At 36.0% G+C, this 109064-nt stretch overlaps 6 protein-coding genes and 1 long non-coding RNA gene across 10 annotated transcripts; 4 read left to right on the top strand and 3 right to left on the bottom strand.

The window, feature by feature from the left end:
• Window positions 1-3322: 3322 nt before the first annotated feature.
• LOC137391360 (pancreas transcription factor 1 subunit alpha-like) lies at window positions 3323-7475 on the bottom strand. Of its 2 annotated transcripts, none has more exons than XM_068077811.1 (3): window positions 7390-7475; window positions 6214-6681; window positions 3323-3953 (listed from the first exon to the last, which is right to left on the bottom strand). In XM_068077811.1, exons 1-3 carry the CDS (start codon window positions 7460-7462, stop codon window positions 3754-3756), a joined length of 741 nt encoding a protein of 246 aa, XP_067933912.1. In that variant the 5' UTR covers window positions 7463-7475; the 3' UTR covers window positions 3323-3753. The 2 variants fall into 2 exon arrangements, with proteins under 2 accessions (XP_067933912.1, XP_067933913.1); XM_068077812.1 differs by having other exon boundaries at window positions 3323-3950.
• An 8634-nt stretch (window positions 7476-16109) lies between these two features.
• Window positions 16110-18270, top strand: LOC137390563 (uncharacterized). Its single transcript, XM_068076891.1, has 2 exons — window positions 16110-16210; window positions 17004-18270. The coding sequence occupies exons 1-2, from the start codon at window positions 16110-16112 to the stop codon at window positions 18268-18270; spliced, it is 1368 nt and encodes a 455-aa protein (XP_067932992.1).
• Window positions 18271-21100: 2830 nt separating this feature from the next.
• LOC137391946 (sodium/potassium/calcium exchanger 2-like) lies at window positions 21101-76842 on the bottom strand. Of its 3 annotated transcripts, none has more exons than XM_068078513.1 (10): window positions 76774-76842; window positions 47772-48686; window positions 33354-33444; window positions 30596-30700; window positions 28775-28905; window positions 28264-28359; window positions 26554-26712; window positions 26211-26330; window positions 24297-24433; window positions 21101-22045 (listed from the first exon to the last, which is right to left on the bottom strand). In XM_068078513.1, the coding sequence occupies exons 2-10, from the start codon at window positions 48675-48677 to the stop codon at window positions 21784-21786; spliced, it is 2007 nt and encodes a 668-aa protein (XP_067934614.1). In that variant the 5' UTR covers window positions 48678-48686; window positions 76774-76842; the 3' UTR covers window positions 21101-21783. The 3 variants fall into 3 exon arrangements, with proteins under 3 accessions (XP_067934614.1, XP_067934613.1, XP_067934612.1); XM_068078512.1 differs by lacking the exon at window positions 76774-76842 and adding an exon at window positions 75456-75500; XM_068078511.1 differs by lacking the exon at window positions 76774-76842 and adding an exon at window positions 68593-68672.
• LOC137390562 (uncharacterized) lies at window positions 57501-58909 on the top strand. The gene is made up of 3 exons (XM_068076890.1): window positions 57501-57628; window positions 57904-58258; window positions 58376-58909. The coding sequence occupies exons 1-3, from the start codon at window positions 57501-57503 to the stop codon at window positions 58907-58909; spliced, it is 1017 nt and encodes a 338-aa protein (XP_067932991.1).
• LOC137391074 (uncharacterized) lies at window positions 60769-62800 on the top strand. The gene is made up of 3 exons (XR_010978104.1): window positions 60769-61247; window positions 61647-61837; window positions 62693-62800. It is a non-coding gene; the product is annotated as an uncharacterized lncRNA (long non-coding RNA).
• Window positions 76843-79025: 2183 nt separating the features above from the next.
• LOC137391063 (P2X purinoceptor 4-like) lies at window positions 79026-90771 on the bottom strand. Its single transcript, XM_068077408.1, has 3 exons — window positions 89987-90771; window positions 89497-89592; window positions 79026-79540 (listed from the first exon to the last, which is right to left on the bottom strand). The coding sequence occupies exons 1-3, from the start codon at window positions 90759-90761 to the stop codon at window positions 79236-79238; spliced, it is 1176 nt and encodes a 391-aa protein (XP_067933509.1). The 5' UTR covers window positions 90762-90771; the 3' UTR covers window positions 79026-79235.
• Window positions 90772-104133: 13362 nt separating this feature from the next.
• Window positions 104134-104989, top strand: LOC137390560 (general transcription factor II-I repeat domain-containing protein 2-like). Its single transcript, XM_068076889.1, has 2 exons — window positions 104134-104496; window positions 104693-104989. Exons 1-2 carry the CDS (start codon window positions 104134-104136, stop codon window positions 104987-104989), a joined length of 660 nt encoding a protein of 219 aa, XP_067932990.1.
• Window positions 104990-109064: the final 4075 nt, after the last annotated feature.

The raw sequence follows: 109064 nt of genomic DNA, 5'->3' as shown, positions 1-109064 counted from the left end.
GAGTCAGCATTACTGATCCTGATTTTGCCTTCTCTTAATTCTATTATTTTGACGTATTGTATAACAACTTTATACATTCTCGCCATTGCCTCCTCGTGCTGATCAATACTGATTAATATTGATCCGTGCAGTCTCGTGCAATTTCCTTGCAGCAGCAGATTTCTTTAATTCATTGGTTGTGTTTGCACATGCAATTATTATTGCCTCATGTACAGCTATGTAGCGCTTATCATAGCTCTAGGCCACAATATGCAGCATTTACCAAGAGCTGCTGCAAGGGTGCACTCTAACTGCTGCCAACAGCAACCGCGATGTGCACATTGCAGCTGTCAGTCACCATTGCGGCTTTGGAGGGACTATTCAGTTAAACATGAAAGTTGCCTGTGATTTGACTGTTAGGAAAATCATGTTGATAAATATTCTTTTATTCACAAAAATGTGAACATTGTTTAAGGTATTTGTTCTATTTCAGGTTGGTTATTTTACAGCTGTGATGCTTGGATGTGAGAAACCTTCTTACAAGTGTGATTCACTAAATTAAAAGCTGCAAAAAATATTTTTATAGTTTGGCCTTGGTTGAAATTTTGATAAAGTTTTACCATCCCCAATTTTTTTTAAACTTCTGAAAAAACTACACTTTAGGATCATGGAAATCATGCTATCCAATCTTTTGGAGCATTTTAAAACTGCATACAAAGACTCTGTCAATTCCATCACCTCTTTTTATTTCCAACGCTGTTAGATAGTTTTATTACAGAATTTTTAGGTTGAAGTGGTTTTATTTAAAGCTCCAGAATTTTAATAGGTTCATGTACAACCGTGAAATGTCAACAAACCTGCTGCATTGTCGTCAATCGGAATGGATTAGGCTAAGCGTATCATCTATGTTGATAAGACTTGCCGGTAATGTAAACAACACCTTTGTCTTTCATAAGCCGTGCAGACTCCTAAATGCGTAATTCTTTCAATACAAGAGACAATTATGGCCTTGACTTAGTAAATGAGCAATATATTAGCTATAATTCTGAAGCTTTGGGCCATCTATTATTCGCCTCCGGCTAGTCTGACAAGTTAAATGGCCTGGGCCTATTTTCACACCCAACAAGAAAGCCACATGAAAAAAAAATACAATCATCAGGTGTTCTTGTCAACATCTCTCAGTGAGCAAAGAAAACTAAAAATTCAAAGTCATGGTAAACCTAGACTCAGATACCAGGTGGAATCGACCATATAAATTATTGTACAGCTTAGCCTGTGGCCAGGCAGCTCAGCATATTGTTATCTACTAAAATTGTACTACTTCAGTAGTTAACTATATCAGGAAGACCGCTGTTCCTGTATTGTGCAGATCTTAATTTTATGATACATTCTAATAGAAACAGAAAGATGAACAGCTGCAGACAGGTCAAGTTGTATATGGATCCCGAGCAATTTACTCTAAAAATAATACAATTAACCTGAAATTATCATTCATCTGTGCTTCTATAAGAAGATGGGGTGTATGACATTTACAATATGGACGCGTATCAACATAATAACATCATAACAATAAACATATCTACTGATATCATAGATCATACATGCTAATACACATGTTAGCTTAGCAAAAATATTACACAGGGTATTAATCAGTAAAGTTGCCCCAGCTTTCGATGTATGCAGGCAAATGGCTGATGTAGCCCTGATAGCTAGCCCCAGCTTTCAATGCATGCAGGCAAATGGCTGATAAGCCCTGATAGCTAGCCCCAGCTTTCAATACATGCAGGCAAATGGCTGATAAGCCCTGCTGTCTGTAATGTCAGAATGTTGTTTGAGGCAATATGTACAGAAGGTTACAGGTTGTAGATTTACAGTTTATAATTTTAGATACTTTCATCGTTATTTGTTATTAGACACAGTTCTATGTTAGATATCTATTACTTGGCTGATACGATAGAAACTGCTATAGGAATGTACTATAGTCCACCTGCATATGATTCTTTATTTTCCTAATAATTGTGAGAGGTGAGATATCCATTCTCTAGCCAGAAGTTCAATGAACTAAAGTTCAACTTGAAACAATTATAATGCTTTTCAAGCAGCTTGTATCAGGTCAACAATTGAAGACAAAACGTATGCCAAAGTCAAGTTTATATTTTTCTTCCTCAACTCCCTTTTACACAATGTGTAAAAGGCTATTGACAACGCATTTTATTCCTGCCCATGCAGTATTCTCCAAAAACATATATACATGTAGCAATCAATCGAATATCAACATGTACATTTTTCTCATCTAGTTCGAAATAATAGAATTTAAACAAGTTTGTTAAAAATTAAACAGCTGATTGAAGTAATATTAAACTTCAATTACACAGATGTTTGACCTTGAACTATTGCAACAAAAAATGATATTGCTTGTACTGATAGACAAGCGCTGCAATTGAGTTCAATTCTTTAGCATTGGCCTTCTAAGAACTTTGTACTATAAGAACGAGACCGCAATTAAACTTGTAATAGCATTTTTTCATGATGAGTATATTAGGCTGTCTTAGATTAAAATCACGCGCTGACTGCAGAACTAAAATTCAGTCAGCCAACTAGATAGTCAGCTGTAATGACAATGTATGTTTGTCATTTAACTATGCTCAACATTTATAGATTTTTTACGAGTTAATAACTCATGAGGGGATTACTCCTGATCAAAATTAAGTTGTCCATCTTGTAAGAATTTTTGCAGCGCGCATAGACTCTGCCTCCTTATACCAGCTTCAACAAAAGCTGGTTGATATCTTATTTTCTTACTCCAATCTAATTTTCTACATACTCAGGCAGCAGGCCAAAGCAGGACTTTGGTATAGATTATTTTTGTCAAGATAACCACGAAATTTCAAAAATGAAACCTATGGGGATGTCTGCCCTAGTCACAAGCTAATGAGTAATTTTTAGCGGGCTAGCCCTGTCTCCTGCATGGTTGGAATAAGCGCCGAGGGTTCCCGTAACAAATGTATTTTCAAACATACGTAGATCCAACCTGATATCACTAAACGTAATTGCTCTTCAGGTGTAATTCAGTTTTACCATGTGATCCCTAAACACGTTGCTAGGGTTTTTTTTAAACAAGAGTTAAAAGAAAGAGGTTTGTACCAGCAACAAGCAAGAACTATGCTAAGACAAGGTTTTTGCCATCAATAAAGCGGGTGTCAGGGGCAAGTTTAAATGCCTTCATTATCCTTTTCAAATAAAAGAATAGAAAACACGATTGTATATTTTGTATTTCATCTTGATAATGCAAATATTGATTGCAGCATAAAGATAATGATAGCAGTAAGAACTATAACGGTCCTTGCAATTCTCTTGTTTCTCTACAAATAGATACAATAGCCTTTCCAAGCCATAGCAATACTAGCACCTTTCTATGGATTCTCTACAGTTCACACCCCGCTAAACATAACAGAGACCATATGTAAACAATAATATTGGTATTTGAACATCCTTACTTGCGGTCTTTTGTGGAGAGTGTTTATGTGATTAATGTTTACACTCATTAGCTAATAGGGTCTTTTCAAGCTAAATTAATAATAACAATTACACTCGCTCAGACAATGACAAAACTTCAAACAATGTTTTCATACCACAATTTGCTTTACATCTTTATCGTGGGAGTGCAGAAAACAAAATGGCGGTTATATAAAGTCTACAAAAAATAAACAGTGTAGAAAGGTTGCTAGATACTAATTTGGTCTAAAGAGGTAAAGGAAGGAGTGAGGGTGTAACTCATGACATCATCACATACTGATTGGACAGCTCTGAGTAGTGCGCTGACTCGGGGTTGTTTAAAAAGCTTATATCATCAGAGGTCGGTAGGTCAGGGAACCAGAGGCGAGTTTTTACTTTAGCTTTATCAGACAGGCTGATTGTGACATCCATTGACCGTCTTTTCCAAGACAAAGCATGGTTTAGTCCTAACTCAGCTTCTATAAATATCAACAAGTTGTATGAGATGATGCTTTTTCCAGCTTCTGATAGGAATATAAAATAGTGCTACTCATACTAAACCTAGGGCTTTAGAGCCACATTATATACATAACGTACAGTAGCACTATGATAACGTAATTAATGCTCTCTTATAAGTTTCAGGGCTGTTCAAAGGCATTCAATCACACGATATGCAATATATATTGTGTATATAATATGCAATATATATTTTATATATAATATATGATATGCATAGTTTTCTACAAGTTCAAACACAATATTAATAGCAAGTGGGCTGCTGTGTTTCTATAGCATAGCTAACTGAACATGAAAAGAATAACCAGCAGTCCATATTGCACTATTACACTCAACTCTTGAATATGAAACCTGATTTTTATGTCTTTTGGAGTCAGGTATGAATATACACATAGTTACATACCCATATTCCAAAAATATATTATGTAGAAACATAATAAAATTATATTACTTCATTTTGTACAAGGCAGTTACAGGTTTTCAACTCATTTCAGCTTATGTAGTTTGAACAAATTGCATACATCTAACAACTATGAGCAAAATACCATTGCTAACTGGTTTAACAATCTTCTACCTAATATCCGTTCTTTTAGCAGAGGAAGGCATTTAAACACTATTTGTCAAACTGTTTATTCGATTTTAGTGACTAACTGTTGCCCTTTTTTTAATTGTTGTTGTATGGCCTAATTTGAAAAAGATTTCTATTTTAAATGAAATTATTGCCACTAAAGTAACATATATAATATATATGTATATTAATTAAACGAAATCACGAATCATGAAATGTGCAAAATAAACTTGAGCAAAATCTGAACAAACCAATTACAAGGCATCTTGTTAAGATTTACATTATATTGGTACAACTGTAACTGCAGTGATGTCATCAGTTACATCAGCAGGAATATGGATATCGAGGTTTATTGAACAAGCAGTAAAATGCGTAAACTGTAATTTGCAATACATTTATAATAGTTATTTGTGTTATACTACTAGTATTACCATTATAATAATTATTTATGTTGTTTTACATGCTAATTCACAAAAATCACATTTTATTCTTTATAATACTAATGAAAACCTTTGAAACAGCTTTACTCTAAGTTTAACAGTCAATCTATCACTTGTAGACGTGAGACAAAATTGTTAGGATTTGTTTTGACAGATCGACTCTCTTGGAGTAATCATGTTGACACTATTTGTAATAAGGTCGCTAAGTCATTGGCTCTGCTCCAGTTTTGCAGGCCATACATGAACTCAAAACCTGCTATTGCATTTTATTATCAGTTTATCTTTTGTCCTCTTATTTAAGGGACACACACTTATTATAATCTAACTCCAAGATATGTCACAAATAATTTATTTTTGTTGCACAAAAGAGCGTCTCGACTAATTGCAAGTTTACATCATATTCAGCATATTTTATTCCAACGAATGATCCTTCCAAATCTTACACTGTCTATGATAAATGTCTATTTTACTTCAATTAAAGGTTTCAAGATTTTTTATGGTTTGTGTCTTCGTTTTTTACATGACAGTTACAGGTTCTCAACTCATTTCAACTTATGTGATATGAAAAAATTGCATACAACCATTACCAATTAATTTGAAAACATCATTGCCGGCTGCTTTAACAATCTTTCACCTAATATCTGTTTTGTAAGAAAAGAAAGACATTTTAAACAATATTTCTCAAACTATTTGTTCAATTTTAGTGACTAACTGTTGCCCTTTTTTTAATTGTTGTTGTATGGCCTAATTTGAAAAAGATTTCTATTTTAAATGAAATTATTGTCCATAAAGTAATATATATATATATATATATATATATATATATATATATATATATATATATATATATATATATATATATATATATATATATATATATATATATATATATATATATATATATATATATATATATATATATATATGTTACAATCTTCATATTACTATTCTAATAATTATTCATGCTATACTCCTAGTATTCCTATTATAATAGTTATTCATGTTATACTTCTAATATTAATATTTGTAAAACTAGCGTTTATGACACTTTTTAAAAGGCTACTTGTATTGCCTTTGCCTAAACAGTACCATTATTATTTTAGCATGAATTTACTAATGATTGAATTATTATAAAATTTTAATCAATATTTTAATCAATATTATTTCTAATATTTGGAAGAAGCAACTTTGATTGCATGTTTGTTAATTTCTCACCATGTTTGCATTTAACAACGACTTTCTTTGGAGCTTCACTGTGTTTCTTCTTTCTATAGTAGAGGGTATCTTCATACTGCTGTAGGGTCTCTGTCATCGTTCCTATGTACATGATCGCACACTTGAGTGTCTCTACCTTAGACAGCTTACTTCGCTCATTTTGGGGCAAAGGTATATATTGTCTAAGATGGTCGAACGCATCATTTATCGACTTCATGCGCTTCCGTTCTCGTTGGTTGGCTGCAGTTCGATGAGGTCGTTTTTTGCCAGAAGTTTGGTAGTCATTTTCATCGTCAAAGTCATCATATTTGTCATTAGATGCGTAAGGAAGGCCGAAGACATCTTGGCCATTCAGAGTGTCATCAGCTAGCGGAGAGCCGGAACCATCAGAATCTAGTTCTGAGTAGTTGATGTGTCGGTTCTGAGATCTAGTTATTCTGTGGTAGTCGGCTCCATGAGTGACTTCATCTGAAATAGAGTGGGTTCCATGACTAACATAGCAGGGATCAAATAAATTTATACCCTGGAGAATCAGATCTAAAACTGCAGGCTAAGTTCTTTAGCACCACTACTCTAAAGTCATTATAGTTTTTGAGTCACTGTAATTATTTTATATTATAATATATTTTATATAACATAGTGCACTAAACTATAACATATTTTAATATATTATATATTATAGCTGTAGTATATTATAATACAATATAACATATAATGTATTATATATTATATATATTACATAGTGTGTCAAACTGAGTGAACCAATCAAAGCAAGTGTATATTTCTATAGACGGGTCTCATTCACTTCGACAAGCAAGAAGAAGTGGCGGTAGGAGACTATTATATATTCAAGCATGGATAACGACTCCCTCGCTTCTCTAACCTTAATGATGGTGCAGAATACAAGCTGATGCATCAGTTTAGAGAGGACTGTGAAAATGAGACAGCAAAATGGGTGCCTCCTCTTGATGAACTAATAGATATAATCAATCTAGAAAAACAATTGGACTAATTCCTCCTATGTTAGCGTATAAATACTTTTAAAACTAGAGGCCTTGTAGATCTGCAGTGGGAAAGTACAGCTACTATAAGATGGTAAAGAGTCAGCTTTTAAAAGTGCCAGATACTTGGCAAGGATACTTGTTAGCAAATTCAAGTCATCTACGCAGAGCTTACCTTGCACCCAACCATTCAAGAACTCAAGCTCGGCATTGCTATCCCAGCTGTGGGGCTGATAGCTAAAATCCATCTGCGTACACGGAGCAAACGCGTAAGAATGAAAGGAGGGTAAAAGATTCTGAACTGGGCACGCGACCAGCTCATCAGAGTAAACAAATATCTCCAATAGAAATTGACTATGGCTATTATCTACTTAGCAAACAATACCTGCGTTTGGTGTGTCCGTGATGGAGTCGGTTGTCCTCTTTCAACTCAGTTTATCGCATACAAGTATATCGTACTGAAACTGTGACATTTATCCTAAAAAAACTAATTTCTGATTTATGAAAATGTTGAAAAATGTGACCTGATTTCGATTTGACTTGAAAGGCAGGCAATTTGGTCAGAACAGCGGAACAACTGCTACAAGAATGAAAAGTTCAGTGTTCATGAAATTCTATATTGTAGAGTTTAACAAATATTTCATAAAATTGGAGGTATGAGTAGGAAATGCTATGTTGATTAAGTAATATATAACATTTTGATGAGTGACATATAAAATATAATGTAATGTTTTAAGTTTTGGCGACATGACAGAAAGATATAAGCAGAACACTACGTGTAGGTATAACATGATAACACGTTGAGGAGTGCAGCAAAACAGAAATATGAGTAGAGAGTTCTGAAATAATAGCATGAAAATTGATGAACGGAAGAGTGTGTCTATTCGGATCGAACTATAAAGATTGACAGTGACATAACTGTTAAAGGAATTCATATTTCTGATATAATGAGCCATTGTAAGAATATTTACCTCTAGTTTGAGAGACTTTTGACCATCAATGGCCAACTTTTAGGCAGCTCCTGCATCACAAGGCAAATCTTGACATACAAAGTTAATTTTTTCTAAGATAATATTTTTAGAACGAGTATTCCTACATACACTTGTTGCATTTGTATTTAATTCATTTTACCACCTTAAGCATATTAATTATTTCAGAATTTTACATATATCATTCAAACAAATGAATTTCATAAAAGCGCGCTCAAGCTACATTTTATACGAAAAAGTAAGTTAATATAGAGATAATAAATGAATACATGTAGATGTATTCATTGTCATTTTGCTTTTGTGTTAGAAAAAAGCTAATAAAAACTGACTTTTGGCTGTACAGCATTTGAATGGTAAGAAGGTCGTTGTGACAAACAAAACACAACCACTTTCATTCTTTGTATTGAACTTTTACGACATATTTCTATATATTTTTGTTATTCTAATGCTTACGTTTTACATTTCATGGTTAATTAACTAGCCTTTTTACAACCGCATTCACTTTCCACCTCATGATATTTTCTAGACGGTTTCATATATTGTTTAAATGATCCAAACGAGTTTGCTGCTTGACCTTTTACAATTTTCTTCTTTACTTGTCAAACTTGTTTACATTATTCACTGCCACTATCACTTGCACTAATCATTTTGGAATATATAATTCTATGATTTGATAATTCCTTAAGTCAAGATATGAAGGATTGTTTAGCCTTATTTGAACCTCATAAAACTAAACTACAGTCTATAGAGTAAAATGTGCTGGTTTACAAAACTCTAATAATTATTTCAGGAAACTTATGATGTCAGGTGTGTAGTCAACTATTTCTATGAACTTCGCACCATGTCTTGAATCATTTGGTTGTCAACAGGATTTGTAGGTCAATGTTGTTGAAGGTCAAGGTTGTTGTACATCAAGTTAACTGTAAGTCAAGGTTTAACTGTATAAATGCTGATGTTGCACTCCCATCAATCTTTCAAATCTCTTTCTGGGCCGTTACAATTGAGAAATGAGTTATTTCATTGATACATTAAAATCTGCTATCTACCATTTGTAGAATATATAATAGAAAATATATCGTTTTCTCAGTAGAGTTTTTAAAAATTAATTTATGGTTTTGACAGGTAAACTTTCTCTCAGTCAATTAGTAACACATCAAAACTGCAGACAGCTTTAGGTTCATCACCACTCAAGTAGCTCTCCAGTAACCCTCCAGCAGCATAGCAAAGCAAAGCATAGGAGCCATATAGAAGGAAATAATGTGAGAGATAGGAAACAACTCTGCTTGACTCCATTTGTTACTGCAAACTCATTTGTTGATTCTTTACCTTGAACCACTCATGCCTACATTCCATTAGGCACTGCTATATTCAGGTTAGTTACTTTCACTGTGCATCCCGATTTTTGCAGGATGATGCAGAGTCTATCTCTTGTGCAACTTCAATTTCAAAACTAACCCTTTAGTAACCATTCGGTAACCCTCCGGTAATCCTTCGGTAACCGGAGGGTTACCGGAGGGTAACCCCTTTGGTAAACCCTGGAGGCTTTACCAAAGGCTTTTTTAAAGTCTCAAAGAATCGTCTCAAAGAAGAGGCTTTTTCAAGTCTAAGAGTACTGTGTAAAGATCCATGTTTGATTTATTCCAGTTCTCCTGTATAAGACTGAAGACCATGCTTATGCACTTCTGTTACTTCAGTATTCACAATATGTCTCAAATAGGACTTGATACCATACTTCATCCAGTTGTCTGATGATGATACAGACTGAAATCCCCCTTTAACTCTCAACTCTGTAACTCCGTTCCTCCTTCCTGCTGTCGCTACTAAAATGGGGACAATGTTTACATCTTTTCAGTTCTGAATTACTAGCTCGGGTTTTCAGATGCATACAATCATATTTTGCAGCTTTTTTTGTCCACAGTCAACCGTGTTTCCTTAATTGTTTGTTTGTTTGCTCTATTTCATCAATAATATATGAAAATATACAGAAGAAATGAAAACTAGACAACCAACATCCAGAGAAAGTGATGATGAGGCCATGTGCGCCATAGCAAAAGCTAATATTTAGCGCGGACCTAGGTGGCAGATTACAGGCAAAAATTAATTAAGCATTATAATTAAAAAATTATCCCAATAGCTATGCCCTTAAGCTCCTCTTAAAACCTAACGTGTTTTGTATACTGCGAATAGAAATAGGCAGAGTGTTCCATAAAACAGCTTCTTGATAAATTTTTCTTTTGTGACCAGCAACGGAAGATGATTTAGGTAGAGGTAAGTTGAATTTAGAATTTCGAGCGAAATAGTGCTGTGAGAGATGAGAACTGTGCAAGTATGCTATGACTAACAGTTGCACAGTTGCCTTATTTTCTTTTGAGGAATTAATTGCCATTAGGAGTTTCTCTAAGCTCAACATATTGTGCAGCTGGTTATCTTCAGTTGTTCGCTGGGGTTTGTTCAAACGCATCTTTAGCTATCGGTGTCTTTAACAGCTGATCCAACTGCTAGGCAATGAGATCCAATATTTTATTTTTGTCTTTCAACACTGCAATTCCATTCTGAACAAGAAGTTGAGCTGTTCCTCTCTTTAGATATTCATATACACCTTCAGTCCATTTTAAAAGGCTTTCATATCATTTGTGTCTGAATGCTGTTTAAGTACCCCTGCTTTCACCTTTGACCATTTGTATTTCATTTTTTGGTGTACCGATGAATTTGATTTTTAGTTTTTCCATTGCGGTTCATGAACTGTAGCAGGTCTTATATTGTAGTTCATGAACTTTAGCAGGTCTTATATTGTAGCTCATGAACTTTAGCAGGTCTTATATTGTAGTTCATGAACTTTAGCAGGTCTTATATTGTAGTTCATGAACTTTAGCAGGTCTTATATTGTAGTTCATGAACTTTAGCAGGTCTTATATTGTAGTTCATGAACTTTAGCAGGTCTTATATTGCAGCTCATGAACTTTAGCAGGTCTTATATTGTAGTTCATGAACTTTAGCAGGTCTTATATTGCAGCTCATGAACTTTAGCAGGTCTTATATTGTAGCTCATGAACTTTAGCAGGTCTTATATTGTAGTTCATGAACTTTAGCAAGTCTTATATCGTAGTTCATGAACTTTAGCAGGTCTTATATTGTAGTTCATGAACTTTAGCAGGTCTTATATTGTAGTTCATGAACTTTAGCAGGTCTTATATTGCAGCTCATGAACTTTAGCAGGTCTTATATTGTAGCTCATGAACTTTAGCAGGTCTTATATTGTAGCTCATGAACTTTAGCAAGTCTTATATCGTAGTTCATGAACTTTAGCAGGTCTTATATTGTAGTTCATGAACTTTAGCAGGTCTTATATTGTAGTTCATGAACTTTAGCAAGTCTTATATTGTAGTTCATGAACTTTAGCAGGTCTTATATTGCAGCTCATGAACTTTAGCAGGTCTTATATTGTAGTTCATGAACTTTAGCAGGTCTTATATTGTAGTTCATGAACTTTAGCAGGTCTTATATTGCAGCTCATGAACTTTAGCAGGTCTTATATTGTAGTTCATGAACTTTAGCAAGTCTTATATCGTAGTTCATGAACTTTAGCAGGTCTTATATTGTAGTTCATGAACTTTAGCAGGTCTTATATTGCAGCTCATGAACTTTAGCAGGTCTTATATTGTAGTTCATGAACTTTAGCAGGTCTTATATTGTAGTTCATGAACTTTAGCAGGTCTTATATTGTAGTTCATGAACTTTAGCAGGTCTTATATTGTAGTTCATGAACTTTAGCAGGTCTTATATTGTAGTTCATGAACTTTAGCAGGTCTTATATTGTAGTTCATGAACTTTAGCAGGTTTTATATTGTAGTTCATGAACTTTAGCAGGTCTTATATTGCAGCTCATGAACTTTAGCAGGTCTTATATTGTAGTTCATGAACTTTAGCAGGTCTTATATTGCAGCTCATGAACTTTAGCAGGTCTTATATTGCAGCTCATGAACTTTAGCAGGTCTTATATTGTAGTTCGTGAACTTTAGCAGGTCTTATATTGTAGTTCATGAACTTTAGCAGGTCTTATATTGTAGCTCATGAACTTTAGCAGGTCTTATATTGTAGTTCATGAACTTTAGCAAGTCTTATATCGTAGTTCATGAACTTTAGCAGGTCTTATATTGTAGTTCATGAACTTTAGCAGGTCTTATATTGCAGCTCATGAACTTTAGCAGGTCTTATATTGTAGTTCATGAACTTTAGCAGGTCTTATATTGTAGTTCATGAACTTTAGCAGGTCTTATATTGTAGTTCATGAACTTTAGCAGGTCTTATATTGCAGCTCATGAACTTTAGCAGGTCTTATATTGTAGTTCATGAACTTTAGCAGGTCTTATATTGTAGTTCATGAACTTTAGCAAGTCTTATATTGTAGTTCATGAACTTTAGCAGGTCTTATATTGCAGCTCATGAACTTTAGCAGGTCTTATATTGTAGTTCATGAACTTTAGCAGGTCTTATATTGTAGTTCATGAACTTTAGCAGGTCTTATATTGCAGCTCATGAACTTTAGCAGGTCTTATATTGTAGTTCATGAACTTTAGCAAGTCTAATATTGTAGTTCATGAACTTTAGCAGGTCTTATATTGTAGTTCATGAACTTTAGCAGGTCTTATATTGTAGTTCATGAACTTTAGCAGGTCTTATATTGTAGCTCATGAACTTTAGCAGGTCTTATATTGTAGTTCATGAACTTTAGCATGTCTTATATTGTAGTTCATGAACTTTAGCAGGTCTTATATTGTAGTTCATGAACTTTAGCAGGTCTTATATTGTAGCTCATGAACTTTAGCAGGTCTTATATTGTAGTTCATGAACTTTAGCAGGTCTTATATTGTAGTTCATGAACTTTAGCAGGTCTTATATTGCAGCTCATGAACTTTAGCAGGTCTTATATTGTAGTTCATGAACTTTAGCAGGTCTTATATTGTAGTTCATGAACTTTAGCAGGTCTTATATTGTAGCTCATGAACTTTAGCAGGTCTTATATTGTAGTTCATGAACTTTAGCAGGTCTTATATTGTAGTTCATGAACTTTAGCAGGTCTTATATTGTAGTTCATGAACTTTAGCAAGTCTTATATTGTAGTTCATGAACTTTAGCAGGTCTTATATTGTAGTTCATGAACTTTAGCAGGTCTTATATTGTAGTTCATGAACTTTAGCAGGTCTTATATTGTAGTTCATGAACTTTAGCAGGTCTTATATTGTAGTTCATGAACTTTAGCAGGTCTTATATTGTAGTTCATGAACTTTAGCAGGTCTTATATTGTAGTTCATGAACTTTAGCAGGTCTTATATTGTAGCTCATGAACTTTAGCAGGTCCTATATTGTAGTTCATGAACTGTAGCAAGTCTTATATTGTAGTACACGAACTTTAGCGAGACTTATATTGTAGTTCATGAACTTTAGCAGGTCTTATATTGTAGTTCATGAACTGTAGCAAGTCTTATATTGTAGTACACAAACTTTAGCGGGTCTTATATTGTAGCTCATGAACTTTAGCAGGTCTTATATTGTAGTTCATGAACTTTAGCATGTCTTATATTGTAGTTCATGAACTGTAGCCTTGTTGCTTTCATCAATCAACGTGTTTAACTCATTACCACTTTCATTAAACCAATCTTGATGTTTTACACATCGGTTTTTTAAAAAGCCCATATTAAACATAATGAAATTAAGTTTGCTTACTAATTTCAAATTTGTTTGATTTCACATATCTAAAGTTTTAAGAAATATCCGTTGAAAAGCACCTACTTATTGGCTACCCATCGGCACCAATCAGTGAAATACCAACATAGAAGGCCTGAGTTATTCAACAACTGCTACCTCTACACTATTACTTTCAATCTTCATAACTTCTCATTTGATAATTAAGTTTTTTGAAACAATGTTTTTACATTTTCCAGTCCTACATTTTTTATATTTCTTTGATTGTTAAAAATAATGTAGACAACAACTGTGAACATTTCCTAAAACCGAATGCTTATAACAAAATATATCGCCATGTTAGCAAACTTTACAAAAAATAACAATTCTCGCTATTTAGCTTGAGAACAGGTTAACAGGTGAAATATAACATATGTTAACAGGTGACATGTATTATATGTTAACAGGTGACTTTTAACATATGTTTATTTCTAGAAGAAATGAAAGAAAACTCAAAGTACGGCGGAGTTGCCTTGTGTCTTTGTGGAATAAAATTGCTGGATGTGTTCTCAATATTAAGGTAGTGTCTGAGCATTTTTCTGAATCTGTAAGTGCCTGCTTGACACGCAACTTCAAATTCAAACTCAGTGCTTTTATTTTTCAAGGCATACACAAAGCTTTTAAACCAATATGCTTCTATTTCCTTCTCCAGCTATCATAGCCTTTCACATCGAGTCAATACTTTGTAAAGGAATCTTCAATTATCTTAAATGTCTTACTACTCAAAACTAGTCAGCGCATAGCAATAGCTATGTATTATTTGTTTTAACTAATATTATTAACTTTTCCTAAGAAGTAGCATACTATATTATATGTAATTAGGATTTGCTTACTCTTGTTAAACTTGAAGAAGATAACTGAGGTTAGTTCATAAATTTAATCACTTGGCATAGTTGCAGTGTATGCAGAGCTTTACAGCAGACAACATAATTATTATATTATATGTATTATACATTGATTTATCTTCTACAGCTAAGCACTGCCCTTACACTTACAATGTATATCTCTATCAGCTATGTACTGTACTTACACCTACAATGTATATCTCTATCAGCTATGTACTGTACTTACACCTACAGTGTATATCTCTCAATCAGCTATGTACTGTACTTACACTTACAGTGATATCTCTCTATCAGCTATGTACTGTACTTACAGCTAGAGTGCATATCACTCTGTCAGCTATGTACTGTACTTACAGTGTATATCTATCTATAAGCTATGTACTGTACTTACACCTACAGTGATATCTCTCTATCAGCTATGTACTGTACTTACAGTGTATATCTCTCTATCAGCTATTTACTGTACTTACACCTACACTGACATCTTTCTATCAGCTATGTATTGTACTTACAGCTAGAGTGTATATCTATCTATCAGCTATGTACTGTACTTACACTTACAGTGATATCTCTCTATCAGCTATGTACTGTACTTGCAGCTAGAGTGTATATCTCTCTATCAGCTATTTACTGTACTTACAGTGTATATCTCTCTATCAGCTATTTACTGTACTTACACCTACACTGACATCTTTCTATCAGCTATGTACTGTACTTACAGCTAGAGTGATATCTCTCTATCAGCTATGTACTGTACTTGCAGCTAGAGTGTATATCTCTCTATCAGCTATTTACTGTACTTACAGTGTATACCTCTCTATCAGCTACGTATTGTACTTACAGCTAGAGTGTATATCTATCTATCAGCTATGTACTGTACTTACACTTACAGTGATATCTCTCTATCAGCTATGTACTGTACTTACAGTGTATATCTATCTATAAGCTATGTACTGTACTTACACCTACAGTGATATCTCTCTATCAGCTATGTACTGTACTTGCAGCTAGAGTGATATCTCTCTATCAGCTATGTACTGTACTTACAGCTAGAGTGTATATCTATCTATCAGCTATGTACTGTACTTGCACCTACAGTGTATCTCACTATTGTACTTTATTATTCCACTCTTGCATTTCATTTTATACTTTCTGTTTGCAATGCTTGTCTATGCCTCTTTTTGAGCTACATGAGCATAAGCATTCATAAATGGTTTTCTCCATTCTCTCTCTTCAGTAATGAACTATAGATTTTTCCATTCCATCTATTGATTTGCCCTGAGAGCTTCTCATGTCGACAGAAATAAAAGTTGTTTGTCATGGGAGGCAGACAGTCGGCTTATTCAAACATTCACACTGGTGCATCAAACAGTGACTGGCTACCGTCTTCTAGCTGTCAGAGGCATCTGAGAGTGCTGAGGTATGTTAAAAATAGGCTTTCATGCGCTGAATTGCTGTCATACTGAACTTGCAGCATGGAAGTTCACTATATAGTATATGAAGCACTTATTGTTGCATCGGCGACTGTCACAGTTAATTTGTTGTCTTATAACTAAATCAAGTTTCCAGGTCTAAATTTACATGTTATCGACTCTTTGTCTCAGTAGAAACTGTCATGCATCAGTTTAAACAGAATGAAATATTTCCACACGCTCAGTCAAATCAAGAAAAGCAATGTGGATTTGAACATATTTCTTAAATTGTACTTACAGTTTCCGTAAGCCGTTTGATAAACTTTGAAACCAGATAAACTGCACATGAAGGCCTCTCTATTATCATCTACTAAATTGAGCACAACCATCTTACATGCGTATGATATTTTACTCATCTTACTTTTCATAAATAATAGTTATTTGAGAAAAACAATAATTTTGTAAACTATCCAACTGCGCATTTAACACAGGTAGAAGACTTCAGAACAAAGGAATAGGCTAAGAGTGTTAGGAAAAGAGATTACACTGCGTTGGAATTGAACCTAGATATTCAGATTTCCGGAGGTGCACTACCACCTGTACCAATCAGCACCACTCAGCCACTTTCTATGTTTGAGTTACTGTACATATAGTTATTTTCTGTGCTTTTTGGCCTACCTAACAATATCTCACAGCACACCGAACTGCCAGTGTACTAGTTTTAATAATGTCAAGTGGTCTGGTTTGCTAAAAGAGATTGTCTCTATGCAGATGAGTAGACAACTCCCTGTATAATTGTAGGCTAGATGACGCCTGTGAGGTTGAGATAGCGGCGAACTCTTATTTCAATATCAACTACAGGCCCACATTGCAAACTCTCTTCATCGATAGAGACACAATTCTCTACCGGAGTTTTGGGTGCAATTGGCAAGGAAATCAACTTCCTAAAGGCATTTTCGACATTCTTCAAAAAAGCTGTTCTACACTCAAATCTCTTAAGTTCAGTAATTTGCCCAATGGCTGTCGAGTGTGTGTATATGATTTATTCTCTAAACTCCGTCTGCATGAATACAAACGACTGGAAGAGTTAAGTTTAAGTAGAATCTACAAAGACGAATGCTACATCAGGTTTGGGGAAGATCTGCTGTTTCCTGTCTCACTGACTCAATTAACACTTGACGGCCTCGGACTCGTAGCGGTTCCATTAGTTATCTGCACTCTGAAATCACTTACTCATCTCTCATTGGCTAATAATATCATTACTCAAATCTCCATACTCGTTGATAGAGAAGATGCTGACCTTTCTAGGCTGATAGATTTCAACATTGCTGAAAATTTACTATCAGTTATTCCTAAGAATATTGAACGATTATTGAACCTTAAGGTGCTTAATATTAGTCATAACTGTTTAAAGAAATCTATCCCAGAATCCATCAAAAATCTCTCGAATCTAACAGCGCTGTCTCTGCAATGGAACAGACTGGAAAGTGTTCCTATAGACTCTCTCTCTGAACTTAAATATTTGCACTTGCTCAATCTATCGTACAACAAGTTGAAAATAGTCGATAATCGTATTTGTTTTCTTCCCAGTTTGAAAGTTCTCAATCTTTCTGGCAATGATGGCTTATCGTTCCATGACACTAGTACGCCTTCTCATGATTCAAAACTACAAGAATTGAACATTTCATCAACGGCGATGAATCTACTCCCCTCATTTTTTTCCAGCCTCTCAAGGCTCCGCGTGCTAGATTGTCAGAACAACGAAGTCACCAACATTGACACCATTTTAACTCTGCCAATGATAGAAAGAGCTAACTTTAAGCAAAATGGCCTACGAGACTGTTCGTGGCTTCTTCGCCAATTACAGAGCAGAGACGTCAAACTCACATGGCTTGACCTGACAGACAATGAGCTGTCACATGAACAAGGAGAAGGAGAGATCAACATTAGGAACACGGTTGTTCTACTAAAGAGCTGTGAAGACTATCTGCCACAACTCATCACCACTAGGCGCTTCTCGCCAAAAACTCCGATGAAGCAGGAAGACTTTTGTTGGCTTTGTAGATAGAAATCGTTAAACAGCCAGTTCTTATCTGTACTTGAGGTAACCTTCTGAGTTGAATATGGTCAACGATAGTTAGATAGAAATCGTTAAACAGCCACTTCTTATCTGTACTTGAGGTAACCTTCTGAGTTGAATATGGTCAACGATAGTTGGATAGAAATCGTTAAACAGCCAGTTCTTATCTGTACTTGAGGTAACCTTCTGAGTTGAATATGGTGAACGATAGTTGGGGTCCGACTAGTGTCACCATACCTATGGCATTTACTTCCTCCTCTGTTATTCTAAATTATAAGAGGGAAGATGCCCTAATATAATATATAGCATTCTATTATTTGTGTATCATTTAGTAACATACTAAAGTTTTTTTAATAAAAGCTAAAGTTGCTAATTTATGATTGACATTATAGCAATTGTGCAGTTTTGAGGCTAATAGTACAGTTCAAAAAGTCCAAAAGCTCCTGTTTTAGTTTCTTAGACAAGAAATACTAGTTTAAATATAGGTAGCAAAAATAAAGTGAACTCTTCTAAGCGAACGCTGTGATGTTCAGTAGCCTGTGCACAAGTGAGTCATGCGAAACTAAACCCAAGCATGTGATGAGGAGGTTGGCAGCGCTAGTATCACGCAGTGAGTACGGACTAATAACTGCCGGCTATTGATTGTTGGGGATTTTAAGAGCCCAACTGCATCCTTGGTTATAGGGTGTAAAACATTGCAATTGAACGTAAGCTCTGCATTGATCACCAACTAAATAAATCCCATCATGAATACCGAGGGGTCTGTCTCGTATATATTCAGAAGGCCTCGAGCAGTAATTCCATAAGATATTACTTCTGTCAATTCATGGAGTGTATATTTTGTGAGGGAGAGTGCCTCAAAATCTATTCCTGCATTCTACTAATAATACACGCCGTCGCGAAGATGCACCCTAGCCATATATATCATAACATAGTATATATATGATATATTATCATATATATATATATTACATATATCATATTATATATATCATATTATGATATAGGATATATTAACATATTTATCATCCATATAGGATCCGTTTTCAATCTGATGTTAGTAAGTACCATTGATGCTACTGAATTTCGAAATAGCAGACTGTTCATGCATCACAGCAGGTCATGTTAACATAGCCTTGTTACCACAAAATGTCATGTTATCATAGCCACGTTACCAAAACAGGTCATGTTATCAAAGCCATGTTATCACAAACATGTTACCAAAACAAGACATGCTATCAGAGCTTGACATGCTATCAGATAAATTGACCATGGCAGGTCAATTTATCCTAACCATGTTACCACAAGTTATGATAACATAACCATGTTACCACAGGTTACCATAACCAAGTTTCCACAGCAAATCATGCTGTGATGACCATGTTACCACCGCATGCCATGCTATAATGCTCATGCTAAAGCAGCAGGTCATGTTGTTATAACCATGTTACCAAAGCAGGTCATGTTATGATAGCCATGTTACCACAGGCTATGTTATCATAACTAAGTTACCACAGCACATCATGTTGTAATGACCATGTTACCATGGCAAGCCATGTTATCATGGTCATGTTAAAGCAGTAGGACATGTTTTCATAGCCATATTACCAGAGCAGGTCATGCTATCATAACGATGTCACCACAGCAAATTATGTTACCATAGGCATGTTACCATACTGGGTAATGTTAGCCTGGGGCAAAAGAAAAATTTGTACAGTATGAAAGCGACCAAAAAGAGAACATTATATGTTGGCAGAACAATCATTTTGCCATTGGATGGATGAAGGGAAAAATATTTCAGGTAAATATTTTTACCTGAATTGGATCTCTTTAGAACACACAGTTTCAAAAAATTATTTTGTTGTTCAGAACAGTTTTACTCAGTCTGAAAAACACATCTGTAATATACTAAGAGTAACATGACACATCTGTAATAAACAAGGTGTAATATACTAAGAGTAACATGACACATCTGTAATAAACAAGGTGTAATATACTAAGAGTAACATGACACGTCTGTAATAAACAAGGTGTAATATACTAAGAGTAACATGACACATCTGTAATAAACAAGGTGTAATACACTAAGAGTAACATGACACATCTGTAATAAACAAGGTGTAATGTACTAAGAGTAACATGACACATCTGTAATAAACATGGTGAAATATACTAAGAGTAACATGACACATCCGTAATAAACAAGGTGTAATATACTAAGAGTAACAAGACACATCTGTAATAAACAAGGTGTAATATACTAAGAGTAACATGACACATCCGTAATAAACAAGGTGTAATATACTAAGAGTAACATGACACATCCGTAATAAACAAGGTGTAATATACTAAGACTAACAAGACACATCTGTAATAAACAACGTGTAATATACTAAGACTAACATGACACATCTGTAATAAACAAAGTGTAATACACTAAGAGTAACAAGACACATCTGTAATAAACAAGGTGTAATATACTAAGAGTAACATGACACATCTGTAATAAACAAGGTGTAATGTACTAAGAGTAACATGACACATCTGTAATAAACAAGGTGAAATATACTAAGAGTAACATGACACATCTGTAATAAACAAGGTGTAATATACTAAGAGTAACAAGACACATCTGTAATAAACAAGGTGTAATATGCTAAGAGTAACATGACACATCTGTAATAAACAAGGTGTAATATACTAAGAGTAACATTTAGCTAGTGTAGATTGCTCATGCTACACTTGGTCTGAAATAGTCTATGAAATATTCTGAACTGGTCTAAGATACACAAAACCTAAATAGTACATATACACGAAATTATGTATTGATGCAAATCACTTTATTCGATGAAAAGTTTAAACATAGAGTATTGTCATTGCTTTAGACAAGTGCAGCAGCTTTTTAAAACCCTTTTCTTTAAAGGTAAGTGTATGTCTATGCTAACAAGGGAAAATAGTTAATTGAAAGCTCCAAATGGATATAGAATTCTGAGCTTTGTCACTAGAAACCTGCAGTATAATACAAATATAGAGTTTATCTTGTAACACAGAGAAATCTTGTACAGAAACATAATAGTAGATGCAAAAGTAAGCTATCAAAAACAATAAATATTTAGCTTAAAATACAAGTGATTTTGAATATCTATGCTGTGCGCAGAAGACCAACCTTTTTCAATACGTAGAGCCCAGTTGGCTTGTATTCATATTAGAGCCACATAACCAATCTACATAACTTCGGTCTTGCGTTTGGTATCAAATGGGTAAAAGCTCGAAAATTATATGAATGGCACATACACGTTGTGAGACGCTACAACCTCCGTGCCATGAAAAATAAAAAATAAAATTTGTTAATAATTGATTAAAAGTGTGATATATTATAAATGAGTTCTTGAGCAGCAATTACACTGCAGTAGGCGTGATTATTATTATGCTCTCCATCTATGGCTTGATCTGTGGTCTTTATATGATTTCATTCATTAGTCAGACTATTTGCTAAAATTGCTACCTACCCATAGAAACGTCAATGCACGGAATATAACCCATCGATAATAATATACTGATAGTTAAAAATGCAATGTAGAGAAACATGTAGAGCCCTCCCAGGGGTTTACTGAGTCTCCAGCGAAAACCAGCAATAGTTCCTATGACAACCATGAGCATAGCGAAAAGAAGAATTATTGAGCAGAGGAGACCTTCTGCATCTACTATGACATAAGGTTTTGGTATGTTCATGAGGCTACGGATGAGCCAGGGCAGTGGAAGCCTAGAAATAAATAACAACCCATCAGAAACTGTTTTAAGAATGTTAACATACTCATATACCACTAGAGTTGTTAACATACTAATATAACACTAGAGATCTAGAGATATTAACCTACTCATATACCACTAGAGATCTAGAGATATTAACATACTCATATACCACTAGAGATATTAACATACTAATATAACACTAGAGATCTAGAGATATTAACATACTCATATACCACTAGAGATCTAGAGATATTAACATACCCATATACCACTAGAGATATTAACATACTAATATACCACTAGAGATCTAGAGATATTACAGTAACATACTCATATACCACCAGAGATCTAAATATATTAACATACCCATATACCACTAGAGATATTAACATACTAATATACCACTAGAGATCTAAAGATATTAACATACCCATATACCACTAGAGATATTAACATACTAATATACCACTAGAGATCTAGAGATATTACAGTAACATACTCATATACCACTAGGGACATTAACACACTCACAAACCATTAGAGATGTTAACATACTCATACACCACCAGAAATGTTGACATAACCCTAAACCACCAAATATGCTAACACACTCATATACAAATGAAGTTGTTAACATACTTATATACCAATGAAGATGTTAAAGGTTGACTTGTAAGAAAATTCACATGACAGTTATTTGATATCAAAAGATTCACCATGTCTTACTCTGTTGTGTTGTAGGTGCAAAATATGTGGAAAGGTGATTACAAGCTCTTAAAAGCTCAAAAACGAACAAAAAATCGCAGCCACACGAGACCGCCGTAGTTTGGATTCTCTTTCCAAAACGGCTCAAATGTGACGTAGTTGTGGTAGATGGTTTCTGTTTACACTTTCATGTAACCTTATTCGTCGAAATATTTTCACAAATATACTTCACGCATTCAATAAAACCATGTCTATTGTTCTTACACGTATGTTCTACCGTCATCGTAATGCTGTCACTTTTAGCAGTGATATCTTATAACTTACCGTAAAAAAATCGTTTAAGTTTTTAGCCTTACCTCGAAGGAGTACATATCATTGTCTGATAATCATGACGAGCCTGTTGGTCACCTGTGGTAATCGAAAAGTGCTGCAAAAATTATTTGCGAAGTATTGGGTCACATGACCATATTACGACTTGGCGATTAGACCAAACCGAAACAAAACTGTAAAGTAGCGAGCATCTATATTTGATACAGGGTCTTCGGTAAAACCCGAAGTGTTTGTCATAAACTAGTGCTACGATAAGTTTTATATTGAGCTTTTTATTGGCCTTTCAATTCACGTGAGAACATCACGTGACAAGACAATAACCAAATTTCATGGTTACGTCATCGAAATAAAGAGATTCTAATCTACGGCGGCTTTTCGTTTTAGAGCTTTTAAGAGCTTGTAATCACATTTCCACATATTTGGCACCTACAACACAACAGAGTAAGACATGGTGAATCTTTTGATACCAAACAACTGTAATATCAATTTTATTGCAAGTCAACTTTTAACATACTCATACACCACCAGTGATGTCAACATAACCCTATACCATCAAATATGCTAAAACACCCATATACCACGAGAGATGTTAACACGCTTAAATGTAACTAGGGATGTAACTAGGAATGTAAATGTTGGATAAATGAAAGCTGGCTGTCCGTAAACAGCATGTCAGAAATCATGACAGATCAAGTGTTGACAGGTAATAGACATACACTACTGTACTATAAACTTATGAGTGTTGAGAGGTAATAGACAGACACTACTGTACTATAAACAGATGAATGTTGACAGGTAATAGACATACACTACTGTACTATAAACAGATGAGTATTGACAAGTAATAGACATGCACTGCTGGACTATAAACAGATCAATGTTGACTGGTAGTAGACAGACACTATTGCAATATAGACTGATGCGTGTTGACAGGTACTTGACAGGTAATAGACCGATGATACAGTAAACCAGACTGAAAATATTGACATACATTGCGAAATAAAAATGATCATTCATTGATTTTTACACAACTCAACTTGGAAAAAGTAAAACATGTTGTATCATTGCATCGCATATCAAAAGCAAAAAGTACAATACATGTCAACACAGTTAAGCTAATTGAATGTAAATTTGCTTTTCTCTGCTAATCTTACAAATAGCAATTAATGGCTTAGCAAAATAGACTGCCGACATGAATGTGTAACAAGTTCCTCATTTACACTTACCCAACGGTGATATCAAAGATATTACTGCCTATCGAACTTGATATAGCCATATCTCCAAATCCTTTCCTTGCGACAATAACTGATGTGAGTAGGTCAGGAACACTTGTTCCTGCTGCCAGCACTGTTAATCCTATTATCTACAATCAACATTATGCTATAGAGTCTAGACGTACCACAACATTCATACAATATACTTACTACAACAAACAAACAACATACTGTAAAACCTCGATTTGAGCACCATGGCGCTCTATTTTTCAACCCTTTTCCTACAGTGACGGTCAGATGGAGGTGGCGTTCAAATAGAGGCTGGTGTTGTATTTTTCAAATAGCTCGTCAGAACTTTGGGAAGATAAATTTAACTCTTTTGCGGACAAAGCAAATGTCGCCTATATTTTGTACTCTCCTTCGAGTGGAGCGACATTAGCCGTTTTGGATGCAATAAATTTGCTAACTTACCTCCAACTTACTCAAACTTACTTCAATCTTATCAAATATCTCTAAATAAACATGTTTTAGGAAGCTGAGAAATATGTCTACCAGTTGATATCTGTTGCTTGCAATTAACTTGCAATGATATTATAGCCAGTGCTCTGCTTTGCAGTTTCTTGGAGCTTTCAATTTTTTATTTAATTCTGAATTTGAAGGCATATTTTCATTCTATACTGTAACTATATTTAATATTGTGGCATGAAAGCTCGTTGCACTCATTGATATGTTTGCTGCAGTTTGCAGCCAAAACCGGCTTTTTGTGTGCAATAAAAGAGGAATTATGAGCGCCGATCCATTGTAAGCCGAGTTAGGGTAAACGCAAGAATGCTATCAAGTAATATGCTATAAATCCGCCAATTTATAATATGCATAACGATAATCTACCAAATGCTACAAATATCATTCAAGAACAAGTGACAGAAACGAACCATACTTATAATACATGCAGAAACAAAAATTAACAATTTTAAAACAGTAATATATCCATCGTTTGCTCGGCCAGTTGCGTTCTGACTGTTGCTTTTGATGGAACGAACATCTTCTGGTTGTTCGATACTCTTCCCAATGTCTTCTGACCTCAACTCTTTTTCTGCACTGCTGAACTAGTCGGTATTAGCATCCAAACAATTTCTTTAGCAGAGCCAAACTTTTACGCGTTACGTTTCGCACAAATAATGATAAACTTTTAGCTGGATACACGCTAAGCGCAACTTTTAGCCTAAAACTAGTCGTTCATATACCATTATAAATGTAAACCGGGTTTTTCTCATATACATGAAAGTATCAAGAAGCTACTATTAGCCCGATACAGTTGTTAATTACTTCTATTTCAAAGTTGTAACAAAAAACCAAAAAGCATCCAAGTTGGAAAACGGACTTCAAACTGAACAGAAACAACGAAAGAATTAATTGTTATTGATGTAACCTACGTCAATTGGTCAAAACCAATTGTCAAAACCAAGTCATTATTGGTATGCTTTTGTGGACCCTTTTCAACTTATCACATGCTATTATGGGTTTGTAAAGATCGAAGAATGTCAAAGTGGCGGTCTATTAGAGGTGGCATTAAATTAAAGGGTTGCGCTCTATTTTTCCACCCTTCTCTTATAGTGGCAGTCAAATAGAGGTGGCGTTAAAATAAAGGTAGTGTTCAAGTAGAGGTTTTACGATATGTACCATAACATTCCGACTATAGAAATATCAAAGCAACGCGAACATAGAGTTTACAAATGAAATAGATGTGCAAACAGGTAGTAAAGTTTGTTCGCTATACCACACATCATTAGAAGCCCCTCCCCTCCTCTGCGCCCTCTCACTCTAGTAATATTTCCGTATGAACGGTAAAAAGTTTCATGCGAGTAAACAGTGTATCAAATCAAAGACAAAGTAATACAGGCTTATGGATGAAAAATATCTACTTACATCAACAGACATCCCGATAGTCGCGCAAATAACTGATGCCCACCAAACGAGCATGATTGAGAAGAAAGCAATCCAGATTATGCTTCCGAGAAAAGTTATGGGAAACCATTTCTTTTTTTCCTGCAACAAAATTCTTGTGCTTGCTAATTGCAAACAAATATGTAGAAGTTCAAAAAACTTACTGAAGATGATTTGGTTTACTGCTAACATCATATCATGTTTTATGATTTATATCCTCTACTTTATTAGATAATAATATATACATTTTCTAACAACATATAGCAATTACATTCTTCAGCATTTGCTACACACTATTCTTGCGCAAAACCAATGAAATACCTACTGGCCTCCTGGTGTCTGGAAGAGTGAGCCAAAGTGGAAATATAATTGGAGCTAACAGTATGTAAGATATTCTTTTCCAGGGACTCTTTGGCCAGCTGATATCGAGGGGTGTATTCTCCTTATCATCATCATCTTCTATGCCACTTTCATCTGACTGTGGCTGAATATAATAACTTCGCAAATGTACAAAATAGATTCATAGGCCATAGATTCATACTAAATAATAATTATATTTGACTAGATGAATGCCCGACATTGCACGGGTAATAAAAAATGCTTTTGCAGAAAAAATTTATTTTCAATCAGCATATAAAATAATTACCATTTTAACTTTAAATGAAGGTGTTTGTTTATTTATGCGTATCCTATAAGTTTAATTAAGTTTATGCTATGTTTATGTTGTGTCTATGCTTATTTGTCTAGTTCATAAGTCTGGCTACATATTTGTTCTTCTAGTAGTTTGAGCGTGCTAGCTGAAGCGTGATGCGTGTGTATATTAACCAATCGCCATTAAAGATTGGCAGGTCTGGAATGGAATAATTGTATGTCCACAATTATTCGATAGTATGGCAAGATTGCTGCATGGCGTAGTGGCTAGCGCGTCTGTCTACAAAACTGGTCTATGCGAGTTCAATGTGACACAGATTTTTCATGCGTATTTTATTGCTATAACTGGACATTAGCCAGACCGACAAACCCTTAAAGTTTGACTTGCAACAAAATTCACATTACAGTTATTTGAAATCAAAAGATTCATCATGTCTTACTCTGCTGTGTTGTAGGTGCAAAATGTGTGGAAATGTGATTACAAGCTCTTAAAAGCCCAAAAACGAACAGTTAACTGCAGCCATCACGAAAACGCTGTAGGTGGGAATCCCTCACCAAAACGGCTCAAATGGGACGTAGTTGAACACATTGGCTTCTGTTTACACTTTCATGCAACCTCATTCGTCGAAATATTTTCACAAACATACTTCGCGCATTCAATAAAACCATGTCTATTGTCCTTACGGGTCTATTTCATCATCATTCTAATGCTGTCACTTTGAGCACTGGTAACTCAAAAACCACCATAAAAATTTGTTAATTTTTTAACCTTAGCTCCAATGAGTGCATATCATCCTTTGATAAACATGAGGCACCTGTTGGTCACCTGTGATAGACGAAAAAAGCTGCAAAAATTTTTCGCGCCATTTGGTGACTAGATGATTAGACCGAGCTGAAACTAAATTGTAAAGTAGCGAGCATTTATATTTGATAAGGATTTTCCGGTAGAACCCGAAGTGTTTGTCATAGGCTAGTGTTACGAGACGTTTTATATTGAGCCTTTTATTGGCCTTTCAATCCACATGATAGCATCACGTATCAAAACAATAACTACGTCGAGTTGAGTACGTCATCCAAATAAAGGAATTCCAACCTACGGCGTTTTCGTGATGGCTGCGATTAACTGTTCGTTTTTGAGCTTTTAGGAGCTTGTAATCACATTTCCACATACTTTGCACTTACAGCACAGCAGAGTAAGACATGGTGAACCTTTTGATACCAAATAACTGTAATGCGAATTTTGTTGCAAGTAAACCTTTAAGATTTATATATAGATGCATTTTACATGTGACAATACAATATGCCATACAACAAACTATGATTCTACCTACTACAAAATAGTATACTAGAATATAAATCCATACAATATGATGAAAGATCCTACCCTTTGAGTTTCAACTGCAGTCACAGTTCTCACTATGACATCACATCCGCCATTGGAGGTCACTGCGTCTACTCTCGTGTCTTTGGTTGGTGTCTGCTGTAATTGTGAGACAAATACATCTAGTCCGAACAAGATCAAGACCTTTTCTTTAGCTAAGGAACTAAGAGAAGCTATGCCAACATCTCACCTATTCAAGGTTGCTTAGAAAGTTCTCTAGTGAGTGATGAATACAAACAATAGATAATTGCTAATATAAAACTCGCCAACAAATTAAAAAGGATGGTTGATATAAAATTGCAGCCCCGTAAAAGAATGGTGTACCCTGCAACCGATTCTCTTCTGCTCACTTATTGCTGCTGAGTCTGTGGGGAATTTATGCCACTAACTCTTTGATAAGACAACTTTTTCATGTTTTTATTATTTTATTGTAAGATCTTACACATTCATCGTATATCGCAACTTAGCGGAGATGATCCGAGTTAAGCTAATGCCACGCTAAAGTTACTCTTACGTTTGAGTTTTCTCGAGCTGCTGACGAGTCCTCAACAGACTCGACAGCAGTCATGGCACTGTGACTGCTTCCTGTAGAGCCCATAGCACTGTGAACTCTAGAGCTACCATTCTTTTGCCTCTTTTCACTGACTGTGGAAACAATAGAACAAGTGATTGACACCCATACTCGTATGACCGTGTATTTGTACATATCCTGCATGCATACCACACAGTTGTACGACCATGTATTTGTATGTGTCATGCATTCATACCACACAAATGTATGAATCACTGCATACCTCACACGTATGTGTCCCGCATTTACACTATACGTGTGTACTACCTATTAAAAGCATATGTATGGAATGCCGCCACCCACCACATACCTTAAAACCTCTATTTAGAGTTTGAACGCCATGGCATTCTATTTTTTAACCCTTGTCCTATAGTGGCGTTTAATTAGAGGTAGGGTTCAAATAAAGGGTGGCGCAGTATTTTTCGACTAACTCGTCAGTTTTTTGGAAAGATAAATTTAATCCTTCTTCGGGCAAATCGACACTTTTGTTAACCATTTTTCATATACATCGAAGTATCAGATCAAGTTAAACAAGGAACTAATTTGATTATCAAGTATTAGCATGGTGCTGTCAAGTATTAGCATGGTGTCGCTTTAAAGTTTTAAATAAAAAACCGTAAAGATTTGAAGTTAAAAAACGTACATAGCGTTTTCAATTTTTAAAGACGTTTTTAACATTTTATAGTTAGAATACGCCATACTAATGGCTACTATTACATCGTATGGTGTTCCTGAAGAGTATTCGCATCATTCATCAAAACGCTTCAAAGTCTTCAAGTAAAATTGCAAACCATATTATGGACCAATCTGAAAACAATAGATACGATTTAGACCTTCGTGACTTTGAATCAGAGTGTAGTTCTGATGGTTGTGACAATCGATCTTCTCAGGTACAGCGTCGCCACTAAAGTCATGGCAAGCACTACAGATACAGCAAAAAAATTAATTGTTATTGACGTGACTGAGTCATTATTAGTACTATTTTCTGGACACTTTTCTACTGACCACTTTCTATTATGGATTCGTAAAAATAAGAAAATGCCAAAGTACCGGTCAAGTAGAGGTGGTGCTCAATTATAGGGCAGCCTCATATTTTTCAACCATTCTTCTGTAGTGGCGTTCTACTAGAGGTGGTGTTTAAATAAAGGTGGCATTCAAATAGAGGTTTTATGGTAAAGGAAAATTGTAAGTTAGAGTAGATTAAACCAGACACTTCTATTACTCACTCTACTAGTGAACCTATGCATTGTCTAGACTTCTAGACTTCAAACGAAACAATTAGTTATTAATACCATTTTATGAACATTTTTCTACTGATCACTTTCTATTATGGCTTCATTAAAATTGAAGAATGTCAAAGTGGTGGTCAAATAGAGATGGCGTTCAATTAAAGGGTGGCGTTATATTTTTCAGCCCTTCTAGAGTGGCAATAGAATAGGTGGCGTTTAAATAGAGGTTTTACGGTATACGTAAAAGCAAACTATCCCTAACTTTATAGTCTCCTCTCTCTCTCCTATCCCTTGTCTTGCCCTAATACCTGCCTTGCTTCATCCTCTCCTCTTTTCTCATCTCCTTTTCGAGAAAGTACCTGAGAATGTTTCAGAGAAAGACTGAGCTGGAGAAGTGACAGAACTGAAGAGAAGGTACTCGAAGATGTTTCAGAGAAAGATTGTGGTGCAGAAGTGAAGGGACATAAAAGGAGATGCTCGAGCAAGCACCACAATGCAACTCACCCTCACCAGAACATAGTTTCAAAAATGTTACCATTACTGTTATCATTCCACTCTGCATTATTTGGGGTTCCAGGTTTGGATGAAGGATTTCTCATTGCTAAAGTTCTCAACTTCATTGCTCTATCTTCAATATTTCCTGCAACAACAGCAAATTATAATATAGACAAGAAGGCTAGCATGTTTCTCCAAGTGTGCACAGCATTGCAAGAGATGAGACAAGTAACACAAATATGCTAATAACTTTACTTGTGCTGCTATTAGATAGTTGATATTAGGTAGTTGATATTAGGTAGTTAATATTAGATAGTTGATATTAGGTAGTTGATATTAGGTAGTTGATATTAGGTAGTTGATATTAGGTAGTTGATATTAGGTAGTTAATATCAGATAGTTGATATTAGGTAGTTGACATTAAATAGTTGATATTAGGTGGTTGATATTAGGTAGTTGACATTAGGTAGTTGACATTAGGTAGTTGATATTAGGTAGTTGACATTAGGTAGTTGATATTAGGTAGTTGATATTAGGTAGTTGATATTAGGTAGATGATATTAGGTAGTCGATATTAGGTATTTGATATTAGGTAGTTAATATTAGGTAGTTGATATTAGATAGTTGATATTAGGTAGTTGATATTAGGTAGTTGATATTAGGTAGTTGATATTAGGTAGTTGATATTAGGTAGTTGATATTAGGTAGTTGATATTAGGTAGTTAATATCAGATAGTTGATATTAGGTAGTTGACATTAAATAGTTGATATTAGGTGGTTGATATTAGGTAGTTGACATTAGGTAGTTGACATTAGGTAGTTGATATTAGGTAGTTGACATTAGGTAGTTGATATTAGGTAGTTGATATTAGGTAGTTGATATTAGGTAGATGATATTAGGTAGTCGATATTAGGTATTTGATATTAGGTAGTTAATATTAGGTAGTTGATATTAGATAGTTGATATTAGGTAGTTGATATTAGGTAGTTGATATTAGGTAGTTGACATTAGGTAGTTGATATTAGGTAGTTGATATTAGGTAGTTGATATTAGATAGTTGATATTAGGTAGTTGATATTAGGTAGTTGATATTATGTAGATGACATTAGGTAGTTGATATTAGATAGTTGACATTAGGTAATTGATATTAGGTAGATGATATTAGGTAGTCGATATTAGGTAGTCGATATTAGGTAATTGATATTAGGTAGTTAATATTAGGTAGTTGCTATTAGGTAGTTGCTATTAGGTAGTTGATATTAGGTAGTTGATATTAGATAGTTGATATTAGGTAGTTGATATTAGGTAGTTGATATTAGGTAGATGATATTAGGTAGTTGATATTAGGTAGTTGATATTAGGTAGTTAATATTAGATAGTTGACATTAGGTAGTTGATATTAGGTAGTTGATATTAGGTAGTTGACATTAGGTAGTTGATATTAGGTAGTTGATATTAGGTAGTTGATATTAGGTAGTTGATAGTAGGTAGTTGATATTAGGTAGTTGATAGTAGGTAGTTGATATTAGGTGGTTGATATTAGGTAGTTGATATTAGGTAGTTGATATTAGATAGTTGACATTAGGTAGTTGATATTAGGTAGTTGATATTAGGTGGTTGATATTAGGTGGTTGATATTAGGTGGTTGATATTAGGTAGTTGATATTGGGTAGTTGATATTAGGTAGTTGATATTAGGTAGTTGATATTAGGTAGTTAATATTAGGTAATTGATATTAGGTAGTTGATATTAGGTAGTTGACATTAGGTAGTTGATATTAGGTAGTTGATATTAGGTAGTTGATATTAGATAGTTGATATTAGGTAGTTGATATTAGGTAGTTGATATTATGTAGATGACATTAGGTAGTTGATATTAGATAGTTGACATTAGGTAATTGATATTAGGTAGATGATATTAGGTAGTCGATATTAGGTAGTCGATATTAGGTAATTGATATTAGGTAGTTAATATTAGGTAGTTGCTATTAGGTAGTTGCTATTAGGTAGTTGATATTAGGTAGTTGATATTAGATAGTTGATATTAGGTAGTTGATATTAGGTAGTTGATATTAGGTAGTTGATATTATGTAGATGACATTAGGTAGTTGATATTAGATAGTTGACATTAGGTAATTGATATTAGGTAGATGATATTAGGTAGTCGATATTAGGTAGTCGATATTAGGTAATTGATATTAGGTAGTTAATATTAGGTAGTTGCTATTAGGTAGTTGCTATTAGGTAGTTGATATTAGGTAGTTGATATTAGATAGTTGATATTAGGTAGTTGATATTAGGTAGTTGATATTAGGTAGATGATATTAGGTAGTTGATATTAGGTAGTTGATATTAGGTAGTTAATATTAGATAGTTGACATTAGGTAGTTGATATTAGGTAGTTGATATTAGGTAGTTGACATTAGGTAGTTGATATTAGGTAGTTGATATTAGGTAGTTGATATTAGGTAGTTGATAGTAGGTAGTTGATATTAGGTAGTTGATAGTAGGTAGTTGATATTAGGTGGTTGATATTAGGTAGTTGATATTAGGTAGTTGATATTAGATAGTTGACATTAGGTAGTTGATATTAGGTAGTTGATATTAGGTGGTTGATATTAGGTGGTTGATATTAGGTGGTTGATATTAGGTAGTTGATATTGGGTAGTTGATATTAGGTAGTTGATATTAGGTAGTTGATATTAGGTAGTTAATATTAGGTAATTGATATTAGGTAGTTGATATGAGTTAGAAGCTATCGCACTGCAGGTAGTCGACAAAACTTGATAAATAATCACCTTCAGCTAAAGGATCGATTGTCTGAATCATGAGCTGGAGAAGCCCCGCACGGAACTTGAGCGAGCTTCCTGGTCGACCTTTTGCCCTTGTCTGTAATAACCAGTTTGAAAGCCTATGGTCTGTTGCTAGCCAAACATGAGTCGATGACAGTATATGAACAGAAAACTCCCTACCACTGTAAGCTATTGTGCTACGTCAAGAAAAATATCAATTAAAACATCGTTATTTCTAATAATCATTAAAGGTTAATTGATAGCGATTTAAAATTGCGTCTATTTATCTTTCATCTATATATCTGTCTGTCCAGCTATAGCTATAAAATCTTGGAATGAAGAATCCGTATTGCAGAAAATTTTATCTCGGAACCTCTCTTTCACCAGGCAACAAGCTAACCAATTGAGCTGGGCGAGACGCATTGGAGTTAATTGGATGATATAAGTCGTTATCTAAATTAAAATGCGCATAGCGACTTTGCATTACATGACGACGCAACATCATTAAAGCTTGCTCTCACATCTCTTATTAGTAAGTTTAGCAATACGGACACTAGCGTGCTCAAATTAGTCATTGTCAACGTGACAGGCTAATGGAATGCAACTACAGTAAAACTTCAACTTACGAGTGCTCCAACATACGAGAAACTTGAGACACGAGCCAGCTTATAAGCAAGTGTTAGCACTAACATACGAGCCATGTTTGAGATACGAGCACGTGAGTCAGTTGCCAAGTATGCCGGAGGTGTTTTATGAGAACAGCATCACTCTATTTTTCAACTGCTCAGGTTACACTTTTGTATCGTGTTTTTTGTGCACGATTTTCAGTGCAGAATTACGTGAATTAAAAGTACTGTGCGTTGACCGAAAGTTTGCCAGTAAAATGAAAAATAATGCAAAGAAAAAGCGAATGATAACAGTTGATATTAAACGGGAAATTATTGAAAAATATGCGAAATACATATGCGTGATTGAGCTAGCTCAGCAATTTGTCAGAAATACATCCACAATTATCAAACAGAAGGATAATATTCAGGGCATTTAGTTCGCAAAAGGACTAACGATAGTTTATAAACGGCACAGCGATCCTCACGACCGCTTATGGAGAGACTGCTCAGACATTGGTTGAAAGATAAACAATTGGCCGGTGACAGCGTACTGAAATGATGCTATGTGAAAAGGCCGGGTGCTATCTATCAAAACTATAAAAATAGACATTCGGACAAGCTGGCTAGTGGCCGTGCATTAACCCTTTGTGGCGACACCTGTGTTCGTCCTAATCGCAACATGTTGAAAGGGCGACAAAGGCAAACGTCCTTTGTTTGCCCTCCTAGGTTTATCTTAAATCGGCCGGCTAGTCGTGAAAGCGAAACAAAGGAAAAATTAGCTAACCAGCGAGAAACTTCAAACTATGAACGCCGAAGAATTTTTAATTACGTCAAGTTGAAAATGAAAGTTTGCTTTTAGGTTTGCTTCTAAGTTTGTCTGTTAAGACATTGATAAAATCCAGATTTATCAAAGTCAACTGTCGTAATGAAGGATAACTTATATCTCCCTCCCTGTCAAATGCTAGCGTTAGCTGCTATTGTATGTATTTAATTTTACATTTTAATTAATCACATTTCCTTGCATTATTTTTTAATTGTTGTTTTTTGAAATCATGTGGTAAGTTAGGACAATAACTAACATGTTCTTTCTGTTACAATATCTTGTTTTGAGTGTTTTATTTGCATTTTTTAGAGTATGGAAACCAATCAATATATATTTAATTGTTCTATATATAAATAAATTGCACCAACATGCGAGCAAATTAACATACGAGCTCAGTCTCGGAACGGATTAAGCTCGTAAGTTGAAGTATGACTGTACATTACCTGCCACTGTTTATAAGCTGTTTTTAATACCCATGCAACGCCGGACATTCCGCTAGTACCAATATAACCGTGATAGTTCATTTTCGACAATGAGTTAGATGTTACAGGGACAATAAACCAGTTTTGAATACAAAAACACTTGCGGTGTAAGCTCTTAGATGTTATATAAAACAGACATTCCCCCCCCCCCCCCCCCCGCAAAACATAGACTCATGATATATTATATCAATGCCAATGATAAGCTAATGCACGAACGCGAGACAAAAGCAGCTCTGTTGGCTGCCATTTTAATATATTTCCTCATCTAGACGCCATAATACCTGTTTTGGTTGGTCAACATGGCAAATAATTACCACATGTGGTCGAAGACTCCACAAATACAGAAAATGTTTACACAGCACTTGAACAGAATTACACCATAAAATTACACTAATTGGCGTGTGTATGTACATCTTGTGGACGATGCTAGCATGAAATTCTTCCTTCAGACAATTAGGAAATTAAAAAAATTGTTCGTAAAAATTAGCTGTACACAAAGGTTATCTGTTTAAAACCTTTTAACGTATGTTTTACTTTCATGAATAAGGATTAAAAATGAACAACTTTTGGATAATTTAGTTCGCCAAATGAACGATTTGAATAAAATTATATATTATTGCAGCTGCTTCCGGTCGATATTGTGCAAAGATAGCAAATTTTTTGTACATTTTCAATTTTTCACGAAATGAAAATGTACAGAAAAGATGCATATAAAAGGAAAGTTTGTTTGAAATTACACACAAATACTATTCTCACAACAATTTGTAATGTTATTTGCAATAAAATATGTTCCGCCAGTTAACCTTTAACAGACCAGATAGACTGATCGAACCATAGTAATTGTTCAAAACTTGCTAATAATCTCTGTATTTATACATGATTATTGCTTTCAGTAGATGTTATTCTAAGAAGTGGAAGTCAGTCTAATATGACAGGCGGGAATCAGGAAGGGCGTTCATGAACAGCCTTTAGATGTTTACAAGGGAGCTGAGTAGTTCCTAACTCTTTAAAATTTAAGGAAAAGCAAAGCTATTAGAGCAGACAAGAGTAAAATACTTGGGAGGTTTTAAAACCCACCTAGTCCACTATTGCCATGCCGAGACGACTCTGAAACAGCCAAAGACTATTTTATTAAAGGTTGACCTGCAACAAAATTCACATTACAGTTATTTAATATGAAAAGATTCACCATGTCTTACTCTGTTGTGTTGTAGGTGCGAAATATGTGGGAATGTGATTACAAGCTCTTAAAAGCTCAAAAACGAACAGTTAATCGCAGCCATCATGAAAACGCCGTAGTTTGGATTCTCTTTCCAAAACGGCTCAAATGTGACGTAGCTGTGTTAGATGGTTTTTGTTTACACTTTCATGCAACCTTATTCGTCGAAATATTTCACAAATATACTTCACGCATTCAATAAAACCATGTCTATTGTTCTTGAGCGTCTATTTTATCGTCATTTTAATGCTGTCACTTTTAGCAGTGATATCATATAACTTCCCGTAAAAATTAATTTAATTTTTAGCCTTAGCTTGAAGGAGTATACATGTCATTGTCTGATAATCATGATGAGCCTGTTGGTCACCTGTGATAATCGAAAAGTGCTGCAAAAATTATTTGCGAAGTATTGGGTCACATGATCAGATTACGACTTGCCGATTAGACCTAACCGAAACAAAACTGTAAAGTAGCGAGCATCTATATTTGATACGGGGTCTTCGGTAAAACCCGAAGTGTTTGTCATAAACTAGTGCTACGATAAGTTTTATATTGAGCTTTTGATTGCCCTTTCAATTCACGTGAGAACATACGTGACAAGACGATAACCAAATTTCATGGCTACGTCAGAGAAATAAACAGATTCCAATCTACGGCGGCTTTTCGTTTTTGAGCTTTTAAGAGCTTGTAATCACATTCCCACATATTTTGCACCTACAACACAACAGAGTAAGACATGGTGAATCTTTTGATATCGAATAACTGTAATGTGAATTTTATTGCAAGTCAACCTTTAATAAGGTTGACTAAAACTTACAATGAAAGAGAGGCAGACATGGTCGAGCCCGAAACATATAATAAATTGTTAAAACAAGTTTAATTAATCTTTTAGGTTTAATAAAATATTAAAATTTAACTTTAATTTGGTGTTTAATGAGCTAAATTCATTCAAATCAAATTCAAAGTTTACGTAGGGTTATGTTTTAGTCTAGGGTACCGAGTGTGTCACTAACGTGTCTCTCTCACACCACTGTTAGCCCCTGAGCCAGTTTTGAAGGGAAGAACTTACTACAGTACTGTGCATAATAATGTTACCATTTATTGGAGATCATTACCACTAAATAAGTATTTATTACTTTGTGATTGTAGGTACTGAACGATAACAATTAAAAACACTGTTTTCCACCATAATATCCTGGTGTAATCGGTATATATGTGTCTATATACATGTATACACCGTAAAATCTCTTTTGAGTTTTTAATAGCTTGTAATCACATTTCCACATATGTGGCACCTACAACACAACAGAGTAAGACATGGTGAATCTTTTGATACCAAATAACTGTAATGTGAATTTTATTGCAAGTCAACCTTTAAAATTACATGTTATAGCTATATGTTATATGTTATAGCTGTTATATGTTATATGTTATAGCTGTTATATGTTATAGCTGTTATATGTTATAGCTGTTATATGTTATAGCTGTTATACTATATGTTATAGCTGTTATATGTTATAGCTGTTATATGTTATAGCTGTTATATGTTATAGCTGTTATATGTTATATGTTATAGCTGTTATACTATATGTTATAGCTGTTATATGTTATAGCTGTTATATGTTATAGCTGTTATATGTTATAGCTGTTATACTATATGTTATAGCTGTTATATGTTATAGCTGTTATATGTTATATGTTATAGCTGTTATACTATATGTTATAGCTGTTATATGTTATACTATATGTTATAGCTGTTATATGTTATAGCTGTTATATGTTATAGCTGTTATATGTTATACTATATGTTATAGCTGTTATATGTTATAGCTGTTATATGTTATAGCTGTTATATGTTATAGCTGTTATATGTTATAGCTGTTATATGTTATAGCTGTTATATGTTATAGCTGTTATATGTTATAGCTGTTATATGTTATAGCTGTTATATGTTATAGCTGTTATATGTTATAGCTGTTATATGTTATAGCTGTTATATGTTATAGCTGTTATATGTTATAGCTGTTATATGTTATAGCTGTTATATGTTATAGCTGTTATATGTTATAGCTGTTATATGTTATAGCTGTTATATGTTATAGCTGTTATATGTTATACTATATGTTATAGCTGTTATATGTTATAGCTGTTATATGTTATAGCTGTTATATGTTATAGCTGTTATACTTTTAAAGTTCTTGTTAATGATAAACTTACACAAAATTTTAGTAGATTTTATCAGAAGATACCAGCATTTTTTATTATTTGCAATCGCTGTTGATGTTTGAGGTCTGACTGCCAGGATGTCTTTAGAATAAAATCTACAAAACTGATCGCAGCTAAAATGTTCAGAAGAAAAATATGTGCCGAAATGGCGCCACTGGTCGATTTTAATCTTGAAACATCCTGGCAGCCTCAAACAACAAAAACAATAGCAGATGATAGAAAAATATTAGCCTAATACCTTTTCATAAAATATACTAAAATTTCGAGAAAGTTCATTTTTAACTGTGCGAATATCTTTTGACTGGCTGAATTGAATAAAGTCAATGAGCATTGAAAAACTGGAACAGAATTAAGAATTGCAAAGGAGAAAAGGCATTTTCAAGCTCCAAATGGATCTTCTCTAACTGCACAGTCAGACAAGTTGATATAATGGCCATCGTCAAGACATGACCATTGTCACAAAGAAGATGCTAGCAAGGTGGGAAAGTCAAAATCAATGATTTGCAGAAATTCTATCGACCTTGTTTCACATGAATAGTTTTATAATTGCTTCTGATCTAAAAAACTTTTACAGAAAGTGAAGTATGTCTCTTAGCTAACCAATGGCAAACGCCTTCAAGTGTTAAAGGAATGATGTATGTGAGAGGATGAAGAAGTCATTGTTATTGTTATCAATTCGAACACTGCATGCGGGCTCTACAAAACTGCAGCTGTTTGTGGCTATACTGATAGCAAAATTATAACACACTTTTTAGCATAATACGTTTTTTATGTGTTCTATATTGCTGTATACAGTACAGAAAACTCCCTGACATATTTGTGCTAGAAATTTTATCTTCTGAGCAACAGGCAGAGCAGCATACAGCTGGAGAGCCATTGAAGCCACTCTTCATCACATGAATTTGAACAACAAAGGGTCAGTATATTAGAAAATCAGTAAAAGCTCTGAACCTAATCTAGCTATAGACCAAATCATACCAGCCAATATCAATAGAAATAACGGTTTGATTGTTGAAGAGAAAATAATGGTCATGGAAGAGATTCAGAAACAAATGATCGACATAATTATGCGACAAGGTAGGAGGAGTGTTGCAAAATATTGTATAGAGTAGACGCATCTATAACATATACTTCCTATAACGTAAACTCTAAACAATGTAAAGAATTTACGCTAAGTTGTTGCTTTGTACTACATAAAAATTACATGTAAAGTAAAGTGTCAAGTAGGGCAACTTCTAAAATTCGATTTTAACGGTAACATATTTCTTATGAGAGAGCAAGAAGATGAACGCCTAGCATTCCATTTATTATAAATACAACTTCCATGGCATTTTAGTTCATCGTAATAGATCGTCAGATGTGTCAACCAAATAGAAAATAGAATCGCTGCTCAGTTGTCCATAAATACTTAAAGGCGATTGATTGGTGCAGGTGTTACAGCGTTGGTCTACCAATCTGAATGACTCGAGTTGGGAGTATCGCCGAGAGCTTTCTTTTATCCTAACACTGACTCTTGGATACAAATAAATGATGAACAGACAGAAACCGCTAGTTTTAGAGTAAAATGTATTTTTGTTTTGCTTTATTGTAAAAATAAAATATTTTTTATTACATTTACTTTGCAGAATAGATTTTGCTATCTAGAAAAAATGAACAAATCGTTCTAAATGGATGTGAAATATGTGGGTTCCACATGTACTTATTGTAAACTTAACGCAATCAGAGTCTATAAAACCAGTGAAGTTGATCAGAAAAAGGAGATGAGATGTCGATGAAAACTAATATTAAAGGTACGATACAGCCAACAAGTTAAAAAGTTAAATCTAGTCTTTTCTTTTTGCATAGCCAAAGGGGTGGGTTTGGAAAGATCTTGGAACGGATAAGGCAGTTTACACGTATTTTACTGTTCATAATCCCTATAACGTAAATGCTCCTGGAACGGATTATTTACGTTGTAGGACTGTCTACTGTATGGTGATGATGTGTGGACACAAAACGAAGTGCTGCCAGTTTTGTTTGTGATGCTTTGACAACAAATGAAACTAAAAACATTAGAGCGAAATAAATGCATATATAAATTCTCAAGTAAACCACAATTGTAAGCAACCTTGACATGCCTCTGACATGGCTTCTACAATTATTACCTTGACCTTCTCAACGCTTCTCAACAAACAGAATGAGACATCATAGGTTGGGTTAATCAAGGTCAATTTTTCAATTTTGTGAAATGTTACGGACCAATGGATGAATGCCACAACTTTGGTTATTATGAACAACATGGACAGAATGAATACATACATGGTTATTACTAACATATGGACAGTATGAATACATACATGGTCATTACTAATACATGGAGAGTATGAATATATACATCTCCGGTATCACCAACACCTCAAGGCTAAAAGCGATGTGTAACCTAATTGTATTGGTATTTAGCATTAAATCCTGGCGATGTCCAGAATCTGTTCTCATTTTAACAAACAGTTGACTGGGTCTCAAGTGCCAAATGAAGTTTTGTACAACATATTTTAGCAACCTGACGGAAGGCACGAAGCATATTCTTGCGAAGTTTGGATAAAATCGAGCAGAAAATGTGGAATGGCAAAGGGTTTACGCGCACATGAATACAAAGTGCCGCAATTAGTGTACATGTAGATAAAACAGCCCATAGCGTAACCTACTTTGTGCAGTGGTCACTGAACCAAACCTTCTTACATCACAAGCTTGGGTTCAGGGGGAGACAACCAACGTGAGCAAGTCCCAAAAGTCTGCAACTGAATCAATTGGTCAGGCTGAGTTTTGGTACAATTTAGTTTAATGGCCAATATATCATTAGTGATTGTACCATTTCTTGTTTTTCGTCACAAATTATCAATTCAGAAGTGATTCAGAATACAACAAATGCGATCTTGTAAACACATGATAAAAATAATCAAAATAGCATTAATGGTTCAAGTGGAGTTCTGACGAGTGTGATCTTGACAGACTTGCGGTGAGATATGACCACTCGATGAGATGGTCTACTCAGTGATTGCTGCAGTGATTGCTAACAGCGATTGCTCATTTGGTATAATTACCACTCAGTACAGTTAATGAAATATGCAGTATGTATACTTATATAATTATGATTAAATGATTAGCCTTAAAACTTGCAAGGAATTGTAAGATTGTTAACACCATTGCAGCGTATGATTGCAGTCAGATGGTGCGTAACAACGTTTCAAAGAACAAATGCTCTTTCAGAGCATCAATTTACAAGTAATTATGTGATTAAGCGATTGTTTGCAAGACCTTGTGGAGGGTTATCACATTTCCCTTTTCTTGGAGCATTCTCAAATAGTGCGCATGGGAGCAATTCCTGTCAAGCAATTTAAATCACCTTTTCATCAGTTTACTCCAAACTTAACTCTTTTACTACCGTATTAAATTCTGACCGAATTATTATTCTGACCGAATTATTATTCTGACCGAATTCCAATGGATTTTTGAAAAATCGATGTAGCCTACAGTATTTATGCAATATCTCGAGAATCGATGCAGATATCGTTTTACTGTAAAATGAATCTTATTCAGAACAAAATTCTCTACAAGATAAGTATAAAACTGGTTAGTAAATCTTGCACAATTTCTGACGCTTCCTTTGCATTGAAAGAACGCAATGAGTTTATTATTGCCATGACGATAGCGATTTGGTTTTTCCATGTTGAAAAATGATTAGAAATAAAATTGTTTGGCAAAAATATTTTGGAGGCAAAACTTGATTGGTTTAGCTAATGTGTAGGCTTCGTACTGAAAAGAAAAGTGAAACCCTATTGATAAGCCGATACACCGGCTTTCGCGTACATCTGATACAGCCGATACATCGGCTTACGGTAGCGAAAGAGTTAAGAAGGCGCACAAAATTGGCTATACTGTGTTCCAAATGGAGAATGTTTTATTAAAATGAATAGTTATTCGTGGAACATTCTGTCTGAGGATACTATTTCTTCTTGACGGATTGTATCAGTAACATTAGCATCTGCTGACTCATGCATAATGCCACATACTTAGTTACTCACTTACTTTTGACTTAGATTCTAACTTACCATTGAACTGATCATTTGTTACGAGATAAAACAAATGATACAAACACTAATAATACATTGTCCATTAAACTAAATGGTACCAAAACTCCGCTTGACCAATTGATTCAGTGGCAAACTTTTGGGATGCGCTCACTCTGGTTGTCTCCCCGGAAGCCAAGCTTGTGAATATAAATACTGTATATGAAAACAAGCTTAGGCCTAATGAGAGGAACTTAGTCTAACAGATTTAAGACCAGTGTGAAATGACTGAATTACGACAGCAAGGTGTGAGATCGACAGCGAGGAGTGAGATCGGAGGTGACTTCTAAACTGTTGCTAAAGGCTCATACACAAAGATACCTTACAGGTTCCCTAAGCGTAGGAACTATGCTATGATGTAAATGTTGTTTGGATTCAAACCAAGCATTAACCTCTGTTGAAGAATAATTGCAGCTTTTGTGATGATTACAATAGGCGATAACTGAGTCAGTCGGGAAGCTTTGCTGGCACTGAGTATCAGTACGCCTATCCTTGTTACGACAAAAACTATGGCCTGAAATCTACAAATAGTTACCGTTTGTAGGCTATGAGAATTAGCCGCTGGTTGTGTAATACCAAACACGGTTAGGAAATGCTATGACTGTGGCTATTGGATTTACTCAAAATAGAGTCGTTACAGTGTCAGTTGCATATCATTGATAGAGTCACATCTAGAGATTAACTGTTACTCGATATACACTCTTAGGTCTTAGTGTACGCTCATCATATACTCTAGTGAGTGTTACGTATTTGCTCTGCACACGCCCCAATGGGACGCCTCAAGGTAGCCAGCTCAGCTAGGTGTGGACATGTTTCTTTATTTATCGCCATCAAATCAGAAAGGTCTGACCCTTTTTTTACTAGCGGCCCTTTTACACATCTTACATATTTTGAATGGTACAACCAACAGTCTATTATGGGTTCGTAATGATCAAAGAATGTCAAAGTGACTGGCAAATAGAGGTGGCATTCAAATAAAGGGTTGCGCTCTATTTTTCCACCCTTCTCTTATAGTGGCAGTGAAATAGGGGTGACGTTAAAATAAAGATGGTGTTCAATTAGATGTTTTACAGTATACTGATCGGTAGTAATGACCGGTGGTAGCGGGCTGTGGTAGCGACTGGTGGCAACTGCTGGCCATAATGATAGGCTGTAACGATCAGCCGTAATGACCAGTCGTAATGAACAGTCAAATTAGACGAACTCAAATAGTAGTATTGTACGTCTACACAGTCATTACTCTGTCGTGCAATATGTTGATGCTGACAAGCTAGTTGTGGAATGCATGGAAGACTTCAATAAGTTGCTGACTTAGAGCCAGCAGATAAAACAGACATGGCATCATTTATATAGTTTTAAGACTATTTGGGCTAGGTTAGCGCATTTACATTTCAATGCAAATTGTCTGAATGTTTGTATTTGTCATTGCAAAGACTCAATGGTGAGCGATGAGCCTGAATTAGAGACAAGGCCGAGGAAAAATAGCACAATAACCACAAACAATGTTCACGATACACTCACCATAAGCATGTTATTTTGGACATCCCAACAAAATAATAATTATACTTGTTGTGTTTTCATGCTTGAAAGATTTCTGTGGTAAAAGCTATGAGTCCTTTGTAAGTATAATTGACGATGGGTTTCCAGAGTCAGAGAAGATTGTTTTTAACTGAATTCCATCAATTCCAGCTGATTGTCATATTTTATTGTAGGGTTTTTGAAGGATCAAGCATGTGCAGTGAGTGTATCAATAGTGAATCATCATGACTTGTAAACATAATGAATTGGAAGCAGACAAAAACAAATCCGTTCTTTAAGTCATATATTGAAGCAACCATTGTTGTAAATATACAATGTGTTTTGTTTTCAGTATTCTATAGTTGTAGAACTCAAGGACAAATACTTGAGGCACTCGCAGTAAGCACTAAGTGCATTATACCAGATTATGTATAAAACTAAATAAAATGCTACATTATTTGCAAAAAAACTAAATAAAATAATAATCTATAAAAGAAGGTTTATATTGTTATTATTTCATCTTTGTCAGCAACAGGTGAATTGAAATGTGGTTTTGGCAATGCAGGAGACGATTTGTTGGTAGGCAGAGATTAAAGGAAAGAAGCTAGTCTATGTCACACTGCGTAAACTTTAGATTACCATAACTTTGATATTTTAATTCTAAAAAATCATCGCATGCTTTTCTTCGAATACTACTATTGGCTTCTTGGAATTCATTATCTATATATTTAGAATGGTGTGTTTAGGCATGAGTAGGTATCCAAGCTTGTGCGTGTGAGTCTGTGTATAGACTTCCAAAGGGCAGCGCGGAAATGCTCGGAAGTTGCCTGTAGATTACTGAAGTGACAGTGAGTTTTCATAGATAAAGTTTTCACAGCAAAATGACTTCTTACAGAGATTATTCTATACAATCCAACATATTTTGAGTGAGTCAAGATTAAATTTGAATAGCGATTACTAAATTTTTGAAATTTAACCTCAATCAAATCGAAACATTTGGCAATAAAAAATTAATCTCTGTTATCCAACATCATAAATTGTCACAAATACACTTAGTGACAGATTCCAGTAACCACTTTTGCAATTTTAAATAAACAAATATCTATCAAATTTAGTGTATTTGGAAAATTTATTGACTGAATGGTTGCTTTTTCCTATCGCTGCAACTGCCAATTTTACCATTTTTAATGTGTAATTAAATTCATTTGTTTCGTGATTCATCCTTGTTTACTTTTGCTTTATGTAAATCTCAAAGTTTGTCTATCATCTGTCTATCATCATTAGTCTGTCCAGTTACAGTCAATAAAGTTTTAGGAACAAGAATGCACCTCCTACTGGATTTGATCTCGGCACCTCCAGGTGTGGAGGCGACGAGCTTACCTATTACACTATGTGTCCAACTGCATATAGTGATTAAAAATAGTGAAGATATTAGGGAGATTGTAGTAAGGTAATATAATGTTTATAAGCTGTTTTTTATTACCTGCGCAACGAAAGACCATCAGCTAGTATACTCATAAATTTGGAATTTTTTGTTAAATCAGTTAATTGATGCTAAAAAGACATAATACTATAATTTATTGTCGCCAAATATATACTGAACCTAAAAGCTGTTATACAATTTATGACTTTATGCAATTGTGTTGTAATTTTTGTACAGATTTGTCTCTATAAGCTTGTTAGTTGTTTACTAACTTTACTGGTTACTAACTTTACTGGTTTCTTTGGTTTTATCATCTCTGTGGAACTCATTAAATATATTTAGACACGATACATAGATATTCTTTTCTCTCTTTAATCACAGAGTTTCATCTCATGTAATTTAAGTGGATATAATCTGTATTTACATTTGCAAAGCTAAAAATTAATGCCATAATATGGGCACTGCACTTAGGCCGCGCATACATAGAATAGATACATAGTATACATCAAATAGATTGATAGGACATTTAGACAAATAATCTAGAGAGAATAAGTACATGGCAAACACCATCCGTGTATTGCAAGGTAGGTCAACTAGTTTTAAACCTAAAAAGAATCATGCAACACAGTTAAATATTATTATTTGAGCACCGTAGGACCAAACTATGAGAAGGAGAACTGCATACACATGTACTAATTTGTGAAACTATGAGTCTATAAACACATTTGGTAAAATACTTTGTACGCCAAAAAATGTTTGGTACGACTTTACACAATCTTTATCATAGTCATAGCCATGTCCATTCGAAGTCACAGTTGCAGGTTGGGAAAAAAGATTGCATCATAGGCGGCCCAAATCTGCAACATTCGCCTCAGCTGCCCGACACACTACCACGTGAGCCAATCATTCATTCATCTTCAAGTATTTTAGAAATATTGCGCACATAGTTAGTATACATGCCGATCTCTCATGACTCACTGGACTGCCTGGTACTATTACATGTATGTCATAAAATGTGTATGCTGAGGTGATGGCAAGCAGAGGGTCAACCGTAATTGTATTTTAAGGTGATGGCAAGTAGAGGGTTGACCGAAATTCTATGAAGTGATCTATACTATGTACAGACAAGCAAGGGATTATGGGTAACGAAATTGGATGTTGGTCTTTTGGTTGTAACTTATTATGATTTAAACTTTGGTAAAGCTATTGTTAGTAACAACTAGAGAACTACAACTAGAGAACTACAGAATCTTCTCAGTTTGCAACTACAAAAGATGGGAGAATACAAAACTAAAAAAAGGTAATATTCAAAAGAGTGTAGAAATGTATCGTAATCTTCATGGTTCCAATAAACTAGAATATAATATAAGATTTAAAAGTCTTTATAGTGAGCCAGTTTACTCCACCCTCTCACACATCCATAAGAAGGTGAAGATAGCTCGTACACATTTAAAGTATGCTATCAGTTACACAGTTTAATATGATGCTAGTAAAGTGGCTCTACTAGGGTTTGGCTTATAAAATCAGCAGCTCCAATCAAGAAAACACCAAAATACCTCAAAAAAGATGGCATTAGCCAACTAGGGTTCTCATCCTGCAGCTTGTTTTATACTTCAACTCAGGTAGTCTGACACTTGCAGTAAAAATACAAAGGACATAAATGGACTCAGCCATACCTGACTTAACCTAATCATATACGCATGTAGTAGTACAACACAAGTGAACTAGGCATAGCCGGTTTTTAACCAAATGTAATCATGTTCTAGGCTGATAAAGGGCCAGCCAGAAGAAACTGTTGCAGTACCTTTGTTAAAGAATTTAAACTGAATTTTGGAAGACTGCCGCTATAAGTCCTTCAACAAGTACAAAGACTAACACTGGATTTTGCCTGAAGAATTCAACGAGCAGCTATGACAGCATGATCTTTAATAGCAACTGCTCAACCAATAAAACGGTGTTGACATGACAAAATCTGTCTAAGCGATTGAGTAGAAGCAAATGAGTAATTGTCTCTCTTACCTGGTACTGCAGACTGACACTCATGCCCTCTTTGCTATTCTTTGTAAACATCAGGTTAACGTCACTGCTCACCGGAACCAGGTCGATGTTAGTAGCATTGGCTGGTTGCTTGCAAATGATTGTCTTTACTTTCTCTTCGATTGTTTTGTTGAAATACATGAATGTGACATAAGCGGCATAACAGAGAAGAAGGGCTATCGCCTCATAATAGTGTATCCTCCAATTCAGGTAGCTGACGATGAGCACGATTAGACTGAGACTATAGAAACAAGTGTCTCTAAATAACGGCCACCATGTAAGATGGAGGAGTTGTTTAGCTGCCAAAGCGCAAGCCCCGATTACAAACAGGATATTGAAGACAGCTGACCCGATAATAGTACTTATGCCTACGCTGTTCTCACTGAGGAATAAACCTGCGATACTAGTGAAAAACTCAGGAGCGCTGCCACCGGCTGCCATAAATGTAGCTCCGGCTACATCTTCTGTCAAGTGTAATCGCTCGATAATAACTTCTAGGGCTGGAACAAAAAATTCATCACAAACGATAGCTTGCGCGATGAACATATAAATCATGCCGCCTGTATGGAGTATAACAGCCCCTTGACGCAACTGCTTCAATGTAAAGACTTCTTTAGGGTAGTTTCCGATGTTTGGGATGGTTGCGCTGTCTGGGTCTATCGTCGAACTTGATGTATTGCTGTCTGCTGAGTCTATTGAACGCTTGGAGATATGTAGTGAGTCATCGCTGGATGATATCTCCATTGCAGCTTGAAGAATGAAAATGATGGTTCCAGTGACGAAGGCTAGGGCCAGTGCAATGGTGTAGTAAGCTTTGCCCCTTTGTTTTGTCACACGTCGTAATTTGTGTACCTTCCACCAGCTCTTCGAGCTTCCACTATTCTCCATTACTTTCAACTGTCAACATACACGTATAGCCAACAAATGCTGGTGTTGTAAACTATTTACGTCCCAGGAAACACTCTGAAGCCATTATGAAAACCAAGTAGATTCAAAAGGAATCTACTGCATTAGCATAAGTCAATTTAATGCCAGTTATAATAAACACTAAAGGAATCAATATTATTATGAGTATTATATCTAAAGTTGCTGTGTATTACACCTATAGCTGCTGTGTATTACACCTACAGTCGCTGTGTATTACACCTATAGCTGCTGTGTATTATACCTATAGTTGCTGTGTATTATATCTAACGTTGATGTGTATTATACCTATAGCTGCTGTATATTCTACCTACAGTCGCTGTGTAATACACCTATAGCTGCTGTGTATTATACCTATAGTTGCTGTGTATTATACCTATAGTTGCTGCGTCTTACACCTATAGTTGCTGCGTATTATACCTATAGTTGCTGCGTATTACACCTATAGTTGCTGTGTATTATACCTATAGTTGCTGTGTATTTCACCTATAGTTGCTGTGTATTATACCTATAGTTGCCATGTAATACGCCTATAGTTACTGTGTATTAGGCCTACACCTATAGTTGCTGTGTATTATACCTAAAGTTGCCATGTAATACACCTATAGTTGCTGTGTATTAAGCGTATAGTTCAAACAATTAAACAATATTGACGTATTGAGGTGATACGGGTAAGCAGCGAGTGCACAGCCAGAAATAAGCGAGAGTATAAGAGAGTACGGAGCTATTTATAATGCTGTTTTTATATTAGACATTTTTATGCGATATTTTTCAATAAGCACATAAAGTCTCCCCATTCCCTCATTTTAGACTTTCTTTTCTTAGCATCATTTTCACTTTTTACTTACAATAAATACTAGAATGACAGTCTTTCAAAAAATTGGTGGAAGTTGTTTGCTCATGTTTTTCTACGAACTTTATTTAACTTTAAGAAAGCATTTTTATTACTACTAACAGTCACAATGTTATATCTTCCGCAACATACAATTTCTAAACTCTAAAAGGAATTCACGATGCGATGTTCAATATTATTCGAACAATTTAGAATCCAACTATGTGAAGGAGAACTGTATAGATATGTAAGCTACTTATTTAAAGAACTACAATATTTTGAGAAACCATAGGCATTGTGTGTGGGAAACTTCTACAGATGCTGAGTAAAATATTCTCCTAAAGTTAATCCAGTATGTTGAAGAATATTATTAAGTTGATTGTAAATTAAAGTGACTGGAATATCAGAGAAAAATCTTTGCAGCTTATGCAGCCAACCATGGTGGTAACATGGATGGCTACCATGCAGCAATCTATGGTGATAAACAGCTTTGACCATGTCCACTGACCAGCATTAAACTTATGAAGAAATTAATAGAAAACTACACAATTACTTGCATACAAAAACGGTAGCCCATTTCATTTTCTTAAACTGTATTTGTAAGGCATGAAACAAACGGTCGTATCAAATACCCATCTGTGTACCTTTGCTTACATAAAATAGAAAACTAGAACAAAAGATACAACACTATGATAATATATGTCTGTGTGAGTTGTATAAGCTGGTCATCTGCTCCAACTACATGATAATATATGTCTGTGTGAGTTGTATAAGCTGGTCATCTGCTCCAACTACATGATAATATATGTCTGTGTGAGTTGTATAAGCTGGTCATCTGCTCCAACTACATGATAATATATGTCTGTGTGAGTTGTATAAGCTGGTCATCTGCTCCAACTACATGATAATATATGTCTGTGTGAGTTGTATAAGCTGGTCATCTGCTCCAACTACATGATAATATATGTCTATGTGAGTTGTATAAGCTGGTCATCTGCTTCAACTACATGATAATATATGTCTGTGTGAGTTGTATAAGCTGGTCATCTGCTCCAACTACATGATAATATATGTCTGTGTGAGTTGTATAAGCTGGTCATCTGCTCCAACTACATGATAATATATGTCTGTGTGAGTTGTATAAGCTGGTCATCTGTTCTAACTACATGATAATATATGTCTGTGTGAGTTGTATAAGCTGGTCATCTGCTCCAACTACATGATAATATATGTCTGTGTGAGTTGTATAAGCTGGTCATCTGTTCCAACTACATGATAATATATGTCTGTGTGAGTTGTATAAGCTGGTCATCTGCTCCAACTACATGATAATATATGTCTGTGTGAGTTGTATAAGCTGGTCATCTGCTCCAACTACATGATAATGTATGTCTGTGTGAGTTGTATAAGCTGGTCATCTGCTCCAACTACATAATAAATCCCTAGTTGTTTTTACTTAGCACAAGATTGCCAATCTACAGTCTTCAGTTTATTTATTGTCACCTAAATGACACCAACGAGAGTAAATATGTTGTCTTTTCAAATGTCTATGAATCAGAGACCATATCAGGACCAAATGGCATGGTGCAAATAACCAAGACAAGTGCTAGTCACTAGAGCGAGGGCAGATAGTGGTATTGCTACATCTCTTGTGCAACAGCCTGCAGCTGCTGCTCGTGATGTAGCCTTCTTTTTCTCTATTCCTGTGTCTCCCGTCAGAGCAACTCTAATAATTCCACCAGTCATAAAATAAACCGGATTGAGCTAGAGATGATTCATTTGATGACACGTTTTATTTGTGGAAAAGTCAGTAGGCGTGTTAGACTCGTTTACTGTTGCTGTAGCTCAGCTTTGTGGCAAACATTATCAACATGAGATTGTTTCAGTTTCATAAAACAAATATCTCTGGTTACACTTCATTTGATGACTAGTGAATTCTATTATCATCATATATGTATATATTGTTATCATATTCGTATATATTACACCTATGCGTGTCCGGATGATCTTTGCATCTTTCCAAACGGCTGAACAGAAGTTCTTAAAAATTGGCCCGCGGACTACTGACCTATCAATAAAAATTATTAGAAATAAAGTTTGCAAATGCTTTTTAAGTTTCTTACAATTTGTTCTATTTAAGACCCCTATTAGTTTTAAACATGCTCAAATATTTGTAAAACTCATCATCTAAGTTTCTGTTTCTTTTTACTGTAAAAAGTAAAAACCTGGATTTCATGATTCTCAACTTTCTTTAGTTACGTTATAAAGTTAGTGATTCGAAACGAAAGAATTGCGATAGCTATTGTCTATTTTTATCTCGCAATTGTTTATCTCAATAAAACTCACCATGACATTTCAAAAAATATATTTATTACTCGCCATCAAAACTTTTTACTACTATGTTTAATTGTTGCTAAAATATAAAAACCAAAGAGCTATAATTTATTCCCACCGAAAACTGTTTTGTGATTCACAACTTTCTGTATTTATGTTTTTTTTCTAGGTTTTGATATGAAACTCAATAAATCAACTTACAGACATGTTACTAGGACATTCGTTTTCTCTTTGCAGTCAGTGTCTCGATATCTTTCAATTAAACAGCTTCATTGTAGATATTTATACATCTACCAAGACGGCGATAACCTAGTAATGCTAACTGCTACATATGGCATAGATGTACATATCATTGGAGTTGAGCAGAGTACATATGGCATAGATATACACATCATTGAAGTTAAACTGAGTACATATGATATAGATATATACATCATTGAACTTAAACTGAGTACATATGATATAGATATATATATGCATCATGAAAGTTAAACTTTAATACATAGGACATAGATATACACATCATTGGAGTTGAGCAGAGTACATATGGCATAGATGTACACATCATTGGAGTTGAGCAGAGTACATATGGCATAGATATACACATCATTGAAGTTATATTGACAGATAGATGAAAAGAAAAGGACACGAATACAAAGAGAACAATGTTAAAGGTTGACTTGCAACAAAATTCACATTACAGTTATTTGGTATCAAAAGATTCACCATCTCTTACTCTGCTGTGTTGTAGGTGTAAAATATGTGGAGATGTGATTGCAAGCTCTTAAAAGCTCAAAAATGAACAGTTAATCCGCCGCCATCACGAAACCGCCGTAGATTGAAATCAGTTTATTCCTCTGACGCTATCAATCCATTTGGTTATTGTTTTGTCACTAAAAGGCTAATAAGAGGCTCAATATAAAACATCTCGAAGCACTAGTTTATGACAAACACTTCGTGTTCTACCGAAAAGCCCGTATGAAATATAGATGCTCACTACTTAACAGTTTCGGCTTGGTCTAATCGTCTAGTCGTAATCTGATCATGTGACCCATACTTCCTGCCAAACAGCGCAAATAATTTTTGCAGCATTTTTCGATTATCACAGGTGACCAACAGGCTCATCATGTTTATCAGAAAATGATATGTACTACTTCGAGCTAAGGTTAAAAAATTCAACAAATTTTCATGGTGGGTTATAAGATATCAGTGCTGAAAGAAACAGCATTACAATGATGATGAAATAGACGCATAAGGACAATAGACATGGATTTATTGAATGCGTGAAGTATATTTTTGAAAATATTTAGACGAATGAGGTTGCGTGAAAGTGTAAACAGAAGCCATCTTGCACAACTACGTCCCATTTAAGCCGTTTTGGAAAGAGATTCTAATCTACGGCAGTCTCAAGATGGCGACGATTAACTGTTCGCTTTTGCGCTTTTAAGAGCTTGTAATCACATTTCCACATATTTTGCACCTACAACACAGCAGAGTAAGACATGGTGAATCTTTTGATATCAATTAACTGTAATGTGAATTTTGTTGCACGTCAACCTTTAAGGCAAACATCACCTGGGCTAAGAAAGATATTTCATCTGGTGTACTATAATTGACTTCATCTGCATTTGTTCTAAAACACCTTTTTACACAGACATAAAATAAAGCATTTTTCTTTGGTGAAATTTACTAAACCATTTTTTTTGTAGGCATTTACTAAAAACTCCCTACTTTGATAAGCGTTAAATCAAAATATTTCGTTACGCAACATTTAATTATAGCATGTTTGTTTGGTATAAAAATATTTTAGCAAGTAGACCTCTACTAAATGCATCTCTTGATAGGGTACCTATTCCACAGAGTGCAATCAAGCCTCTTTATACGAGGTTAATTCCTTGCTAGATCTACTCAGAAGGTTAAAACTCAGATATTGCCAAAACATACCCATAAGAATATACTGCATTTCATTTTATCCTTTATATATCTCAAAAAGCATACTATAGTTCCTTCATAAATAATGCAAGTAAATACATTACAATAATTTATGTATTATATACAACTATGTAAAGAACTAAGGGAGAAAGACTAAGCTATAAGTAAAAAACATTATTTAAGCAATAATCTGTTATTAAAGCAATAATCTGTGGTAGGTGCTCACTGTTACATCACCTTAGAGACATAGATCATCGAGCTTAGATCATATTTTATAGTTTATTTTCAATTGGCATCAGCTTCTAGGATTATAAATGATTCAATAAATTATTGTTTTTGTTATCTACATTTATATAAGAAAGTTTCTAGTTGCTATGGATGATGCATTAATGCTGCATAACTTTCTTCTGAAGCCTTTATTTAAATTGAAGGAGTGACGCAAGATTTTTCACAAATTCATATAGAAATAGCTCCTTCATGCCTGGACTTATGTCCAAACCAGTTTGAGATTTGCCTCATTCAAATTCCCATTTTGAATGATAGAGTGTTCAAACGCTGGCATTATTACTGTTGTCTATCTAACAGTGTATAGACGTACGTAAATAGTAAAAATTGGGACAATGTGTTGTGTTATTTTTAGTCAAGTTAAAAATAAGGCATTTTCATAGCGTTTAATTAAAATATTGGTGTAGTATTAATATAATATTTTTGTATTGATAGGCAGCGCAATGCAATAACCTTAAATTCTTCAGCAACACATACATGTAAAAATTAGGCGAAATAACCAAGCGCCCATAATGATATTCGTCATAAGATTTATTTGCTTGATGAATTTTAGGCTAGGTATATTTTAAACAAAATTCTACGAAATTCTCAGACAGATCTGTCTGAGGATTTCATAGATTTTTTTTGGCAACTTATGATTGCCAATTGAGCTGTCTGTCCCATAGCGATTCCCAAAATGTGAAAACTTCGCCGGTCTTGTACATCCTTTCTGCTATACTAATATTATCCAACCGAAAAACAGAACAATTTTTTTTTCCATTTTGGCGCTCAAAATATAAGTGGCCTCTTTACCAACTTTTTGCTACACAGTCAAACCTTACATTAGGATTACCATAACATACAGATGCTTTAACATGATAGATACAAGCTGGATTGATTTCAACTAGCCAATTGTATATCAAAATTACAGTAAATTCAGATCACATTAAAAATGGCAGATTAAAAAATTGTGATCAAAAATTTAGTTGTAATCGGTAAGATTGTTACAATATTATTCAACAACCAGATATCGTGTAAACACTAAATAACGAGGCTATCTACTTACAACAAAAATAGATGTATTCCACCAATCAGGATCTTAGACGAAATGTACCAAAACAACAGTACTGCTAGACAGTACCCGCGTGGACATAAATAAAGGAACTGATGACTCATATTGCTCACGAACTTAATACTTTTATGGCTGGCCAGCCCTCTAGGTTTATGTTAACGACGACCTACGACAATCAACAATACATAATATACCAGGTACAGCATTTATATCATACTAAAACTAACATGGTGGCAGCTAGACCATTCTGGAGTGTGAAGGAGTTCTGAATCTGACTGAGTACTTTTTCTACGACATACACTCTACATGAATGGTAAAAACCTACGACGCCTGAGTGTTGTATTTACTGTTAGTAATTATACTGTGTTGTGATTGTCCCATGACTGGATATTGTGTCCATTGCTTTGTGTGTGATGGATTCCTTGGGGTTGTCACCCCCTGCTGCTCTGTCCCTGGAGGGCAACTTGACTGAAAATTGGAGGAGATGAAGGAGGAACTTTGAAAATTTCTTGGTGGCCATAAACTCCATTGCTGTTCCAGCAGATGATGATGGTACTTGGCCAGCAGGCAATGCAGCCATCTGGATACGACAAATAGCAATTTTAAGACATTGCATTGGTGACGATGCCGTAGAAGTACTTGATCAATTTGAGTTTGACCCTACTGCTGACCCTGCGGAGAGTGCCAACAGATTACCAGATGTACTAGTAAAGTTTGAGCTATACTTTAATCCCAGAAATAATAGGTTATACAAATGGTACTCATTTTGGTCCCTTACACAGTCAAGTGGTGCCCCTGTTGACATGTTTGTCAAAAGACGGAGAACACAAGCAACTAAGTGCAAATTCGGTGACATGAAGGACATGATGATGCTCTGTATATGTGCTTTCAGCATCTCTGATCAGAAATTGAAGGAAAAACTTCTGCAAGATCCTGAGATCACCCTTGATCGAGCAATCAACCTAATCCGAGCAGCTAAAGTCACTAAAACGCAACGGCAAACCTTAAACAATGAGAAATTGATCAGTGTAGTTGCCAATGTACGTCCCAAATCTGATTCTCAACCCGTTCCTGCACCCAGGAAATTCAAATGCAAATTCTGCTCCTATGAGCATATGAGGGGAAATGCCCTGCCTGTGGGAAGGAATGTAGGAAATGCAACAACCTAAACCGCGTTGCCAAGGCCTGCAAAAGCAAGGTTAGTGCCATAACGACATCCGACTCCACAGGTGGGAATGTGGATAACATGAATCAGTTATTTGTAGGTGCTGTTAAGGACAAAGACGGTGAGGGTAACTGGATGAAAGAGTACACGATCAGTCACAATGGTCAAAGCACCGTATCCAATTTCAAGATTGACACTGGTGCTGAGGCAAACATCTTACCGATCGCCATCCTCAAGAACGTCAACCCAACCATAGTACCTAGTAAAGCCAATTTCACATCGTATAGTGGACACAAAATCAACAAAATTGGTAAGGCAAAATTGGGCATGTCACATCATGGAGTGAACAAGGGCGATGTCTGGTTTGAGTCGGTGGACAGCCACTTCTCTCCAATTCTAGGTCTGGCTGCGAGTGTAAAACTAGGTCTGGTAAAGCGTAAAGACACAATCACGACAGAGAGCATTCTTGAAGAATTCCCCGACTGCTTTGAAGGTATTGGTTAACTGGATCATGAGCACAAAATAGTAGTTGACTCAGAAATCAAGCCAGTTGTCAATTGTGCTAGAATTTAACTGTCAATGATAGATCGAGTGAAAACTGAACTCGAGTCTTTGGAACAAGCCAACATCATCTCCAAGGTAGATCAGCCTATGCTGTGGGTCAGTAGTATGGTGGTGGTTGAGAAAAAGAATGGCAGTGTACGAATTTGCCTTGATCCGCGTGAGCTAAACAAAGCGATACTTTGTGAATATCACCACATCCCAACACTGGATGATATCGCCAACAAATTTGCAGGCATGAAGATATTCACAATTGTTGACATGAAACATGGCTATTGGCATGTTCCGCTTGACCATCAGAGCCGACTACTCAACACTTTCAACACCCCATTTGGGGGATTTGCCTTCAACAGATTGCCATTTGGTGTTAACTCGGCAGCTGAAGTGTTCGAGAAGAGATATGCAGTGACCTGAATGTGGCAATATACTTTGATGACCTGATCGTATATGGCAAGGACCAGGGCAAACATGATGACAACCTCAAGAAGCTGCTGATGCGAGCCAGAGAGCACAATGTAAAGTTTAATAAAGATCCAGCTGAATCAGAGTGAAGTGAGGTACTTATGTCACATCATTTCGGCAGAAGGGCCTAAAGCTGACCCAGAGAAGGTTGAGGCTATAACTAGCATGCCGAAGCCAATGGACAAACAGGGCATACAACGACTGTTAGGCTCACTCAACTACCTTAGGGGGTTCATACCCAACATCTCAGAAGTTACTGAACCTCTCCGAGCATTGCTGAAGGCAGACACTTTGTGGACTTAGAGTAGGGAACAGCACCTGGCCATGGAAACAATCAAAGAACTTCTAAGCAAAGCTCCATTGCTACAATACTTCGATGTACAGACGCCCACGACGCTACAAGTAGACTCATCACAATCTGGGCTTAGTGCCGTCTTACTACAAGGCAATCATCCAATTGCCTATGCTTCATGAGCCCTAACTGAGACAGAGCAGAACTGGCCGCAAGTAGATAAAGAAATGTTAGCGATTGTGTTTGGTTTTGAGAGATTCACAGCTATGTCTATAGCCAACGCATTGATGTACAAACAGATCACAATCCGCTAGTCAGCATCATCAAGAAGGACTTACATAAATCCTCACCCAGACTACAGAGACTGTTGCTACGCCTCTTCAAGAATGAAATTCGGCGCGTCACTGATGTTCCTGAAAAATTCCTTTACCTAGCCGACACCTTGTCTCGCGCCTACCTAGCTAATGAATATGGAGAACTAGAGGAAGAGGTAGTGATGCTTCACACAATTCAGATACAAGATGAGGCAAAAGATCAACTGACCATGGCCTATGAGATAGACCCAGTCAGGCAGGAGCTGAGGAATGCCATTCTCAAAGGATGGGCCTGGGGCAACAAAACAGCATTCCCAGTAATCTTGCACCCCTACTGAAGTATTAAAGATTAGCTCTACATTAAAGATGGGTTTGTATATAGAGGGGAGCAACTAGTTATTCCCGAGACCTTGAAATCTGAGTATCTCTCTAAGATTCACCAAGGACATCTTGGAACGCAAAAGTGCATCGACAGAGCTTGTCAAAGTCTATACTGGCCTCGTTTGGCCTCTGAGATAAAGGAGACGGTAGCTCGATGCTCAATCTACCAACGACATGCTAATCAACAACAGCAAGAACCGCTGATACCTCACGATGTCCCAGAACTACCGTGGAATAAGGTTGGCATAGATATCATGGATTTCCGGAACAAAAGCTATCTCATTGTAGTCGATTTTTACTCTTACTATCTAGAGATTCGTCTGATCAGTCACAAGAAAAGTGAAGATGTGGTTGCAACACTAAAGTCTATTTTTGCTGTTTATGGTGTCCCGGTAGAGGTCATTGCAGAAAATATGCCTTTCAGCAGCTATGCCATGAGAAACTTTGCCAGCGAGTGGGAATTTAATATCAATACCTCCAGTTCACACTATGCCAAGTCCAATTGTATGGCTGAAAGATACGTACAGACGACAAAACAATTAAGGAAAAAACTGGTTCCGGCTGTGACATATATGCTGCTCTTCTAGCTTACAGACAAACACCCGTATCTTGACCGGCTTTCAGCCCAGCTGAGATGCTTTCCAACAGGAATATTCGCAGCCCACTTCCCAGCACTTCAGGGACCCTAGCTCTCTCAGTGCCCAATGCTCTGGACGCTTTGCAAACTCATCAGGATGAACAGAAGAACAGACATGACAAGAGCTCCAGGACCCTGGAACCTCTCTCCATCGGAGATGATGTGCTAATCAGGACTGGCAAGGAAACTGAATGGGCATCTGGACAAGTGATCGCACATTATCAACAGCCAAGGTCATACACCATAGATAATGGTACCTCCTTATTAAGAAGAAATCGTGTCCATCTTAAACCGGATCGTGGTCAAGTTGGAACAGTGAACACACCGCCCATAGAGGATGATCTTGACCAGGACGAGGATGTTATGCCACGAAGCTCACCTCCAACTCCAGCCAGAAGTAGCCTTCGTGAGACCAGAGGAATTCTACCTAAGCGATTTGATGGATTTCAAATGGAATAGGGCCGGGCCCTCTCAACTGTACATATTTACTGTATATCACTTACCCCCAACCTATTAATCACACTAGCTCGTTTGCTTTCGTACTCATTTGTAGCACCTACATTCTTATCTCGAGAAGGGTTTCTTTGCTATCAAATCAGGTTATTGGTCAATCGTATTCGTTATTCATTTAAGCTAGCTCTTCTAACTTCTGTATATCTTATGGAGAAGGGAGGATGTTACATTATTATTCAACAACCGGATATCGTGTGAACACTAAATAACGAGGCTATCTCCTTACAACAAAAATAGATGTATTCCACCAATCAAGATCTTAGACGAAATGTACCAAAACAACAGTACTGCTACATAGTAACTGCGTGGATAAATAAAGAAACTGATGACTCATATTGCTCACGAACTTAGTACTTTTTATGGCTGGCCAGCCCTCTAGGTTTATGTTACCGTCGACCTACGACAATCAACAATACATAATATACCAGGTGCAGCGTTTATATCATACTACAACTAACAAAGATATTGTTAATTTAGCTGTTTTTGGTAAGGTAATGGCAACTACGATTCTTCAGATTATAAAAAATTAGACATTTTTTGCAAGATTCATGTGGTACCAAGTAAAGTGCTTGTAATTAGCCAGCGTAACTTCCCATACTACATGTAGATGTGTATGCTGATGTAAAATATTGTACAGGCAGCTGTAAAATGTGTAGTCTAAATAATTGCAATGCATCATCCCTTAAAAACCGGAAGAAGTAAACCTAAATTGGGTTTTATAAATAGATATTTCCTTAAAGATCACCGAATCAATTAAAACATAAGTAAAGCGATTTTATGCACTTAATACATGAAATGCGACAAAGATAATTTAAAGAACAGCTGCTGCTCCATAACAATCATTCTTGTTTATACAAGTTGCTGTACTGTTACTTTTACAAGAAAAAACTTTTATTAAGTTTTCTTCAACAGATTTGTCTAAAATATCCATGTGTTGTTTATGATCTAAACAAAAATCTGAAACCCTTGCAGTATATTGAATAATATATATACATGTATAATCATTTGTACTTATAGAAAAAGGCTGAAACAGAGCAGCAATCATCTTTTCTGAAGTACATAAACGGCACCCATCACGTCTACCTTGATGATATCACACACATCATTTGAAAAGAATAAAGAACCTTGCATTCTTACAAAGTAATTTAATAGCAGGGTTTAGATTTTTTGCATTATTCTACTACATCATCAAGCATAAATACATGCATACCTAGTTGTGAGAAGTGATAAGCACAAATGTGTAGAAGTGACAAATATAGATGTGAGAAATGCATATTTTACCACGATGATGAATAAGGTGGCGAAATCATTGGGTTTATGCTTGTTTGCACAAAAAACAATGCTTCGAGAGTGGGGAAAATAGTAGTAGATCGCTCTATAGCGCTAATAAACCCCAACATTTTTCTTATTGAAAATTTTCGTAGCACTAACGCAGTTGGGATTTTTTTAAATACAGACGTTTATATTTACATTTATATATTTATATTTACGTTTACAGAATTTATATTCAAAACACACTCTATTTACAGTTCGCATAGCCAAAGTTTCCAGAGCTACGAAAAATTACAAATTGGGCACGTTGAAATCAGCAAACTTCGCATTGAGGCCTATAACCTACTTGCCCGATATTTTCTTCATCGACGGTAGTATATTGAAATCTAGTGGTAATATAAGCTCCATCTAAAATGCTGACGTGTCTCAAAGCACCACTTTTTTGTTAAACCAAAAAATATAAATACATACATGTATCAGTGTTATCGGCCGATAAGTTGAAAGTAAGAAACCTCTATTTCTGCTATGAATTCTTCAGTGCATTTGTGCAGTATACGCAATTTTATTCATAACCAAAACGATTGTGGCATTACCTTGATAGCACGTTTCAAATTTTTGACCTAGTCTATACAGTAACAATTGAAACATCAATGATTCAGTTATTCACGTAGAAAAATCAATCTAAATAAAAATATGCAAATACAAAATGGTAAAGCCAAACATTGTGCCACTTTATTGTACTCAGTCGAAGCGACCAGGACTGTCCTATGGCTTTTGGCTTCATGGCAACTCTCCATGACGCTCTGTTGTTAGCTATCGTCTGCCAATAACGATAGAGATGTTCTTCTATCTCTTTAGTTCTTCTATTTCATATTCTGTTTGGTTACATTTTCAAATCTCAGTCCAGACCGTCCTTGGTGCTGTTTTCCATTACGACGGAGTGAGGACAGCTACTATATCAGGAGTGAATCCGAGTTCCATCCTGAGTACGTACCGTGTGTCTCAATGAGAATGTCGATCACTTGAGGTAGGTTCGCACACAGAAAACATTCTTGATTTGTAATCTTGTCTTAGCACTTGATTCCTATTATCTGTCTCATCTGTCTATTATCTGTCTCATCTCAGCCTTCTGCTTCAGGACCAACTGTGCAGAGTGGCTGCATGGGCTGAGTCGTGGCAGTTGAGATTTAATGCTAATAAATGCACATCTACATCTGTGGAACCAGTTAGATTTTCACATATATACAACTATTGCGGTACATCTCTTATATCCTCGCAATCCTTTTTATACTTGGGTATACTTGTTTCTAGCACCCTCAATTTTAATGAACACATAAATCGCATCATACGTAAGGCTAACGGCACTCTTTTTATGCTTATGCGGACCCTTAAGAAAACATCTCCTAATGTCAAAAGGACAGCATACTATAGTGTGTGTCGTCCACTGCTAGAGTACGCTTCGGAAATCTGGAGTCCACATTTTGATTATAGTATACAAGATTTAGAGTCCATTAACCGAAAAGCTTTTAGGTGGGCCAACAATTTAAGAAAATTTGATAGTATATCATCAGAAATGGTGAAAATGGGATGGCAAACACTTGCAGAGAGAAGACGCATCAAGGACGAAAGCACACTGCAAAAAATTTTAAGCCAAGACCTAATGGTCGATTTTAATAGATTTGTAATTAAGAACTCATCCTATTTTACTCGAGGCTCCAATATCAGACACACAATCAATACAAGTGCAATGAAACACTCTTTTTTTAACCGTGCGATGAAATTTTAACATCTGATTCTCTTATAACTAGACCAAGCGATCTTATACTTTTATCCTTCAGACTTAGATAAATAAGTCTATGCTTACTTGTGATCTTATTTTTATGCCTAATGCACCATTTTATTTCTACAGGCCTAGCGGCCACTTGAGATATTTTACAGAGATAGATAGATAGATAGATATGATCAAAGAACTGCACGTGAACATTATTTTAAGCTATACTCCGATTTCGCTTCACTAAGGGCGCTTTCTCGGCAGTTGGAAAATGTTATTCCGCGGGCAAGACCAGATCAAGACATGCTGGCGTTTTCATACTGCTGCACAGTTGGTCGGCTAGTAAGTCTATCACCGCCCTCCGGGGCTACCACTTGGCACCACCACCACAAATATTTTGACAGATGCTTGTGTTCTAACCTTGTATGATGGCCCAGTTTCACCCTCCCCAATCTTGTTCGGAGAAAGTTAGCTTTGCTCTCAGCAATTAAGATCGGTCGTTGTCTTACTGCCGTAGTTACTACAGTAATACTTCAACTTACGAGTGCTCCAACATACGAGGAATTTAAGATACGAGCCAGCTTTTAAGCAAGTGTTAGCACTAACATACGAGCCATGTTTGAGATACGAGCACGTGAGTCACTTGCCAAGTATGCCGGAGGTGTTTTATGAGAACAGCATCACTCTGTATTTTTCAACTGCTCAGGTTATACTTTTGTATAGTGTTTTTTTGTGCGCGATTTTCAGTGCAGAATTATGTGAATTAAAAGTACTGTGCGTTGACCGAAAGTTTGCCAGTAAAATGAAAAATAATGCAAAGAAAAAGCGAATGATAACAGTTAATATTAAACGGGAAATTATTGAAAAATATGCGAAATATATATGCGTGATTGAGCTAGCTCAGAAATTTGACAGAAATACATCCACAATTATCAAACAGAAGGATAATATTCAGGGCATTTAGTTCGCAAAAGGACTAACGATAGTTTATAAACGGCACAGCGATCCTCACGACCGCTTATGGAGAGACTGCTCAGACATTGGTTAAAAGATAAACTGGTTTAAAATTGGTTAAAAGGCCGGGTGCTATCTATCAAAACTATAAAAATAGACATTCGGACAAGTTGGCTAGAGGTCGTGCATTAACCCTTTGTGACGACACCTTTGTTCGTCCTAATCGCAACATGTTGAAAGGGCGACAAAGGCAAACGTCTTTTGATCGGTTTATCTTAAAACGGCCAGCTGGTCGTGAAAGCGAAACAAAGGAAAAATTAGCTAACCAGCGAGGAACTTCAAACTATAAACGCCGAAGAAATTTTAATTACGTGAAGTTGAAAATGAAAGTTTGCTTTTAGGTTTGCTTCTAAGTTTGTCTGTTAAGACATTGATAAAATCCAGATTTATCAAAGTCAACTGTCGTAATGAAGGATAACTTATATCTCCCTCCCTGGCAAATGCTAGCGTTAGCTGCTATTGTATTTATTTAATTTTACATTTTAATTAATCACATTTCCTTGCATTATTTTTTATTTGTTGCTTTTTGAAAGCATGCGGTAAGTTAGGACAATAACCAACCTGTTCTTTATGTTACAATATCTTGTTTTGAGTGTTTTATTTGCATTTTTTAGAGTAAGGAAACCAATCAATATATATTTAATTGTTCTATATATAAATAAATTGCACCAACATGTGAGCAAATTAACATACGAGCTCAGTCTCGGAACGCATTAAGCTCGTAAGATGAAGTGTGACTGTATATTCAACCTGACACACTTTTTTCTACTGAGGCTTATTTCTATTGTTAGCGTTCAAGAAGATAGTACCCAACGCGATATGCACTGCATTAAATGATGAAATCATCGTATACAAGCATTGCACATATAACATGAACTGACAAGCCACTTGAACAATTTAACAAATGAATAACACATAACTGCATTAACTGGAGTACAATTTATGCATCTGCAGCTAGTGTGTGAAGCATTGATAATAAAGACTACATGTAGATTGTTTCACAGAGATGAATGATAAAGTAGCCTACTAGAGTCATTGTAGTCTAAATTCTTTAGGTATTGACTTTTGATAGTTTTAATATTGACGCAAGAAATCTAACGCTAGTCTAGAAGATTTGGCACAAAAAACCTTTATAGCCTATAATGAGAGATTAGAAGATATGTCTATTTACTAAGACCAATGATATACAGCCCCCCATGGGGGGCTGTATATCATTACTAAGACAGAGCCAATTTAAAATTACTAGAATTCATAGTCAGCTACCAAACTGTGAGATGACTGACCAAGCTAGATGTAGATCTGGTGCCACTCATGACAACCAACCAGTGACAGCTGCTTCCTTCCCCCAACATCAATTAAAATTTCAACTACCTAATTTGCATAGTTTGTAGGATTATGAGGTTATGGATGTAATTTTAATTTGACCACCATTTTTACAAGTGATTTCAAACCTAGCTGTTCAAATTAATTGCCTTCTTTTTGTCTATTTGAATTGCAGTAGCATCTACTATTATGTCAGTGATGTATTTGCAGGCAATATGAATAAAAGTGTACATTACACGCGGCTCGTTAAGGAACAGATCAAAGTTACTTTAAGGACCTTTCTCCATGATCATCTGTGGTTCAACAAGGTGACATTCAATAAAAAAGACCAGCAATCAGGCAGACATCGTGCCCCCTTGCTACTTCCTCATGACATATTAAAACTAACTACAGTCAAACCTCGACTTACGAGCTTAATGCGTTTTGGGACTGAGCTCGTATGTCAATTTACTCGCATGTTGGTGCAATTTATTTATACATAGAACAATTAAATATATATTGATTGGTTTCCATACTCTAAAAACCACGAACAAAAACAGATATTGTGATAAAAAAAACATGTTGGTAATTGTCCCAACTTACCACATGCTTTTAAAAAGCAAAACAAATAATAATGCAAGGAAATGTGATTATTTAAAATGTAAAATTAAATACATACAATAGCAGCTAACGCCAGCGTTTGCTAATAAGGGAGAGAAAAGTTATCCTTCATTACAACATTTGATTTTGATAAATTTGGATTCTGATGCACAGACTTGAAAGCAAACTTTTATTTTAAACTTAATATAATTAATATTTCTTTGGAATTCGTAGTTTTAAATTTCTTCTCGCGGCTTAGCTAATTTTCTCTTTGTTTCTCTCTCTCGATCAGCCGGTTGTTTTAAGAGAAACCCAACTAAGGACGTTTGCCTTTGTCGCCCTTTCAACGTTTTGCGAAAAGGACGAACACAGGTGTCGTCACAAAGGGCTAATGCACGACCACTAGCCAACTTGTCCGAGTGTCTATTTATTATGAATTCTGAAAACTTTTGCCATTTTTCTAACGTATTTTTTATTTCCTTAGTAGAAATGTGGTCTTCTTTTACATTGTCATATTTTTCAATTATTTCACGTTTAATATCAATTGCTATCGATGGCCTTTTTCTTTGCATTATTCTTCATTGTACCGGTTGGCCTTTGTTCTATGCACAGTGCTTTTAATTCACTTAATTCTGCACTAATAAACGCGCACAAAAATACATGTTGCAAAAGTATAACCTGAGCAGTTAAAAATACAGAGTGATGCTGTTCTCATAAGACACCTCTGACATACTTGGCTACTGACTCGCGCGCTCATATCTCAAAAGTGGCTGGTATGTTAGTGCTAAAACTTGTTCACGAGCTGGTTCGTATCTCAAGTTTTTTGTATGTTGGGGCACTCGTAAGTCGAAGGATGACTGTACCCTATTACATCACTTTTTATTTCTCCCCAAACCCTTCTTTTAGGGTGGCGTTCAAATAGAGGTGGGGTTCAATTAGAGGCGGCATTCAATTAGAGTTTTACGGTAACTACTCTATTACATCACTTTTTATATCTCCTTGAACTCATTTTATTCTCTTCATACTTATCCGCTTTGAAAGCGTTCTCCTAGGGAAGGACATCACACTGATTTCTCTACCACATTGATCTCCCCACATTGAGCTCTACCAAATGTATTTTTCTTTATCTATCGAAAACCGGTGCGCTATTTGCCCTTTGCGATTTACCAGTAAAAAAGTTTAAATGAATAGTCGCTTCAAAAGGAAAATAAAGAAAATAACTTTTTTACCGGCAAATGGCGCACCGGTCTTTGATATTTATCAAACGGTAGTCACTTGCAGAATGTTTTGGTCTCAATAAAAAATGTTAGAAAAAGAATAGTGGTATTAGCATATACAAACTACACTGTGTAGCTAGACTTTACATAGGCCTTTACCAGTTGCCTAAATACCTAAAACATGATGCTGTTAGCAGCTTGAAGTGAAATAGTAAATTTCACTTACGGTTGTTGAGGTATTGGTAAAATATAAATTGACCTGAATTGACATGTATTTGTAACACGAGCAGTTGTGAAATGTACCTGTTTCTATATACATGTACAAGTTTTATTTTGTAGTATACGCAAACTTTAATATTGACATTGTATCCCATATTTATCAATGTTGCTACATGGTTTGTACAAATTTTAACTTTTCGTAGCATGGATAACTCAACCACTTCATTCTGACTGTACCTTATTGCTCAAGAGAACTAACAGGAATTCTTGAATTATTCATTGAATAGCAACAAGAGTGTTGGGATTTTAAGGGTTTTTATCTGATTGGTTAGCCGGTTGTCTAGACTACCTCTTCATGTACCTAGCGTCTTGGAAGCTTTGTTTTCACAAAGCCTCGACGACCTTGTGATCTCTCAAGTTGTAAGGCAATCTTATGGTACGCAATTATTATACATGTTGTATGTATTAGTTATCATAAATTGTTTTATAAAACAATGTTGGTTTTAAGCTTGTTCTGCAGAAGTACCTTTTATTACCTTCAATTAGCCTGTTTTTCTGACCTCAGAATTTTGTCAACTCCTTAACTTCATGAACTAAAGTCCACCTTTCCATACAAATAAACAGAGTCGAATAGTAAATCTCAGACCTCTTTCTTCAACTTACTGACTTGTTAAATGTTTTACTGTTGCTTCGGAATACAGTAAGTTGTCGACTTACAACCGGGCGTTGTTCCCGCCCGTCGTAAGACGATATAGACGTAAGTCGATTCGGTATATTCTGTTGATTCCGATCTTCCTTAAATGAGTTTAGCTTATTGAACACATACTTGAAGGAAGTTTTAGCATGTATTTTAGTAAACTTCAAACTTTTTACTAAGATTTTATCATTTATCTGTTTGCGTATCTGTTTTTACCATAACGGATAACGCTGAACCCGTTATGGCGAGCAACGTTTATCTCTCAATAACGTATATAATCAGTACACATATTGCCAAATTTTAATTTCGAGAGAAATTATTGTTGATATCGTGTGGCAGAAAATATCCGCCCTCGGAAAAAAATAACGAAAAAGTTCAACGGAAATAACGAAGAATGCCTTCTGCTACGCCCCGCACTGAGCTGCCTGACCTTCCCAAGGACGTGGTCATAAAGTCGGGTGAACGTATGTCACATAGGTCGTATGTCGATGACTTACTGTGTTGAAAAGTTAGACCTTGCAAGTCGGATAGATAAGCAGGAAGACTGTTGAGAATTTTCACCTCCGTGGTCGGAGCAAAATAGCCTACCACTGTATCCTACATGCACCAAGAGGAAGGTGGGCAAGAAGTGGCTGACAAGTGAGAAATGTGATGTTATGTTTTTCAGCACTTTACACTGTTATATAGGCACAACATGAAATAATAACATAAAATAATATCTATATCACAATTCTTCACTATGAAAAGTAGACTAGGTGAAACTTGAATTTCCGTTATCAAAATTTTACCTCCTCAGAAATCTTGCAGTCCAAATCTCTCAAACATAAACATAGCTGAAAATGGTCATACGCAAGTTGTTATGATATTGAGCCACACGCGTCTACTAAAATAATCCCTTCAGGCACTGGTGCCAGCTATAACCTATTATAAAGGGTAATTCGAAATACAAAAAAGAAAAATTGCTTTGTAAATATCACCTACATCTTTGAACATGTAAACATCAAAATTCTAGCCCTGAGACACCTTACCTTCTCGATGCACTATTAAGGACTATTAAGTATGATATCCTCCGAGCAGCAGACTCGCTCTTGGCTAGCTAGTCATGCTATTGGCTGTTCTGGTAATATAGTTTCTACTCGCTTTCAATTGGGACAAGTTGATAGACTTGTCTCTGATGGATAACAAGCGATCTACAAGACTAACTGCTCTCCGCGGTCTTTACCTCGTCACTAATAGCTCACAAGAGCTGACCCAATGCTCAACAACCGGCTCAATGATGATAGCAGTACGCTACCTAATTAATAACGATAATAGACAATGATCGAATCAATATTTGCTGCTGCAGCAGTCTCAACTAGTAGCAGTATGTGCCTAGTAGATGTACTTATATTGAACTTATATTTTGGAAAGAAGTACTCAATATATGGCAGAATATATGAACATAATCCTTATAAGAAAGAATAAACCCATGACATATAGTTATTGGAGAGTCGGAACATCTTGTTTTCATGTAATATTTACACTTATTTGGGACATGGAAAGGCTCATTTGCGCAGTCACGAGATTCATTCAATTCTTCGTTATGCATTGGTAAGATTCTGACTCACTAGTATCCCTTTTGAGTTGCGTTGACAGAAGGTGAATAGCACCAGCTTTAGACCTTGAAACTACTTTGAAAAAGTCACAATGATTTACAACATGAGCAGATTATTTAGAGATAAAAAAAGAAACAATAGTTTGCTAGCATCACTGACAGCGCTTGCCTAAAGTGCAGGAGACACACACAAGAAAAAAATTTACCTCGTCTGGTTTGCTAGGATTGTCTGGTTTGCTAGGAGTGTCCTATAAAATATATTAAGGTGTTTTTAAAACTTGAACAAATTTATAGTTTATGGCTGGACAGGTTTTTGTAACTACACTTTGTATTATTAATGGGTCTGCTGTGTTAATAAGAACTAGGAGAGATTGTATAACTATATGTAATCGGTATGATGCAATCCAACACACTCTTTAATCATACACAACTTTTTATAAAACAATCCAATTTACTCATTTACGTTACACCCAATTTGCTATCGGCAAAGCCTAATGTGATTTTAGCAAATTATCAGTTTGACAGCATCTTCACGCAGCTAATAGCGTATGAGGCAAAATATCGATTTTAAGCTTAACAGCATATCAGTTATGCGTATGAGAAGCTTGTATGTGTTCGTATGCGTTAGTGCGTATGAGAAGCTATCAGATTAGCATGGGTAGAGCGGAATGGGGTACCTAATATCTCTATCTAATATCCCCTAACAATAAGATTATAACTAATAAGTTATTATGGTAGTTATCATATCTATAACAATATGATTATAACTAATAAGTTATTATGGTAGTTATCATATTCCTAACAATAAGATTATAACTAATAAGTTATTATGGTAGTAATCATATCCCTAACAATATGAATATAACTAATAAGTTATTATAGTAGTTATCATATTCCTAACAATAAGATTATAACTAATAAGTTATTATAGTAGTTATCATATCACTAACAATATGATTATAACTAATAAGTTATTATGGTAGTTATCATATCCCTAACAATATGATTATAACTAATAAGTTATTATGGTAGTTATCATATCTATAACAATAGGATTATAACTAATAAGTTATTATGGTAGTTATCATATCCCTAACAATAAGATTATAACTAATAAGTTATTATGGTAGTTATCATATCTATAACAATAAGATTATAACTAATAAGTTATTATGGTAGTTATCATATCCCTAACAATAAGATTATAACTAATAAGTTATTATAGTAGTTATCATATCCCTAACAATATGATTATAACTAATAAGTTATTATGGTAGTTATCATATCCCTAACAATAAGATTATAACTAATAACTTATTATGGTAGTTATCATATCCCTAACAATAAGATTATAACTAATAAGTTATTATAGTAGTTATCATATCCCTAACAATATGATTATAACTAATAACTTATTATGGTAGTTATCATATCCCTAACAATAAGATTATAACTAATAAGTTATTATAGTAGTTATCATATCCCTAACAATATGATTATAACTAATAACTTATTATGGTAGTTATCATATCCCTAACAATAAGATTATAACTAATAAGTTATGGTAGTTATCATATCCCTAACAATATGATTATAACTAATAAGTTATTATGGTAGTTATCATATCCCTAACAATAAGATTATAACTAATAAGTTATGGCAGTTATCATATCCCTAACAATATGATTATAACTAATAAGTTATTATAGTAGTTATCATATCACTAACGATATGATTATAACTAATAAGTTATGGTAGTTATCATAATTAGTCCTAACAATAAGATTATAACTAATAAGTTATTATGGTAGTTATCATATCACTAACAATAAGATTATAACTAATAAGTTATTATGGTAGTTATCATATCCCTAACAATATGATTATAACTAATAAGTTATTATGGTAGTTATCATATCACTAACGATATGATTATAACTAATAAGTTATGGTAGTTATCATAATTAGTCCTAACAATAAGATTATAACTAATAAGTTATTATGGTAGTTATCATATCACTAACAATAAGATTATAACTAATAACTTATTATGGTAGTTATCATATCCCTAACAATAAGATTATAACTAATAAGTTATTATAGTAGTTATCATATCCCTAACAATATGATTATAACTAATAACTTATTATGGTAGTTATCATATCCCTAACAATAAGATTATAACTAATAAGTTATTATAGTAGTTATCATATCCCTAACAATATGATTATAACTAATAACTTATTATGGTAGTTATCATATCCCTAACAATAAGATTATAACTAATAAGTTATGGTAGTTATCATATCCCTAACAATATGATTATAACTAATAAGTTATTATGGTAGTTATCATATCCCTAACAATAAGATTATAACTAATAAGTTATGGTAGTTATCATATCCCTAACAATATGATTATAACTAATAAGTTATTATAGTAGTTATCATATCACTAACGATATGATTATAACTAATAAGTTATGGTAGTTATCATAATTAGTCCTAACAATAAGATTATAACTAATAAGTTATTATGGTAGTTATCATATCACTAACAATAAGATTATAACTAATAAGTTATTATGGTAGTTATCATATCACTAACGATATGATTATAACTAATAAGTTATGGTAGTTATCATATTCCTAACAATAAGATTATAACTAATAGATAAACAGATAAAGTGAAGCATCCCTCTGACGCACCTACCACATCACTGTGTCTTCAAATAAAGTGAAGCATCCCTCTAACGCCCCTACCACGTCACTGGGTCCTCAGATACAGTGAAGCATCCCTCTAACACCTCTACCACATCACTGGGTCTTCAGATACAGTGAAGCATCCCTCTAACGCCCCTACCACATCACTGGGTCCTCAGATACAGTGAAGCATCCCTCTAACGCCCCTACCACATCACTGGGTCCTCAGATACAGTGAAGCATCCCTCTAACGCCTCTACCACATCACTGGGTCCTCAGATAAAGTGAAGCATCCCTCTAATGCCCCTACCACATCAATGGGCTCTCAAATAAATCTTATTCAACCGAACACAGAACGAAGCAACTTAATAGAAGAGCATGAAAGAAATTTCAGACTAGAATCAAATGCATCATCATCTCTCTCACCCACCCTGCTGACAAATACGCAATATTAACTTCAATCCAGATACAATCAGACGAGCTATCAGCAGTCATTTTGGACCAACATTAATAAAGAAGAGAATACCTTACAAACTAAAATTACCAAATCCACGTACTACCATCTAGCTAAGAAACAAACTCAGTGCAGAGAATATGGTGATATACTGGTCTGATACTCCATTTGGTGGTTCATTAGCATGACCGACTATTGATCCTTCAACAGCTAATAAAAACACCACCATGATAAAAGGTGTACCACTGGACTGTGATGAGTGACTGGTGGAACAGGAGAATCTGAAATCTTATTCAGGTGCAAAAACAGCTAAGCTCACAAAAGATGGCAGAAAGCTTCACACATTTTGCTCATGATCGAATCATGTGTGACAGTGTGAAATGTGTTTAGCACATTTCACACATGATCGAATGACTTTGCACATTCAGAATAGAAATTGAAAAGGAACATGATTGAATGAAAGCCTTAAATGACGGAGTTATCTTACCACCACAATCAATCATCCGCCACTGGGAGGAAATAAACAGAAATAGATAACTTGTCACATAGTACCAATTCATTTAAAAGTGTGGATCTCAACTTTTGTAGAATAATCAGTAAGATTGATCGAGTGAGAGATTTACACAATTTATATAAAACACTGACTGTGTGAAACGTTTTTGAGGAGAAGTTTGTCAGCTGTTACTTTGGACATTCCCGAATTTAACTTAGGAAGATTTAACTTAAGGTAAGAAAGATGGAGGCACAGTCTGCTACATTGACATATCCATCAATTTTGAACTTATAGACATTCTTCATCTATAGGCGATGCAGTTGATGTTAAGATCAAACACAGTCATCAAAATAGCTTCATTGTTTCCTGTGTGTGTACAGTCTAAAAACTCTGTTTTCATATGGAACAAAAAGTTTACAATTCATCTCGAGATCTGCTATTTCATACGCAGAGAATTATTATTAGTAGGAGATTTCAACATTGACCTTAGCTGCTCTAGCAACTCAAAAAGGTGGAAAAGATTTCTCATAGATCCACTCCTGTTAACTCAGATGATTCCTGGTGTTACTTGTGCTACTAATACTTCCTCCACTCTTATAGATCACAATCGCACAAACAATCCCCTACAATACCGTGATCAAGACATTTGCCTTATATCCATGACTGACCACTATTTAATCTCTGTAACAAGGCAATTGGGAAGTGTACCCAAAGCAGGAGCGTCCACTCACGAGTGTCATATCTGAATTATTCATCTTTCACCGTGAAAAATTTAGCAATGCATTTAATTTGACATACCATGGCCTGATCTCAAAGACGGTTTGCAAACCGGTAGATATCTAAAAATTGAAATACTACCTCCATGGATGGATAAGATGAATTATGGAGATAAATCGCCGCAAGCGTGATGAAGACTGGGTATCTTATAAGTTGAAAAGAAATCTTGTCACAAGTTTGTTACGTTTAAAGAAAAAGCGTAACATGATTGATATCAACCGAAATTTCAGATGAGGTCATGCAGTGTTGTAGTTCGGTAAGCACTATCTCATTGCGCTGGATGACGAAATCGAGGTGATTCCACAGTTTCGATATTTTTTGACATGAAGAAAGCTTTCGATTGTGTCAACTATTCTATTGCTGACACTAAAGGTGATTACTATCACAGGTTCTCCAGTCAAATTACTTGCTTCTTTCCTATCAGATGGAGAGCAATTAGTAAGTGTTAAGAACATGCAATCCAGTAGTTTGTCAAACTCAGAGTGCCATAAGGAGTCATTCTTGCTCCTACATTCTTTCTAATATACATAAATGACCTGCTTACATTGCCTTGTTGAGGACCGCGTATGCATGCATTGATGACACTGCTTTCATCAGGAGCAACAATGATATCACTTTACTGAAATGAAAGTGTGATTCTTATATCAAGAAAATACTTCAGTGGTGTACCGCCGACTATGAATATCAATACACACAAGTCACACTTTTTGTTGATTTATCATCTCAATATAGATACTGTATCCTTCAGTTTACATGTGGAGATAACATACTGTGAGGGAGATCAACAAAACTACTCGGCTTCATCATAAGTAATGATCTTAGATGCTCCAAACATAGTGATCATGTTTGCAGCAAGCTTTCATCAAACATGCTTCGTTTGAGGCGACGCAGATATTTTATTAACAGAAAAACAGCACAGTTGTTTTACTTTCAATTTGTACATTGTCATCTTATCGATGGTGTTGATATATATTTTATTGTCTCACCATATCAACAGCAGAAAAGGGTATTTCTCTTACAGAAATCTATACTAAGATTTGTGTACTACCTATCATGAATTTCAGTTTACCTCACTTTTATCCATTACATAGCAAAATCTTTAAACATATTACCTTATCCAAAAACAACCCGTTTCAACATTTGTGTTTCAGGTTTCAAAATTCTGCGTAAACCATGCCCAAAATATTTATATTCATCTTTCCACACATATCGCCAACATCGTTTTCGTGTGTCATGAAATCTGTTTCACGACACCAACTTACTACATCCACCATCGTATGTTTCAGTTTATAACTTTCTTTTACTACAACTTTCAATTCACCATCCCTATTCCTCCGAAATACTATTATATTCTCAGCATTCAAAACACTCGCTGAACTCACTCATTAATTCCTGATTTCTGTCTTACATGTTTCTGTGTTTTTCTTTCTTTTGGCAGATAACAAAAACCGTCATTTTGTTGGTGATTAACATTACCTATAAACAGTAACACATAGACAAGCTTTATAAAGTGTTTTGCAGGTCACCTTGGCAACATGCTAAGTATTAGCAAGTCCAGCAGAGCTGACTTCAGCAGTGTATTCAAACACCGCAGCTCACAACAATCAGCCAATTTTTAACATTTATTTTGTTGATGATCGTTACATCTCTTTTTCATTTACAAGTCAGTCAAGCAAGCTTCCCACCAACAAAAAAATTATAGCTGAATTTGAAATTCTAGTAAGAAATAGTCAGTCTGGATATCAATTAGATAGGAGCGGTATAAGCCATTCAGTCTTGGCCAACGAACGACGAACAATGTGATGGGCGTGACACGAGATTGCAAATAGATCAATGGGAGTCACTAAATAATCCTAGAGGATGTAGCCTACCTTATTGCTGACGAGTAGCAAAGATTGACGAATTGAGTGATGGCATAAAATGTTTATGACAGCACAATAACAGCAGAAGGTAGGTGGGAGTAATTGAAGATATTCTGGAGGCCACTGGACATTTTCGTGTTAATAGGTGGCAGAAGATGGGGTCTATGGTAGTTTAATACTTTTAGCATAATTCTAACCTAGTAATTATTAATCCGGTCTCCTACTGCTATTTTAGCTGATAAGCTAGGAATAATTGGCCATTAAAATGTGAGTAGTAATACCAAAATAAAATCTTTCTTACGCCGTGTGCAATCAGTCTAACCAGCTAATCAGAGTCGTAGACCTACATTTATGTCTGTAAGCCAATTTCGGTGCGGAAACATACCTGGGGTATGACATTACGCCAATAGCAATTAGGTTTTTAGTCTGTTTCCGGTCTCGCCAGGCGACTCGTCAACGTTGGTAGTAACAGTCGAAAACTTCAATTCACAATTTATACTGATCTCCAAATCTAGCTATCATGGATTGCATAATTCACTATAATAAAATACCACATTCTAATGAGCTAATAGATAGAGTTGTTCAATGCACTAGCACGCTCAACACTATATCTTTATGGCCAGCCTGATTCTACAAGTCTAGCCTATGCCAGATACAGGTTGTGCTCATCAAGGGCATCTCATGAAAAAACCTTCCACCAAGAAGCTTCTCTTATCAGCATTCAATGAGGATCAATTACCAAGCAGCAATATGGGGCGGTGGGCAGCAATATGGGGCGGTGGGCAGCAATATGGGGCGGTGGGCAGCAATATGGGGCGGTGGGCAGCAATATGGGGTGGTGGGCAGCAATATGGGGCGGTGGGCAGCAATATGGGGCGGTGGGCAGCAATATGGCAGTGGGCAATTCAATCATGCTACCAGATCCCACAAACCATGGCTGGAGTAAAGACGATGACGCAATGGTTTCTTGGTCTGTGCAAAGGTTTCTTGATTGACACAAAGCTATTCTTAGGCAGTTTGTCCAATGGACTAGTTGCTCATGCAAAATAATTTGTAATATGCTTTTTAGAATCAATTGAAAGTTTTCAATGCATTGTGATAAATAGACTGTGTACCTAGGTGAACATGCTATATCATATAATAATCATACATTGTACCAAGATACACATACAAAGTCCTATGATATTCATTAATCATCCAGAAAGTTAGTTATCGTCACACGTAATGCACCAATGTTTCAACGTGCTACCAGTACAATAAATCTAAAATGAAGCAAGAAATTTCATATATTAAGGCCAGTTAAATAAAAAAGAAATAACATACCTACCAGTAAGTACTAATAAATACTTTATGCTTGTCACGTGTTGCCAAGCAATATAACAATTTCATTTAAAAGATTAAACATCAGGTTCGTTAGTTAGTCTGCGTCACAACCAGTGTACCTGATGAGATATACAGTATAGCCTGTCAATCAGTAGTCGTACAAGTCCTATTGTAAAGAGTATGGAGAGGGCTCCTGGCAGCTCAGTGGCTAAGATGATGGCAAGAAATGTCATCATATTGAGTACCTGACCGCTGACTACAAAGTAAAGAATCACATCCATTACAGACAATGAGTTCAAAATACAAAAATTAACATATAGACATATAAGAGCTCACTTTTATGGTACAATTTTGATCGATCACCTATAAAGTTACAACGAGGTATAATAATTATCGTAAAAATCTCAAGAAACTTATGCAGCTACTACAACATAATCATTGGCTACTGTGAGCAATTTACAAAAGCAATTTTACTGCCGAGGTTTGTTTAGCAAACACTTTGTACAGTTATCCCAGGGCCAATTTTGAAAAACCTTTCTACAATGTTTTTGGCTAGCACAACATATCAGAAAGAACAATCTATCAAAGCATGTAGCCATAAATTTACAACTTAAAAATAGGAAGAGGTACAAGGCTGATTTGGATCTGTAGGCAATGCGCATCGCCCTACATGAAGGGAATAGATGTACACCCTTTAGCTCTTGCCACAACAATACATAGTTAACTCATATATCCACATACTTCTGTGATAATTAATATGTTAGCACAATAACAATACAATATAACATAACTCAATAGATCACAATACTATGATATATGTATTAATATAGAATATAATGCAACATAATGCAACAACATAAACCCTATAATACAATTCAATGCAATTCAATACAACATAATAGAATTATTATAATACGATACATCAGAATATGATGTAATAACACAATAATACAGTATAAGTTCTGCATGACACAATATAATAATGTAAAACTAATTAAATCATCAGTTAAATAATAATCATACAGTTGCATGAAGGTACTACACTTTGTGTTAAAATTGGTTTGACATTTCAAAGAGCAATACAGTCTCCGATTTTGTAAATAGGCAAGGTAAGTCTTAAAAGAGATGAGCAGAAGCATTCTATATAACAAATAGACCAATATTACGGGTGTAATCAAACAAAATATACAATAGTTATTCTATTTATGAAGCCCAATAATATAAGGAGCAAATAATGTTATGTAGGGCTGGCGTCTTAACCTAAAAAGTTAAACAAATTGAATTAAGCCATTGAGTGTATGAAACACCGAGTGTCTAAAGACACAGCAACAATACCTATGACATAATTATAGGTATTGTTGCTCTTGTTGTTTATTGTATAGTTTATAACCAACCGATATGTAAAATATGCTGTAACAGGAAACGCCAACAAACAATACTCAAGCAAGCAGCTGTTTTGGAAAATGCATGGTAAGGTGAAAGAAACTCAGGACTTTCAATGAAGCAATGCATCTAATCTTTGATTGATGAATCGTTTGATTATTTATTGAAGTAGGAAGTAAGTGAGCTTGCTATCATCTCACCTTAGTTTCTTCAGGGTTTTGAGATTCGAACAACTTGAGAAACTCTGTTATTTTGACTCACTAGCAAACCTCATCAAGCATTCAGTGTGGTATTTGCATAAGACAAACAGTGCGAGTTGCTACGATGACTTTAATTGGTTTGCTATGTACCTCTTTGACTGTTCGTAGATGGTGCTCCAAATCTCATAAAAACTTTAGATTATCGGCTTTTTTCCGCTATTAGAATGTAAAACTTAATTATAATGAATTATGTAATCCATAATAGCTAGCTGTGGTAATCACTGTTAATAGTAATAATGCAATAACTGTGTTTTTTTACTGTTACTACCAATGTTGACGGCAGTTTCAGACAGGGCGATAGCGGCAACAGACTAAGGGCCTATATATGTTATCGGTGGAAGCTAATACATTCTGTATTAAAAAGGCATAGATTTATGTTTACGGAGCTGATTGGCTAATTGCGGAAAGAAAATCTTATTTATGTATTTCTACTCATCTTTTAATGGCAAATAATCACTGCTTGACAACAATATTTATGATATGTTAAATAAGGTATGGGATGCTCTATTCTATTTGTTAAGCCAAAAACCTGTCATACCCCGTTGTTGTGCCTCCTTGGCAAAAAATGACACAAAAATGCCCTGTGGCCCCAGACTAGAGAACGTAGTGCACATAAAGAGACACATTTATATTCACATATTCATATCTATAAATAAACTTTGATCATCTGAAAAAAAGAGTATGTAATTTCATGACATTAGAAAAATAGAAGAATCATCTAGCGGCTATAACGATAATAGATAACAATCAATAGAATTTGACAGACATCGCTGCCGAAAGGTCACGCAGTAGTTACAAAGAAGAGAGGTGAACCGGGGTGAACCTAGTCCAATTCTCCATAGTTGTCAGAATTTACTTCTTCATATTTGTGTGCCTTGTAGGTCAACCTATACTTGTGCAAATAGAGCACAAATACATCGCAGATGATGGTGGCAATGGACAGCAATGCTAAACCGCTGCCGAGATTGGTGAGAGTGGGAATGATGTTGAAAGCTGCCGCTTTGGCATCAACAGCAATAATAAATAGAATACCATATGCTTTGATCTGCTGCCGGTATTCAATTCCATTAGTAAAATAGTTGTGACTGTATCTATAGTTGTAACCTTTAGCGATTAGGCTATCTTCTCCTGTAAAAAAGGGAAAGAAACTGTGCAGTCTGTTCTCCGAATGCTCAAACTAAACAAATATAAGGATGTAGGTTTGAACAGGCTTTTACGGAAGCTCAGCGAGCGAGTAAAAGACATAAAGAATTGTCTGCCTCTTTTTAATGTTATTAGAATGAAGGAGAAAACAATCCTTAATTTTATGGTTTATAACCAATAACTGACAGAGTTTCCTCACATTCTTGTGACCAGCTTACTGAACTGCTATCTGAATTTCCTACAAAGCGTTCATGAAGTATTCAACAAGCCAAAAATTCCCTAATCATTATGCAAATCCTTCTTTTGACAACTTTTCGTTTCTTAAAGAAACTTCTAGTTTCTTTAGTTCACATCAGCTCCTCATTCATCATTACAAATTGCTATTGCAGTTGTAATCTCTGCAGCATTTATACCAATCCAGTTCCCCTTTATATACGGCAGTTATATAAGTGGTCGAATAAAATGAAACAATTTTATACATTCAGTAATAAAGTGATAGACTTCAAAAAGACTTGTGTGGTAAGCATATATAAATATATATATTTATATATACTTAATATATATAATACATATATTATATATATATTAAATATATAATATATTATATAATTAATATATAAATCTCAATGTTTGTTTGTCCGTCTGTGCTTTTGTCTGTCCAGATATAGCGATAAATTTTAACTATTTCGCTACAGTAAGCCGATATATCGGCTTTCGTGGTAATTCAAGTACAGACCGTAAGCCGATATATCGGCTTTTCAATATGGTTTCACTTTTCTTTTAATTACGAAGCTTATACAATAGCTAGACCAATAAAATTTTGTCTCCAGTGAAACAACCTTGTTGCCAATCACTTGCTATCAATAGAAATTTTTTTGGCTAAATATTTTCAACAATTTGCGGTGATAAAAGTACCAACCGTGAAACGATGTATCGGCTTATCAATAGGGTTTCACTTTTCTTTTCATTACGAAGCCTACACATTAGCTAGACCAATCAAAACTTGTCTCCAGTAAGTCAACCTTGTTGCCAATCACCTAAAAGAAAACTTTTTGGTTCACCGATTCCATTTCTAATTATTTTTCAAAACGGCAAAATTAGATCGTTATCGTCATGGCAAGGAAAAACACATCGCGTTCAATCAACGCAAATAAAATGTTGGATATTATACGAGAGTGGAATTCACTTTGTAATTATCTTGTAGAAAATTTTTGTTTTGAATAAGATGCATTTTTCAATAAAACGATATCTGTTTTTATTCTTGAGATATTGCTTAAATACTAGCGGTATATCGGCTTTTCAACAAATTCGTTTTATTAATTCGGGCAGAATATTCATTTAGAGTTGAGGAATGAGAAATCCGTGCGCGCTGGATTACACCTCACAACCTCCAGTTCTGCAGACATCTATTTATCCAATACACTACACTGTCCAACTTTTACACCATGGAATAAATTTGGCCCATGCTTGAAATAAATGCCAATCTTTCATGGCTTCACGTTAAACACTGCAGCTAGCTTTACGTGTAAAGCCATACCAGGAGATAAATCCGTGAAGCCTTACCAGAAAAAAGCTTGCCGATAAGTAAAGAAAAATGCTTAAACTCAAATAGCCAACAAGACTATTGCAATCAGTATAGATCTGTAGTAGGCACTGGAGCCTGTATGGTATGAATTACACAGAAATAAACACAGTAAACATAAATAGCACAGGTCACAGAAATAAACAAACACCTTGATTTAAAAGTTAGAATGGTAAATGTTGATGTTAAATATGTTGAATAAAAGTAAATTTTCTGTACAAAAAGCCTGACTGGAGAGAGAGAGAATGCAGAGGCAAATCCTACTTAAAGGTTGACTTGCAACAAAATTCACATTACAGTTATTTGATATCAAAAGATTCACCATGTCTTACTCTGTTGTGTTGTAGGTGCAAAATATGTGGAAATGTGATTACAAGCTCTTAAAAGCTAAAAAACGAACAGTTAATCGCAGCTATCACGAGACCGCCGTAGTTTGGATTCTCTTTCCAAAACGGCTCAAATGTGACGTAGTTGCGGTAGATGGTTTCTGTTTACACTTTCATGCAACCGTAGTCGTCGAAACATTTCCACAAACATACTTCACGCATTCAATAAAACCATGTCTATTGTTCTTTCGTGTCTGTTTTATCGTCATTGTAATGCTGTCACTTTTAGTACTGATATCTTATAACTTACCGTAAAAATTTGTTTAACTTTTTAACCTTAGCTCGAAGGAGTACATATCATTGTCTGATAAACATGACGAGCCTGTCGGTCACCTGTGATAATCGAAAAGTGCTGCAGAAATTATTTGTGAAGTATTGGGTCACATGATCAGATTACGACTTGACGATTAGGCCAAGCCAAAACAAAACTGTAAAGCAGCGAGTATCTATATTTGATACGGGGTCTTCGGTAAAACCCGAAGTGTTTGTCATAAACTAGTGCTACGATAAGTTTATATTGAGCTTTTTATAGGCCTTTCAATTCGTGTGAGAACATCACGTGACAAGACAATAACCAAACTGTCATGAATACTTCAGAGAAATAAACAGATTCCAATCTACGGCGGCTTTTCGTTTTTGAGCTTTTAAGAGCTTGTAATCACTTTTCCACATATTTGGCATCTACAACACAACAGAGTAAGACATGGTGAATCTTTTGATACCAAATAACTGTAATGAGAATTTTGTTGCAAGTCAACCTTCAAGTTACTCAAATTTATTGTGTAATTATTTTAGTACTCGTATTGGGTAATAGTTTTATTACTAAGCGTTCAGCTACATGTAGTATATATAGATGAACATATGTTGCAAATGTGAAATCGAAAAAACAATATAGCAAAAGCTATGGAATCGTAAGAGCCTCCGTAGACTTATAGTTAGATGATTAGATAACATACATGCGGTTGCAATCTTTGTGAGTTCAAATCTAGCGCGATGCGGGCTTGTCATTCGAAGATTTTACTAGCTATAGCTGGACACACTGATTCACAGAATAACAAACACTGAGACTGATATATATATATATATATATATATAGATGTATGTATATATACATACATAATTATATAAGTATATATATAACTATGTATGCATAATTATATATATATATATATACACATAGTTGATGGGAACGCACATCTTTGACATTCATTTACAACGATATGCTTATTTTTTCTAAACAGCAAAGTTTATTCTGCAAAGTAAAAATAATAACAAATATTTTACAAGTCTACAATAAAACAAAACAACAAAACATTTTTTCTCTAAAAACAGTACTACTGGTTCATCATCTATCAGTATCCAGTGGTCAAGGTTAGGATAAAAGAGAACTTTGGACAATACTCCAACTCGTGACATACAGATATGGTAGATCGACGTTGTAACACCTGCACCAATTGATCGCCTTTAAAGGTTGACTTGCAACAAAATTCACATTACAGTTATTTGGTATCATTCACCATGTCTTAGTCTGCTGTGTTGTAGTTGCGAAATATGTGGATATGTGATTACAAGCTCTTAAAAGCTCAAAAACAAACAGGTAATCGCAGCCATCACGAAAACGCCGTAGGTTGGAATCCCTTTCCAAAACGGTTCAAATGGGACGTAGTTGAACACATTGGCTTCCGTTTACACTTTCATGCAACCTCATTCGTTGAAATATTTTTACAAATGTACTTCACGCATTCAATAAAACCATGTCTATTGTCCTTACGCGTCTATTCCATCATCATTGTAATGCTGTCACTTTTAGCACTGATATCTTATAACCTACCGTAAAAATACGTTTAATTGTTTAACCTTAGCTCGAAGAAGTACATATCATCCTCTGATAAACATGATGAGCCTTTTGGTCACCTGTGATAGTCGAAAATGCTGCAGAAACTGTTCGCGCTATTTGGTAGGAAGTATGGGTCACATGATCAGATTGTGACTAGATGATTCTAAAGACCAAATTGAAGCAAAATTGTAAAGATGTATCTATATTTGATACGGGTTTTCCGGTAGAACCCGAAGTGTTTGTCATAAACTAGTGCTATGAAATGTTTTATATTGAGCCTTTTATTGGCCTTTCATTTCATGTGATAACACCATGTGTCAAAACAATACCTGTGTGGAGTTGAGTACGTCGTCGTAATAAAGGGATTCCAAGCTACGGCGTTTTCGTGATGGCTGCGATTAACTGTTCGTTTTTTAGCTTTTAAGAGATTGTAATTACATTTCAACACATTTTTCACCTACAACACAACAGAGTAAAACATGGTGAATCTTTTGATACCAAATAACTGTAATGTGAATTTTGTTGCAAGTCAACCTTCAAGTATTTATGAACAACTGCGCAGCTACCTATTCTCTGTTTTGTCGACACATCTGACAATCTATCATGACGAACTAGAATGTCATGGAGGCTGTACATGTATATATAATAGATATAACGCTAAACACACATCAATTTTGCTTTTGCAAGTGCGGCAAGATAGATTAATATTCGAATCGAATTTAAAAACATGCCCAACTTGACACTACATTATATGGAATTTTTTACGTAGTACAAAGCAAAAACTTCACATAAATTGTTTACGGTATCTGGAATTTACGTTATAGGAGGTATACGTTATAGGAGCATCTACTGTATATATATCCACCTATATATATATATATATATATATTGAGACAAATCCCAAAAATGATTTCCCGTTTTTGGGACGATTCTCAGAAACTATCGACCAATAACGTGCTTGCCCACCACCTGGAAACTGCTCTCAGGAATAGTTGCAGACAAACTGGAAGAGCACATGAGTCACTATATGACCAGTGCTCAGAAAGGAATTGGGCGCAACACCCGAGGAGCCAAACATCAGTTACTGGTGGATCGAACGGTCTGTCAAGAAAGCAGGAGAAGGCAAACCAATCTTGCCATGGCTTGGATTGACTACAAAAAGGCCTATGACTCAATTCCCCATAGTTGGATACTTGAGTGCTTCAGTATGTACAATGTTCACCCTGATCTTGTGGCATTCATCAAGCTGTCAATGACCAAATGGAAGACGGAACTGGAGGCTAATGGCAATAAGCTAGAGAGTGTAAAAATTAAACGAGGCATCTATCAAGGAGACTCCTTATCACCGCTGCTCTTCTGCATATGCCTAAGCCCTCTAAGCAATATGCTGGAGAAGACTCAATATGGGTACCAGTTTAAGAGTGGCACTAAGATAAACCCCCTCTTCTACATGGATGACATCAAGCTGTATGCTAACAAAGAAAGGGACATTGATTCGCTAATACACCTCACTCAGGTATACAGCAAGGACATCGGAATGACCTTCGGTATTGAGAAATGTGGATGGCTAATTCTTAAGAAAGACCATTCTATGCTCACAGATGGCCTAAGAATGCCAAATGGTACCATCAAAGATATAGAAGAAGGGTACAAGTACTTGGGGATTATGCAAAGCAACACCAACCACGAAGCCGAGGTATGTCACAAAGCCATTACCGAATACAAGAAACGCCTTCGGCAGGTCCTGCGGAGCCAGCTCAATGCCAAGAACCAAGTCATGGCAATAAATACCTACGCACTGCCAGTAATAAGATATCCAGCAAGAATAATAAAGTGGACTGAGGAAGCCATCAAAGAAACAGATATAGCAACTCGTAAACTGCTGACCATGCATGGAGCACTCCACCCAAAATCTGATACTACTAGATTGTATCTCGATAGGAAAGATGTCGGTAGGGGACTCAAAAGTGTACAGCAGACAGTGAAAGAGGAAGAGCAAAGCATCAAAGCCTATGCAGCCTCCATGGCCACTTCAGATAAGTTGCTAGCTGAATTTCAATCGGCTGCTCTCACAATGGACCTTCGCCCTGATGATGAGGAAATTGACTGGCACACGGAACCTCTTCATGGTGCTTACCACCGACAAATATCTAAGGTTGGCGATCTTCACTAGACATATATGTGGCTGAACAAAAGAAACCTAACAGCCAATACAGAGTCGCTAATCATGGCAGCCCATGAGCAAGTGCTCCCAACAAGGCAACTCCAAACGAAAATCTATCACACTAGAGACGATCCTAGATGCAGACTGCAAAGATGCACCTGAGATGCACCTGCATCATCAGTGGATGCAAGCATCTAGCAGGAAACGCATACACTGAGCGGCATAATCATGTTGCAGTTGTTGTGTATAGAAATCTATGTGATGAATATGGCCTTAATAAACCACAACACTGGTGGGAAGCTCCTGGTAAGGTCAATGAAAATGACCGCGCTAAGATCCTCTGGGACTTCTACATCCGGACTGACAAGCATATTCTAGCAAACCAACCGGATATAGTGGTGGTGGACAAGGAGAATAAGAGGGCTACTATAATAGATATAGCAGTACCCAATGACTACAATATAACCAGCAAAGAAAAAGAAAAGGTAGAGAAATATCTCCCTCTTGGAGAAGAGATTGAAAATGCTGGGATGTAAGAACAACTGTAATCCCAGTAGTCATTGGGGCACTGGGCACAATAACACCGGCGCATAAAATGTGGCTTGCCCAAATACTAACAGCAATCAACTCAGGTGAGTTGCAGAAAAGTGTGCTATTGGGAATAGCTAAGATCTTGGGGCCAGTGCTCAAACTCCCAGGTCTCTGGTAGGAGACCCGAGCTAGAGCAGAAATTACCACCCATACGGGTTAACCGGGGTGAGGAAATTTTTTTTATATATACAGTGAAACATGGATAACTCGCCCTCGGATATAGCGAACACATGGTTAACTCGACTGGATTTGCTTGGTCCGTTCTCACGCAATGATAAATGGCTCTATATAACTCGAATTCAACACTGTTATAACGAACTGTTTTTTGCCCAACGGCTACCGAAACGGTTGCTATCGCTTTAGAAAATCACTTTATTCCAAGCCATAGAGGTAAACCTCAACTTTTCGTAATTCATAAGCGTTGTTATTACCTCCATTGGCAAAATATTTTTGTTAACGACTGTTCTAAAGGTTTGGTGAAATTTTATTTATACTGCTATACGATGAATAGAACGGGCTAGCCGGGTCACGGGCGCAAGGATTTTCGCCACGCACATACAAAACAAAAACAGCATGTTGTTTTTGTTTTGTATTTGCGTGGCGAAAATCCTTGAGTGCGTGACCCGGCTAGCCCGTGATGAATAGTTTTCCGACGTTGATTCCGTGTTGAATTAACGTCGGAATGTTGAATGTTTAAAACGTCTTAAAAATTGTTGAAATCAAACATATACTTTGTCTTAGCTAAAAAAAACTATTCATCGTTTGACCTAAACACAAAATACGTGTGTACATTCAATAAGTATCCATTCAAAAAGCGTGAGTAATATACAATGTACCGTAAAACCTCATAAAACTTTTAATTGAACTGCCTCGGAGTGTTGCTCTTAACGAATCTTAGGTAAAGTAAGGTAATCTTTCCATAAACTTCAAGAAAGATCGGCAAAATTGATCGTGGGTAAAACGCTCAAAAGAAAAAGATGTCTTTTCTTTGAGCATTTCAGCAACGATCAAGTTTTGCCAATGTCAATCTAAAAACGTCCTGGCAATAACATCACCTCAAACAACAAACCAATCTCAAGTGATAGAAAAATCTCTATACTTTTTGATAAAAACGTTTTAAACTTTACATTAGAAGCATTTAATTTGAAACAAGCCATTTGTGCTTTTGATTTATATTATAGTTTGTATATGTTCATGTATCTACTAATAAATAAGTAAATACATGGACTTGTGACAGTGCTCTGATAACTTGAACACTCTGATAATTCGAACACTTTTGCTCGGTCCCTTGAAGTTTGAGTTATCCGAGTTTCACTGTATATTCATAAGATTTTGTGTAAGCTCATCTTTAATATCTGGATTACCTATTCCCTGGCATGCTGATGGCATCGAGGTAAACTTGTTTTTGGAAAGATTAATTTGGTATTTTGTTGAGACTAGCACATCTGTCTCAAAGAAGCTACTATGTATCCTGCGAATTAATGGGTCTTAGTGATCTCAATAACAAACTGAGGGATTTGGTTTCGCCTGCGGTGCGACAATCTATCAGTTACGAGGACTCGAGGCCTCACCTGCAGCCACACTTTGGAAAGACGAGAAACACGAGGCTAGAGCATACATAGTTTTGTTCCATTGCACATCCGAGCAGTGAGTTACTGGCAGATTTCCAGATTCGTGTCAAAGAGCTAGATACCATGGCTTTGGAGATTAGCTTAAGCAAAACTTGTTGGAACAATTCGCTTCAAGAATTACCATCCAGTTTTAAATCAAGTAAAATTACTACTTTTCGAAGCTATGGAGATTGCAGAAGATAGCTGCTAGATGACAATTCTCATGCTCAAGCTGTGACTACTTCTGATGTTGTTAATCGGGTTTCCCATGAAGGAGCTGCATCAGGTAACTATAACAGTTTGGTGACTGATAAAGCTAAGAAAGGACAAGGTATCAATGAAAGCAATTACTTGCTTTTAATGTTCAAAGGCAGGTCATTTGGTTAGCAACCCTTTTTGTTCTGCATGAGGTAAATCATGTAACCATTGCTGCAGCATGAAGGAGCATTTTGTTGAGCAAAGTTCCATCGCATGGTGAAAACAAGTACAGAATCTTTAGCATTCTCTCATCTATTAGTTCTCTCAAAAGTGCAATAGCATTTTCCTCTCGTATCTATACAGAGACTAACTCTTTCGTCCATATAGTGATCAGCTCTCTCATCTATACAGTCTTACATGTATGTTCTTTCATCTATGCAGAGACTTCAACTCTCTCATCCAGACAGAGGCTTCAGTTCTCTCATCTATACAGTGACTTCAGCTCTCTTATCTATACAGTGCCTTCAGCTCTCTCATCTATACAGTGACTTCATCTCTCTCATCTATACAATGACTTCAGCTCTCTCATCTATACAGTGACTTCAGCTCCCTCTCTCTCTCTCATCCAGACAGAGACTTTAGCTCTCTCATCTATACAGAGACTTAAGCTCTCTCTCTCTCATCTATACAGTGACTTCAGCTCTCTCATCTATACAGTGACTTCAGCTCTCTCATCTACACAGAGACTTAAGCTATCTCTCTCATCTATACAGTGACTTCAGCTCTCTCTCTCATCTATACAGTGACTTCAGCTCTCTCATCTATACAGTGACTTCAGCTCTCTCTCTCCCTCTCCCTCTCTCTCATCTATACAGTGGCTTCAGCTCTCTCATCTATACAGTGACTTTAGCTCTCCCTCTCTCCCTCCCCCTCTCTCTCACACACACATCTAATACAGTGACTTTAGATCTCTCATCTATACAGAAACTTTAGCTTTCTCTTCATACAAGGACTTCAATCCTCTAGGTAAACTCTAGGCTTTCATTGATTTCGCTTACCATCACATACATGTAGTTGCAAGTATAATAGTTGACGTGGATGCCAGTCTGGTTCTATTCTGTGTACATGGCCCAACCACCTCACACTTTTTCAATACTTAAGGATGTCAGCCATTGGTGATAGGCCTGCCCGTTTTAAGATTGCCAAGATTTTGACACTATCCTTACATTAACGTCACTGACTGAGAATTTCATAGAACAATTCAAGCTGGAATGAATCATGGAACATAAAAAAACTATTTAAACAGATTTTACAAAATGCTGACAAAATTGTATTTTTATGCTGCTTTTACGCAGATAGAACTTTTATATGTTATAAATGTTGAATATAGTAAATATGCTTGAGGCTATACAACAGTAACATGTAGCGGTAAGTGTGTTAACACCTGAATGAGACACAATGGCTGGTGACATCTAAAGATTTCAGGAACAGATACTGAAAATCACTATGATGTTAGACGCACTGTTTCACAAAAATAAAGTTACAGCTTGAAGGCAGCAAAGGCTAGACTCACCCTTGTCAAGTCTATCAAAGTTGTAGATAGGTTTGCAATCTTTTGGATCATAGTTGAAGTTACAGTCCCAAGATATCCTCACAGATATCACTCCACCTACCAGAGTAACATTCAATGGTTGTTAACATATATTATACCAAGCTGACTGTTAATAATTTTAATTGGTTTGTCACAACTTAATTTTTAGCAAAACTATATTCAAAATTTTGTGCATCACTGTTGTTCAATAGGCATACAACTACTTTGAGTTTGAATGCTAATATGGCATACTTTTTATAAATTTAAGAATAAACCACCAACAGGTTCTCAAAGACATGATAAAATTGGATAATGGATTATTTGCGAGCACTGAGTGAAAAAGAACATTTTACTAATGGCAAAGCTAGACAAGCATAAGATGTGTGGGGCGTATGCCAACAAATTATACAGCTTGGATATGGCTCGATGGGCTATACAGATAGTAGATAATTGTTCCAAAGTCAAAACTCACCTATATAGGCAATGTCTTCGTACTTTAAACTTCCAGGCGCTTTTAAATGAGCTTCATCTACTATGTATCCTAATGTAAATACTGGGCAAAAAGGGTCTGCGTCAGCGTGGTATCTACAGTTCTGTAAATAGCTAGCATTGGTTGATTCCAATATGTTACTTCTTCTTTTGTTGTAGAACGGAAAAAACACATTGTTTTTAATTAGTACAGTGAAGTTATACGTTCCATTGAGCACGGCATATGTTGAAGAAAGACTATCATCTTCGATAGGACACCAAGCGTGAACGATGCAGGTTCCTGTAGGAGCACAGGTACCATTGTTAACACCGTGACCTAGTAAATAGGCTTTACCAACCGGACAATCAGTATTTGAGGTACAATTGGCGCCTACGACGTCGGACATTTCTGGACACTCTCCAGGAGTTTGGTGATTGGTAACTATTGCATTAGTTGTCACAAAAAATGCATTGTTCTCTTCCGCAGGAACTACAATATCGGTTGTATCCCATACTCGGTTTACTATTTTGGAATTGTTGAAGTCTGCGTAGGTGACACCCTTCACTTTCGTTGTTGTTCCTGAAACCCCGATGTCTTCGAATTGATATCCTTGTTTGTAAATAAAAACCCAGCCAATAATGTAGCCAATTATCAACAATTGCACTACTCTATTAAATATACCAATGCTTTTAGAATGAATATGAACTTGCTTGGGTGTGTCGTATTCTAAAACCGTAGCAACTAGTGTCTGTGTACGAGTGCAACATGAACTTGCCATTTTCACGCCCAGTCACGTGGTGTGAAAACTGCAGTTCGATTGTCTTTTGCTAACAGGTTGCTATACGTACAGTTTGGCGACGCCATAGAGTTACTTTTTCCTAAAGTAATAACACGCCGCCATATTTTTATATTACTCAGAAAGCGTGGCGGCCATCTTTTTTTTTGAGTGTTCTGGACAAATTACTCAATACAAATACGTATATATGCATTGATGTCTTCATATGATTGTCACTAAATTTTCAAGTAAAAGCCTTGCTAAAAATGAAGACCTCTGAAGAAATATAGACTTAGGCCTTTTATTAGTTAGCACATGTATCAAGGGGAGTGACCTACAAGCCAAACACTGCCAATGTACAATAGTGCAAACAACTGCCACTGAATTTGAATGCTTTACTATAACTAGTTCAGACAGTTGTTACTACAAAATTAATTCATACATTACAACTATATTTCCATTCTATACTACTACTACTTCTACCTTTGCTTTGTTTATTCTATGACTGTGATCATCACATTAACAGTATGCCAAATGATAGTGTTTGTGCAGCCTTTGGCTGCTCCAATTCTAGTAGCAAGGCACCAGACAGAAAATTCCATGGGTGAGTTGTAGTAGTTTAGTTTTGTTAAGTTATTCATTCATTTCTTCTGGTATATTTTTTATTCACATTAGCTGTACTACCTGGCGTTGCCCGCGTAATAAAAAGTCTTTGGACAGAAAATGTATTTTTATATAACATACCATATACAACATTTACCATTCTAACTTTTAAACTTCATATCCTGAGAAAATATTTTTAAGCAGTTCAAATGAATTAAGAGGAAAAAGAAAACAACTGTAAAGGTTTTCAAGCTTTTTCAAACAACTACAACTTTTAAATTTCATATCATGAAAGAGGTTTTTTGTTGAAATAAATTAGGAAGAATAATAAAACTGTAAATGTGTTTAAATGTAAATGTGAAATAATTAGCAAATAATGGCTAAATGTAATCTGTTTAGTTATGATTACAATGAAAAATTATTTAATAAATAAGGTAATAAAAAAGTCTATTTTATTTTTATATAATTATAACTTAGTATAATTAAGTATAATCTATTTTTATTTAACATATAACAACATTTGCCACTCTAACATTCAAACTTTTTGCTTGCTTACATCAAGCAAGGATGTCCGCTAACTAGCGGACATCCTTGCTTCAAGCTAGTCTATGTATTTGATTGATATGTATTGAAATGTAATATTACATGCAAGGGCTGTTTGTGGACTGCGGTGTCAATGAATCACTCTAATCACCATACAATGTCAATACTTTCAGTAGATGGCAGTTGATTAGCTTCCCATCACACCAATGTAATACAACCCCAGTATGACTATCTATCTTATCTATGAGTAACTGATTGCATTAACTCACTTACTTAACACTATCTATTCAGTACCTTTGCAAGTCATGTAGGTATTGAATTGCTTTAAATAATAAGCATATATTAGAGTAGTAAACTATAATCATCATTTCTTTAATATGAGCAATAATTACTATTTTAACTGTGGAAATTCATGATCATTGTTCAACCATTCTCATGGCTGATGTTATTGATCTAGTCGATCACTACAATTAACAAGCACAAAAAACGGGCGTGGCCTACACGCTCCTCGTTGTCACCGGAAACACTCATGTTGTTGAAGGCCCTGTTATCACTCTAGGGGAAGATAACTCTATGGTTGACATTTTCAGTTAGAAAGGCAATAATTTCGGACAGAAACTCGACAAGGCGGACAAAAGTGTGACAATTCTATGGAGCCCCGTGTTCCATGTTCTCAAACCGAGTTGTTGAACTTGGGTTGCTGTTCAAAGAACTCGGGCTGGGTTTTTGATGAACTCGAGATGTGTTACGCAAAGCTAACCCAGGTTTGTAAATAAAGAAACAAAGTGAGTAATCGGGGAGTCTCATTTACAGAACCGCATTGGCGCATATTAGATATAATTTAATAATTAATTAATAATAATAATTTAAATGTACATATACATATTTAAATTATATATATTAGCGATATTTGCGCATTTTGCGCATATTTATTTATATAAATACTAGCTGCATTACCCGTCTACGGGAACAGATCCATGTACAGCAAGAGGTTTATTGAGAGTTGTCTTTGTTACATTCGTTATATTTCATAACCTTAGTTCTTAGTTCTATATTACTACATCACAGCTTTATTATTATTAATTAGCGTTTCATGGATCACGTTCTACAACAGCCTCGTTTCGAGAGGATGCGAGAAAAGACCGCCATTGCTTCAGGATACCGTTTGTGACTGAAGATAGAATATGATAGACATTTATTAATAATAGACTATAATAGTTGTCCCATAGGCTGGCCAGCCCTTTTCATATATTTTCTACTTCATGCTGATCTAACATGCTACATCTGATAGCTCTTATAATGACCATCAATTGAAGGTACAACATACATCATAAGAACACCAAGCTACAGGTAATAGCCTAGTGTTATATTAAATACCCTAATTTAACAGAATACAATATGGTGTCAGAGGACTCACCTGCTGCCCGACTATTATAGTTTGTCGACATTTTCACATCTGAAAGTTGTTTGATTTGAGTCTGCTCGTGACGCAGTGGTGCAATACTTTCTTGCATAGATGAAGGGCCTGAGGCCTCCAGGCGAGTTGTCTTTCGAAGGCAATGTGTCAGATAATTGGAGAAGATGGAGAGGGGGTTTTGAGAACTACCTTCGCGCTATTGACCTGGTGTTAGCTTCTTTGGGAGACGATGGAGCAGTTCCACTGGAAAATGCAGCAATTATGAGGTGACAATTGGCTATTTTTTTGCACGCTGCTGATGATGAGGCATACGAGATATACACTCAGCTTGAGTTTGAGCATGATGCTGATCGGGATGATTTGGGTATTGTTCTTGGGTTGTTTGAGGACTATTGCAATCCTAGAAGAAACATACTCTATGAATGGTTTGTTCTCTAGTCTATTAATCAAGGAGAAGGGGAGCCTATAGATAACTTTGTTAAACGGCTAAAAATCCAAGCGGCCCAGTGTGATTTTGGGGAGCTGCGCAACAGAATGTTGCTCTGTAGAGTTGTTTTTGGCATTACCTCACCTAAACTCAAAGATCGAATGCTTAGGGACAATAATATGACTCTAGAAAGAGCTATAAATGACATTAGAGCTGCTGAAATTACTCAGACTCAGCTTGCCTAGATCTCAGATGGCTGCAAAGCCGTGGTGACAATCAACCAGTCAGAAAGGGTCTCCCAAAGTAAATCTGGTCCAAAGCAAATCTCTAAATGTAAATACTGAGGGTATGACCATGCACGAGAGAAATGCCCTGCTTATGGTCAAACCTGTAAAAAATGTGGTAGATAAAACCACTTTGCATGGTCTTGTCAGTCCAAAGGCATGAAGACTGTGGCTAGTTCAAGCACTCTTGATGAAGAAGCTGTTTTGGCACATATGGATACTCTACTTGTAGGCACTGTTGACAGCTCAACCTCTCAAGACACCAAACCATGGAATGTGTCCTTGAACTTGCAACATGGGAATTGTACCTCTCCTGTTAGTTTCAAAGTTGACACTGGTGCAGAAGCCAATATTATAGATTTGAACACAGTCAAAGCTTGGAAAGCTCATGTGAAGCCATTGAATGTGAAGTTGATTGGCTATGGTAACACAAGGATAGCCAACGATGGATAGGTAAGCCTAACAGGGAATCATGGTTCTCAGCAACATCGGTTACAGTTTGAGGTGGTTGACGTATGGAGCCTTACAGTACCCTGGGTTTAGAACCCGAGTTAATAAACCAAGTTATATTTACAAATGCGAGTTTGTAAAAATTAAGTGCAATATATTGGTATTACGGTAGCATAATCGTAGATCTGGTTATATCAACGATGATACACCGACAGCCACCCATTAGCTAATAGAAATTAAACTATGTATGTATGTATTGTAAAATTAGAACTTATGGCGGATTAGAGTGTCCCGGGTTTGCAAACCGAATTGATAAACCGAGTTATATTTACAAACTCGAGTTTTTAAATATAACTCGGTTTATGCAAACCTGGGGCACTCTGATCTGCCATATTGACAGGCGTTTTCCACCTATACTTGGTCTTGAGTCATGTGTTCAGCTCAAAATGGTTTGCAGAATGGACCCGGTGAGTAGTAGTAGTTCTATACTAGATGCGTTTCCTTCGGTGTTTGAAGAAATTGGCTGTTTTGACGGTGAACACAAGATTCAGCTAGACCCCTCAGTAGCTCCTTCTGTACATGCTGTTAGACGCATACCTATAAGTGTAATGGACAAGGTTAAAGAACAACTTGATGTTCTGGAGAAAGCCAATATAGTAGCCAAGGTAGACAAACCCACCGATTGGGTGAATGGCATGGTGGTCATGGAAAAAAAATCGTGACATACGTATATGTCTGGACCCAAAAAACCTCAACAAGGTTGTTAAACACAAACATCACCACATGCCAACTCTGAATGATATAGCTCACAAATTCAAAGGGTAAGAAACTCTTCTTCATTGTTGATATGAGACATGGCTACATGAGACATGGCTACTGGCATGTTTATTTGGAGACTCAGAGCAGCTATCTTACCACCTTCAATACTCTCTTTGGGAGATACAGATTTCTTCGACTTCCTTTTGATCTACACTGAGCTGCAGAAGTGTTTGAGAAACGCTTGGAGCAAGTTTTTGGTGATCATGATGTTTCTATTTATTTTGATGATCTTATAGTAGCTGGGAAGGACCAAGCAGAGCACGATGAAAATCTAAAAAAGCTTCTAGAAAGAGCCACGCAAGCAAATGTGAAGTTCAACAAGGAAAAAACACAGCTAAACAAATCAGAAGTAACCTACCTTGGACATATTGTCTCTAGCACAGGCCTGAGACCTGACCCTGCAAAGATTGAAGCAATTGAAAACATGCCTGAACCTATTGATGAAGCTGGAGTACAACGGCTACTTAGAATTCTGGATTTCTTGCGAGGTTATTTGCCCAGGATGTCCACTCTTACTCAGTCTCTCAGAGAACTGTTAAAGAATGATGTACTGTGGTCTTGGGGTCCTGAGCAAAGCCAAGTTTTCACTGCCACCAAACAACTACTGACCCAGGCACCAGTGTTGAAGTACTTTGATACTAGTGAAAGAGTTGAATTGCAGTTGGATGCCTCTCAGTGTGGACTTGGAGCGGTGCTTCTACAGGAGGGTCATCCAATATCCTATGCTTCTCGCTCTCTGACAGAAACTGAGCAAAACTATACTCAAATTGACAAGGAACTTTTGGCGATAGTGTTTGGTTGTGAGTATTTTAATTACTATTTGTATGGTAGACCTATCAATGTGCAAACAGATCACAGCCCCTAGTATCTATTTTCAAAAAACCGCTACATAAAGCTTCTCCGAGGCTGCAAAGATTGATGATGAAACTGGAGTCGTATGACTTTGATGAAGTCATGTATGTTCTTGGTAAGAACCTACATATTGCTGACACCCTCTCATGAGCCTTTTTGAGCTTCAAAGATCCTACCCCATTCCAGCTGGAGGGAAGCAGGTTGTCATGGTACACAGTGTAGAAGTATCCCAGAACTTGAGTGCAAAGCTGAAGCATGCTTATTCTCAGGATAACACCATGACAATGCCAAGAGATGCTTTGATGGAGGGATGGAACTGGTCAACGAAAAGTCAAGCACCGGTCGAACTTCAGCCATTTTGGTATGTACGGGATGAGCTATATGAAGATGATGGTTTTCAGTATGTTGGTGAAAACTTGTAATACCTTTATCGGAGCGCAATGGTTTTCAGTATGTTGGTGAAAACTTGTAATACCTTTATCGGAGCGCAGAGCTTCACTGGAATGTTACATTGAGGCCATCTTGGAGTACAGAAATGCTGTGATTGAGCCAGACGTTCTGTATGTTGGCCAGAGTTAAATCATGACATTAGAACACTTGTAACCAGCTGCTTCACATGTTCTAAGTTTGGCAACCGACAAAAAAAGAGCCAATTCAGCCTCATGAGGTTTTCAAAGGACCATGGTGTCATGTAGCAATGGACATCATGGAGTTCAAGTCTCACAGCTACTTGATAGTAGTTGACTGCTATTCCCATTTTCCTGAGTTGAGGTTAATCAGGAACAAAACTGCCAGTGATGTTGTTCAAGCCTTGAAATCCATATTCTCTGTTCATGAAGTTCCTTGTCTATACTAGCCGACAGCATGCCCTTCAACAGTCAACAGATGCACTTGTTTGCTGAAGATTGGGGGATTGACATCATCACTTTCAGTCCACATCACACAAAATCTAACGAGATGGCTCATGGCTTATGTTCAGACCATGAAGAACTTTCTGAGAAAGTGTGAAGATAGTGGAGATGGCATTCACATGTCTATGCTGGCTTACAAAGGAACTACTTTCACTGGTAGTGTGTATAGTCCTTCAGAAATGTTATTTAACCGTTGTCTTAGGACTAACCCACCAATAACAACCCAGTCTTTCAAACCTCTTCTACCTAAGACTGATGCTGTTCTAGAAAGACGGCGAGTAGAACAAAGGCAACACTATGACTCAACATCCAAAACTCTTTAACCATTCACTGAAGGAGACAAAAGTATATGTCAAGACCGGTCAGGAACGGTGTTGGATGCCGGCCACAGTAGTAGCTCGACATGAACAACCTTGTTCTTACCTTGTGGATAATGGCAGTAGAGCAGTGAAATGCAACCAAGTACATTTAAAACCCAACAGCACGTCAACAGATGTTTCTTCAAACCAGTCTCATGACAACGATGGGGTGACGACACAACTACCTGCTCAGAAGCTGTCTGTCCTGAAAACCGGTACCTCGCCAACCTGCAAACACACCTCGTCGCAGTGCTCGTATTACCAGAGGCTCTCTCCCAACCCTATATGTCTACTTTGACATGTCATAATTTGGCATCAATGTCAGTTATTTTGTACAGTTTAATACTTTCTACATGGCTTAGTTTGCTCGATTCCTAATGCTTTCAATAAAAAGGGGGTGTTACATTCGTTATATTTCATAACCTTAGTTCTTAGTTCTATATTACCACATCACAGCTTTATTATTATTAATTAGCGTTTCATGGATCGCATTCTACAACAGCTTTGTTTCGAGAGCATATACGAGAAAAGACCGCCATTGCTTCAGGATACCGTACGTGACTGAAGATAAAATATGATAGACATTTATTACTAATAGACCATAATATTTGTTCCATAGGCTGGCCAGCCCTTTTCATGTATTTTCTACTTCATGCTGATCTAACATGCTACCTCTGATACCTCTTATAACGACCATCAATTGAAGGTACAACATACATCATAAGAACACCAAGCTACAGGTAAAATAGCCTAGTGTTATATTAAATACCCTCCTTTAACAGAATACAACAGTCTTTCATATTGTAAAACAACTCCAAATATGCAATCTACTGAAATTGTTACCTTGATCAGACTATGCATACACATATGCAGTCATACAAGTCAATAATGTTGGGGAGAACAATGGAAATCTGCATTGTGTTTTACTGCTAGATGCGTGTAAAATCTAGTAAATATTCTAGATTCATGGGTCTAGATTCATGCATCTGTCATACCCATCTATATTTGCAGTGAACGATCACGTGTTTTTGCCACCGACTCCCCATCTCGGCCGACCAGTCTTTACCCGCCAAGCAGTTGAAAATCGCACGCTTGCACTCGCCTCACAATCAATCGCCTTGCAATCAATCGCCTCGCAATCAATCGCCTCGCAATCAATTGTCTCGTACTCGCAATCAATTGCCTCGCACTCAATTGCCTCGCACTCGCAATCAATCGCCTTGCATTCAATCGCTTCGCACTCGCAATTAATCGCCTCACACTTAATCGCTTTGCAATCAATTGCTTCGCTCTCACCTTGCACTCGCATTGCAATCAATTGCCTCGCACTCGCCTTGCATTTGCCTGGCAAGCAATTGCCTCGCAATCATCGCCTTGCAATCAATCACCTCGCACTTAATGGCCTCGCAACCGATCGTCTCACACTCGCCTCGCAATCAGTCGCCTCGCAATCAATCGCCTCGCACTTGCAATCAATCGCGTTGCACTCGCAATGATTTGCCTCATACTTGCAATCAATTGCCTTGTACTCGCAATCAATCGCCTCGCACTCAATCACCTTGCACTCACAATCAATCGCTTCGCATTCAATTGCCCCACACTCGCAATTAATCACTTCGCACTCAATCGCTTTGCAATCAATTACCTTGCACTCGCTTTGCAATCAATCGCCTCGCTCTCGCTTTGCACTTGCCTGGAAAACAATTGCCTCGCAATCAATCGTCTCGCATTCAATGGCCTCGCAATCAATCATCTCACAATCGCCTTGCAATCACCTCGCAATCAACCGCCTCGCAATCAATAGCCTAGCACTCACAAACTCGTTCATCCGGAGCACTGCGCCTGGAGACTCTCGCCACACTCGGGCGAAAAAGGTCTCACGCGCATCCCCGAGTGACGCCACAGCCCCCAACCGCTAGCTGCATTACCCGTCCACGAGAACAGATTCACGTGCAGCAAGAGGTTTATTGAGAGTTGTCTGTCATACTGTAAAACAACTCCAAATATGCAGTCCACTGGAATTGTTGGCCTGATCAGACTATGCATACACATATGCAGTCATACATGTCAATAATGTTGGGGAGAACAATAGAAATCTGCGATGTGTTTTACAGCTAGTCTACAATGCATCAGCACCTTACAATAATAAAACAACGCCAACATGATAGCCTTTTATGAGATACAATAAGGAAGACGAATGCATGAAAATATATATATACCTACTGAAAAATATATTAGAAAATGCTGCATGTGGATAATATGTAGGTATAGCAGAGCGTGAAGAACATAACATGACTTAAAAATAACATAATGTTAATTCAATGCAAGCATGATATAACAATAACACAATGTTAATTCAACGCAACACTTGCGGATAGACAACATTTTTTGTTTTTCTGTCGGGTGTATGAACCAACAGTTTTTGTGCCTACTTTTGAGCAGACAACATACAGCTGGCCATGGCTAAAGCATGGTGACAGTAAGTCGATACCGGCTGCTCTCTTTATTCTCACCGTTGCCTATGCCAACGCTCAGAGTACCCGTGCAAGTTCTGTAGTAGTAAGTTACAGTACTCGTAGCTGGAAAAAATAAAAGGTAACTCAGCTGCGGAAGGACATGAACATGTTTACTATCACCAACAGTGGCAAATGCAATGTTTTTAGGTAGTGGAGATGTGGCAATTCATAGACAATACAACATTGAATGATAAGTACTTACCTTTTTGAAGTAGAAATTTAGAAGGTAAAACACAGTAGCAATACCCGTGCAAGTTCTGTAGTAGCTGCAGTACTCATAGCTAAAAAAAAAGAAAGTTAACTCAGCGGCGAAAGGAAATGAACATGTTTACGATCACCAACAGTGACAAATGCAATGTTTTTAAGTAGTGGAAATGTGACAATTCATAGACAATACGCGACATTGATTGAGAAGTACTTACCTTTTTGAAGTAGAAATTTAGTAGGTGATTTTCGAAGCGAAAACAATTGTCTCGGTGGCCGGAAAAGACAAACGCTCACGTGACCTTCCGTTGGCTTCGTACGACCGTGGCGAAATTTCTAAACAACCTATTTCGGCAAAACATGATTGTTTGGTTTAACAATAGGCGGTCTAAACGACATCTATGCCGAAATAGATTGTTTATAAATTTCGTCGTACGACTGAATTGAAAAAAGTAAAGACCGCTCTATAAGGTGGACTAACACGCACGCACACACACACACGCACACACACAGACACACATACACGCACGCACCACACACGCACACAAAGATTGCCGTTTATATAGCAGATGCTATCAACATTTCCAAACATGCACACATACCTGCTCTAAAGTACTAACTTCATCATGTTGAGGAGTGAACCTCAAGCCAGTGAAGTGAATAGTCTATCTAAGGCCGACATAGTCTATCAAAGGATAGCTTAATTCCAAACAGGTCTTATTTTCTTGAAATTCCTACCGCTGACATCCACATTAGTCTGATTATGTAATTCTTTTATGCACAGTAGAATTATATAGAATTATATTACCCTATTTTAATACAGCTGGTACCAGCTATTCACCTAAATGAGATCGTTGTCATTTAAAATAAACTGCTGAGATTAATCTATCATTAGCCGACCAATTATTTTTCTATTCATATTTTTTCCACAATTTTAAATGTTGCCAGTTTGTCAACTACACACTCAAAAGCAATTGAGACAGTCACTACTTTCTTTTCACTTCCTTCCTTTCTTGACTGCTTGTGAAAACTGGCAGGTTGCTCTTCAGTGTGAGCCTGGAATTTCTTACCACTTAATATATGACAACATATAAACACCAACTGCCTTAACCATATTGAAGCGACGCATTCTTGAGTCACTAGCTTACACTGATTGATGAATTATTATATCATCGCTGCATCCGCTATCGTATTTTAAGACCCTCAATATTAAATCTCTGTTTAACTATTTTATACTCCTGTTCTAATTGCGGTATAAAAATAAATACAAACATGCATATAAGATTTGTTCTATACATTTTAATAAATGTGTATGATCTTCTCCTTTTTGGAGATGTATATTTGTATATACTATGTATATTTTATTATGTATATTTACACAAATGTGCAAATCCCGTGCAAATATGATCTATCATATTAAACTGAAAATATATCAATAATTTTCAGTTTTTAGAATGACCTGACTATGATTGATACTATGTAGATAAATGCATCTAGCGATGGAACTTCTCTATCCTGTCTATAATGACGAGATCAGGTTCACGGTTATGAATTGGTAACTGAACATTACTTTCTACTAATCTCAAACATACATGCAGAGGTAATTTGAACTACAGCAGAAAAGTATACACAGTCACGTGCAGGTACTGAAATGCACGAACACTTACAGCTGGCACTTACAACCATACACAAAAATAATAGCAAGAAGTTCCCTATTGTTTAATAAAGCAGTCAGTAATGTTAAATCCAATGGCTGTCCATATAATCTCTTCCATTTTTTTATGAAAAGTTTATCCGTTGTTAAACCATTAATAAGAGTATATAAATGATTCATAGTGCATGTTAAAATGAAGAATAAAGTCTATGATGTGGCATGGCAGCATTAATCTCCTGATGTGGCATGGCAGCATTATAATCTCCTGATGTGACATGGCAGCATTAATCTCCATCTATTGCTGAGTATTTATCCCAAGAGATGTTTAAGTTGTCCCGTATTGTCTCCCATTACGTGTTGTGTGTGTCATCGGTATGTGTAATAAGGCTGATCAGGTTAAATATTTTCAGTGACTTTAAGGGTAGTATGACATCAGGGCAGGTTGATCTCTATCATTTTGAAAAAAATAAAATATGGAGATACATATCTTAAACATCCATATCAGAAAAGCTTTCATTCTTCATACACAAACAAAATATCAATAATCACGGAAGAGTGTGAATCAACATTTAGCTTATTGAGTCTGTGTTGTAATGACATTAGATTCTTATCATAATAGTAAAGAAACAAAGAGTGAAATCATCCTTGCTCAAAATAATAAATCATAGTAAATGGGAATTGTCTTTTCATCTCATGCAGAGAGTTAACTTGATCCCACGCAAACCACTGTAAATTTCCATGATCGAAACCCTAAAACTTTCTTCTCAAGGTGAGATGAGATAACTCTGAAATTTCAATAAATCCGAGACAAAGTTGCTGACTATTTAGCCCAGGCATGTCCAACAGGCAGCCCTGGGGCTGCACTCGGCCCTCGGCTTGGTTTTTTGTGACACCCGAAGGCCAGCATACTAAAAAAAAAATTTTTTACCAGTTTACCTTTGTTCTTAGGTTATAGTTAGCAAACACCGCAGCTGTGGGTAGTCCGCATAAAAATGCACCAACTAATATTATTGAAAATTTTAAATTCCCTATCTACTTTTTGGAAATTCCCTTACAGCCTCTATTCCTATTAGCTGATTGAACATCTCAAATGGGAATTCCAAATCTGAGCTGAGAAATGTTCTGCAGCTTGCTGGATGCTAGCTAAATACGTATTGCTCAGTTACAAATATGGCCACACGCAGGAAGGTTGACCGTGAGGGAAGAGTTGGAAATTGCAATACGTACTTTATCAAATACCATGGGAGAGTCAAGCAATCTGCATCATATGCAATCAAGTAATTGCTGTGCTCAAAGAGTACAACATAAGGCGGCATTATACAACTCGTCATAGCGTGTATGAGCAATACTCAGGTCGTGACAGACAGGAGAAATACGACTCGCTATCATCCAATCTGCAGCAACAGCAGCAATATTTTACAAGATATGCAGAGATTAGTGAAAAAGTCACAAAATTCAGTCTCGCTATTGCTCAACTAATTGGTCAACGACAACTACCATTTCAACATGGATAATTTGCTATGGAGGTAAGCATTTTTTAAAATTCATGTCAGATAAGAGTTGCATACAACAACTATTGGCGTGGAGTTGTAGACCTTAAAAGACAGAACCAAGTTATAACTCCTTGCATAGCCTGTTATACCTAAAGCTAAAATAAAAATTTCAACAACAGTTTGTGTGGTTTGCCATTGTCATTGTTATTATATTTTAGTAACTATCAATTACATTTATTTTAACCTTGCTTTATTATTTTTAGGCACTGGTAGTGTTTGTGGATTTTGCCCTCATAAAAAGAGCAATTTAGAAAGTGTCGCTCTGTCAAGAAACACCATTGCAAGAAGAGTAGAGAATCTGAGTAAGGACATTGAGGGTACAATGAAAACCCAGATTAAGAAGTTTATTTATTTCAGCATAGCATTAGATGAGAGTACAGATCTGTTTGACACTCTCAGCTTGCAATTATGATACGGGGCGTTGATAATGAGTTCAACGTTATTGAGGATTTTCTAACAATGAGTAGTTTTCATGGCGCAACTGCTGGAAAAGATGTCTATGAGAGTCTATTAAAAGAACTTGCTGAGTTCAGCCTACCACAGGAGGAGATGTCTGCCATTTTTACTGATGGAGCGCCTGCAATGGCAGGGAAAACACTGGACTAATAGGTCTTTTGCTCAGCTGTCAATGCTGGGATGTTGCTCTTGTGGTGTACCATTGTGTTTTACATCAAGAAAACTTAGCAACGCAAACTCTGAGGATGGATCATGTTATGGGTCTGGTTGTATCCATTGTTAACTTTATTCGATCAAGAGCATTGAACCCATCGACAATTTAAAATTATGATTGAGGAGATAGAATGTGAATACAAAGATGTAGCATATTACTTTCAAGTCAGATGGCTCAGCAGCGCTGAAACACTGCGAAAGTTTAACAGTCTGCTACCAGAGATTGATTTATTCATGAGAGACAAGGGTCGTGAGTGTGATGAGTTCAGAGAGCAATTCTGGATCACTGATTTGGCATTTCTAGCTGATATCACAGAGCATTTGTCAGTCGGGAACTTTCAGCTACAGGGAAAGAAACAGGACATATCTCAACTCTGGAGATACATTACTGCATTCAGGACAAAGCTTGAGCTGTGGGAGCGGCAACTCCAAAAGGAGAATTATGCTCACTTTTTCACTTCAAAACTTTGTCAGAGCGTCAGCAGAACAACCAGTGCGTTGAGTTCAACTCTGAGCAATACGCCAACATCGTGTCAGATCTATCAGCTGAATTTGCAAAAAGATTTTTTCAGTTCGCAAAAACTGAAAAAAAATAAAGATATCTGCCGATCCATTTTCTGTCAACCCTAGCAGTGTAGCAGCCAAGTTACAGATGGAGCTCATTGACTTGCAGGCTAACGAACGTCTCAAACAACAACATCTCAGCGATGAACTCATAGAGTTTCATCATGATTTCTTTTCAGCTGGCACATGTCCAGCTCTACATAAACATGCTTTTCGAATGGTCAGCCTCTTCGGCTCTGCCTACTTATGTGAGCAGTTCTTCAGTCGCATGAAGTCTACCAAAAGCAAATATCGCACCGGACTAACCAATGCGCATCTAGCTCAGCAGCTCAGAATTTCATTTTCAGATATTAAACCCGACCTAGACAGAATTGTAGGAGAGAAGCAGTACCAAGTGGCTCACTGAGAGTAATATGCCCAGTACCATTACCAGTGAAAACTTAGCACCTCAATATCTCTTCAACAAGGGCACTGCACATAAATTTCATATGATGCTTTTTGTATTTACATGTATATGTATTTAAAACCAATATTTTGATGCATTTGTGATTTTGTAATTACATATAGTTCAAAGCAATATATTGACGTATTTGTTTTTTTTGTAATTACATGTAGTTAAAATAAATATATTGACTGTGGAGAATGCGAATTACATGTGATGGATGGAATCATGTTTTGCAATATATAAAATTATGGTAATTCAATTAATTGTGATATGCGTAGCAGCTATGTGTGGCCCCCAGCCTAGGCTTGACTTTACATAATGGCCCTTACTCTAAAAAGGTTGGACACCTCTGATTTAGCCGAAAAAGTGGCTTATCGAATCGTAGTGAACATGTGGATACGGACACAAGTTTTATTATAGGTGAACAAGCTACATTAAATGTGGTTTTTATAGCTAGTCCTAACACTTTGCTAAACAGCAGGGCTAGCGTGATAAAAAAATGCTGACATCGGCGTTTATAATTTGGCTATTAATTTCGATTAATAAAACAATGCTATAAGGCTATGTTTGAAAAATATATGTTAATTAGTTAGTAATCTTTTATTTTGCTGATAACAAAATAACAAAAAGCCTCTATTTGCAGGCATATTATCAAATAAAATGGAAACTGTAAAAGTCTCCTGAACGCAAGATAGTAGTGAACAATTCATGTTTAGTTTGGGATTATTTGTGTAAGAATTTAAAGAAAATTTACATGAGAGGATGACTTCAAATAAATAATGCAGGATGACTTATACAAAAATAAATTGATTGATACTATATACAAGGGTTCAGGTCTGAAGAATAGATTCTCTATGAGTATTGATTGTGTACGTATATATGTACGTTATACATGTAAAATATGTATATGTAATGGTATATGGACGGTTTGGTGACAGTCGCTAAGGCGAAACTTTCGGTTTAAAAGGCGACAACTTTAGACGGAAGGGCGACACAGCGAACAGACAGGTGACAATTCCGGACTTTGAGGTAACAATTCGGAGGGCAACATTAATTTAAACTATTAAGTCATGTGGCTCCTGTTATGTTGTTGTGAATTAGTAGTGAACGCTAACAAGACACCAACTTTATTGATGCCCAGATCAAAAATCTTGCATTAGTACATTTTACAGCATTGCTCCACCTTATTTTCTTGGCATCTATTACCTGCTTATATCCACATTGATCTGATTACATTCTTTTACACAGTAAAATTTCATAATATATTAATGAATGTAGCAAATATTCACTAATTGAGATGGTTATTATTCAAAAGAAGCTGCTGAGATTAATCTGTCTTTAATCACCCAACTATTCTTTTGTTCATCTTTTTCATCAAATTTAACTCTTGCCAGTTTGTCAACTCTACACGATCAGAAGTCATTTAGACAGTCACTACTTTCTTTTTCACTTCCTTCCTTGACTGCTTGTGGAAACTGGCAAGTTGCTCATCAGTGTAGCAAGAGTCTGAAATTCTTTGTCGCCTAATATATGACATGTAGAGGTACCAACTTTTTTAACCCCTTTGAAGCGGTGCATTCTTGAGTCACTAGCATACTGTTGATGAATTGTTATACTATCACTTGCTCATGTATCATGTATTTGGACCCTCATTAGTAACTCTCTTAACTAATGTATACTCTTATTCTAATTGCAGTATGAAAATAAATACATACATCTGAGTTTAGCTTGATACATTTTAATAAATTTGCTTTTTGGTATATTTATACACACGTGTAAAGCTGATCTTTATCATATACAACTTTCAAAAATACGTATATCAATAGTTTGCAGTATTAAATTTTTTTTACATTGATTTGATTCTGATTGATACTATGTAGATAAACACATCTAGGGATGGAACTTCTCTATCCTATCTAGAATGACGAGATCAGGTTTACGGTTATAAATTGGCAACTGAATATTACTTTCTACTAATTCTAAAACTTGCATGAAGAGATAATTTGAATTACAGGAGTATAATTATACACAGTCACACGCAGGTACATGAATTCACTTGCACTTCAAATTATACACACAAAAAATAGCAGAAAATTCCTTACACTACTCTTTAATAAAGCTGTCATTAAAGTTCAAGCCGATGGCTGTCTATGTAATATCATCCATTCTTTTCTCAAGTCTGAACTTTGTTAAATAGTCGTGTATAAAAAAGATTCATAGTGTGCATTAAAATGCAAAATATAGTCTATGATGTGGCACATGGCAGCATTAACCTACAGCTAAGTATATATCACAAAGGTCTTTGAAGTGTTGATCACTCCTCATTGTCTCAAACTACAAGTTGTGTGTGCCATTGAGATCTGTGACAAGGGTGATTCGATCAAATATCTCAAATGACTCTATGGTAACATGGCATCAGGACCGGTTGGCTTTTATGCTTTGGAATATATCATTTCTCCATAAGCTTTCTGTGATGCCGTTTAGTTTTCTCTGCGACAAGCTGCAGAAGTTAGTAAAATATGGATACACCTTAGACACCTAGGTTTAAAGTCCGAACCTCGACTGGTTTGAAACTCGACGAGTTTGTATATCGACAACGGTTGGCCCAATCTCGACAGCAGTTTTACTACTTTACCATCTACTATTTTCATAGTAAATGAGCGATTTATATGTAAAAGATTTATTTGCGCAAAAATATCTTGTGATCCATTTGATGCAGCACTCCCCAGCTTATGTAGGCCTAACAATATTTTGCCCAACCTAAATATAGAACGAATGCTAAAACAAGTAACAATCATAAATATGGTTGACTGTTATGCTAGCAAAATGTTTTATTTGAAATCTAAACTTCAGTGAGTAGCTTTGATTTTTTGAAGTGAGGATAGAACTGCAAAAAGACATTTATTATTTGTTGAAGATTAAATTATCGTAAAACTGCATCAGCCTTTGTCGATGTTCGGACCAACCTTTGTCGAGATTCGGACCAACCTCTGTCGAGATTGGGACTTGTCTAGGTTCGGACTTGTCGATGTTGGGACTGTTTCCCGACACCTATGTCAGAAAAAGCCTTCATTCTTCATACTCGAATACAATCTCAACAAACATAAATCAGTGTGAATCGCAATTTAGCCTATTGAGTCTGCATTATAATGACATTGGATTATTACCATAATTGTAAAGAAACAAGGATAAGAAAATCATCCTTTCCACAAATGAGAAATCACGATAATAGGGAATTGTCTTTTCATCTCAGGCAAAGAGCAAACTTCTCTCCCAGGTATCAAAGACCGGTGCGCCATTTGCCAGTAAAACAGTTAGATTCTTCATTTTCCTTCTGAAGTGTCCATTCATTCATCTCTTTCTAATTCTTTTTTAGACAATCTCACCGATCTGAATCAACTTAAATTTTTATTATTCTCTTCCTCACTATTACTCTGAAATATACTTACATCTATGATCTGTCCATAAACACAGGATTATGTGGAAACACGTGGATTATGATGACGAATTCGAGGGCGTTTATAGACAGATCATAGATGTAAGTATATTTCAGAGTAATAGTGAGGAAGAGAATGATAGAAATTTAAATTGATTCAAATTGATTGATAAGAATGTCTAAAAAAGAATTGGAAAGAAATGAATGGATGAATGAATAGGCACTTCAGAAGAAAAATAGAGTATAGCATTTCCACTGGCAAATGGTAAATGGCGCACCGGTCTTTGATACCCAGGCTACTGTGAACTTCGATGATCGAAACCAATGATAAAACTGTTTCTTCTCGACGTGAGATAACTATGAAATTTCACCAATTAGAGACAGGGTTGGCGCCGATTCTGCTGAGAACGTGACTTTTTGAACAAACATGCTGATACAAAAACAAGTTTTGGTATTTTAATTGAATAAGCTAGATGCATTTTCAAAAAATAGTCTTAATATTTTGTTAATTGTCTGGGCTAACGTAATCAGAGAAATCAAACCAATAGCGTTTAAAAATATATGTTACAATTTAGATTTATAAAAAAAATTCCGTAAAAA

Source organism: Watersipora subatra, chromosome 3, assembly GCF_963576615.1.
Source record: "Watersipora subatra chromosome 3, tzWatSuba1.1, whole genome shotgun sequence".
In the NCBI taxonomy this organism is placed as follows: Eukaryota; Metazoa; Bryozoa; class Gymnolaemata; order Cheilostomatida; family Watersiporidae; genus Watersipora; species Watersipora subatra.
The sequence above is the reverse complement of the archived record's forward strand: the minus strand, read 5'-3'. Positions and strand labels throughout refer to the sequence as shown.

Coding starts and splice junctions, on each gene's coding strand:
- LOC137391063 (XM_068077408.1), bottom strand. CDS start 90,761: ATGGCAAGTTCATGTTGCACTCGTACACAGACACTAGTTGCTACGGTT. Junction 89,593..89,986: donor CGAAGACATTGCCTATATAG/GTGAGTTTTGAC, acceptor TTACTCTGGTAG/GTGGAGTGATATCTGTGAGG. Junction 79,541..89,496: donor CTTTGATAGACTTGACAAGG/GTGAGTCTAGCC, acceptor CCTTTTTTACAG/GAGAAGATAGCCTAATCGCT.
- LOC137391360 (XM_068077811.1), bottom strand. CDS start 7,462: ATGGATTTTAGCTATCAGCCCCACAGCTGGGATAGCAATGCCGAGCTT. Junction 6,682..7,389: donor CTTGAATGGTTGGGTGCAAG/GTAAGCTCTGCG, acceptor ACTCTATTTCAG/ATGAAGTCACTCATGGAGCC. Junction 3,954..6,213: donor CGTTGTTAAATGCAAACATG/GTGAGAAATTAA, acceptor TGATATTTATAG/AAGCTGAGTTAGGACTAAAC.
- LOC137390562 (XM_068076890.1), top strand. CDS start 57,501: ATGCCGAAGCCAATGGACAAACAGGGCATACAACGACTGTTAGGCTCA. Junction 57,629..57,903: donor TTGCTGAAGGCAGACACTTT/GTGGACTTAGAG, acceptor CTATGTCTATAG/CCAACGCATTGATGTACAAA. Junction 58,259..58,375: donor GCAACAAAACAGCATTCCCA/GTAATCTTGCAC, acceptor TATCTCTCTAAG/ATTCACCAAGGACATCTTGG.
- LOC137390563 (XM_068076891.1), top strand. CDS start 16,110: ATGGGAGGCAGACAGTCGGCTTATTCAAACATTCACACTGGTGCATCA. Junction 16,211..17,003: donor AGGCATCTGAGAGTGCTGAG/GTATGTTAAAAA, acceptor GTATAATTGTAG/GCTAGATGACGCCTGTGAGG.
- LOC137390560 (XM_068076889.1), top strand. CDS start 104,134: ATGATTGAGGAGATAGAATGTGAATACAAAGATGTAGCATATTACTTT. Junction 104,497..104,692: donor CTTCAAAACTTTGTCAGAGC/GTCAGCAGAACA, acceptor ATTGACTTGCAG/GCTAACGAACGTCTCAAACA.
- LOC137391946 (XM_068078513.1), bottom strand. CDS start 48,677: ATGGAGAATAGTGGAAGCTCGAAGAGCTGGTGGAAGGTACACAAATTA. Junction 28,360..28,774: donor CAGCTCGAGAAAACTCAAAC/GTAAGAGTAACT, acceptor TCACAATTACAG/CAGACACCAACCAAAGACAC. Junction 26,331..26,553: donor TTCCAGACACCAGGAGGCCA/GTAGGTATTTCA, acceptor ATTTTGTTGCAG/GAAAAAAAGAAATGGTTTCC.